The 144,179-nt window shown below is 34.5% G+C and overlaps 1 protein-coding gene across 1 annotated transcript; it reads right to left on the reverse strand.

Annotated features, from left to right (window-relative positions):
* Positions 1-15,040: 15,040 nt before the first annotated feature.
* LOC132552314 (ephrin-B2-like) lies at positions 15,041-74,566 on the reverse strand. The gene is made up of 6 exons (XM_060216475.1): positions 74,267-74,566; positions 18,287-18,407; positions 17,722-17,902; positions 17,133-17,237; positions 16,355-16,498; positions 15,041-15,917 (listed from the first exon to the last, which is right to left on the reverse strand). The coding sequence occupies exons 1-6, from the start codon at positions 74,422-74,424 to the stop codon at positions 15,751-15,753; spliced, it is 876 nt and encodes a 291-aa protein (XP_060072458.1). The 5' UTR covers positions 74,425-74,566; the 3' UTR covers positions 15,041-15,750.
* Between the last annotated feature and the right edge of the window lie 69,613 nt (positions 74,567-144,179).

The following is a 144,179-nucleotide window of genomic DNA, read 5'->3' on the forward strand; positions in this document are numbered from 1 at the left end:
ATTCCTTTCGGTTCATTGTTTTAAGCGTAAAGTTTCAGTTTTCAATTTTTAAGACAAGCTCGCCAAATTTTCTACCGCGTTTCCACTTTCCGAAGACAGTCCTTTATTGCTTCTTAAATCATCTTCTCTTGTGAACCGCTTTGACTTGTACCATGCTATAAATAGTGGCCAGTAAGTCTGAATGAAATATTTATAAATGTTGGTTTCATTTGTGTTTTAACAAAGATGGTCTTTTCGTTCAGTTTTTATTGTGTTGATAACCAAACATGTTTCATATCCTAGTAAATGTAATACATTAAATTGCCTATGATATTGTTTGTTTGACATATTTTCTTCACACAGAATTGATAAGTAAGGAATCTGATGTCAAATATTCAGTCTGAAAACAATGTATGAAACGAGGCGATAAGAATATCTGCATATTGATATCTTATACTCTGGGTGATATTGAAGAGTTGTCTCTCTTTGTATACAACTAGAAAGCTAAAGATATCTAGAAAGGTTGGTGGAAGGAAGTTGGTGTGACTGTTTAGGGCAGATATATATATCTGACAAGGGAAGCTGGAATGACTATTTAGGGTAGATATATATATATATATATATCTGACAAGGGAAGCTGGAATAACTATTTAGGGTAGATATATATATATATATCGGACAATGGGACCTGGAATAACTATTTAGGGTAGGTAGATATATCGGACAAGAGAAGCTGGAATGACTATTTAGGGTAGGTAGATATATCGGACAAGAGAAGCTGGAATGACTATTTAGGGTAGGTAGATATATCGGACAAGAGAAGCTGGAATGACTATTTAGGGTATATATATATATATATATATATATATATATATATCGGACAAGAGAAGCTGGAATAACTATTTAGGGTAGATATATATATATATATATATCGGACAAGGGAAGCTGGAATGACTATTTAGGGTAGGTAGATATATCGGACAAGGGAAGCTGGAATGACTATTTAGGGTAGGTAGATATATCGGACAAGAGAAGCTTGAATGACTATTTAGGGTAGATATATATATATATATATATCGGACAAGAGAAGCTGGAATGACTATTTAGGGTAGGTAGATATATCGGACAAGGGAAGCTGGAATGACTATTTAGGGTAGGTAGATATATCGGACAAGAGAAGCTGGAATGACTATTTAGGGTAGGTAGATATATCGGACAAGGGAAGCTGGAATGACTATTTAGGGTAGGTAGATATATCGGACAAGAGAAGCTTGAATGACTATTTAGGGTAGATATATATATATATATCGGACAAGAGAAGCTGGAATGACTATTTAGGGTAGGTAGATATATCGGACAAGGGAAGCTGGAATGACTATTTAGAGTAGGTAGATATATCGGACAAGAGAAGCTGGAATGACTATTTAGGGTAGATATATATATATATATATCGGACAAGGGAAGCTGGAATAACTATTTAGGGTAGGTAGATATATCGGACAAGAGAAGCTGGAATGACTATTTAGGGTAGATATATATATATATATCGGACAAGAGAAGCTGGAATGACTATTTAGGGTAGATATATATATATATATATCGGACAAGGGAAGCTGGAATGACTATTTAGGGTAGGTAGATATATCGGACAAGAGAAGCTGGAATGACTATTTAGGGTAGATATATATATATATATCGGACAAGGGAAGCTGGAATGACTATTTAGGGTAGGTAGATATATCGGACAAGAGAAGCTGGAATGACTATTTAGGGTAGATATATATATATATATCGGACAAGGGAAGCTGGAATGACTATTTAGGGTAGGTAGATATATCGGACAAGAGAAGCTGGAATGACTATTTAGGGTAGATATATATATATATATATATCGGACAAGGGAAGCTGGAATGACTATTTAGGGTAGGTAGATATATATATATCGGACAAGGGAAGCTGGAATAACTATTTAGGGTAGGTAGATATATCGGACAAGAGAAGCTGGAATGACTATTTAGGGTAGATATATATATATATATCGGACAAGGGAAGCTGGAATGACTATTTAGGGTAGGTAGATATATCGGACAAGAGAAGCTGGAATGACTATTTAGGGTAGATATATATATATATATCGGACAAGGGAAGCTGGAATGACTATTTAGGGTAGGTAGATATATCGGACAAGAGAAGCTGGAATGACTATTTAGGGTAGATATATATATATCGGACAAGGGAAGCTGGAATGACTATTTAGGGTAGGTAGATATATCGGACAAGAGAAGCTGGAATGACTATTTAGGGTAGGTAGATATATCGGACAAGAGAAGCTGGAATGACTATTTAGGGTAGATATATATATATCAGACAAGGGAAGCTGGAATGACTATTTAGGGTAGATATATATATATATCGGACAAGAGAAGCTGGAATGACTATTTAGGGTAGGTAGATATATCGGACAAGAGAAGCTGGAATGACTATTTAGGGTAGATATATATATATCAGACAAGGGAAGCTGGAATGACTATTTAGGGTAGATATATATATATCGGACAAGGGAAGCTGGAATGACTATTTAGGGTAGGTAGATATATCGGACAAGAGAAGCTGGAATGACTATTTAGGGTAGGTAGATATATATCAGACAAGGGAAGCTGGAATGACTATTTAGGGTAGATATATATATATATCGGACAAGGGAAGCTGGAATGACTATTTAGGGTAGGTAGATATATCGGACAAGAGAAGCTGGAATGACTATTTAGGGTAGATATATATATATCAGACAAGGGAAGCTGGAATGACTATTTAGGGTAGATATATATATATATCGGACAAGAGAAGCTGGAATGACTATTTAGGGTAGAAATATATATATATCGGACAAGGGAAGCTGGAATGATTATTTAGGGTAGATAGATATATCAGACAAGGGAAGCTGGAATGACTATTTAGGGTAGATATATATCAGACAAGGGAAGCTGGAATGACTATTCAGGGTAGATAGACATAATGGCATGGAAAGCTGGAATGGCTATGAATAAAACCGTTCTATTGATGCAAAAGGAAAGCTAGTGACGGTCTGCGAAAGCCTCTATAACCCCTTAGTGTGTCTAGATTTTAGCTCAGTCTGTTTATAAAACGGTAAAACTGCGGGAAACAAAACGAAGCGAAGGCCAATTGTTATAGGTTAAAAATAAGAAGCAGATAACCTGCCCAATTAGTTGGTTTAATTGGTGTGACTTTGACTTTCCTTCAATATCAAAGATTAATTAGTTAGAATCTGCTATCACTTTGTATAGGGTAATTATACGTGGAATAATAACAGGTAAATCAAATATGGTTCTTGGTTCGCTTAAAGAATTTCAGGGTATTGTGAGCCCAAAACGAGCCCTGGTAAGATATACGCTCTCCCTCCCCCCGTCCGATATAAAGAAAAGAAAAGAAAAAAAAAAAAGAAAAAAAACCACACGCCGGTAGAAAAGAATAACCGTCCACCAGTCATGTGTATAATTTCACCCTGGGTGGTAAGAGTTCGATGAGATGACCTCTGAGTTGACCCTGGAATACTAATTGCTGGCTAATTGCTATGATATAGTGTGACCTGTGACAAATGGGGATCTGGCAGGGAACCGGTGACTTCTGGAGTAGAAAAATATACATTGTGTTGGTAACACAATCGATACTTTAACGTCGTCTGTGAACTATGATATTGTCTGACAATCACTATTTTATGTACAAATAACGAACTTTGATAAACAGCTGTAAAATGCCACGCTACCAAATTATCAGCGTTCACTATGGAGGAGCATTAAAACCGCTTAATCAAGAAGTTCTTAAAATGTATTTAAATCAATTAAAAGTTCAAATATCTTTTCACTTACACATGGTCACTGTCGACGTGTGTTCAGCTCTCTCCGACCGCCATCATTATGTTTGGGGAGGATGACCACGGTCGACGTGTGCACAGCTCTCTCCAACCGCCATCATTACGTTTGGGGAGAATGACCACGGTCGACGTGTGTTCAGCTCTCTCCGACCGCCATCATTACGTTTGGGGAGGATGACCACGGTCGACGTGTGTTCAGCTCTCTCCGACCGCCATTATTACGTTTGGAGAGAATGACCAGCTCTCTCCGACCGCCATTATTACGTTTGGGGAGAATGACCACGGTCGACGTGTGCTCAGCTCTCTCCGACCGCCATCATTACGTTTGGGGAGAATGACCACGGTCGACGTGTGTTCAGCTCTCTCCGACCGCCATTATGACGTTTGGGGAGAATGACCACGGTCGACGTGTGCTCAGCTCACTCCGACCGCCATCATTATGTTTGGGGAGAATGACCACGGTCGACGTGTGCTCAGCTCTCTCCAACCGCCATTATTACGTTTGGGGAGAATGACCAGCTCTCTCCGACCGCCATCATTATGTTTGGGGAGGATGACCACGGTCGACGTGTGCTCAGCTCTCTCCGACCGCCATCATTACGTTTGGGGAGAATGACCACGGTCGACGTGTGTTCAGTCGACCGTACGTTTTGACCAGCTCCCTCCGACCGCCATTATTACGTTTGGGGAGAATGACCACGGTCGACGTGTGTTCAGCTCTCTCCGACCGCCATCATTACGTTTGGGGAGGATGACCACGGTCGACGTGTGCTCAGCTCTCTCCGACCGCCATCATTACGTTTGGGGAGAATGACCACGGTCGACGTGTGCTCAGCTCCCTCCGACCGCCATTATTACATTTGGGGAGAATGACCACGGTCGACTTGTGCTTAGCTCCCTCTGACCGCCATTATGACGTTTGGGGAGAATGACCAGCTCTCTCCGACCGCCATCATTATGTTTGGGGAGAATGACCACGGTCGACGTGTGTTCAGCTCTCTCCGACCGCCATCATTATGTTTGGGGAGAATGACCACGGTCGACGTGTGTTCAGCTCTCTCCGACCGCCATCATTACGTTTGGGGAGGATGAACACGGTCGACGTGTGTTCAGCTCACTCCGACCGCCATCATTATGTTTGGGGAGAATGACCACGGTCGACGTGTGTGCTCTCTCACCGCCATCATTCTCACGGTCGACGTGTGCTCACCGCCATTATTACGTTTGGGGAGAATGACGCCATTATTACGTTTGGGGAGGATGACCAGGTCGACGTGTGCTCTCTCCGACCGCCATCATTACGTTTGGCGCCATTATTACGTTTGGGGAGAATGACCACGGTCGACGTGTGTTCAGCTCTCTCCGACCGCCATCATTACGTTTGGGGAGGATGAACACGGTCGACGTGTGTTCAGCTCTCTCCGACCGCCATTATTACGTTTGGAGAGAATGACCAGCTCTCTCCGACCGCCATTATTACGTTTGGGGGGAGACCACGGTGACGTGTGTCAGCTCTCTCCGACCGCCATCATTATGTTTGGGGAGAATGACCACGGTCGACGTGTGTTCAGCTCTCTCCGACCGCCATCATTATGTTTGGGGAGAATGACCCCGGTCGACGTGTGCTCAGCTCTCTCCAACCGCCATTATGACGTTTGGGGAGAATGACCACGGTCGATGTGTGCTCAGCTCTCTCCGACCGCCATTATGACGTTTGGGGAGAATGACCACGGTCGATGTGTGCTCAGCTCTCTCCGACCGCCATTATGACGTTTGGGGAGGATGAATGTTGTCGGTGTGTGTTCAGCTCTCAGCGACCGCCATTATGACGTTTGGGGAGAATGACCAGCTCTCTCCGACCGCCATTATTAGAATGTCTGATAATTTCTGAAAAGTTCCCAGATGCAGAGATTGCCACATAATTTGAGACTCGATAAGAGCTGTTTAAAGGCATGAATTGTCTGTCAAAAAAGATTTTTTTGTGTCGTGACGGTATTAGAGATGATATGTCTATTAGGTGTCTGTGACTTCATTACTACAATGGCTGTTCATTGTCATGTTCTCTGTTAAAAATGATAAAAAAAATGTCTCGACTCAAATATGTAACAAGAGATTATTAGACAACTGAAACTCTGAACGTAATGTACCTATGTGTAATTGGATTAGCTTTTTCATATCTCTGTCTAGCCAACGTTCAGTATTTCTGAGATGTTTTGTAAATACCGGAGTATGATTCAAGACGTTCTCCGCCTTGAAGCAGGTGGTAATGAATATTACATACAAGCCTGTTAGGAATATCGGATTTCCATTCTGCCCCGAATCTTACACTAGGTGACTTCGGTGACCACGAAGGAGGAGGGACGAGGAAAATGTTTGTAAACCAGACGATAATTACAAGCGAAGAAACACGCTTAATCCGACACGACATATTTCCAGTGGGTTTAGGATCCGATTCTCTTCATAAATCAACGTCCAATTAAAAAAACAGCCGACCGCTAAGCCTGATGCGGGGTAGGTCCAAATTCTATGATAAAGTTTAACTTCAAAAGTGTAAAATTTCAGAATGTGTTTAGTAGGGATTAATTTATTCTCGTGCATACGTTGAATGTTGACACATGAAAGAGTTTTCCTGTCAGGGGGAGTTTGAACCAGAAATGTCTGTGGTTTTTAACGAACATAAATCTATCTTAACAAGACAGCGTTACAACGACGTCATGTTCCGGTCGTCAACTGTTTTTGCTAAATCTACCGCATAAAAATAGCACGGGTGAGTGATAATACCGGGTATGTACAGGGCTCGTTAGGCACAAGACGGATCATATTGTAAAAACTCGACTGATTATACTCAAATTTAAAATCAATTAGTTTGAAACTTGATACTGTTTAAGAGTGAGTTTCAGTCTTTGAACGTGTATCGATTTCGTAATGGCTGAATCCTTTTGAAGTTGTCGGGATAGACGCAATTTTTAATGTGTTATAGATTCGATCTCCCTGGTACAACGCGCTTAAAACAAACGGGTGTCCGTATATAATCTTAAGTGTAAAATCAACATGGAGTTTATGCATCTAGTAATCTATAATTGATAGAGAAGCGTTATAACAGACATGTTTTGAAGCATTACGTGGGTGGATGGTCTAAAATAGAATAACATTTTAAGTACTGTGACATTATAAAGCATTAATTTGTTGTTCAGTTTTTAGTAATTGGTTATCCTCGTCGTACGTGTAATGAAATCGTACCATATCTACAGTCAGTAATACGTTCATGGTGGAAATATGACATTTATCAAATATTGGTTAAGACGGGACCAACTGTGACACCTTAATTACAATCTCCTTGCGTGGTTTAATTTTCCGTAGACTACTGATGATGAAACTTTTCTTAACTTAAATAAATTGATTGGTTCAAAATATTGCTATCCAGCGTTAAAAAGGGCTTATAAGGAATTATATGGGACATTAGTACATCATAAGGATTGTATATGGGACATTAGTACATAATGAGGATTGTATATTGGACACTGATGCCTCAATAATCATGATGCAGAATTCAGAATATGGAAGGATCGAATATCATAAAAACAATTACTGCACTAGGTATATATTTAGTTAGCTAATGCAGAAAGTAAAAGCGTCAATACCACGTGACTTTTTCATTTGTAAAGTACATGTTGGTGGTGCTTTAGGTTGTCAGAGTGAAAAACGCTTGTTTTGAGACCGTATTTGTAAACATCCTGTAACATCATTACACGGACTTAAATATAGATATCTAAGTCTATTAAGTCCGTGGTCGTAACAGGCAACTGTGGAGACGTAAGTAAGCAGAAAACAGTAAACAGACACCTACTGTGATATGGCAGTAATAGAAAGTCATTTGATATAAACTATTAACGGAAGTTTTCACCATTTAATCTATCCGGGCCGCGTAACCCTTCAATTATATGTCCCTCGGTCTACACTAATGTAAAACTATACTGTGTATTTCGACTGAATAGATATAAAATCATGCGCAAAATAATGTTACATTTTATAACTATTTCTTGACAATGTATTGTCTTTATAACGATAGTGAATCAGATAATCAGGATCGAAATTACAGCCAGAGAAAGGAAGGTGAGATTGCAAATCAAGTTTCTTCTGTTCAATACTGTGTATATCCACCATCTCCATTAATCACGGCCCATGCCACACACTCACGGCCCATGCCACACACTCACGGCCCATGTCACACATTCACGGCCCTTGCCACTCATTCACGGCCCATGCCACACATTCACGGCCCATGCCACACACTCACGGCCCATGCCACTCATTCACGGTCCATGCCACTCATTCACGGCCCATGCCACACATTCACGGCCCATGCCACTCATTCACGGCCCATGCCACACATGCGCGGCCCATGCCACACACTCACGGCCCATGCCACACATTCACGGCCCATAGAACTGATCAAATTAGCAGAATTGCTTAGGCAAAGTTCTGTAGTATGCCTGACAATGTACAACGTAACGCGTCTGACGTCACAGGTGGGTTTATCTCCTGACGCTCCATGTCACCCAAAAGATTCCCTATTGGAGACAAATTCGGTATAACAGCAGGTGGAGGAAGCAGCGTGACCTGCTGCTGTAGATACACGTGCAGTATGTCGTCGTGTATTGTCCTGCAAAATTACGTTCTGCACAAAGCTTTGGTTGTATTAAAGTTTACCCCTATCTGCATAAACGTTGGCTAGGTCGAAACTAAAAAAAAATATGCTAAACAAAGCTTAAGGTTTTTTACCAATGAAACAAGCTTTTAATGCTTCAAAATACAGCTGGTGAAGTTATTGACAAGAAAAATTTCTGTTTTTTGTTTTGTAAAATTGTGAAGTACATGTTTCGTAAATACATTCTCTTTTTCTCGTTAATATTTTCTGGTCTAGAAAAGGAAAATCAATCTCCTAAAACTTATCCAATCTTTTGATAAGTAACAAACCCATATCCAGTGTCTTATTAAGTAACAACCCATATCCAGTGTTTTATTAAGTAACAACCAATATCTAGTGTTTTGTTAAGTAACAACCCATATCCAGTATTTTATTAAGTAACAACCAATATCTAGTGTTTTGTTAAGTAACAAACCCATATCCAGTGTTTTATTAAGTAACAACCAATATCTAGTGTTTTGTTAAGTAACAGCCGATATCCAGTGTTTTATTAAGTAACAAACCCATATCCAGTGTTTTATTAAGTAACAAACCCATATCTAGTGTTTTGTTAAGTAACAAACCCATATCCAGTGTTTTATTAAGTAACAACCAATATCTAGTGTTTTGTTAAGTAACAACCCATATCCAGTGTTTTATTAAGTAACAAACCCATATCCAGTGTTTTATTAAGTAACAACCAATATCTAGTGTTTTGTTAAGTAACAAACCCATATCCAGTGTTTTATTAAGTAACAACCAATATCTAGTGTTGTGTTAAGTAACAACCCATATCCAGTGTTTTATTAAGTAACAACCAATATCTAGTGTTTTATAAAGTAACAACCAATGTCTAGTGTTTTGTTAAGTAACAACCTATATCCAGTGTTTTGTTAAGTAACAAACCCATATCCAGTGTTTTATTAAGTAACAACTAATATCTAGTGTTTTGTTAAGTAACAGCCGATATCCAGTGTTTTGTTAAGTAAAAAACCCATATCTAGTGTTTTGTTAAGTAACAACCCATATCCAGTGTTATATTAAGTAACAACCAATATCTAGTGTTTTATTAAGTAACAACCAATATCTAGTGTTTTATTAAGTAACAACCCATATCCAGTGTTTTATTAAGTAACAAACCCATATCCAGTGTTTTATTAAATAACAACCAATATCTAGTGTTTTGTTAAGTAACAACCAATATCCGGTGTTTTATTAAGTAACAACCCATATCCAGTGTTTTATTAAGTAACAAACCCATATCCAGTGTTTTATTAAATAACAACCAATATCTAGTGTTTTGTTAAGTAACAACCAATATCCAGTGTTTTATTAAGTAACAACCCATATCCAGTGTTTTATTAAGTAACAACCAATATCCAGTGTTTTATTAAGTAACAACCAATATCTAGTGTTTTGTTAAGTAACAACCAATATCCAGTTTTTTGTTAAGTAACAGCCAATATCAAGTGTTTTGTTAAGTAACAGCCCATATCCAGTGTTTAGTTAAGTAACAAACCATATCCAGTGTTCATAAGTTACAACCCATATCCAGTGTTTGGTTAAGTAACAACCTATATCCAGTGTTTTGTTAAGTAACAGCCAATATCAAGTGTTTTGTCAAGTAACAGCCCATATCCAGTGTCTTGTTAAGTAACAGCCCATACCCAGTGTTTATAAGTTATAACCCATATCCAGTGTTTTGTTAAGTAACAACCTATATCCAGTGTTTTGTTAAGTAACAACCCATATCAAGTGTCTTGTTAAGTAACAGCCCATACCCAGTGTTTATAAGTTATAACCCATATCTAGTGTTTTGTTAAGTAACAACCAATATATGTTGTTTTGTGATGCAACAATCCAACAGAAATTCAATGATTTTTACATTAAATCAAACAATATTTTTGGGGTGATAAAGAAGGCTGTTCAGAACATATCTGTCCTGCTTTTTTTTCATTCTGATTTTTTTTTTCAAATTTCAATGTATTCTATACGTCATTACTGATGTAGTTTAGAGATAAACCAGCTTCAGTATTTTGATGCCTGTATTACTATGGTTTCGTGAAGTCTATTGTTAGGCTGTTAAAACAAAAATCCAGGTAAGAAACGATCACATTTGTTCCCTCCTGAAATTTCATCTCCTTGTTTAGCATTTTCCGTTGAATATCAATGATGTAACATTTTTATTCCTTTAGAACCACTGAATCCAAGATGGGAGGTTGACAATTACTGATACCACCACTACCGACAATATCATCAGAATATCAGACGAGAACGTGGCTCATTTTTAAGGATGCAATATTTGTATGTAAACTCTGTCAGTGATAACCAGGTCCTATTTCTGTAGGGCAGCACTAAGGTGCTTCCAGGGTGACCTTGTCACCATTTGACACAGTCATCGACAAGACATCCTCTTTCCACATTTCCGGAAACTTCTGTTCTTGTTAATGTAAAAAGATTGTATTGATGTTCCAGATAATACATTTAATCCTTAATGAACAAGGTCAATGTTAAACAAGATGTGTGGGGTCTGGAAACAATTTTATAGTATACTCATTAAAGTTGTGATAACTCCTGTAATTAGACTCCTTATGACTGACAGGTTTACAAACTCACCAACACCATTAAAGGGACCATTATTGCAGATGTTAACCATTAAAGAAATTCAAATAATGAATTAGTGTTTTGTGGATGAAATATATCCTTAAATCATTAATTAAAAAAAAAGGGGGGGGTGGGTGTGGGGGGTGGGGTGGGGGTGGGTGGGGGTGGGTGGGGGTGGGGGGGGGGGGGGTGGGGGGGGGGGGGCGGGGAGAGGTGTGTATTTAAATGTTTTCATTCACTAATGTTTTTGAAACCCTAATTAATCTCTCTATTTCAACACAACAGATCGTAAGATCAAATCGAATTGTAATAAAAAATAAAAGGTATTTCATGTTTGTTAATTTTTATTTCTCTCCTTCAGAATACCTTTCAAACAATTCATCACACACATCATTCATTTGTGTCTCAATATTTTACAAAATAATCTTCAAAATTAAAGTATTCCAATGAACATATATAATCTAAATATTCCGATGATTGTACAATTTCCTTTCATTAAGGGCTTCAAATTACATTCCTGGAATTAAAGAGTTGTTTTCAGTGACATGTATTGAATAATCTGATCATTTTGTCTCTATGTCACCCGACAAGGGCTCACGATTAGTGATTTATTATACAGTATTTAATACATTCATAAGGCTTACACCAAGAAATGTATCAAAAACCAGCATAACATCCATTTGACCTTGTTACTAATGTTATTTCAAAGTTTAAAAATTTACTATTAGGATGAGAACAGAATTGTTCATTTGTTATAAAACATTAAAATCACACAGTGAAACCTTGCTCATTCAGGCCTCTGTATTAATTTCCAGATCCCTGTGAATTATGTATATTCAACTCTGGTCCCCCGATGATTCTCAACTATGTAACATCCCTAGCGGATATTTATCCTCAGCAAACAATAATAACATACAGTTAAAGACTAAAGGAACAAGGATTCACTGGCACATTTTATTACTGTGCAAATTGTTTTGTTTTTGTTTTTAAAGTAATGCATGAATACACAAATTACCTGTTGTCTTGTCCACACCTCAACGCACACACCTATCACAGACACACTTGCTTGATTTACAGACACATCCAACTTGTTCAGCGCTGACACACTTTAACTATCCACAGACTTAACTCTACTTAACTCTTACATTCACACACTTGTAAAAATCTGCATGACACCTCACAAGGCAAGCACAAAGGGCGACAACCACTGCAGGATCGCCCTGCATGATAATCAAAAAACACATTTCCGCATAAATATTTAACATTCTGAATCACTGCATTAGAGTTTTCTGCCCTTCAAGAGCAGACAACTTTGGATTTTTCTTTCATTTTTCAAAAAATGTGCTCTACACATACAAAGTGAACGCTGTGCATGAAATATCAAAGCAACAAACTCTTCGCCAAAAAATAGTTGTACATATTGTATACAGTGATCACACGTCACACTTTCACGCTGCTCAATGTCCACAGTGTTTCCCATTGGTTTTTACAAGTCAAATAACACAATAATTACAACTGTACATAGATATTTACAAAACGTTTGGTTTTGTACAATTTGTTGATATTTAGCAGACAAAACAGCACGCTTCATTTAAATAATCAGTTATACACGGATCACATGGTACAAAACCAAATACCCACTGTGTCCTCTAAGGGGTCACATGGTACAAAACCAAATACCCACTGTGTCCTCTAAGGGGTCACATGGTAAAAAAACGAAACACATCCACTGTGCCGTCTAACACTGCATGCCAGTATATATTGCTTATCATCATGACATGTCAAAATTACATTCTTTAATATATACGATGTAAACAATAACTAAGAATTTCTTTCTGGAAAGTTGAAGGATTTTGTGGCCTTACTAAAAAATGTTTCAATCTTGAACGGTTCAGAAAAACACTTGAACGTCTAAAACCTTCTAAGTCAGTTTGCGTTCTTATAAGAAAGAATTCCGGACCATGGAATTTGGAATCATTATTTTACCAAAGCACAACTTTCTGCTGTAATAAAGATTTACATAGTTTTCTTGGTATTTCATGTCTCACTTCCTGATGATCAAATAGAATTATACACCTTCAGCTGATTATTATTTAGAGCAGCATGTTTTTAGTTATTGTCTACATTGAATATAATTATGCATATTCATTTATCCATAACATTGATTTTTTAGAGTGAAAATTATCTTCACTTAACATAAACAACAACAGAACACACATATATTACAGAAAAGGGATCTGTACACAACTCAAAATGGTTCTGTGAGCAATTTGAGATTTTTGTCTACAGGTTGATTAAAGAATCTGTAACATTTAGGAAGAATGATATAAATAACCACATAGTGATAATCACTTCAACGAATATTCATCACATGAATATTTTTGATGTGAATATTCATGTATGATAATTACTTGGTTCACCACATGAATAATAATAAATCAGTATGAGAATTCGGGTATGATAATTAATTGGTTGAGTATTCACTTTATGAATATCATTTACATATGAATTTTTCTAAATGATAATTACTTTGATGAATATTCATAAATAAGTGAACACTCATGTATGAACTTGACCTGAACATGGATAACATTCAAACAAATGTGTGACCATTCCTTAGCATCAGATACAGCACCTAAGCATTCTTTCAAGTGAAACAACCTCTCCAGTACAAGCAAAGATCGACATGTAATGAATATGACTACAATGCATTAGTCAATTTTCTTTTTGAAATCTTAGAACCTTCCAAGTAATTAGCATGATCAGATAATGCTATCAAAATACATTTTTGCTGCAAAACATTAATTTGTAAAATTATGAACAGTTTAAAAAAAAAAAATCAGATCTTTTAATCATTTGATAAAAAATTCTTAATATCAATTTGAAAAGTCACAGTAATAACTTCTTGTGATTTCACTATTTCCTACATTTAATGATAAAGTATTGGTAGTCTCCAAAGTTGGCTTTTATAAATCCCAATTTCTCAACAATTTCGTCACTACACCATTTATATGATTATTTTTAAACTGGTCCACCAAATAGTAAAATAACCCATAGTTTACAACATACAATATATGATATGTTTTTCTGAAAAATTGTAAAAACAGAATATGTATATGTATATGTTATATACATGAATATTCATAAGTTTTCATTGGATGATTATTGGAAATAATTTAAAGTTGCCATTTCCATTATTACCATGAATATTAATTAGTTGACACTAAATTGTAATGTTAATTTCATATTATATAAAATCAATGGAGTATGATTTTGAAATTTACAGGCGATGTGTGTTGAGTAGGAAATTTCATTTACTTGTGAATTTGTAACCTGTTATGTTCACACCTTTCAGATAATTTTATGCGAGGAATATGGAATGCACGGTCAAATTTTAAATTTGAATCAGCTTTAATACACAAAGATCAGACCATTAAATAAATAAAACATGTTTTTACATCTGTTTACACAGACAAATCAACAGTACCTTGTATAAAATATCAGAGTTTTGTTCAGTATTGGACTTGTCTCCCCTTCTCCCTAGCAACAAAACACATGTTGCCAAGACAAAATTTCTTCATTCAAAATGTCTTTGACTTTTGAACCCTATGGTAGCTTCCTGCACTAAAGTAATATGCAACTACAGTTAAAATGTTTCTGGCTTATAGATTTGTCAATTCCTAGTTTATATATCTAAGCAGAAAGGAAAAGTGTTATAAGTTGAGAGTGTTGGGACTATTATCTTCGGCTGTTTCATAGCAAAGACAACATAATTCTGCTGTTAATGTCTTAGATCACCATAACAAAAATCACAGCAGGACAACAAGATACACAGTTCTGTTATCATCATTGTGTGTTGACAACTGAACACACACACGTCTAGTTCCTTGCCACTAAAATATCCGAGATGGCCTTGACTCCACTTCCTTATTTGGTCATAGTCCACTTCAATGATGATCTCGGGAATCAAAGTTTGTAAGTCCTCCATGAAATAACTTGGTGTTTAAAGGCTGAAGATGAAATGAAGATCACAACATTTACAATACAATGGCTTCTGTCTTATGAAAATGGTGATTGGCTAGTCCTGATGAAGCTCACACTCATTCGCCATGGCAACCATGGTGATATGTACACAGATGGCAGCCATGCATGGCTTTTACCACAAAATCATTCCACAATTAAAAAGGGCTGCTCAATGAAATCCCCCAGGTAACTGAGAACGACTCCACAAGGAGAAGATAATTCGGAGTTCCAAGCAGTAAAAAGTTTTCTTCAAAATTGCGGAATATTTAGAAACAGTGACAACCTAGTTTTTGTTTCCAACAGATACAAACATTTGTTGTCACAATTAACGAGCATGACTTTAGCTTCATCAGCCAATATTTTCACAACAGTTTGACGTCGAAGCAGGAAAACAGAGGTTGTGATCTGGAAGGTTGCGACCTTCTTTGTGAGGGCTGTGACTCAAGATGAAGACAAGGGTTAACACTATGAAATCCTGGGGACAGTTTAGAAAACTGTGTACCTATTGACTGTGTGACATCACTATCAATGCTTTGTCCATGTTTTTATTTGGCGTAGCCTAATACTATCGTATTAGTAGTATAAACGTCACAAGCACTAGAAGGACAGTCACTGTAACACTGGCTTGTATTTCGCCCGCGCCTGCATTGATAATGCCCGAGTTCTTCTCCCCACCAGGGGCTTCTATCACTATATTTGGATCCACAGGAGTCCCATCTGGAAATTTGCTTGCTGTAAATGAGAAAAAAGTCTTCATGTAGTTCAACAAAAATTTTAAGAATAATGTAAGATTCATGCTGAAGATTTTAAGTTCATTTTGAGTCCTGATTTTCTTAACATGTAATTGCTTTCTTGTTTTCATACCAATCAAGATACATACAATTTCTATCTGTTTGATAATTGAATTTCTTGAACAGCTGAGAAAGACAACAATAAATTAATATTACAATTGATTCATTTTTCAAAATTATTCAATATCACTTAAACAACCCGATGCTATATCAAATCTACTTGTCACTTTTTACTGGTAGACAAATAACAAAATCCTAATATTGGAATGTGAGGTCTCTTTGATATATATCAAAGCTCCCTCACTCGAGTGACAACAGAAAATGGTCAGTTGCCTTCTCTGTATGGACAGTGTACACTGATATAAACAAGATACTTACTAGGCTTTTTGGTGGTGGTTGTTGGTGCTTCTGTGGTTGTAGAAGTGGTGGTAGTCTTCGTGGTGGTTGTTGGTCTCGGTGTGGAGGTAGAAGATAATGTTTGATTTGTCTGCCATGTTGGAGTTGTGTGTGGTGATGGTGATGCTAGAAATAAGAAGGCACGGGTGTGGTTAGCTAAACGATTAATACCAGGAGACAAACATTTGAAAACCAACAGATATATCTGATAAAAACAAGGTTTTTATATTCTTTCCTAGAATCAGTTCAGGATTGTTAGAAAAGAAAAATTAATGCATTTTTTATATTATTTTTCAAATACAAATCTATATCAACGCTAAAAATTATTATTCAGCACCACTGGAATTATTTAATTGTAAAGATAAAGATTTTAATATAATAAAAATTTTCATACAATAAAGATTTTCTTATGATAAAGATTTTCTTATGATAAAGATTTTATTACGATAAAGATTTTATTAAAGATTACGATAAAGATTTTCATACAATAAAGATTTCCTTCTGATAAAGATTTTAAAATAAAGATTTTATTATGATAAAGATTTTATTATGATAAAGATTTTCTTGATAAAGATTTTCATACAATAAAGATTTTATTATGATAAAGATTTTCTTATGATAAAGATTTACTTATAAAGATTTTATTACGATATATCCCTCCATTACATTAAGACTATATTTTCAAAGCCATCACCACATCCCCTTTATGTAAGTGAATTGGTTACAGAGAAAGACAATAAAGTATTTATATTTCCTTTACCTGTTGTCGGTTTATCTGTCATATCTAAAATGAGGCGCATGTTCCTCGTCCGACAGGACCCATTCACCTGGTTATTTATACCAATCTGTGTTCCTGTTGACGTTGCTGTAATAAGAACATATTACTAAATAACATATCCTCCTTTTACAAACATCATATGTTTTTAGATGCCACAAGAGTCTCATCTGTACAAGGTGTTCAGTTCCATTAACACTGTATCTATATAACCATAAAACATCTCAACAATGATACATTAAAACTGTTTCCAATGTCGTATGTTCCTCAACAAAACTAAAGCTGCTTAAAATTTCTCTCCTAAAATGACTACCAGATAGATGTATTTCTGATGAACCATAAAGATTTAAGAGCTAACCTAGATATAGTGAAGAGCTTCTGATCACGAAAATGTTGACCTACATTAAAGGCCGTTTGTTGATTGGTGATTTGACGAAATCGGTTCCACTAACTTACAAATTCTGCAATTCTACTAGAATGCAATAGATATGGGTGAGCTTATAACCAGATATGAACTTAATGCAGGCGAATGAAAACAGAAAAAAGGTGAAAGTTGATACTGAAAGCTACTTACATATCATGTAGTACTTGTGGCCCTTCTTGAAGTCAGGAAGATTTGGGATTGGCTGAAACGCCATTACCAGAATTGTGAAGGGATCACTATGTACTCCTGGTGTTGAACAGTTCCTTATGTGTGTAACATTGGGTGATTTAGGATTAAGTAATGTACATGTTTCATACTCATGTTTTGAAACCTGCAAAAAATCAAGAAAATATCTTCATCAAACTTGAGGCATCATCTATTGAAGTGTTCGCAATAATTAACGTTGTACGAAACATTACACTTTGGTTTTGATACGCGAAGTTGATGTTATTACATACGGTAGTAATTACAAATATCTCCGCAAATGTTTCTTCACTTTCAAAACATCAACGTACTTTATACTACCATCAAATGTTGTACAGTTTCAAAGTATGTTCCAGTGACTGTTGGGACAATGGTAAGACCATGATTGAAAAGTCATAACTATGTTTCACCACCTAGTAAACATGGAGAGGTTAATTTCTATTGAAGCTTCTACTTTTCACTTAAGGCGTTTGTATTGTTTATTCGTGACAGCTTTGTTAGAAGCACTTACCAAGAAAATGGAGTAGTATTCCCATTCCTCAGGATTGTCTGTCCTGTCACTGTAGTCTGGGCATATGATGTCTATGTTGTCGTTAAGCTGGACATGTATTGAACTATCCGATCGACGAAATCTGAAAAATACAAGAAAATTTTTTCTCAGGAACACAGTTTAGAAGAGTTTATATAATCAGTGTTTTACTGAGACACTGAAGAGTGTTTGTGCCTGCTTGTACTTTGAATCAGGCCACATGAGAATGTCTTCCTTACCATCCCTTGAGGTTAGATTCATCAACATGAAAAGGAGCTCCAACACCTGGATAGCTATAGAGTACCAAATGGTGTTGTTCTTAGATTTTCTTACAATTTTTATTATCAATTACAGGAGAGAAATTCCACACTTTTCACTGGTAGAAGGTGGTTTTGGCCCTAGGCAGGCTGTAGGGCATGAGAGCTTGGCCCTATGTAGGCTGTAAGGTAGGAGGGCTTGGCCCTATGTAGGCTGTAAGGCAGGAGGGCTTGGCCCTATGTAGGATATCAAGGCTTGTGACCGAGGTTCTACTTACCTGTACAACAAACATCAAGGAAGCAAGCCTGATCATTGTCACATGTTACTATAACATGTAGGTGTTTGTGATGTTAGCTACATCTGGTGATGAAAGCAACTCTAAAGATATCATTATGTCTTGGGTAGATATTTCCTTTGTAACATATTATCAAGGTCAGAGGTCAAGGTTGATATTCATCTGATCACTTTGTGTCTGTTTCTATGCATGAATAGCTGTTAGTACTAGGTAGCTATATACTATCCTATGTACTGCTGTCCTCCCTTCACCAACAATTAATCTTTCTTATGTAGGAACATCGCCCCAGATCACTTCTCCATACTGTCACTAGTAACAGGTGAGATGTATAACATTGACCTGTTTGATATATATACGTACATTGATTGATATAAATCACTTTAACCTGACTGATGTGTATATGTATTAAAGACAATATATTACTGAACAAAATTTTAATTTCGAACTTCATTTACATATAGCGAGTACCATGGAAGACATTCTAAGCATTTTCAGATGATGCCATGCCATGTAAAAACTACTTCATATCTTGATCTTTGACCTTTAACTAAACTTTGCCCTTTAGTAATCTCACTTAACTTTTTGACCTTTGGATATAAGCACACATGGCATTCCTATTTGTGCCTGTAGATTTCTCCCATCATCAGTCTACTAAGACCTCATGGCCATCTTGAAAATATAGATATCTTTTGAATGACATCACACAAAGGTCTTCCATGATTTTCTTGGCCTTCGATAACTTGCCAGTATAATTAGTACATACAAAAACACAGTTGTCTTTTCTTTGTTCATTTCCACAATATCACATTTTCCTTATGTCATTTTCAATGCCTATTTGTACAAAACTTATGAGTATTAAAGTCAGTGATTCCAGGCTATGACCATTAAACTAACCTCGCCTCCAACCCTCACAACTGATGTTTTTATGGGATCTCCACAACACAGAAATTAACACAATTATTTCTATACTTTTATGACATGCATGTCCGAGCTCAATAAATATCATGTTTCCCCATACAGAATCGATTCTTCTCCCTTGCATTTTCTCTCCTAATCACTTGTAGAAGTCAAAGCACATCCACACATACAGGAGATCAGATATTGATGAACAAAGCCTTCTGTGCCTACTAGCCATCACACTTTGGTGACAATGGTTTCCACATATTAATGATATATATATATATTTTCCCCTCAGGCCTGTTCACATTGTTTCAGGTTTTCTTTTATGGATCAGACAATCTAAAATAACTATAAGTCTGTATTTAATAAACTGAAAACTTAATTATGTTGTCAATTCTATCCATAGATAGGTCAAATCTACCAACAGATAGGTCAAATGCACTGGGCAGACATCAAAAGTCATTCTACCAACAGATAGGTCAAATGCACTGGGCAGACATCAAAAGTCATTCTACCAACAGACAGGTAAAATATACCAGGTAGATATAAAGAAGTCATTCTACCAACAGACAGGTGAAATATACCAGGTAGATATAAAGAAGTCATTCTACCAACAGACAGGTGAAATATACCAGGTAGATATCAAAATTCAATTAAATGTAAATCAAGTCAACCAGAAAACAAATGACATTTGTAAAGGTAGGATGTCATCAACAGTCTCAGCATTTCTGGCAGAGCCCAGGTATAACCTTACCTAATGACTTGTTGTGAGCATAAAAATGGTAAAGTCTATAGATTGTTCTTTTTTCTAAAGGTGAACCTCTCTCTGGTTTATAGAATACAATTCTAATGACAAAATGTTCTATTATCATTTTTTTTCCAAATTTACAAACTCGGAAATCTGACCTCACATAATATCAATTTGTATAAATAAAAATATCAACATTTTTGTTTTATGCAAGAACAATGTTTTGAAGAAAACATTGGAAAGACTAATTGAAATTAAGTCAACATTCCAAAATAGCCATTGTAAAAGCTTAAAAAGTACACCGCTGTTACTGTAATAGCTAACTTCTGTTTGGGTATTGTCATATTGCTTTCAGTTGCGGAAATGAAAGTTTAAATGATGTCCAAAAAACAAATCGATGTGATGAGGAGATGAGAAATAGGAATGGGAAGACGAAAATTAGTCCACAACATGGTGAGAAAGAAACCGCACAGCAGTTCTTTGATGAGCTGAATTCTCCGGAGAATTTCTATGAACGGAGAGCTAATTATATGTTTGGACATTTTGAGCAATCTTACATGCTTCATTAAGTGTGCCTGGAAAATTCATCCATCAAAAACCAAAGTTATAGCACCTCATTGACCCAGAATTAAATCTGTGATAAAGCTCCCTGATTCACAAAGAAGCTTGGATTATCTGATCATCTCCAAGAATAAGGATGAATACTCTTACAGACATGTTTTAAAACTGCTCATACACACTCTCACAGCTGACCAGTGTAATCTTCAGCAAACAATTTTAATACTTGTCCATAAAGTGATTTATCAAGGAAGAAATAAAACTACAAATTATCAATGATCAGCTCTCATTGTGCTCAAGTGTACAATTTTTTTTTTTTGCGTGTGTTTTGAGTTATTACATTTTTAGACACGCCTGATTTCCTAAGTGAAAATGACAATTTTAAAGTGACAAGCTATCATATTATCCATAATTCATCTTATCTCACTAATTCTTTGTATAATTTTTCCTGGTAACAAGCGATTAATGATATAATGTAAAGAATGATACCAGCATACTTTAGTGAGACACACCAACTGATATCACTTATTACTGTAATCCAAGACACCCATGTTCGTCATAATATCACACTTTTAATTTTGTTGAGATTTTTTAAAGGTGAAACTGACACGTCTCATTATGAACTTTAATTACAGTTACATGTATTAAAGTGTCACAAATAACACTAAACTCTCTAAACAAGAAAACCTGATATTGTCACTGTTGACCTCTCCCATCCATTAGCCCTAATGACTATGAGAAACCGATGTGTCTACAATACAACATGATGATGGCTTGACCCGAGATTTTAAAATGAAATATCCCACGCTTGGTATGGGGTATTTATAAGTATAAATGAAATAAATTCTAACATTCATAAATAAAATATTTCAAAAGACATGACAGATGACGGACTATTAATTTAGTGAAATCTTGTAAAACAAGGTAAAGTGAGATTCATTTCATGCTATTTCAAATCAATACAATTTGTGATTGCTAAATTGTTGATATTAACAAAAACGATTTGAATATCTAGATATAATTAGGATATATTTACTACATAAAACAAGTTACAACTGAAAAAAAAATGCAAATTAAACTACAAATATGAAAGTTTTCTACCATTATCAATGTAATCCTTTTCTGGAGACATAAAAAATGTCCAACATCATTTCTCTGATATTCCTTTCAGGTGATGTATAATGTTGTTTATATAACATAGATAACACCAGTACATCTATATACCTATCAATAGATTATGTTTGATGGTAAAGCCTGTGTAATGTAGAGCTTACAGGAGACCACAATCTATTGGCACCAGGCTTGTCCGCCCCTCGTATCCTAGAGGGCCTTACTTACAGTCTGTACAGTGGGAGACAACTCCTGCTGGGATGATGAATTTGACAGAATAACCTCTTTATGACATTTAGCCTACCGCTGTCAATTTCCACAGTGATTTGTTTCTCAAAATTGATTTAACCCTCATATCAGTTGTCCCTGAAAATTGATTCCACGTCGTGTTTTGTAAACACGGGACTGACAGTTGTGAAGGGTAGAACTCTAGTCAGACACTTGATGGGAACATGCCCCACCCACACAAAGTATCAGTACAAATTACTGTATCAAGTAAAAGCATAACTTTCTCCTCAAAATGGTATAAAACTTATCTCTAGACAATAAATCATGTATTACATCAAATGGAGGAGAAATGTTTTCGTCTCCCCATCCATCACTTTGTACCAAGTGTCAATAATGCTATATTGAGTTTAGTGCCAGATTTAAGGGACAAATCTCCATCTATTTATCAAGATCTACTGTCTGGAATTTAATTAATCAAGGTATTTGGTATTGGGGGGTCAAAGCGTGGTGGAACAGACCAGATTTAGTGACAGAAAGTCACAGACCTCACCAATGTTAGACGTTCTTCTTGGCATTGATTGTGTTTGAAAATTTGACAGCCCAAATTGATGACATACTCTGTTCTCCTGGTCAGTTCCCATCATGCAACATCCATCATGAGCACAAGCTAACTTTTCCCTAGATAAAACTAGTCCTGTCTTTTCTGAAGAACAACTTAGTATGTACGACATTGTCTGCTTCATGGCAATACTCTAATGCCCAGAAATCCAATTTGCTATTCCACAGGAGTTGATATTTGACTAAGGTAAGGTTGTTTTTCCCTCCCACAAGCCCCAAGGGGATATCCAAATATTTCCATTGTCAGTCTTCATTTGGAAACTCATTTCTATAGAAACCCATAAAACTAGGTGAATGACACAAATCACAAGCATTCATGATCATTTGCCTTCTAAGACAGCTATTGAAACCTCTACCCTAAATGTCATGTAAATCCCAGACACTGAAACACAAATCCAATATTTTTCCAGATCAATGACATGGTTATATCCATAGACAAACTGTCCCAAAAATAAATATCATGCCAGGAATTGTTTCTGACTGTTCGTTTTCCCCTCCAGTTTGGCTATAGACAGTGATCGTGTTATGGTGCACTTAAAATTTCATTATATGAATAATTTTTTCCCATCTAATCACTAAATGATTTACTAATTTGCCATTAGAAGTATAACAACTGTGTTGAAGCATTAGGTTTCCAGCAGGATTGGCTTCCTTTAGGATGGTGATCAAACTCCAATCATCTCCATAAATCTGGACAAAAGCACAAGGACTTGATCCAATTCTGTCTCTTAAATCAACGCTGGGAATAATGGAAGGGACTGTTACTTATCAAAACCCTTGCAGCTCCTTCTTCTTGATTCACTTAACATTCTCTCTGTTAACTAGGAAACCAATCAGATGGAAAATGAAGAAACTGTGAAAAGGGACAAATAATGAACTTAGGAATCGTTTACACAAGCCAGCTAGGTAGCCCTTAGGGAGTCAGATCAACTTTCTCCTCATTTTCGCATTAGAACCCTTCTTTATTTTCTAGGCGTTCTCTGATGAAAATTCTCAAACTGTCACAATGAATTTGACATCAAAACATTCAATTGACCCTGATTTTCGATAACGAGGAAAAAGCCATTGACGCATGAAAGAATTTATGAAATCTTAGTCTTGGATGAATCGAAATGGATTTGATTTATGGATGAATAATGATGAAATTAGACGATGAATTTCTTCTGCAAAAATTGTTGTTTCACAAGTAATTCAAGCGATTTTAAGGAAACTGATTGCTATTTCATTTGGACGAGGCTGTTAGTCACACCCTACTTTCATCAGGATAGTAGTAGCTCGATTGATTGTCAATTCCAATTAGACAATGAATGATTTACATAGAATATTTATTGATATGAAATTAGACAAATTGTGTTAATATATTATCAGGTAAAAGTTACAGGGATATATAAATATACAAGTAAATACATTTTTTGTTTTTGTCTTTTCTTTCATAATATTTTTACCCTAAGTAACACATGTTATTTATAATTCAGTATTTAATGAACTATAAAAAAATAAAAATCCAGATTGTTATCTTGAAAACATTTCAATTCACACACATTTTAATGAAAATTGCCAGATTTGTTAAAATACAGGTTTTCTATTAGGACCTGTAGAAGCCCCTGCCAACCCCTCCAGGCCAGCTGTTCTCCACAGGTAAAACTGGTCCTCTAAGATTGAGGGGCCACCTTTCCCAAAGTCTTTATCATCTGCTCAAGCAGAAGACATTAATGACCTCACAGTGACCACTGCTCATCATGAAAATGGACATGTACCACAAAAGTGGTCATTTCAACTGATGACTGATCTTGAATAGGGATAAAAATTATGGACCCAAATGCCTTTGGACAGGTGTCCAACTGTGATAATATGTAAGTGGAGGAGATTAACTACAGAGATGCTCGGTTTGAATTGTGTTGGTCATAGCTGGATTTGGAGACCAGTATGTTGCTTTCACACCTAAGGCCATTGGTCAGTAATTGAGGTGGACAACATCCCAATGTGCTGATAAAAATCTGTATTACTAGTGAACAGATCCTATTGGGGATAATGCCTTAACAGGCTACGATTCACACCCTCCACTCCAAAGGTCAGCATCATTGTACTTACTATCAGGGGTAGTGATTGATGACTACCAAAGTCATTTTCTGGTCAGACAGCAGGTCATATATGTGTACCCATGTTACAGACCATAAGATTGTATAACAAGAAAAATATATATTCACTCAAACCATTTTTAAGGTTTTACGAGGACACTGAACATTTTTTTGTAGGTCAGACCTACTTTCAAAAGAAAATAAAATTGTGAGTGATTAAATATGGACTAGTTGACATGGTGATGCTTCATTGTAGTTATAACACAGTGAAGGGCCTTAAAACACAGAAGAATCTATACCAAACACTCATTACATATATTACAAATGGCCTTCAACAGATAAAATGACCAAAATGTCTATGCTGATAATGACAATGATTACTTTGAATAATTGTCACTCACTGCAGAATTCTGACAAATGTCAAATGATCATCACGTGTACAATGATGGTAAATTTTACAGCCGTGAAGATTGTACGGAAAATTTACTCCAACAGTGACACTGATTGTGTGAAATGTGGAACTGAGGTTCTCTGTCATTAATGATCCTTGCTAGCCCATTTCTACATTTTCGACCGGTACACATAATGACTGGTCAAGACCAAAAATCCAATTTTGTCTGACATATGCTGGTGGCTAAATTGACAGAATACAGTATACTTGTCGCATCTTTGTCAGCAAATTTCTTGGGAATTCAGAAAATACCATAATGTCGCACCCTTCATTCAACTCATTTGGCTGGTTTTATTACTGGTTGTAAAGGCTCTGATGTTACTCTCGGTCCAACAATACAAAGCTGAGGAGGATATTAGCGTTACAAGTACAGCAGCTTCTACGCTGGAACACAAATCAATTCTCCTTAAACTGCTAAATTTTTATCTTCAAAATATTAATTGGACATGTAGTTGCCATACATTCATTGTAAATAAAACCTTATCAAGCTAAAACCATTCATTAGTATAACCTTCTTTATATACAGGAAGACCATCTTTAATTTAAAACCTAATTTAATTTACAAGAACTTTTACAATTCAAAAAAAAAGAAAAAACACTGAAAAGCGTCATTCATATTGTGTACATGTTTTTGATAAAAATTTTCACAATAGGTTTATCTGTGTGAAGTGGCACTGACGTCAATCCTGCTGCCCCCTACAACACATAATTACTCAACATTTCATGTCAAACAGATACAAACTTCATTCTACGGATAGAACCCCTATCTTTATTTCCAGCTTGATCTGTCTGAAAAGAGGTATTTATGAAATTAATGTTGATGACCTGGATATGATGCCCATTCATTTATTTAGCCATAAATCTCCTGCGTAAGGATCATGTCCTACCAACCGTGTTATGAGATAGCGTGCTAACGGCAGGTTTACCTCCACATTTCAGGTGCATCTCTGCAGAGACTCTCTTCACATTTCCTACCAACTTAATTAAGCATTTTTTGAACTAAGAGTACAACTGTGCCTGATAATGATTGAAAATAAAGAGGAAGAAAATCTTTCATTTGCCACCAAAATCTTAAATTATGTCTTTAGCAGGATGGTAATGTTATATGTCAAATGTAATAATTAATGAACATTTTTTCCCAAATAAAAAATTCATCTGCTTTTTAATTCAGTGAATCCAAAAATGTGTTTTCCATTTCTCTAGGATTTCCTGAAAACCTCAAATTAGTGTACATGGCATTAAATTCTTACCCTACTTCTGTGTGTATTACCAGTAAGTACAGTGGATTCTGCACATTCTGTGTGCAGGAACATCAAGGATGGTATTTTTTCATTATCTTCACTTTATTTTTTGTCCACCACAAATACAAATATTCTATGCAACTATTTAGTATGAAGCTCTACAACTTGGGTCCTATATTATCACTATAAAAATGGAAATAATTTTCTATTGAATCTCTAGACTGATTTGTGAAAATTATCAAAGACAAATTAATACATGTATCTATTTGAGATGCAAAGAAACACAAAAAATCCTGTTTCTTAGAACATCATTACTGGACCCCATCATAGTTGACGTCAAAGAAACAAAAAGATTAAATCAAACTTGATCAAATTAAATCGTTACATGATCATAATTGGCAGACAAATGGCGCCAAATGTCCAATTCCCATTAATGTAACAAATGTGTTTTATCTATGCAGCAACGTTTTCGGGTTCTATATTAGGTGAAAAAATCTGACAAATAGCAACTTCATAAAGCCAACTTTAATTCAATCCCAATGTCTTATATTGATTTCTAAGCCAACGGAAACGTAGACTGCGTCACAAACCTCAACAATCCGAAATAAATGTAGCATGGAAATTCATTACCCAAATCAAGGTCATCTGGAAGCTTGAGAAAAGGTTGACGCTCCCATTATTTATAGAATTACATTTGTTTTTTTTGAAAAAAACATAATAAAAACATTTATATGATTCAGATTGTGATGGTGTAACAAGATTGCAGAAGACCACGCCGTTAAGATGAAAATTTAGACCCATGAGCTTGTCTGTTGCTGTGCACAATTTAGTATGGTGAATAAGACGAGTGCTTGTGCTTTAACTTCATTTGACAGAAATTTATAGCTACCCAGCAGTCAGAAAGAGTGATAAGTTTGTGTTATGGTTCTGTATGGTAGCGAGACTTTCAATCGCAGAACAATTTACGAATATTTTTGACATTATTACTCCGTTAACGTCAGAGATGTTGTTTCTTTATTTGCGCTAATCGTTGTGATAGCAACTCACGATACAAGCTTTCTTATTCTAATCCAAGACAAAATTAGTTGTTTCTGACTTATTGATTGTAAAACGAGTGTGTTTAGAACAAAATTGTAAGCATTTCAATTTTGCTTGGATGAATGTGTGCTCACTCAGAACACGATGTAGCAGAATGTGGCATCTCCAGGAAAGTTATGTGACAATAAAGGACAGAGAATTGCTTGATACGGCTATCATCACCAACACAAAGGCGCCCCTGTTTTATGGAACAAAGGGTGATTGCACTGTGTAAATGCCATTTCCTCTTGCAGATGAATATTTCAGGGGCTCTGTATACCACTATGGTTTAATTTATTTCTGTAGATAAATCCGTAAAGATTTGTTTTTTTATTGGGAAAGGGTGCTTTAATTTCATTGTTTCATTTCCAAAGAACTTATTTACATTTCTTCTGTTTTATCGCAATGTAGTTTTGATCAGCAACCTATTATTGGTCAGCGAGTATATTTCTTGTGACCTTGACCTATAAGAAGAGACAGGTATACTCTCCTTGGAACGGACAAACAGACAGACAAGGATAGATGTTCATTAGTTATTTTGTTATTATTGTATTCCTTGTATTTATACTGAAACTAATTCACACAAATACCAACTTCTAACAACATCTATGTTGTAAGAAATGCTGCCATTGTAAGGAATCATTATAATAGTAAGAGTTTAACAAATTCTTTAATGAACGTTTCTAGCAGTAGTAATTACTAGCTTTAGTATTCACCTTAATACCTGTACAACTAATGGCTGCTGTAGGAAGTCTCTTTCTATATACTTTACACAATAGCTCAGCAAGGTTGCGTCTCTGATGATGAAATACTTGTTGATGGAGGAAGTGTTGTCTGTTGACCAATGCGTCTGTTCGATAGTATTGTCTATTCTGTGGTACACCCTAATTAATCAATTGTGTAAAGCAATTGGAAAGAGTAAGTGTGTGTAAGAGCCCCATCGAGAATGCTGGGAAATTTGGGGACTGGACATGCATATTAATGAACTTAAAGAAGTGATTGATGGCCATTCTATTGGTCAGTTAGGAATACCGTAATGACACAGGACTATGAAAACAAAGGGCAGCATGTCCGACTGTGAAGCCTGACCACAGTGTCTCTCTCGGAAATGACTAATGGTAGATTCCTCATCCACCCATACATCACAGAAATAAGGTGAAATCCTGCTTTGTAAATTGTCCCAAGTAATTAGTCGCCTCTCAGGAGAGGACATGAGAGATATTGAATTGTCCTCAGAGTTCCCTGTGTTGGTTTTCAGTGCTCTGTGGTCGACACTTTAGCTCAGACTCCCTAACATATTCCATCACATTCAAATATGCCCACAATTCATCATCACACTATATTCAAATGCCCCCACCCCTCCGAACAATTAATGATATGATTGATAACTTAAAAGAAAATTTCAAGGCCGCAAGATTGAAAAATAAATCTAATTCCCAAGTTTGCCTTTCCCACGTTTTTTCCCTCAATTTCTCAAATTTCAAATTACTGGAAATGAGTTGTTTTGTCCGGAGTGACTCAATATTATGGTATAGCCTTTAAATTAATTTCAGCTTTCTAATCATTCAAAACATCTGTCCTCAAATCAACTATCTCAATGTTTTTTTGTGTTCTTGTCTGTTAACATCTTTACCATGTCAAAAATATTTTTTTTATCTAAAGAAGAATTAATTAATACTCAAATGAATTTCTTCTGTCATCTCTGTTCCATCTCTGAGATAAAGAAGTCAAAACTGTTAACATATTCAACATCTAGAGCACATGCTGTCTTAAACTTTCCACAAGAAATTTATTTCCCCTTATATTTAACCAGAATTTATAATTCTGTAGAAATTACAACTCCGTTAAATGATAAAATCTCAAGATCTTTCTATAAATTGAAATGCTCTCTAAAATGGCTGAATCTCCGAGATCCTGCAGGAACTCATCCTTTGATAGGAAACATTAATATCAGGCCTGTTTTTTTTTCACCCTAAAAATATCCCAACACACACTCAAAGCTCCCTGAAGCTAGCCATGCAGCAAGCACACCTCTTGTGATAAGACCCATGCAATATGGTTGATATCCAAATATCAGTCAGGTTTGGAATATGTTCTTCTCCCTATCTCAGAATAAAGGATGCATATATCTGCTTTGTAAGCCAGAACACTTCCACTTTTAAATGTAGGACATGACAGGCGGCCCTGATACAAGTGATAGGATTGTCTCTAACAAATCACCTTTGACCTTTTCTCTTACACATCTGATATAAGTGGCTGATCATTCAGCAAAACTTCAGAAAATTCCTCACATCAAACGCTTGATGTGTAATAAAGTCCACGACATGTAAGATGATTTAAAACAGCATCATGGTCTGTTTAAATCTACGCAGGCAACGATTTTACGATTTGACATTGACGATATGCTAATGAAGAGAATAAGCTTCGTAAATCTGCGGAGAAACCAATGCACATAACTTGATGTCCAAATTATCACTATGTGGCTCATTTTGTAATCTTAGCTTCCTTTGCAGGATTTTCTGACAACAAATAATCAGAAATATAAAAATTTCAAAGATTTTAAATTCCTTAAATGTCATTATACACTCAAACACAGATTTTACTTTTGTTGTCACGCCATTTTTCCCTGGCTGAATATCATGTCGTAAAACATTTTGATGATTCAGATGGAGTGAGGAAGAGAAATGCAGCTTGAGTAGAGTTTTATTGGTAGAGGAGTTTTAATCCCATCAAGTGTATCCAGCTTTTATACAACAAGGACAGAATATTTGCCTTAGTTTGATGTCTTGTGCAACTCTCACTCAGTATTCACAGCAAAGTCAAAGTCACCATCTTGAAAACTTCCATGTAAATTGGAAATTTGGATGTTGCATAAGATAGGGGGCTTAATTTATTATCAGGTATTTATTTAACCATAAACTCCTGTCATTGACACCCGTTTTATGACCCAGCTGGGACACTCCATAGGAAATGGACTCTCTGTCGCTCTGGCTTCATCTAACACTACCCCAGGGTTTCTGTGGTTTTCTCTTAATGAAATGAATTTTAGAAGCCTGCATCAAAATTTATGTCATGTTGTTTCTACAGAAAATCATGCAATCTAGTGTCTGAGGCAAAGTATGTCCTGATATTGGTGGATTCTGGTACAATGTGTGCTGTTTTTATGTACAGCGACACATCTGCGAGACTGCAGTGATAATTAGGAAGGAGAAAATAACAAATTGATATTCCAGTTTAATAACAGCGAGATTATTTCAAAAATTTCTAAATATAAACCTATACCATCAGTTCCTATAAATTTCCAACTACATGAAGTTCCTTTATTGTGTAAACTCTGTCGTGTCAACATTAATGAGGACCATGTTCCATGTACTGTAAGTGGAGGCAACTACAGTAAATGCGAGTTCCTTTCCACATCAGTTACAACAAACATCCATCAGAATTTCAATATCAAACATTTGTTTCTTACTGAAAACAGGACAATTTCTCTAACAGCAAAATAAAAATTGTGCTTTCTTTGTTAAGAACATATATTCAGAGACAGATTATTAGATGTTGTTATATATGAATCATAAACAATCGAGAACAGAGTGTCATAAAACACCTGTAAAATCATTCACAGTAAAAACAAGTTTATATAATCATACTTTATGGCCTTCTCATTTCATCTAATTATGTATATCTCATAAAAATACCTCATTCTATTCCTGGCATGCTAAATAAAGCGAGTGAAAATAAACGTCGCTCATAAAGTGGTAAAGAAGTCAATAAAAATTGGGGCCCTTATATCAACAAAGACCAAATCATCATTACTGACAAGGCCTGCTCTAAGTTCACATGTTTTATCTTACAGATGCAGAATCTCTTTTGGGAGAATGTAGTTAAGTACATATAGGCAGCAATATCATTTAGGGGAATTCCACAAGATAAAATGACTCGGATGCACACATTTTACACATGTTTCACCTGACTTCTGAGCAGAGCTGATGTTAGATATGCTTTCATACAGATGTAGGGTTCTTCCACGATGAATATGATGAATAAAGTCTTGTTCTTTCTGTCATGACAGCAAGATGCAACCCATAACAATCCTGTCGTGTGGTGTGACATGGTCTTCAGCTTCTTTCCAGGTCCAACAAAGTCTGTTCCTTTATCTTTAAAGCCTGCTTCTCTATGTCGAATCAACCTCACCTGTTCCTATAATACTGCCTAACAACCTCGCCTGTTCCTACTGTGCTGCCTAACAACCTTGCCTAGAATTGTCTATCCCAAAGCTGCCTTGTAGGGAGACAGACCAGACTAGAGCTGTCTATCCCTAAACTGCCTTGTAGGGAGACAGACCAGGCTAGATCTGTCTATCCCTAAGCTGTTCTGTAGGAAGACAGACCAGACTAGAGCTGTCTATCCCTAAACTGCCCTGTAGGGAGACAGACCAGGCTAGAGCTGTCTATCCCTAAGCTGTTCTGTAGGGAGACAGACCAGGCTAGATCTGTCTATCCCTAAGCTGTTCTGTAGGGAGACAGACCAGGCTAGATCTGTCTATCCCTAAGCTGTTCTGTAGGAAGACAGACCAGACTAGAGCTGTCTATCCCTAAACTGCCCTGTAGGGAGACAGACCAGGCTAGAGCTGTCTATCCCTAAGCTGCCCTGTAGGGAGACAGACCAGGCTAGAGCTGTCTATCCCAAAGCTGCCTTGTAGGGAGACAGACCAGGCTAGAGCTGTCTATCCCTAAGCTGCCTTGTAGGGAGACAGACCAGGCTAGAGCTGTCTATCCCTAAGCTGTTCTGTAGGGAGACAGACCAGGCTAGAGCTGTCTATCCCTAAGCTGTTCTGTAGGGAGACAGACCAGGCTAGAGCTGTCTATCCCTAAGCTGCCTTGTAGTAAGACAGCAGATCAGACTAGTGTTGTCTATCCCTAAACTGCCCTGTAGGAAGACAGCAGACCAGACTAGAGCTGTCCATCCCTAAGCTGCCCTGGAGTAAGACAGACTAAAGCATTTATGACATAATAAATATGTCAGCTGATGATGATATTAGACAAGCACTGCATGGATACTAAACATACATGCTCCTACATCTCACCAGTCCATTCCATTATTTCATTTAAATATTTATCAAGGAAGGGAAAATAATGTTATATATATAGACAAATTGGCGTACATTATTGCGCCTTTTTACAGCCAAAAGGCTTGTCATACTACACATATAACATCAAACGCGTAATTGTCCAACATTTATGTTACAAAGATTAACTGATTTATGTTGATTTTCATGTGGAGGCCTTTACATAATATCAAACTTTATACAAATTTCTCATTTTTTCCTTGGACCATTAATTTTTATCTTTATTATTCATGTTTGTGGGCAGAAATAGACTTTGGGGACAAAACTTTGAACTTTATATTGAGTTTATATTGAGAATCTGAATGCACTACAAGCTCAGTACCACCGATATTACCGCCACCATTTGGCAACACCTTACTGGTTCTAATGCTGTGTGTTGTTTGGTCATCTAAGCAACAGAAACATTAGTTTGTTCAGTCGCCTTGTTAATACTGACCTCATGAAGAATGCCTCAAAGCCATTTTCTATTTGAGAGCTCCATTATTTTTATATTACTATAATACTGAAAGCTTGTGAATTCACCCATTAAAATTACACTATGATGGGAGTTTGTCCACTTAACAAGCAACAAAATGTGTTGCAAGCTTGTCATTACATTTATTAGCATAACACTTTGTTAAAGTGAGAGCTTGTCCAGTGTCACAGCTGCGCACAAACTATATGAACATTTCTTATTATACTAAGCCTACAAAAATCAACTTTGCTGAAAAATTTCGCAACAAACCTTTTTTGAATCAATATTTTCACAGATGCCTAACCACATTGTTATGGAACAGAGATTTTTACGATGTTGATGCCTGTTGTTACCTCAGTATCGACAACTGTTCAAACATGCCAGCATCAATTGTTTGTAAACAAATGGATGCTTGATGCCATGCTTGATTAGGCTCTATTGTGTACTTACAAGTTCAATCTGGTGCGATTTCTGATATGATTTAGATCGTGGGACTATTGAATTTCAGCTCTATAATCATAATTCAACAATTAACAGTTACACGATTTCTCCAGATCTATGTACACTACCTCATATCTCTGTCCCACAAGACATCGAATTTGTCAATAAAACTTGGAGTTCCTCAATAATGTACTGCAGGTCAGGGTTAAATTCAAAGTGTATAAAACAGAATTACTTCATTCAAATCTGCAATCTGTCTACTAGAATTCTTATTAAGACAACTAGAATTGTTATCCAGTCAACTAGAATTGTTTTCCAATCAAATGTGACATGGATTTCAGTCCGAAATTCTAATTCATTCTAAATATTTCACCAAACTGTGGCAGTAATTAAGAATGAAGTCTGCATTTCCAAACAAGCCTAATAAACAGTAACAGATGACCTTTAGAAAAAAAATCAGATACGAGATCAAGTTTGTTATAATTTTGAAAATTTCCTGTAATTGTTTAAATAGCATGCAATTTTCTAATAAAACATCAAATTAAACCACCAACTCAGTTATAACATAAATCAGTTTCTGTTACCAAATACTTCATATCACATTTATTAGTGCCTTTCAAACTTTTCATGTTATTGAAAATACTAGACTTTTCTTCCATTCTAAGTGTAAGATAGTAATCACTACAAAATGATTCATGAGTCATGGCTTATTGTCACTTTCTTAGTGTATCTTCAGGTAGTCAATTTGACAAGAGGATATGAAACTCAGCATAAATCTTTATTTATCAAATTCTAATTTAATTCAAACTATCATCACCTTGCAGTTTCCATGTCAGACCCAATCGCATCTTTCAAAATTTACAAATATTAGACTGAATCAAGATAGGCATCAGGAAATCCTTCTAAATGGCCCTGGAATGTTTAGTGTTTAAGTAACCTTGTTCCACATACAGAAGGAATTGTAATAAACTTAAATATATCAGCTTTTCCTCTATAAATTTTTCCTTGTCTTAAAATTTTCTATGTGAGTTTTAAATATTTACTCCAGAACCTATATTTAAGTTTCAATATATAAATATTATTATCACAGAAATCCATTAGACAAACCAAAGATTTCTCTATCAGACGTACACAGTGTAGATATTTTTCTGATAAAAGGATACACAAAAATTTCATTTAAAAGCTTCAGAGAGGCCTTAAGGGACAACATACAACATGAAAGCCAAGTTGTTCTGCCATTCTGTCCTCGGATCTCACCAGCATTTTTAAAACTTGGTGGAATGTGGTCATTTCATGGCTACCAAATCAGGTTTATCAACAAAGTCTTCATTCATTTTTACAAAGTGGGTGGATAAAATGGCTAGGGGCATACACACAGTTGGTTCTCACATGAATGAAAGTGGCTTTTCAAATATTTTTTATGAAATCAAAGGTAAATTACATAGGGGAAATATAAAATTGTTGTTATAACACTCAAGTATTGAAATATCAATAATCAATTGCCATCTGACAAATAAATCCATCAGTGTCGTTTAAGGACAGAATTAAACCATAAACCTTCATTCCATTGAACAACAAATGCATCAAATAGTAATTAATTGAAAAGTTTCTTATCAAGTTGAAAAGATTTCAAACAATATTTGAGAAAAGGATAAATTTGATTTGTTAAAAAAATTTGTGAGAGCCACTTGGGGTAATCTCCAACACACTTAGCTCAAATTACATGCCTATATCTACTGTAAACAGCAGACAATACCTCGACAATGGACCTGGCCATCTTGCAGACATTTTTACGTGGCATTAGGACGGATATCAAAGGAACACACAGCCTAATTGAAACAAGATTTGTTTACATTTAATTGTATTTAAACAGCTACGTGAATGATCACCACAGGAGACGGACAATGGACGAATTCAATCAAAATGTGTGGAGAGTATTTCTTTAACAAATAAAAGACCATCACTTGTGTGAACCACCCACATTCAGGTAGGAAAAACTTCAACTTGCTTAAGATGTTCAAGAGTGTTCAAGGATTTCTAAAGATTAAAATTGAACTTGCTCTCAAATGGTCATTGTCAATTTGAGGGTGTTCAAAACAGCTATCAACAAGCACATTCAATGAGACGTTTCACATTAAGATACATTTTATGAACGGATAAAAATATTAACTTGAGAAAAATGCAGAATTAGAATTTGTGTTACACAGAATTTGACAATAGATGAAGTTATTATATATATATCTGTATATAGAAATTCATCCTCTTACAGTATATTTTTCTCTTAGGTCAAAGCAATCACAATTTCAATGTGGACCAAAAAAAACACATGCAGAAAACAATTATCACTTTCTTTTTGATAAGCAGAATTCATCAAACCCCAAGCAAATAATGAAATCATCAAACCACGTTCAAAAATAATTGGGTTCCTTCTCATCACATTTTGACTGTAATTTGCACCATCTGATTCTGTGCTGCAAATGTTACATTCCAAAATCTCACATTGCACTTTAATTTCAATTTATGGTGTGAACATGGAATGCAGACAATTAAGTGAAATATGGAGTGCTCTTTTCTTTTCGTCTATGACCCCAACATGCCAGTGCACAGTTATAGCTTTAAATAGCCCAGCTGCACAAAGATCTAATGAATTTTGTACACCAGAATGTATTCTTGATTCTTTTAATGCTGAATTGTTTCCCTTTTCTACAAACAGCCATTCCCTGTAAGTGTATTCCACCAACACTACAAACAATATAAAGTAAAATAAAATTAGAGTTATACTTGCAGACTTGCCACAAGAGATATGAATATGTACTTGATGTCACAAGAGAACATTGTAACACAAGCTCCTATCAATTATCCTCAACAAGTCCTACCCACAGCCTAGTTTTACATGTGAATACCCTCTTTGACCGTCTTTGCTGGCACAGACGAGCAATGAAGCAGCTCTTGACCTTTCAAGTAGAATCAGTTCAAGATGGTGAATGCAACACTGTCAAGTAATTTATGCAATACTAGGAACAGGTATGTAAAGGATGCCTAGCAACCACTTCATACGTTAAGCCTTGTCCTTCTAATCGAAGTCCCAATGTAATTTCTAAGGTAGTTAGAAGTTTTCACCTGTGAAGACAGACAACCTCGTCCAAGTCCCTCTAATGCTTTCTAGGGTGTATGTGATCTTCTAACCTTGAGTATAAAAACAGGTGTATATTGTACTGTACAGTATCCCCAATGGAATCTGCCTCTAAGGGCTAAAGCCTTACATCAATGTAAATTGAAAGATGCAACTCATGTCTTTGTACAATTCCATCTCCTTTCCTGGAGGATAATACATGTAAATCTTACTTTTGAACATTAACGTAACTATGGTGATGCAGATGTCTTGTAAGCTGTCTATGGTATTACCATGGTAATAACTACTCACTTGGTGTATCAGAATGAGCATGCTTGTTTGCTAACCACTTGTACGCTGAATCTATGTCCATTAAGCTTGATTTAGTGGAAGCCCCTGTGTAAATGTGTGTAGACCCCAAGTAAACTTTAACCGGATCATGTCCACTTCATTTCGAGTGGTCAATATATAAAGGAAAACATACGAGTCTTTCCGTTATCTAATTTCCAGCCACATCCTCTAACAGTGAAACTGGCTCCCATCAATCTGAGGTAACAACATTTGTGTCACTACAAATATAATAACAAATTCAATCATGTCCTTACATTTTCTCATTAACTGCTGGCAGATTGGATTTCAATTTTGAATTTCTGGTCTTTTTGATCCATTATAAAATTAGTGGAAGAATTTAAAACCATGTACCTTAGTGGTGTCTGTACTTTTAGAGTAAAAGTTCATGCCACCTTGTCAGACAGCTGTGACCATCACAATGAAGCTATCCCCATCACATGAATCAACAGAGGATGATCTATGTACCACTGCTGTAGTCTTACCATCACTGTTAGAGGATCATAGCTGTAACACTGTACAAGGATTGGAAGAGAATGAAAGCTGTAACAATGGCATAAGTCTTCCCATCAGTGTTTTCCTGATTCCATGTTCTCCAAAACATCTGGAAGCCTTAAAAAAACTATTGCTACTCCATTCAGAAAAAAAGGGGAAAAAACTACCACTGTTTGTCCTAACAATGTTTGAACCAAAGAACCAATTTTCATATAAAAAAAATCACTTTTCATGAGAACAAACAAATTAAAGAAATAAGAGAAAACAAAAGTGCTATTAACAGAGAACACACAGGCAACCAACATGGAGTGAATTTAAACACTTCCTAACAATTCCAACGATAATGACAGATCCCAACATCATTCACTCATCACATTACTAAACCCTACCAAAATCATGAGGGATGCTTGTATTGAATGAGGCACAATGTGGTTAGAGAAGAGACTACCGATTATGTTGTACCATTATATCTTACTAACAGTCATCTAATTGACATTCACTTCAATTAACAGCCCTTGCATACCAATGTTGGTTAGAATTGGAAAAGGATTTAACATTCACATTTGATGTGTCAACAGGAGAGGAAATCACTATGCCTTGTTAACATCAGGTCTGCATAGAATTCACAAGATTTTAAAAACCAATTCAAACAATCTCAAATCGACAAATTAACTTGTTGTATTGCATAGCCATGCAGTTCAAGGTTCTCGGCTGTGATGAAAAAATGAAGGAATCAATATGTTATTTAAAAAGAAATCTTTTTAAATAACATTTGATAACAATTTTTTTTAATGTCTATAAGAAGTTGTAATGGAAATGTCTAATGACTACTGTGCTTCAAATACACACGCTGAATGTCTTATTTATGACCTATCTACATACTCATTCTGAAAATGTATCACCCACAGAAAAGATAAAAATTTTTTCTTGTTAAATCTTGCTATAGTTGCATGTATGTCAAAATGTAAGCAAAATAAATTGAATATTGTTTCTGATCAACGGGTTGTAACACTTTACCCATCTTTTCATTATTCATACTGGCCATATTTACACTTTCACTTGTGAGGCTATATCGGTAGTGTGTACAATAAAATCAATGTTTCTAATATAGATTCAATATAACAGTGACCTCGTGTGATCGAGCCGTGCATGTTCAGAGGCAATCTATTTCACTGTCATAGATTGCTCACAGTATCATAGTGAGAGGTCTGCTCAGGAAGCAGGCTGTTGGTAAAACTATGATAAAGTAAGTGTATTTGTCATTTCTGTATCTTTTCTCAGCCAAAGAAATGTTCAAAGAAACTCTTATATCTCAATATATCAATTCACTGTTATTGGCATCTACTCGCTCCGTAGGGGTAGCCATTTGCCCCAAACATATGATGTTATGATATGTTAGGACTGTATCTAGCAGCTTGCATGACGGCTGAACATTAACAAGATGAAATGGTGTTGAAATTCTTCCTCAGTGCTAGTGTGTTACACTATACCGGGCTATGGTGAAAATTCTACAATTTTTTATTCATTTCCGACTGAACATGCGTCTCTCTACAAATATGATTTCAATTCATCATGTGGTTCTACATCAGTATATAATCAATCACACGGCTAAGAAATTAGGCTGTCGTCAGCGGGACTACACAGGATGTACGAGACAAACTTTTAACAAAATCGTTTGTTGATTATGTTGGCTGTGTATGTTTGTTTTCAGTATTACAACTTTACAGATATGTATATAATGATGTATTACACATAATAACTACCACGAGTATGGAACGCTAAGAGGAAAACAGATCTGGCCCATTCACTGCGAGATGTTCTTTTCCTCAATAGATCATCGATAGAACAGGGCCAGTCTGTAGGCTGATTTAGTTATTGAAAGTGACATTTTAAAATACGACCATTTCACTGAAGTATGCTTTACAAGATGTAGCATGTACCTGATCTGAATAGTGAAGTAGTAAAGTAGTGTTTAGGATAATCACTTATACGTCAACTCCAAATGTACATGCATCATTTTGTGTGCATCAACGATTCTGACAATTTCTATTTTCGGATCATTAACATTTTACACTTGTTCAATCAAGTGTATATTTTGACTAACAGACCAGGGAACATCAAACGAAGACCTTTGAGAAACTTCTCTTATTTAGCATCATTTAAGACGTTATGTTGCATTAATTCTAAAATTTACTGCATCAAGAAAATGATCTCACCATGCAGTAGTCAACAGAGTGTAAAAACAGCAAAATCAGTATGTAGTATTTAGTAATACACCAAGATCTGATACACTGTAGTATCAGGTGATTAGTATCCTCGACAGGGGCATCACATAGGGTTTACTAGTTATAGCTAGTCTCCTTTATATTACAGGATTAGACAATGACATGGAAATACAAGATGACCTCTTTGTTTAACAAATAAATTTTGTTTCCTTTTTTAGAACATTATATTAAAGAAGCAATACAAAAGATTGACGTAAGATAATACCTACTAAATCTATATATAAAATTGATGATTTAGTCAAACATAAATCATAACTTACTTATAATAGACATACAACCTGTTGAGAATGTTAAATAGACTAAGCTGTGACCTATCCTACAATATCATCACCATCTCCCTGATGTCCTTGTGTAGGTAGACTAGTACCGTGGTAACAGACCTTGGTTACTACATTCCTGACCTTTTTCTATAGTGATAGCTTTGGCCTAATGAGATTCAGTACCTCATATAAACATTGCTCTCAAGTCCACCACAATCAAAACACCCTCTGGCTCTATATCAACGCCCAACACCTCTGCTGGCTCATACAATGATTTTCAACACAAAATCAACACTTCTTAAAAAAAACAGAAATGAAGCCAGCCACACACCCTTTATGTAAGACGTACTGTTCTAGTATGCTACATTTTCTTGGGCGTTAATCTTGTCCCAGTTGAGTAGCGATTGACCCGTCTTACAAAGAATATCCTGTTGTTTCTGTGACATATGACGTTTATGAAGTATTTGTCCACTTTGGTGTCTGTTTCGTATTAACCGTTTTACCTGACCAATCAGGGAGTCAGTTTAGTACAAAGCCAAGGAGGGGACATCAGAGATAAAATTTGGGCATCAATGTCTTTTGTTATCAACAATAGGAAAGATCTGAAGTGACCATTGAGTGACCATTACAGATTAAGCCAATGACCACTTGAGAAATGATGATAGTGATAATGTTCACAGCAAAGTTAGATTTAATAGAGCTAGATACTTAGAGACAATATTGATTTTAAGAGTAATTATTCCAGATTGTGTATGCCCTAATAAATATCTACTATCTTCATAAAACAATAAAAAAGCAATTTAGTTTGTGAAGAGCAGAAGCTATTAAAACCACTACATCCTGATCATAGCTCATAAAATATGTTGTACAGTAAATATCCTTGTGAACCGATGACTGAAAATTCATTTTTTTTTTTTTAACTTATACGCATTTCATTTTGGATTTATTACCTTGGAGACAACCTGCAAATATCAGAGCATTTTGTAAATTTGTCTATGTTATGGATTATTCAAACACTTTAGGAAAAAGTTCAATCCAATCTAAGCACATTTACACTCCAACAATAAACTTTGTTATACAACAAACCCCTATGGTCAATGCAGTAAAATAATCTACAAAAATGAAATTGCGATTAAACAAGAATAAAATCATCAGATTGATAAAACTAAGCCATAATTGAAAATTAATCATTTCCTCATCGTCTATTAAACTAGGGGATTCCACAAAATTTGCATGAAAATAATGACTACGAAATTGACAACTAAACAGATAAGCAAACAACTTGTCAATAAATTTATCTCGAACATCTCTTCTGGTGTAAATGTGCTCTGCCACAGAAACAGGCATTGCTGGAACATCCTCTATAACGCAAGAATCTTGAGTGGCTGGGTGATATAGTTGACACATTGTAGGAACAGAAATCCTAGTTAAACTTACAATTTTTATCAATATAGCACTCTAACCATTCGACAGAGTTGGTTTCAAGGCTTGGCTAAGTTTGGAGGTTGAGTGGAAACCTTTATCAGGAGGAATGGCTGTGGGATCTCCCAGTGGTTCAAACAGTGATGACAATTGTGATAATTGTCCAGACTTCCATCCATACAGCCTTACTCCTCTAACCAACCTAACATTGATCCAGATTGGTCCCAATTTATACACCATGTCTGGCTGTATATGTCAGGAATGCTTTACCCGATTCTTTCAGTATTTTGAATAATTCTTACAGATGTATGAGATTGTGTACAGTTTTTGTCCACATTACACTGGTGAACTGAGTGGTAAAGGAAAGTTATTATTTTCCAAGTTGTCAAACAAATTTTGATGCTTTGACAATCATGTGAAGAGGTTCCTCTATACCACTGTTACATAATCAAAAACTGATGGATCCAAAAAGAGGATGCATTTCATCTTTGTACGCTAAATTGCACTGGATGTTGGGAGAGACAAATGTGTTCGGCTGTGTGGGTCCTGGCATATAGCAGGCATCTACAGCAGATCACTGCGACCTACATGCAGGGTGAAATCTGATGATTCTAAATTTCTTCCATCAATCTCTCATTATATCATAGATTGGTAAATTACAACAGGAAGATGTAGAACAATTTATCATACTGTAAAAATTACTCTGGTAAATTTGCAATATGGTTTGATGAAATATGTTTTGAAATTTTGAAAATTATTTACAACTATTTTATAAATTTGCTTTAATGGAAGAAGTAACATTTATGATTCCTAAACACCTTGCTTGCTGCCAATTATATGTCACATTTATGTATCAGTTGTGTGATTTTTTTCCTTCTGCTAAATCACATGTACTTTTCTTCCTGGCTAACACATCCATTGTATCGCTAAATCTACTTTTCTCCATGGCTAACACACTATATCACTACATCTAGAAAGTTATTTTTGTGTCATGTGACAGAACCAATCGTTTGATCTTGACTGCAATTTTTAAAATTTTCACAATTTTTCAACGCTGTGGGGCAAAGAACATACTGTTGACCATTCAAATGATTCTATTACTTAGCAGGCTAATGCGTCAATTTACTAAATACCAACCATTTACATCATGAACAGAATTTAAATGACTAGGTTTGCTTTTCAGCTAGGATCAATGCCAGTCTCGAACACTCCAGAGATATCAAAGAAGAAAATTTAACATTCGAGTTTGAAGTATTATAACTCAAGATCCAATGACTAGTTGGAAATTCATGGAAGAAAATTAGTCTTTAAAATAAACTGGAGGGACATCTAAAGAATCTGTGGGCCAATTACAGTAGATTTTGTCGTAAATATCAATATTAGAGTTATTACAGTCTTTGTGCACTGACAGCATCACTTGGAGATGACAAGGTAATCATATGCTAATTGAATTAGGTGGCCTGGATTAGGCCTAAGGGGGTGTCCATTGCTAACTATTTGTTCTCTACTCCAGCAAGACTTCACACTATCACAAGGCACTCCACCAAGAGACAGAGGGATATCTTATGTACACAAACACCACAGCACCCTGACAGACTGGAACATCAACTGATCACAGGACTTGGAAGTAGGTCCTTTTCTAATCTGGCCAATCAGAGGTCCTGTTAATAGGTCCTTTTCTAATCTGACCAATCACAGATCCTTTTCTAATTTGACCAGATAAACATTGGGTAATTCATTCTTAATTTGGGCAATTAAATGCTGTCTTTCTGTTCAAGTTTTGATTTATCTAACCAATTAAATGGACTATTACACAGCTACAAAGATTATACTTGGCACTATTACCTTATGTTATAACATAGGAGGCAGCATATATATATGAATGGTACACAAATCAGTTCTCCCAAGTTTGACAAGTACTTACCTGTACGGAAAATTGCATTCTAAAAATTAATGAATGTGTCTACAGGGAGACGTAACTCAAAAGAGCACCAACAGTGCCTTCTTTATCGACTTTTCCTCTCTCTATAAAATCCAATGAAAAATTCTCCTCAACAAAATGTGAAAATTGACTGTAATTTATCTTCGTCTATACTCACAATAGCACATTCCTTAACAGTTATGTAATTAAGTATTCTACCTAGGAAGCAGGTTTGAAAGCGAAAACGTGTTGCACCGACAATAACCCAACCGACAAGTCTACTACCCTAATCATTAAGGATGAGGCTGATTCTGATAGAGGTCATTACATACACCAACATGAAATACGGTAAGAGCTCACAAAACTGATGAGGGACCTGATGGTTTTACACAATTATTTGACAGATTTATGGCTGCCGATAACAAAAAACTCTCAAACATCTCATACAAAATGTCAATTATTAGGATACAAAATTTTATAGGGGACATTTTTTTATGGAATTATAATAATACACACTGGCAAGTCATAATGCATTTCACCGACATTAATCAATAATAAATTAGAGATGTCTAATCTCCCATGGGAGCCTCTCCCTTCCAAGTTATCATATTTGCACAGCCCTTCCATTATCAAGGTGGAATTTTCCAAACTGAAATGATCCCCATAGGCACCAGTTTACACCACCTCCTAGGTTGACATGCAGACCAAAATGACCTTCACACATCAGGAGATTGGACAATGGTGCTAACACAGGTACAGATCCCCAAACACCTAAAACCTGAGATCTGTCCCTTTGTCTTCTCTCCCAAACACATTAGATCTGTCCCTTTCCATCTAATTCTAGGAAAACATTAAGATTTTAGGTATTCCTTGATGTTTTTACATAATCTATTTATTTTATTGGGTTACTACAAAATTAGTCAAGTATTTATCATCTCCTTGTGCCACTTAACACAAACAAGTGTCCCTATGTCAGACCTAAATGATTTTAAATGACCTTTCTGAAGCCAAGTCTTGTGTAATTTACAAAAACTGTGAAAATATGAGATAATAATTTGACCTTTCCCATAAAACCAATTGTTCAAACAGAATAGAAAACACATTTTTCAGCCAACAGTTCTGGAGCATCATTCCTGTAAAGATATTTTTATTAATTATAACTTGGGTTGTAGAGGCAGTTCAGCCATCGGCCATGACAAATGACTCCCAGTAATGTCAAACATTAGCTTTCTCTCTTCATGATGTCCTGACGCTTGCTCACTGATAAACTTTGTAGAATTAATTTCCCATTTTTCACTGGTGTGCAACATGCAGTAATTGTAAAAATTCCTTAACACATATTTAAAAAATAATCAGCTTTTATTACCAAAACCTATCACATGTAATTTTATCAGTATGTAAACAAAAAACAGTTAAGTCTAGAAAGAGACTTTTTGTGTGGCAACCATCAGAGCTATAGAAATATCTGACATGTGCATGTTCATGATCACAAAGGCATGATGTCATTTGTCCAGAATTAAAAGCATGCCGATTCATATAAGATATTTAACAATTATTGGTAGTTAGAAATTCTATACCTTTAAAATGTTACAAAAAAAATCAAATTCACAGAAACATTAAGCTATCACTTCCTTTACTATGAGACTGCAATACCTTATAAAATTCATTATATAGAAACTTTCCTTATTTTTGTGGCTACAGAAAAAAACATGAGACTTCAGATGACAGCTTTATAGTGGTATTCTCAAATGTTTTTCCCTTAAGTGATGTCTCCGAACCAAACCACGAAAGTACAACTGTTCCGATAGATATGTTACACAGTAGTATAAAATTCATATGCTTTGTTAATGATAAATTCTAATTCAGACGTTTGGAAAGAAATATAATTCTACCACCATTGATAAAATGTATCATGGTTATGCATGACACGCGATATCACCTATCAGACAGGTACATCTTAAGTCAGGTGTGTCAACAACACAGATGTCCTGTGTCGAGTTGTTATAAACCTTTATTTTACATATATCTATATATAAACCTTATTATTCATGCAACTATTAACATCAGTTAGGGTAAAAAACATTTATGACAAATAACTAATGTATACGTGATGTTATATAATGTTTGGGAGAAGACAATTTCTATGTTTGATTTAACTTCTAATTAAGTTTAATTAGCATTCTCATTAAGTAAGTACATGACATCCAAATCTAAGTGCTCTGATTGTGTGACAAATAAATCTGACAAACTTGTGTTGATGAATGAGAATATTATTCTTTGCACTTCTGTTTGCAGACACTTGTTGACTTGTGTAGTTTTATTACTACAGCTGGCAGAGTTAGCTGGCTGGCATGCTATCATTGGATTTAATGACGTTTCAATGACAGGTGACCTGCAGAAGATGTAGATCCTGTTTGAAATTCTTACTCATCCGATGGTATACTGTTATGTCATAGTGGGGATGCTTGCTGAAGTCTGGTGCTCATATCAGTAAGAAAATTTTGATATATTTTGCTTTCTTTTTCAATGATAGATTGTAGAATTAATGTCTTTGCTCTCCTTTAAACCAAAATACAAGCAAATACTGAACTATCCAACTGCCTTCTACCTAAACACAATGGACATAAATATCAGTATAACAATCAGAATACCTGCCCATATTAATCAACATAGTACAAAAACATATTCTCCAACAAAACTTTAAAAGGTATGAATGCATTTTTTAAATGAATAGTCCATGCCTGATGGAAGAGATGAAATTAAACTGATGAAGCCCTTGAATCAAGGTATACATCTACCTGCGTATAAGAGAGTTTTCACCTGTATTAGAGCTGGAAAAAGTATGATTCATCCTTAACAATCCAGAATATCCAGGTATACCTTACAGCCCCTAACAACAGGTATACCTGGTATATACCTCCGAGTGAAAGCACCTCAAATTCCCTGTCAATGTTATAAACAACCCCAACACATGCTATCTGATCGTTAACATTGACAATTAAACACAGAGATGGTACGTAGCTATCTGAAACGGCACAATACCAACCTGCTTTAAGAGCTGATATAGGAAATCTGTATATCATACCAACCACTTGTGTGAACACTACAAGCTGAAGTATCGAAGTCTGTTGAAAATTACCGTAACTTCATACTTCTAATAACAATACAAACTTTTTATAAACCTGTGTCTTTTTGTAATAATGCGAGTAGAAGCTGCACTGTGTGAATTCACGGTAAAAGACGTTATCATGAAGTCATCATGTTCTTTCCTTTATTGATTTTCAATATATAATTAAATACAATTTCTTAGAGAATAGAAGACTAATCTATTGGATGAAGTTTTTGAAATTCTCTAATTATAGTGATTTCCTATATAGCTGAACACCATGTGTTACACACCTAGGACTGCATATTGATTCCAAAATTCTACACCACACTCCCATCAACACCAACACAACCACTTATTAATATCATCTCTCTGCGATTACTCCTGTACCATGTTCTATTAGGGTTATTTTTAAGATGGTATACAAAGAAAAATCCTATTTTGTGGACATATTAGCAAGACAGAAAGCCTACATATGTCAATTAATAACAAAGAGTCCTGCCAAACATCTTTGATAATCTCAGTGTGACATCTCGACTACAAGAAGTGGGCTTAATAGTCTTACTGCGTTTGTACTGCAAAACAAAGTCATGTGGAAGTCTTCTTATGTTTCTTAAATAGCAACAAGATTCTGAAATTAACTTTTCTTTAAACTAGTCCATGTCAAGTTTTTTTCTCAATACTGAATGCACATTATCGGACATTTTGTATAGATACACCACTAAATAGTGGACCTTCCTGATGGACGAGACCATTAATCCATGAAAACAGACAGTATTAGTCAGTATATGGGTCTCCTTTGGCGACAATGTGACTTTCTGGGTTTCCTTGGGAGATGGTGTGACCTTTTGCAGTAATCAAATGTACATATAGGTAACACATAACAACTGGTTCACATGAAGCCATTGTTCTTGACCAGGTTATTCCAAGTAGAGATGGTGACCTTTAATATCAAAACAATAACCTCCAATAAATGTCAAGGTCATTCAGGTAAACCAATCAGTGCAAACATTCAGATCACATGTTTTCTTTTATTTTGAATTGTAAGAAAAGGAAAAACACTTCAAATTATCAATCTAAATACAGTATACTATCACTGACAATCAAACTAAAGCAATATTCTAAAGCCTTTGTAACTACACTTAAACCACAATAATACAATATTCTTAGTAAAAGAACATTATCTATAACACTGAGGGGTTCCAAATAGAATCTTCTAAGTATCAACGATATATCTCATTGGCAGTGTTTTAGAGCTAAGTGTTTATACATGCTAGAAGTTTAATCAAAATTTACAAATCTCAACAAATGAAATAGCATGCTGTGCCAAAAAGATTTATAACAAACAAATCCATGTGCAGAAATCTGACTTAAAAAAACATCAATTTTATAACTGAACATCTGCGATTTCCATCTGAAACACTGAATCAAAATTATGAAGTACAAGTTTTCAAGTTCGCATCATGAAACATGATTATTTTTTCATAAGTTTCTGGCACCGATTAAATCATTTATATGGATCTGATTTTTACGGACTAATGATCTAGACTTTAATATTTCATTACTTCCTTCCATTTTCCTGAAATGAGGTGCTATGCGGAGTTCAGTAAACCAATACAGGGATTTCATGTTCAATACCAGTTTCTATAACAACCAACCACAACAATTTGATTAACGAAAAAGACAGAACCCCTTCAAAATGAAATACAGACATGGAATTACATTTCAAGGACTGGCCCAACACCCATCCAACTTGTTTTAGGTTTTCCAGTATTTAGTAGTTAGCCTCCCTACTGTTTACACAAGTGTACCAGTTACAACATCTTTAAACAGCATCACATCCATAACACTCCATTTTTTATGCTTGCATGATTGGGCTCAATTAAGATTCATCATGTTTGTTACTTGTGTCTGTGATAGGGATTTTAGATGTGGGTGTCTGTATGTCAGGTCGAAATAATACCTATACTACAGTTCTACAAAGAGCACCCAGGAGAGAGTGTAACACATTTGTGGCCATAGTTTCACATCTGTTTCAATTCACAAATATGAACCATAAAACTGCAGGGAAAACAACCAAAAATGCTGCACTTAAAACTTTCAGAAAATTAGAAAAAAAATTTAAGATATTTATATCTATTTTTAATTCTTTGCAGAAAAATTCATTAATTGATTTTTAAATTTTATGAAATTCTGGTAAAAAATTGAATAACTCTTACAGATCCCAACATAGATGTTTTTTAATTGGAATCACAATTATTTGATTTCTGTGAGTCTACAATATACTGTGTTAAAAGAAACAGAAAATTAATTATCTATGAAAGAAGGAAACAGATCCAGTATTGATAAACAAAGAAAAAACCATGTTTGTAGAGATTGGTGCTTCGGAATATATATTTATACATTAAAAGATAATTTTTGTGATATTTTCATGAATTATCGATGTTTCATGTTGGTTTCATATCTTTTACTGTAAAAAAATTGAGCAGTCTCATCCACTTGCAAGAAAAAATCTCTGTAGCAGATATTCTGAATTTAGTATCATTGGAGATTTATATGACCCAGCTGTACTAAACACCATCAACTGGTAAGACGATCAAAGGGCAAGGCCCATGATCTGTGAAAACATTAGTACGCAATAAAGGAGTCTGCAGCCATTTAAATGAACATTTTATTTAGGGGACAGTACAGGTCCAACTCCTGTGGATCATATTCTGTGTCTACTACTTCAGAAATCAATCTTAGCTCTATTCGGTACTTGGCTTCCGCAAATAAGGAAAACGCATCCATCTGTTGATAAAATTCAATCTCCCAAAAACCCCCTTTCAGCTGTAAGCTAATCTAAAAAACTTGAGAGCTGATATTGAAGAGGCAGTGAACCAAGAATAGTTAAAATGAGGCTGACTGGGGATGATTCGTACAGACAGTTAACTATTATTTCGCACGATACCAATGGAAACATCATGTTTCAATTCTTTGATCACCTGACAACAGTATCCACCAATACATTTTTCAACACAAGACATACTACATCAGGAAATTCGATAAAATTTTGCATTCCTAAACAAATTTTATTTTTCCATTAATGCAGGAGCAGGTTGTGAGTGAAGCAGATGTATGTGACATATGTTCCAAACTGTTATCACAACACTAGGCCAGGTGACAAGTTCAAAACATAAACCATTCAACCAGTAACTAAAGACGGTTCCTCTAACCAAGGTCAACCATGTCCAGTTTGTAATGAGTACCAAATATCGTTGTTATACAGAAGGCTTTGACCAAAATATCCAAACCGGTCACATCCGTTGTATCATGATATAGACGGTTTCACAGAAAACCTTACAGCTTTTGATAATTCTGGTTGATGTAAAAATTTACAGTCCAATAGTTATTTAGATAAAAAGAGAATTATTTACATAAACCAAAGAGCTTTTTTTTTATATTATCTCCAAGTTGCCAGACAGCGCTGATTTAAATTTTTGTCTTGTTGAACTGATGTCTCTAAGACTGACATAACCATAGATCAGCCATATTCATTTACCAGTTTTCTCACATTTTACTGGGAGTGATCCTAAAATTTAAAGAATGGGAGGTGAATATCCTCTAGAATTTCAATCCAACCAATCATGATAAAGATTAAAAAGTGCACATAAATCCTGTAAATTACACAAGACCACCAGAACCTGTCCGTCATCAAGGAAACCAAAGATAAACTTTGAGATTCTGGGTATCGTAGAAATCAGAAAATCTCAACAGTGTGAGCCTATCTCACCAGATAAGACTGACTTTTATCCCTAACGCTGTCTTCCATATCACAGTAATTAGGAACGAATCCAGAAAACAACTTTGTTTAAATTGACATTCTAGATGGCAAATATGACGTCATCAACGATTAGCAATTTTTTTAACCATAGTACATGTTGTATTTTTAGGCAAAGTTACAAGATTGAAAAGAAAATGCAGGTGTTCCTACAAATGTTGGTTGTGTGTCTTGATATTGACACTGTGGACCAGATGATGTTGTCACTAGTACATCCGTAGACTCATCCTATTGTGTAAGAATACCTGTACAAGTGTTTTTTTTGTAAGAAGTGTTAGCACAGGTGTGGTTCCCTATTGTTACACGTGTGTGGGAATATCTCCTACAGGTAGGCATTGTTTCCTGGGGACATATAAAAGATGGATGACAAGAAATTTAAAGTTGAAAAAAATGTGTGAAAAAGATTAATGTTGTGTTTTTCTTCTTTCTCTTCCTGTGTGTTTTGTCTAACAGATTTTTTACCCCCATGTTGTCTTGTGCTTCATCCTGTCAGGAAAGCAGCAGGTCGACAAGGCCATATTATAGAATACTGATCATAAGGATGGACAGGTATTGTTTTGTCTCTCCTCTACCTTTAAACTTGAGTCAATTTAGAACTTAATAAATGAACCCGATCAGATCAATACACAAGCTACTATCAGAGACAAAAGACACAAGATATACAAGATATCTATTGACTGTAACCTCCTCATCAGTTGAGCTCCGTTTGTAAGGATGTACAACACAATCAATATTTACAATATGTTCCTTTACAAATATTGAGATCTAATAATGTCCAATCATCATAGTTTCATTATATTTATGTTTATCTGTTGACCCTTTCATATTCCTAATTGACTTGACCTTTACCCTGACCTGTGACCCCTGAATCTGTTAGAAGATTGTCAAGTCAGGAAATGTCAACCTAAAATCTGTCGACTTTTGTCTTGTCACACTACATATATCTGCACATCAAAAGAGTTCCATACAAGTTGCATGTTGTTGTCAAGATTAAAATAAACAACCAAGAGGAATTCTTCCAGTCGTTGCATGACACTGACAACAGGCAAACCTCGATGGGCGTAACGTAATTTCCCAAGGTAAATACTCGACAGTTCATACAAGAAAAACAAGCGAAAAATTGTGTCATCCTGAACAGAAAGGTGGCTAGACATTGCTTGTAAAAGATAAAGAACTTAATGGAGTTGGTGTAGGAAACATGGCTGATGAAGATTAATTCTTCAGGTTAATGTAAATATTTGTAACATGCCATGTCCTGGGTCATGATGTTACATGTCTAATCTCTAGCCTTAACTCACTTCTCATTAACAACTCTACAACACCACTACTAAGCATTCTACATGTAACATGTCTACTGTCAGTCGCAAATGTATACTACTCTTATTAACTGCATGATATCTTAATAATAGTACACCACTAGTACAGCTATAACAGGAAGTAGTTCACCACCAGCACAGCTACAACAGGAAGTAGGTCATTGCCTGTACAGCTATAACAGGAAGTGGTTCACCACCTGTACAGCTATAACAGGAATGGGTTTATCACCTGTAAACCTATAACAGGAAGTGGTTCATTGTCTGTACAGCTATAACAGGAAGTAGTTCACCACCAGTACAGCTATAACAGGAAGTGGTTCATTGTCTGTACAGCTATTACAGGAAGTAGTTCACCACCAGTACAGCTATAACAGGAAGTGGTTCATCGCCTGTACATCTATAACTGGAAGTGGTTCATTGTCTGTACAGCTATAACAGGAAGTGGTTCACCATCTGTAAACCTATAACAGGAAGTGGTTCATTGTCTGTACAGCTATAACAGGAAGTGGTTCATTGCCTGTATAGCTATAACAGGAAGTGGTTCATTGTCTGTACAGCTATAACAGGAAGTGGTTCACCATCTGTACAGCTATAACAGGATCTAATTTAACATCTGTATAAATAACATTATGGTATGCTTTTCAATACAACAGTAAAACTGATCACCAAGAGCAGATCAGTCACCATCTCATTTACACACTACCACATTCCAGTTTGCCTACCCTGTATCAGTAACACAGTGTTATGATGAAGCCATTTTATCTTTAATCAGACACATCAGTACCTTTGCTGGCTGAGTTTGTTGTCTGTTCCCAACTGTATATTAAACCTGCACTGCAATACACCTCTGTGTAATAAAGCCCTACTTAAGCTCCACAACCATCATAGATAATTCTCCTATTAATTCAGGTAATCCCTCCGCCGGGAAAACTTTGTGCATTCTGTTGGATTTTTTTTTTCATTACCGAGCTACTTTTTATTTTTCTCTGAATGTGTTATAAGTTAAAACTAAAACAGTGTTTATGGATCAATACTATCAAATACAGGCCAGTAATGCAGCTAATTAATTCCAGTCTTTACATAAGGGAAATTATATTACCTGACACAGGACGACATATCACAACAGCAGGGAAGAGGCAACCTTATTTGTAAATATTCCGTTTGATGCTTTTAGCTCAAGCTTCAAGCATCAATTATTGACTATCGAAAGTGAATATTGATGTCCTGAATCAAATACAAACAAGAGACATTGGACTTTTTTGTATTAAGGATGAACAAAACACGACAGATAAATGTACAAATGTATCATTTTTGTTAATGCTAGACTTGTTATACATATAGGAATCAGGGGCCTATTTGTGTTAATGGACCTACATATTGTGTTAATGCATAATACACACAGGAATCAGGGGCCTATTTGTGTTAATGCTAGACCTATTTATACATATAGAAATCAGGGGCCTATTTGTGTTTGTCACCAGCAATTACAGGTTACAGATATTTCACCTCTAAACAGTGACATAATATTTAGACTTTAATCTTTTACCATTAAGTTTGGATGTACCTGTTCTTAGTTATTCTAGTACAAGCCTTCAGATCACTCTTATATGTTGTAATCTGAAATTAAATATTAACAAACCAATTTTATCTAATTTCCTGTCAGGACAATTTTTAATTGTCACATATTGACAATCATTGAGAATTAAGTCACTTCAATCTAATCTTAAGTATACCCTTTTATTTGCTGTTGTTATAGAAAAAAAAATCCATTATTATGTCACATTATTTTTGTTTTGGTTGAAAAATCCAATTAAGATAACCAGGATTTTATTTACTCAACAGATGCAGGCATTTTGATATTTTGTATTTTGATATCAGCTAAAATTGAGTAATGTTTTTTATAACAGAATAATTATGTGTACATTGTAATGACTGTCTAAAGAGACCAGAGAGATACATTTGTTTCTGCTGAAGGAAATAATTATATTGTACTCACGAAAATGTTATAGAGAAGCCTATCTAACAAATTTGGAATTGGCAAAAATGTTTTGCCTTGATATCTGTGTAGAATCTAGGGATGAGTGTTTCAGCAACAGGCAAGGACGACCTAGTATCACACAAGTTCTAGTGATATATGGCACTCCATGCTTTCTACAGATCTTTCTGTAAACACTTCTTTCATTTAATCAATTTAATTTCAGGACATTCTTTTTTCGATGTGTCTTGTCTGGAAATTTTCAGATGCCATGAGGATTGAAACTGTTGAAAAATCAATTGATACTCTACAAATAGCGGCCATATATTATTATAACTTGAGCACTTGAAATAGAAACAACTGCTGACTTGAACCGATATAGTCTAGGGCTAAACAGGCAAATAATTCTCAAAAAAAGAAAAGAAAACAAAAACAGACAAAATACCTCAACAAATGGACCTCAACAACAATATGATCTTTTAATACCTAGGCAATTTACACACTGGATAAGCAAGACATAGGGGAAATTGGCCAGTTGTGACTAAAACCTTTCCATCAATGATTTGATGTTGCAGAACTCCTTTAAGGTCATAGACAAACACAGAAAAATCAGTTGTCCCAAATCACTATCGATATCTATATATATCATTTAAGTCAAAAATTATATTTGATTAGATTTTATTTTTATAAAGTTTTGAATAACTAATTGAATATTGATAAATAGAAGTGAATCTGGCAGGTATACAGATCATACAAGATGACACGATGCATCATGCTTGACAAACCAGAAATCAGAGCTTATGCCTGGAAGCTAAACACCAATACGCAAAATGCAGATTTTCTCTAACTCACAAAATTCAATTATTAGCTTTCCAAAACTTCCATTCACTGTCATGACACCATAGGAGATTCCGGGCCAAAAAATTGAAATTGTTACATCTGAATTTACACATCTGAGGAGAATGTCAGGGGGGATATATTGACACCTTACCAATATTTACCATTCTATATATACCAAATCTCAAAGAGACCAGACCCACTGTATATACCAAATCTCAAAGAGACCAGAACTACTGTGTATACCAAATCTCAAAGAAATGCATGTCACCCTACTGCTTTACATTCATTCTTAGTCAAAGATCTAAAACAGAACATTTGTTATTACAACAAATGCAACATTACTTAATAAGATTTCATTAAAATCAAAGCCATCATAAACAGGATTCTTTTTCTTAAAGAAAGTTTATTCTAGACCCTGACAAGCCCTTTCAATTTTTTTTAATCCAATTTATTCAGATCCTTAAGACATTGCTTCACCGTACCAAGAGTATGAACAATAAGTAAGAACTATATGGATTGTAACAGCTCTACTCGATGTTACAAGTCTTCTTACTTGTTAACACTGATAAGCTAATGTACTTAGCCATGATCTCTCAGGTCAGAGATTCCTCAAAACGTTCATGTATAGGTGTTACCACTGACAACAAATCAATGTTCAGTCAGTGACGGACAACAAGGACTTCCGGGAACTTCCGTACAACATAGATATATTCCCGGAGGTCAATATGGCTTCTTAGGTATGTCAGTACTTTATACAGTGATGATTGTATCCTGTTACCATGGTGATAGTAACAGATTGAAAACCATTTGATAGCTCATATTAGCTGTTATTCCTACAAAGACAGAACTGATTAGCAATTCAATATTTTGTAAGTAACCATAGATCCAATCAATGTTGTCCAAGGAATTGCCACTGCATTGATGAGATGTGCTTTGAGGGTTGGTTCAAACTCAGAATTCACCAGCCTTTCAAGAAAACAAGAGCAATGCTATAGTTGACTTCAGATATTAATTTCTAGCTGTAAACATCATTCACAATTTAATAAACTCAATGATAATCTGTTGTAAAGATACCTAAATGACTCACAATGGACAGCTTATGAAGCAAATTAGCAGTAGAACATATATCACAAAGAGTATGGAAATATCCTGATGAGGTTACCATCGAGAAAACTAAAATATGATCTTGGTTGAAGCTTTGGGATCAATGGAAGCCCGAAGCCACTTGTTGGATTCACTAAGCATAGCTGGGAACTTAAGGCACACCATCAATAAAAGTTGTCAGTTTCCTTGTGGCATGTGCCGGGGAGTTTGCATGTTGAATCTCCGATTGCTTCCATCTTCCTGTTAAATCACAACAACTTTATATCCCTTTTTTCTGTCTCTGCCAGAGCTTGGCTGATACATTGCTAATATAGGCTTCCATGATGTATGGTTAAAGACACCTATTTCAGGGCCCTGAGGAACCAAACTGTGATGTACACTTTATCACCAAGCCCAATGCCAGTACATACAACTCAGAGCAAAAGAGTGCCAAGCTTCCAGGAAACAGAGAGTTTATCAAAAGTTAACATGCATTTGCTGAAAATATGACCAAAGCATTTGAAAAATGTGCATAAGTGAACATATTTTTTTCAAATTTATCTTCCTTTTCAGCATTCAAAGATACAAAATACTGACACTGAACTTTTGACCAAACCATTAATGCTTAAGCCTAACTGTTGTCCTGATTATTCTGCATATATATTGCCCTTCTTTGCCTAACTGTTGTTCTCATTACTCTTTATTTCCATTTTTTATTTTGCCTAACTGTCGACTTAAGCTTCATTTCTGTTAACAAATGTGGTCATTCAGGCGCTAGTTAGGACCAGCCGGACAGCTGATTATAGTTTTTGAAATTGGCAAGAAGTTCACCAGGTCACGTAGGTGTTGTTTGATGACAATTACATTCAAAAGTGAAAGACGCTAATAACATGTGATGTCTTGATATCAGACGAAGTACGACCAACCAACCGGGAACTCTTTTTGCCCTGGAGGAAGAAATTTAACACTTGGTCGCTGTCGTTGATCACAATCCCTGAAATCACCTGAAAGGATATTTGAAGAAACATTAGCAGGCGGTGTGTGTGTTGTGTTCAGCCAGCATAGAGTTCATTGTTCCTGCAGATGGTGGAACACGATCCTGTACAGTCCAACTTCGATACGTACAATGGAAGCCATGTTGTTATGAAATTCAGGCTTACATATATTGTCTAAACAAAACATGAAAAAAATTTAATCATAGACGCTATGTGAGATCATGGTTTGTATCTTTATTGATTCCAATACTAAGAGTGATGTTACACAGCATTTATTAATAATTTTTCAAACCAGCACTACTGCAACAGACATAAATTAATTCATCACCTCATCAACAAACCAATCACCAGACCACATACTCCTGGTTTTCTAAACAAGACCTTTTTTCTTTATGTTTGAACAAATATTGACAAATGTACACAGCATTAGTCATGTGGATTCCAGTATATTTGTTCTCATCCCTGCTACAGATACCAACAGTGTATGAACATGGGGATATAGATTTTATTCAATTCATTTGTGCATTTGCTGTCATATGGACATTTCTTATGAAATGAATGGAACAAAATTGCAATCAACACAAGAGTAATGTATTAAAACCCGAAGGTTTAAAATTGTGTGATTATAGTATTCATATATTTTCAGACCCTGATTAAGTATTGCACCAGAGATTCTTGTTGTAGCTAGTATGACTTTACATTTATAAACTACATAAAGATGTGCCTTTTGTTGTATTGGTAATTCATAGTTAATAGTTGGTAGACAGACAAAACTGATGAGTACCAGGCGGTAGAGGTGCCTCGTAACACTTCAGGAAGAGACCACCACTTCTGTTTCTGGCTGGACACGTCACGCACTCAGGCATAACAAACCCAGACCTATACAAAATACAAGATGAATCCTGATAAACGGCCCAGATTAGAATGTCCAGATTTGTGCAGAGGGATGAAATTGGCCATGTAACTGTACATAATGTGGACTCCAGCATACAGGATAATGTTATGTTCTCACATAACCTACACAAACTACCAATTCCCAAAAGTTTAAGGGTCAATTTAGACTTTTTAAAACCTTTTATAGTCTCAAATGACCACAGCCGAGACCTTGTTTAAAATAGATCAACCATTGATGTTGCCGCTACCGTGTAATTAGGTCTTAAGTATCAATGACTTTGAGGATAAGATAGAAAAGGGTACATTTCGTCAGCTTGTTACCAAGTCTTGTTAACTATTGACATCTCAACTGTGATCTGTGATCAGTCTGCGGAAACCCCCTGGTGGATGCAACTAAATAAAAGCTGGAAATAGCAGATTTAGTTTCAACATAAAATTATTCTTGGAATGATACTCTAAACTTAAAACATCTGTCTGATTTTTTTTGTGCCATTGAAGTATTCGCTATATGGTTTGTCTTGAAAATATCAGAAGAAAAAATCCATATGAACTGGTATATTCTACTTGTTCTAGTCCTCATTATTGAACTAATTACAGTAAGAATGTCACTAAAAGCTCCCTTCAACTGCCATGTAAAACACATGCTTCCCTAACTCTAATGACTTTCAAACATTTCCTATCATGAACTGGGGGAAGTCTGACAGCCACAAAGATCCTTCCGATATCTACGCCATGAAAATATCAAAAACGGCTCGTGATACTAAACGCCACAACACTGTGTGGATTTACCGGCTACATAGCCTCACAATTCTCTAGCGAATCTGGGACATAATCCCCGGCCTCCGTATTGTCCAACTGTCAAGGATCTCCTTAAAATTTCAACAAAAATTGACTTTTTATTGTTATTTAATTAGAAATGTGTGCAGGCGGCCATGCTTACAGCTACAGAATTGGTATTAACTGGAGAGTCGATAAAAAGCTAGTGGAATCCAGAACAAGTACGCTATTGTTTACTCTGAGTTATCAGCCGGCAAACTTAGTATAGATTTATTGACGAGTAATTGAAAATAACTACGGGAGTCAATCACTTTGACATCTACAACTGACCCACATTTATGTATATCTAAAATGATGTCATATAAAACAGAAGAAAATAATTCGAAAGAAAATCATCAATTCTACGACACAGAGAGCTGACCTTGAAATAACTACTTAAAACAATGCAATGATGACTTCATCTTTGTAGAAAGCTATCACAGAGACCTCACTGACACATAGTCACCTTGTGAAGTCATTAAATTTAGTTTTACTATCATCTGTTGGCATTGACTTAAACAAGGGCAGATTCGGATACACTGCTATCCTGGCCAAGTTTAGTACATGCATATTAAGTAAATATTTAAAATTGAAATCCTATCTGAGCAATCAATATTTAACTGAATACTCCAGATTTAAATACATGTATTAGAAGACACTGTGATTATTACAAAACGAAAAGGATTCAATGCATAATTCATACCTATTTTTTCTCAGTAATAAACATAGCATTTGTAAGGCAGTAAAACACAAACCAAATATAATGTGTATGCTAAAGTAAAATGGTACATAACAGATGGAATCACGCAAACCCGCACATACAGAGCGGTCCAGATAGTAAAACGCCACAGATGGTGGTACTCATAGCTACAGAAAAAGAACTCTTCTTCTTTATCAACGAGATGCACTTTTCTTACAATATATCATTGGTCTGTGGGAATGATGTGACACAATGGATGATCAGTGTTCAGACCAATCTACAGTTATAAGAATGCAAATGTAGCATTATATGTGTTGTCACAGAGGGAATATATATATCTTTTATTAGATACGTCAGACTCCTCTCTCTCCTGTAAATGTAACACATTCTCTTATAGTTCCGTATCAGAGATCTATTTCACTTAATAGTGCATTATAACTATTAAACCTATTACCAAAGTTGTACATGACCTATCCACTTTGTTACCTTAGTTGCACATGGTCAACTCAAACAATTTTTTTACCCTAATATCAGTAACACCAGTAACTTTTTGACGTTATTCCATTATGTTATATGTATAACCTAACTTGTCATATTTACCAAATGATTTGTTTCACCAGACACTACATAAACATACCCTTATTCCTACAACACAGCTGCCCTTCCAGTACCCGATGTCCACCTGCTGTATTTGTTTCAACAATCTCTCCACCAACACACCAGATAAATGAGATGCTCTTGCACTTTTAAAGATGATTATGTGTGCTACGGAGGATTCTACAACCATTAGACATTAACTGGCATCTTGCTTGAGGAATGCACGATGGACACCAAGGAAACCTTGCAACAATTTTATGTATCGACAAAGGAAGCATGTTATTTGTCTCAATCAATTGTCACAGTCATATTTGTTGTCCATGCTCAATCATGTTAACCTCCGCTCGCCATTAAGTTACAAGCTTATTTTCTATAGAGAAAATGTAAACTCTAGGACGGAGCAGCCAACGGCGCTTTTGAATTTTGCGTCTCATACTTCAAAGGTTTGGCCTCGAGTACCTCCTACTAGGACTTACATGTCGAGGGCTGCCAGTCTGCGGACAATGTGATACAAAACGGAAAACTGCTTCAATCAAATTGTCATGTTTTGCAAATAAAGCTAGACAAATATATGGACGCTTGCTTACATTATTGACATGGATCGTGGTCTGTGACCCATGATGGTCAAAATGGCAACAGAGACAGCGTAGACTACCTCTTGAGAAAGCTGTCATATGAAAGATTATCTTTTGCTGTTGGATCAAGATACTTATTCAGAAAAAGATATCCCCGATGTTTGTATCTGATGGTTGTAGCTGAAGGAACAGATGCGTCTCTTCACTACAGGTGTCTGAATCAAGCTGGACAGTGGTCATTGATTCATTAAAGTGGTCAGCTGGATGACTGTGTAACATTGTCCACTGGGTATTATTTGTTATTACAGATGGTGTTGACCAAGTCATTGTAACTGGACAAATGACCACCACAAATCAGGCCACTGTTGTCCACTTGGACAGGAACACACAACACTTGTCCATTTGTGTGGTTGGTCAGTGGCCATTTGTCACTCCATCAACAGATCAAACAGGAAATATTTATTATTTACATAGGTTTCAATAGTGGACAAATATGGGGAAAGATTAACACAACCAACCATATGTCACAAATCCTAAATACAAACTTAAACAAATTTATCTAACTCTGAAAACATTGCAAGATCAATGCATCGTAAATTTTGGAAGATGAGATGGAAGGGTTTGCATGTCTTTTTACTTTTAATGGCATAATGTAAATGTCACCCAAATGAAATGTTCCAAGTTTGGCACCAAATATTGAATGTTATTGTGATCATGGACACTCATCAGAAGGCCATACAGACAAAACAAGATAGGTAAACACAATGTAGAATTGTCATTTATAAACACTATCAGACCCCACTAATATATGCAAATTGGATTCCCAAAATGATGACGATATCACGCTATACTTCAGAATACAGAGTTGTCCCCTGTGTATAGTTTTCGGGATATTAATCATAACTCACGTTAGCTAAGACAAGAAAAAAACTCAGAATAAGGTCGGATGTTGACCCTGTGTCTTAATAAGTCTGTTCAGAGATAGAAAGAATTACAAAGCATGTCCAAACATAGTCTTGCTGGGAGTCTGTTTGTTAGACAGGGTGTAATCATTGCGCCTGTGATCCAAGTCTGTCCCCATATCCCAGCGGCTACATATGTAAATATTGATGTTGAGCCTTATGTAGATGAATGGTCCCTAACAGGAAACAGTTGTAGGTCCCAGGGATTACATACAAGTGTTTTGTGTCCTCTTTAAAACTGACACTAATTCCAACATTGTGTGTTGCATTAAATATCTTAAAGAATTTTTTGTTAAATAGCAGCTATGATAACACATGTACCAAACCATCTTGGGAATGTTTGATAATTGGGCAGGTGTCCATCTTAGACAAACAGACATGTCTTATTATTGATATACCTAGATAATCTCAGCTAGGACAACCAAACAATATTTAATTTGGAGAATCATATATTTTTTTCTTGAATTTTCTGGAATTATGTATTGAATTGGTCAGAAAAAAAATGCTTTTTTCTTGTTAAAAGAAATTTGCTTTTGAGCAATGACTAAATTTGATCAATAAATGGTAGCCGTCCTACTGTCGATTATTCCCTGATTACCTAGTCTTAATGCAATGACTATGCAAATGAAGAGCTCATTAAAACATTAAGGATGACATTTATAATATATATCAGATGTTCCTTACGGCTGAATTCTCAGTCCTTGGTTGATTAAATCAAGCCCTCTATGTCCTGGGTGTAGTCTACACTACACTAGTTGATGAAGTCTTTTCTCCCATATAATCATCACTGCTTTATTGTATTGACAAAACAAAGCTGCAGGGTTTTTAGCTCAAGAAGAATACTCTGTACAACAGAATGACAATATGTTTTGAAGAGATAACGCCAAAACAAACATTTCTAAGACCAGGTAACGGTGACAAATGACATGGATTCTACCGTCTGTTTGTATTAGGTTTTCTAGCCATATCCGTGTAAAGCATTATTCAACAAGCCAAATACTTGCTTACAAAGCTACTCCTTTGTGTAACACACTCTCTCCTGGGAAATGCATGAAATATTTTCATTCTGGAATCCACTATCACAAAAAAGGAATCCCTAGGCACGTTCGTTAACTCTGGTGTGATGTTATTTAGGTAATTTACGTGTGAGGGTCATGGTTGCTAAGTCTCGCTAAACCTGGCCTTCTGTACATCTGTCGAGAGAGGATTACCCATCTTGATACAGCATAGTCCCCAAGCTTTTGTACAAAGCTGCCTCAATTGTTTGTATCAGTCGGCATCCTTATACCAGCACAAATCCATTAAAGGCAGGATTTGTCCTCATTTCATCTAAAAGTCATTTCAATATTGAGAGGAAAAAAAATTGAAACCGTCAATTCTGTAAACAAGGTTTGCTGACTGAATGAAATACCGATCAGAGATGTCTCCATTCCTGTTTCAATAATTCCTTATCACTGGTCAAAACATCTTCAAAAATGTAAATATTTCAATACAGTATACAAAAGTTTGATACTATAACAGAGGAATTTTAGCACACAGATGAACAAATGTTGCACTTCACTATAACGTGGCCAGAAATATTATTAATCTATCTATGGATTTTTTCTAATAATCGCTACTCGTGCATTTCGCAGACCTGGAAACCCTGGTGAATAATTGATATCATCATCAATTTTAAGCTTGAACAAACATTATTACGATCTAAAATCTGCATTCTGTCATTTGCTCGGAAGCTGGATTTTTATCATCAGTTTATGTTTTTTATCTGATTGCAGAAACTTGAAGTATTTTTAGAAGACCTTGTTAAGGAACTGACATTTGTTTTTCAGCAGAGCATGATGAAAACTTTCTGATATGTCAATTTGTGTATTGATGGAATTTGTTAGCGTACATGTGATAACATAAAGCAACGACAAAGAAAACTCATTACCTTCATAATCACTGGTTACAACGAGCTAAACATGGCCAGTCAAGTAGGTCTTAAACAAGCTTCTCATTGACCAAGCACTCTACAGAGCAAGACTGGAACAAGCTTCCCAATGACAGAGTATTCAATTACATACATCTATACTAGTCATACCATCTGTTTACCTGAACAAGCATGTCAGATACATTGAGAAAAGGAGAAAAGGGAGTTCTATAATATGATTTAAATGATGTGAAGGAATTTGTGCAGTTAGAGGTTGAGAAAGTCATCCAGGAATACTTAGTCTTATACTGTTGATACTCCAAGAATTTTGTTTGAAATTGTGCAATTTGTTGTGTTGATCAATCCACAAGTTTTCTCCTATTTCAGGTCAAATCTGAACCCAGTTGTGATATTGAGGACTGCAAACATATGGAAGCATTCAGTGTCAATAAGAACATCTCCTTTGTAGATATGATAATCATAATCTTGTCCTTGTTTGAAATTACTCTATGAGTTGTGTTACACTTACCCATGTGATTGGTACATTATAAACAAGTTTTCTACCCTGATGAACATGTAACAACATTGACCTTCATTAAAACAGAAACATACACTTATTCAAGAAATCCAAATGTTGAAAAACGTTCTATGTTTGTGACAATCACCAATCGTTCTATTGGCACATGGACATATTGTGTACTCCTAAACGGAGGAAGATATTAGGACCAAATCCAACACTGTATCAAAAGTATACAGAATTAGAAAAACACCAAGTATTCTTACCAGGCAATTACGAAACACAAACTAACGCCTCTTATCTCTAAAGATATGTTATCACACTGGGCCAAGTCTTTTGGGGCATTTTCGTAATGAATTTTCAGTTCAGTTAATGAACAAATAGCAATAAGAGGTAACACAACTATGTATATGTGGTATGAAGTATATGCCCTATAGAGCAACCAGCATGTTTACTAGTGTAATTACTTTAGTATTTGTACACAGTTGAACTGCATGCAGCGTGGAATGTTGACATACTTCAGCACCGACGTTTCCTGCTGTGTGCACCATGAAAGTTCATCAACTAATCTCCAAGAACAAGAACTTATTCAGTATTTTCACCTTTAGCAGACTTCAAATCAAGTCAAATTGTAACGAGAGTACTATTCCAATAACTCAATTGATAAACAAGATTTAGAAATGTCGTTCAACTTCAGATGATCAACATGTGCTTTATAGAAATTGCCCTTTGATATCTCTCAATAGTTCTCAATGTCTGAGATAACAATGTTTGTCTAAAACAAAGCAGCCCCTTCTTACATTATTGTCCCCTTGTTGTCAACCACCACCCCAACCTTACGACACGCCTAATTCAATTGACGAATCAATTTTCCGACTGACTTCAGCTTGTATTCGAACTATAACAGCAAACGTAGTTAAATTTTGACATAAAGTACAAGCAACCCTCTTCCTTGCCATGGATCCTGCAAAGAAGCGCATGACAATCCTTATCAACCAGAAGAATTGACCTCAACGAACCCTGCAGTCGGGCAAATAAAGATCTGACACCATTCTAGACATAACACGATGTAATGGGACTCCCATGGGCCCTAATCTATCACTAAGGACTACCACGGACACAGGATCATGGTGAATCCTTTTCTTGGTAAAGCAGTGGTAAACTGACAAATTTGTAACACTGGCTTCCAAGAGATGCTGGTCGATGGAGACTATGAGCAAATTTTATGACTGCCATCATGATTTCATAGAGAAAAGTTCTATTCCCTTGCAAGAAGTAATGTCACCAGCTTGATCATGCTTGTGCTGAGTTATTTCACAGTCACTATCCCAGTTCTCATTTTGAGAATCTGACATTAGGTTGATTTCAGTCAGATCTGCATTGTGAATGCAATAATAAAACAAGATGACCATAATTGTACCATGCCTGGTCTCAACATTCCACTATAGTGCCCCTTGTATCTATCTCAGTTTGTTTACTTATACCACAGGGGTGTGTTCATTTTACTTCATATCATATACCCGATCATGCATGGCTGTTTAATATGAATCAGAAGGTATTTTATCCATCCCTTCTCTAATATCAAAATGATGTCATTGTCAAAATGATTTAATTAATATGTACTTAGAATGTTATGGCCATCAAATGCCTTGACCTTTTTTTCTAAACATCAAAGACATGAAATATAAACTTGATTTCCATGAATCAATCATTGTATCTATAAATAGATATGATGTAATAATTGCTAAATGGTCTTTCTGAACATATTGACAGGTTCATAAATAAATAGACAAGAAAACAGCCTGAAAACTAGAGAGATGTAGCCACTGATACCTGTGAGGGTATTTATAGCCACACCACAAGGTAAACAATGGTCATTTAACACAGTGATCATGGTATTTGACCTGGGAGAAAGTATACCTGGTAGATTTGCCAGAGGGTATAACAGTGACCAGACAGGTACATCTCGTTTGGTACCTTCCAGACTACAATCAGTTAAATGAATGATCAATCTTATCTCACTTGCCTGTCCCTGTTGTATCCTTACTCCTACATAAGCTAAAGCAAGCTAGTATATTATGGTTCTTTTTTTTTTTCTTTTTCCATTTTCTGTAGTTTTCACATCTTTGTTTATCTGAAGACAAGTTGTGAAATGTATTTGTACACATTGTGAAATCTCATAGGAGCCATACAGCTAGAACATATAACAAACAGCAGATAGTATTACCTTATAAAGATATTTACCAACCCCTGAGAAACCCATATAAGGAAATTTGTTTTAATCCATTGATTTCATCCTCTGCCAGCAGTCAGATTCAGGTCGTATAATGACACAGACATAGGCTTATTTCAACAACCACAATAATGTGCGGATTTGTAATTGTAGTCGTTATTTCAAATACAAATAATTATCTTCTAACATATAACTCAGAGAAATACAGAATTACAGATATATGCTTTCGTTACAAGAAGTCTATTGAGCAGTTGTATTTGACAGAGAAATGTGTTTCTGAGTAGCGGGTCAGATAGAAAAGAGCCCATGTAAATAACGTGTAACAGATAGGTTTTTAGATTACAACCTGACAACAGCTGAGTGTTTCATCAGGTACTAAGTACAATGTAGATCTCTATTACTGATCTACAAACAAAGGTACAGTTTGTTTTAATTATTTGTAAACAAGAAAACCAGCAGGGTTGCATTACCAGTTTGACCTTGTCATAGTGACAACGACCTTGAGGGCAGTCTTATGAAGTTGTAATAATTTCAGCCTACAGGCTTTTATCAGACAAGTGAACGACAGATAAGGATTAATTAAAAAGTAAAGGTAAAACATAATCTGGTGGTGTCACCCTCAAGGAAACAGATTCTCACTTAGATAACAGACTTAATAGCATGTGATGAGGGTGTGGACTGAATGGGGACCTTACTGGGAGGGATTCCAGTTTGATATGTATTTCACCTGTCGGTTCCAATGTTTATGGGGTAAGGGTGTGACTCTCATTATCACACTGATGCTGTCTACATGGTAAACATGCTATAGTCAGTTGAAGTTCTCTTTTCAATCACTGCTAAAAACATTTACAAATCACAAGTTTCTGGTCATCAAATCTTATAACTTTAAAAACAGGCTATTTTGAAAATAGACATTGTAGTATGTTTAAAGTTGACTAGGCTGAGGGTATGTTTATATATAGACTGCACACCTCAGACTACAACAGAAGGGTGGAGTCAGTATCGCTAGGGACAGCTTAGTTCTCTGACAGGCTGTAACTGTCTACAGAAAACCTTCACTGTTCCTAATTATCTGTTAATTGTACATGGGGTGTATTGTTTGCTATGGCTACAGGGTTGAACTCATAGAACAATTATCTACATAGCTCGTATGATCCTCCTTCTTTACTATTTACCCATTATCTGAACAAGTACCCCTCCCCTACTGTCATCAGCCCTCTGTCCCTACCCCCCCCCCCTCCTTACCCATCAGACCCTCCCCCTCCACATCAGTAGCACCAGCTGGATGATGTTAGGCTGTATTTACTTAGTGATATCCCTAGTGTAGGAAAGGTTTAGCATATTATTGTAACCCCTTCACACCAGAGGTGAGAATACCTAACAGTTAGATATGTATGTAGACTATATAAAGCCTACATCACATCTGATGGGCCTATAATGGGTATACCCTCATCACAGACTTCTAATAATGACAAGCAATTATATACCCATCAGCTGCTTTCTTCTCAGGGAATGTAAGTTTCTTATCTATATTTTTTCATAATTTTATTTCATTGTGCACTGTAGAGAACCTATTTTCATATACACACATATATATATATATCAGAAATTCAAACCAAAATGTATATTTGTTAGATGCATGTTCCATTGCTGGTTATAATAAACATGGACTATGGTCTGTATTAACCCCTAGAAAATATACAGGACCTTTTTGATGTTGAGTGACAAAATCACTCAAGGGATGTCCCTATGATGTATATCTCCTACTGTACAGTACACAAATCTTCTGTGGCTCTGATATTAGATAATTTTCCTCTACTCTGCTGTTAATCTGTTTTTACTGATATTTCTTGTTTCTCCTTCTGTGACGTTGGCTATATCTGGGACATACAGAACAGAATTCTAATTGATGTACAAAACTGGGAAAGTTTGATTAACTTTGCATAACATGTTCATCTATCAATCAAACTAGGGTTTGTATAATGAACCCAAAATCACAGTCGATTGAATATACAATCAATCAACACAGATTTCAATATGTAGGGAGTGGAGTTTACCTGTCAATAAAAGAGTACTAATTTTACACACCTTTGTATCAACATTATTACACTTGTGAATCAATAAAATACACCTCTGTTACAACTAGTGGTCAGCTATTTTATTGGTCAGCTATGTTATTGGGCCGATATGTAACTGGTCACTTTGGCCATCGACATGGTCACATTCAGGTAAGTGGTCAGTAGAATTGATTGACTGATACAAGTTACCTGTGAATCCATTAAAATGGGCTAGAAATAAATGCCTGAAGCCAATCTATGGTGCTCTAATTTTACACTGTACACTATGGTCCAATTAGTAAGTACTTCAAAATTGTTTGATGGTTGTGTGGATATAAATTCCTGACCGACCTTGAATGTATTGGGAACCTTACTGTTTATCATCAAATACCTGGAATATAGCTTACACTATCTACACACACTCAACTCCACGACAGACCCAACCACTTGTATGGTTGATACCTGGTAGAACCATCCAGTAAATCCCATTGATTATAGGAATGTAAACAAAAACACAATATCATAATTCATCTGGTGACCACTCTGTTTGAACTTTGATAGATTTTAACTTCATTTAACACAACAAATAAAACGGACTGTTAAAATTATCATTTTCCACGTCGTTGATCTTGATAATTACTTTTCTACAAGAGTTTTTGGGGTGAACAGGTTCCATTGCAGAAAATCTGGTAGATCACTAAAGTGAAAGTAAATCTGTAGTGTTATTAAATTTTCTTAATCATGTGTGAAATGTAAACATGTTGGCATTGGAAAACCAGCAATGTAATGTGCAAACTGCATAAACCATGCATGTTTCACAGTCATGTCTAGAATTACAGCCTCAGACAGAGTCCAACACAAAGGGAGCGGTTTTAATGCCCTGACTTTGGTCACTTGGGAGCATCAAGAAGCAGGAAGACGTTCTTCTGATCCATCTGTGCCGTACTAAAACCCCATGTATAGCCACTCAGTTTTATTCTTGTAAGGAGATTTAGCTGTTCTTGGAACCAGTTATATCAAGATTCTGAGTAAACATGCTCTAACCAAACTGAAGATTTATGAAGAAAAACCATTTTCCACACATGACAATATTGTGCTGCCATCGCCTTCTTGCCAAGCTAGGGTCCTTGTATATCTCATGATGACATCTTGGCAGTAAAATTTGATGTTCAAAAATACATCAGTAATAAAAACAGTTTTCATCTATATGTGTAAAATAGGGCCATGTACAACTGTCTAGGTTCATGTCATGAAACTCCACACCAAAGAATGAGCATCAAATATGTCAGATATTTCATAAATAGTTCAAAGGATAATTGGTGCTGAAATTTCAGAGATATCCTAGAAGAGAATGAAGACGTGAGAAACTCCAACTGGTGTTACAGTACATCCCAGACATGTACAATAAAAACTAGTATGATATTTCTTCAAGCTGATTTTTATTTCAAATTTTTTTTCAAGATAAAAAGAATATTCAAGATTCTTTGATGTCACAATCCTGACAAGATACATTTTTCATTTATTTTGTATCGAAATTTAAGACAGACAGATGAGAAATCCATAATCTATCGCCTGGAGTGTGTTATATATTACAGCTTGATAAATATAAAAATTCAGATTTTCCATCAGCATCGTGGAATCTAACTTAAGATTAACTTGTCAATCTCATGTGATCTAAATATTAGTAAACCTAGTACCTCGCCTTGTCAGAATATTATCTTCTACTCCATAAATGTGAATAAATTGCTCTTCAATGGTTGACAGCTTGAAATGATACAAAAATTTAGCATGTCTGGAGGTAGTAAAATCTCAAACACAAGACGAAATTTCAGAAAAGGGTTTTTAAGGAAGGAATTTTATATGAGCAAAGACAAGGTCATGTTTTACATAAGCAACCTTCTTGGAACTGCTGTCAATGTAATATTGACAAGGGTCTGTTGTATATAATGTATAGTTAGTATCGCTGGCCCTTAAGGTACTTGTGGTTTATCACAGACAGACCCATCACCATTGATATCCTTATGTAAGGACCATTATTACCTTAACTATCACTTCAACGACCAGACACTTGACTTGTGGCGCCAAAATCATGACAATTAAAACATAATTACAGGAAATATTCACCGTTTCAGTCCTACAAGTTGTTTCTTTAACAACCCATTAATACACAGAATTACAAAAGATAATCTGATTAAGACTTTTGAAGATTTAAACTCCGGTGATATATAGAAAGAATTCAGTTTTGATGAAAGCTTATTTGTTTAGGTGATGTAAGTTTCCGTGTAAAATTCCTGTGCCTTGCACCACTTGTAACAATGATTTATTTCACATGTCTAACTATAGCTACAAAATATTGTGATTGACATACCCATGCTTTTCCACTTTCTCCAGATATGATTGTCAGCACATATGGTATGCTGTTTTATGTAACCTGGTGTCATAAAGAATGCACAAAATATGTACACGCACAAGTTTTCTCATCTCTCTTCTGTTCCGATTCAAATGAATCTCTATAAATAATTCATTCTATCTAATTATTAGACTTTTATCACCGACTTATAAGGCTGTTGTATACTTTAGCTGTTGATAAAAAATACAGAACATTTTTTGTATCATGTAGGTATAAGACTTTCCCAAGCATCAAGAGATTTATAAAAAAAAAACCGGAGTAAATGATTAATTCTAAATAAATTTGTTGTGTGCTGAGCATACCTGACTTCACACCTGAAGAAGTGCCTGTCAATATCTACCTGTGTACCACTTTATATAATGCTCACTTCATTTGAAAAATGAAAAACTAATAAACCTAAACTCTGGTTTGAAATTTAATATCCGGCAAAAAATATTTAAAAATGAATTGAAAATACAGATTACAAGTTAGATCTATACAGACAGATTTTAATTCCTATAATCACAACAGAGTCAAACATTTAGATTTCCAATGAACTTGTTGGATGTAAATATCTCACCAAAGAAGAGACTGACAATGTCAATGTTGTATGTTTTGACAAAATAGTGAAGGAATATAGAGAGGTATTGAATGGATACAAATCTGTCAACGTTTGTACGTCAAAACCAGCACAGCTATAGAATAAACATAGATTCTGTTTGAGGATCAAATGTATACAATGTATCGCCCCAGACAAACTTGCCATTTTTGGTTGTGTACCGCTTCAACTTGACTTGTCCTTTGTGTGAAACCCGTTACTCTTTCAACTGCGATAGATGGGTGGTGATTGTTCACATTGTAGGTCAGGAGATTTAGACCTTCCAACAGTGTAAATGGGAAATTCAAAATCTTTATAGTAAAAGGCCTTTAAAAATGCTATTAAAACTAAGAGGGTGTCCAAATTATGCCCAAAACCTATAAATACTAAAACATCTACAGCTTGGGCAAAGTTCCGACATAAATGGGAAAGACTGATTTTATCCAACATAGCTGGTTTTCCTGAACCTAACAGGTTTGCATTTAAAACTTAATGGTCTGTTAGCGTTTAAAGTCAGACTGTTTCACAGAAATATGATCAATTTCAATCAAATTCAACTAATAGAAATAAGTAGTGAACTTGGTGTGAATATTGGATCTGGTCATTGGACCGGAGACATTTACTCCTCGGCAGGTGTCTTCTATATGGCTGTCAGAGGACTCTACACATCTGAATCACCCAATTTTTTCTAAACCATTTCCGGCCGACTGAATCTTTCAGCTTTCATTATAAATTGATAAAGGTACAAGTTATCAGTATTATTAATCATCATTCAAAAATGTAAAATACTGGCACATATTTAACAGGTCATAAAATTTCAATCTCCTTAGTTGAAATAAGAATAAATTATATTGTAGACTTTTTAATGACTCCAGAATTACTGTTTCCTTTCAGACAACTTTACAATGTGTCGAAGTACTGACATCAATCGGTGGTGATTTTCCCTCAAAAGGGTAGTTTTTATCCCAAGTGCTTGATGATAGGGTTGAAAAAAAAGATAATTTTTGACTGGTACTAAAACTTGTCTTACTAAACCAACCTATATTTGTGGTCAACATATTTATACATACCTGTGCGTGACTAAAACAGGTAAAATTGTGCCAGGTACATGTAATTGAAGTGGACATACCCGAAAGGCTTTCAGGAATGTCATGTTTATTTTTTCATACATGGATGATAACGGGATGGGAGTGAAATGAAGTTTGACTCATACCACTGATAGTGAAAAATTCAGTCATCTCTACCTTAAACACTGATCTATACCCAGATTCCAGGCCAGGAAATTCCTTTTCAATTTAATGATAGACATCTGCATTTCAGTCCCATCTTGTCAAGATTTGCCAAAACTATTTTATAAAATGACAAAAAGTTAATTCAATGATATTTCATAATGTGTATTTCATACATAATTCATAAGTATATGTAACAAAAAATAAAATTCTGATAAAAATCTCTATTTACTAAAATTTCTTAAAATTTTTTTTTTTTATGTTATATGGAAATTCCTCTAAAAATCTGAATTACATTTTAATGAAGGTAATTAAGAAAAAATGTTAACAGTTATCCCTTTAGAGAGAGAGTTATTACTGCATTAATTACTTGTGACCTTGGTAAACCCAGTCTGCCCATGTTCAGGTAATACACGCAGATCTGTCATTATCTACATATAGAGGTATAAAGCCAGGTGAAAAATTCAGACTGAGGTACGACGTGACAGGTTAATTACCAAATATCACAAATGTCTGACATATCATTATAATATCTAATAACCAAGAAATCAGGTGTGTGTATTACATCTTTTCATTTAACTATTGTCCTATAATGTTTTCTTGTATTTCAGGTACAAATCACCTGTGCATATATTACCTTGAATTAAAGAATTCAATTTTATATTAAAATCACCTCTACCACCAAGCTATTTTTACCGATAACACATAACTGAGATATTATTCCAATTATCTGTGTACCTGGTGTAATACCTGTAAAACACAGGTATGATATCACCAACAAACAATCTTTTACCTGGACGGTTTCTATTTCACTTTGAACCCACCTGTACTGTTGTCATTCAGTTACTGTACATCCATCTTGATTTATATAATGTACTGTACGAATCAATACATAAATCAAATAGTTTTCTTTCAATTAGTATTCCCCTATGTCCCCTTCAACTTCTACTATCTGTGTATTTTCTCTTCTATTAAAGTCTATCATTTCACATCTCTTTTCACTTGTTCCCCCTTCTCTCATTTTCTTGGTAGAAATCTAACTTGATAAAATACCCAGCTAATAAATCACCGTACCCTGAGAAACCTCCTTAATAATTCATCCCTCTCCCGTTCCCTCGATTCTTTAATCCATCCTCATCATCACCTTCTCCACTTCATTTTATTTATCTTATCATTTACACTTCCATAAATAAAATTAAGAAAGAGACAAATGTATTTATTGCAGGAAATATTTAGACCAGATGTACTCTACAAATATTTCACATTTTTGATTTGATCTATTTTCGTTTTGTGAAATGATTTTAAAACTGATGAAACTTATCTAGATTGAGAGATAATGATATATTTTTGGGAGGGTATATTTTTTTATCTAAAAAATGTGATAACATATCTAATATCGGTGTACAAATGTACCAGTGGAATGATAACACAGAATAACTCGGTAGAAAACTGTATAGAACAATGGCTATTTATCAACACAGGTAAGATAGCCAGTAGATAATATAGGTACAGGTATGATCATTAATCAATCTGACAGATATATTACTGGTGTCCAAAGGCTAACTCACCGCCTCACCTGATTGACAGGTAGATGTGATTCTACTTAGTTGTATCATTAATGGTCAAGCACACCTGAAAATTCTGGTGTTCCTTCTGTTATTATGAAAGCTGTCTTAATTGAGTGACCACTGTCCAACGGACAGTAGTAAGGTGTCATTTCTTACTTAAAGGACGGGAATCTGAGTCATTTATGGTTTCCACTGATGTCAAATTTTGCAGTGTTTCATCTCGTGCATTAAAGACGCCGGTTGTCAATATCGGATAATTACATGTCATTAATTTCAGGGGTATTTCCTGTAAAATAAATTGAATTTAAATACAAATTAGGTGTTGTTTTTTTTTTAATTCTTTAAAAATTGTACTTACAATGCATTAGACGCGTTCCAGTAAATTGGAGGAAGTCTTCTGCCACTGTCCACGAATGAAACCATTGACATCGTTAGGGGAAGCAAGACCACAATGTAATGTAAAAGCCAAGGCATCCTCCACACATGTCCGGGAAGAAGTCCCATACATTGGGTCATTGTACAACTTTCTAAACACCGGCCTTTTTATCATGTACCTGATCCAATCTCCATAGTAAACAAACAGACGAAGTATTCCAAAAAATCCCGGCTACATATTTCACAACGTAAAAACTTCGAAAAAAAAAATCAGCACAAAATTGCCACAGGAATATAATGCTGAGAAATATTGGCTATAATAGCTGTTGTATAGTTGTTATGATAGCTAGCTCACACATGACTGTTTTAGCTAAAGCAGACGTGCTCTCTCTCTTACTCTAGCATAGTGAAACTAACACACACGTTCTGTACTGAGCAGACCTGCTGAAATCAACAACCGAAGGGAAACCGGGGTCACATGACCAACACACCGGTGGGGTGCCGAATGGGGTTCAATCGACGTCTGCAGGTTTAAGCGCTTCGTATGACAGCTTTAAAGTCCGTTCCTGTATTTTACGTTTCTGTTTCCATGAATGGAATGCTTTGTGTTACACAGATACTTTACACCACGAGGAGTTAATCTCTTTGATATGCCGTTGGGGTGTAGCGAGGTATCAAAACACTGGCTAATCTCAGGTATGCCGAAGAACAGTGAGGCCTTAATTACAGGTAACACAATGAATTTCCTGTCCTAGTGCTCATTAAGGCCCTATACAACCCTTCAATAGATCCAAATCATCACCCTATGACACATTTCTGTACTTACATACATTTATATCCCAGAATACCGGGCCATATCAGACATAAATTATAATAACTACCTTCCCGACAATATAAAAAGTTCTACATTTTCCTGTCTCACCTCACCATCGGAAACAAATATTTTTGTTTTTATCAACACTTTCTTAAACATAGGAGTACTCAAATCACTGAAATATAAATTAAAATCAGGGAAACCAGTAGGATATTCTTAAAATTGTAATGTATATTATAAAATACTTTGTACAACAATGTTGTTAAATATTCCTAGACAAATCTTCACACCCCTTATAAGGTTATATCAATTTAATTGGATATAGAAGAGTTGGGTCAACTAAAGTGATTAAGATAAGAACTAAAAAAAACAGTAGATCAGATTTATAAAAGTATGAAAACTCCTAAAGAAACTTGAAATTTTGATAAATCTTTTGTTTTAAATTAATCAGACTTCCAAACTAAATAAAAACTTTTTGACTATGAATTGATTTTATTTCCAAGTGTTATTTTTTGCTTCTGTATTTAAATCATTAATATATCACAGAATTGTCTATAATGTTGAAGCATTACTCTGATTGATCTCAGTGATGGGAACGAATTAAGCCAAGTGTCATATTGAAAATTACGCTTTCAGACCTTCACTGGGAATTCAAATACTCCATTTCCACTCAAATGTCCTGTGATAGTGGAGGGTGTCCATTTGTACTGGTCGTATCGGGGTAATGATCCGTGACCTGGGAGGTTAGTTTCGAGCAGGTGAAACTACAGGACAAGCTTTTGACGTTTATTTCATTTCACCAAATAACAAATGTAAAAACAGTGGCGATAAGGTCTCTATTAATTGGGGCTATCTGTATCAATTTAGAGGGAACTAGCAAGAAAAATGTATCCATCATTTATACATGAAGTAACCTCACATTTAGTCGACGCAAATGTGATCCCGGCGCTTGATATCAGACTTCACATTTCCATGAAATACTCCTTAAAATTAGTCATACAGTTCTCATCAATTTAATGAAAATTTAACCGCAGAAAAGAAACATTGTTGAGAAATTCTTTTTCTCGTGATGACATACATTTTCTGTACGCTGCATAACAAGGAGAAAATTTAACTTAATTAGATAAGTAAAATTATCTGTGTAACACTTAAAACAACTTCTAATCTAAATCATCTATACTTCTGAAGTGAAAAGAACAAAATTGAAGTTTATACCATATTTACACTTGTCCAGTTTTTTTTTATTAACATGGGGGAGGGGAAGTTTGATCTAAACGATTGAAGACTCTTCTAAAAAATGACATTTCAACAGTTATTTATATTGATCTGACGTTTGAAATCATTGACAATTTCTGTCTAATTTTAATCCAAAAGTTGACTAGCCCTTTTCAGTAGTAAAAGTTGGTCAGTACATGTCATGCTTCGACATAAAAAATATTAAACTAATAGCAATTTTATTGATAATTTATAAAATGAATGGAATGTTGTGTTAGATAAACACTTTAACTGCTCAACATGACAAATGTAAGATTTATAACTCAATCTATAAACAAGAATGTCATTATCTTTGCATCATTGATTATCCAGCCAGGTGATTTAAATGTGTCACCTTACAGTGACATAGACAGGGGAGACAAACCCTACCTGTTTACCTGGTGTTACCTGCATCAGTGTAATTATTTAAGTCTCACATGAAATATCAATTTTAACACTTCAGTTTTTAGTACATATTGAGTTTAAAATAAGTGTGTTCTTTGGCAGAAGAAACTTCATTTACAAGAGACTCAATTTTTTTACCAAATTGAAATTCTCAATGGTTTAAAAAAAAACCATCTGATATCCATTGCATTTGTCAGGTCTTAAACTCACTTTATCTAACATCAAATAATATATGATAACTTCCAGACAAATAGATTTTTACAATTTACTTTTTGGCTGTTCTTATTTTTTAGACAAGGGTAATGTGATGTTTCTAAATATATATATTCATATGGGATAAAAATCTATATAGACCAAAATAACCAGCTTATCAGTGAAATTGTAGTAAAACTTATCAATTTGATTAAGTGGGAAACCTGTGGAGGACTTACGGCCAAGGACTCGGGGTGGGCTGAGGTTGGAAGGAGACAAATCAAATTGTCTATCCATAAATAACCTTGTGGTGTTAGATTACATAACAGATGGAGAAGGTCCTCTAGTTATAAAGGGACAAAGTTTATAGCCTGCTGGAAGACATTACTGGCTCGTGGAGCCCTTTAAGGGGCAATAAACTTTCCTTTTCATTAAACAAAAATAAAGGATTATGTCAAAACAATTTTGTTCTATGTCACTAAGTATGGGTTGTTCTACCTCTTTGGATATGATTTCAGGCCATTTTTTTAACCCTCTGCATCATATGGGAATTACAGAGCCCACATCATTTTTTACATGAATATGAGAGATTTGAAGGCAAAATTTTAATCTGTCTCAACAATCATCCCACACACATGCCAAACTTTGTTAACATCATCTCCATTCTACGCCTTTTGTAAAACTCCATACAGAAAAGGTCCTCTAATTTTGTCCGCTTTGTAAATGTATTTTATTTCCTACCTGTAAAATTTTCACCTGAACACTTCAGACAGAGTACAATAGCGAGATACACTTTTATAGGTCCCAATATCTGTGGACCCCTAACATTAACATGTATAGTGTGTGACATTGATTTAATTCTGGATAAAAAACGTAATTTTATGAGGGGGTAGATCAGTACATACCTAGAGAAGACCAGGGTCCGATGACAGCACAACAAACTACTCAAATAACAGATGATAAACAACCGTATATTTATGATGGAACTATTCTGTCTACTTTGCATTAATGTCTGAAAAAGTCATTGGGTAAGTTTTACCAAACAAGGTGATAAAAAAAATCTATTGGGTAATTTATGTTTCGGGTGTGATATTTGTGAATCGACGTCTTTGTGCAAGGGAATGCCGAGGACTGAGGGATAAACCTTTGCATGAGCACAAATCAAATCCATCAATGGAACCGCTACCATCTCGTAATCACCTCTTTTTATATTGATAATTACTTTCTCATATCAGCCCGAACTTCTTAATATTTCAATTTCTCTTTCATATTAATAATGGACAAAGTTTTTTGTATATGTTTAACTTCAAACATTTAATTTTACTTGAATTTATCCATTGATGAGTCAAGTCTAATTTTTTTTTTGTAAATTTGAATGCATCACAAATTGGTTTGGAATTAATCTTGCAATACATCAAAACTTTTTTTTGTAAGAATAACAATTGTATAATGACAGCAATTTCCCTGTTATTTAAAAAAATTGTAAAAATTGAAATGTGAAACGCTTTACCTTAGATATTCATAATGGATTCAGTTGATTAATTGTAAAAAAAAATCATTTAACAATCTTTAATTTCTAATGAACAAAGTTGGTGAAATATGCTTACAATAGAGTGATCATAAATTGTCATAGCAACAATATAAATACATAGATATTTCATAATTATTTAAGCGCAGGGTTATACAGAAGCTTGCACAATAATTGCCAATAGAGACTGATAAAAGAGTTCTGAACACCCCAGCGATTGACTCCTAGATTCCTCTTTATATCTCACATATGTAATTTACAAAACTTTTCATGTTGTCTTCATTTAATTTTAAACCCCCTATTTATCTCTAGAAAAATTCACATTACTGATACGATCTCAAGAAAATATCTAAATTGATTTTTAAGAAAAGAAAAACTTAATTGAATATTCTTATTTTTATTTGTATTAGGGAAGCTAAAAATCAAATTCAAAGGGAAAGACCAAACTATTTGAAAAATGTATTATTGGCACAAACATGCAATTCTGAAGTATAATAGAATTACTATACCATCATTCATCACAGACAGTTGAATCATAACTGCCAAGCATTATCAAGAAATAAAATTATTTCCATTGCCTAAAAACATGAAGGAACTCTGGATTTCCTAGAAAAAAGATTAGGATTTCATGCCGACTAAAGCATTTGGTTATCAAGATGATAGTTGTTATTGACTACAGTTTTCAGCAAAATACAAGAAAAATTACATGTAATTGTATGGTCAAGTAAAAATCAGTCAAGATAAATTTTCTTTTTCTCATTTCAATTATTAAAAAAATGCTAGGTTCAATAGATAAGAATAATTTTGATCTTGATGTTCTGAAGTTACTTCCTGTCTTTTGGGGTTGGGATGGGACAGAAAAAAAATGTTCCTTAAACTTTTAGTTGGTCTTAATTGATACACATGTACAGTATAAAACAAGAATCAACACAAACACATATACTGGCTGGCTTCTTGCAGCAACATTTTTTCTGTGTTATATTTATCTAGTTTTTCTCATTTCAGTTGCAATAGCAGAACAATAAAAAGCAACTTTAACAGTGATTTTTTCCCCGTAATCCACGATGGACAGAAGAGATAACAAATCCTACTGCTTACAGTGGTAAAACAGACCACATTGAAGATAGAAGTGGGCTAATTTTGTCTTGACGACGTGATCCTGAATCCGTATAAAAATGCTTTCATTAATCTGATTTTGCCTACCCCAATCGGATTTCTGTGATTCGCAAGATCCGTTGTTGGGTTATGGCTGTCCGGCACTGCTATACCTCCATTGTTTGTAATCCCTGTTTGTGACCTTAGGAATGAACGTGAAACCTACACAATTCCTTAATGAAAAATCTGCTCTGTAATTAGGCTGTCTCTCGTGAAAGACTGTTAATAAAATATGCACTTCTCGGCCATATGATAGTCACTATGACCAGCCGCTAATCATAAAAGTGAAACTTAAAAAATATGGTAACCAAACCTTTATTTAATTTCTTTTTTTTTACTTTAGAAGCCAGATCTAAATTCAATTAAAAAATCTTTCGGAAAATGAAATGAAAAAAAGAAAATGAGCATTTAGTTCTATGTAAACCGCACCATAAGCATTAATGAGAAACTGTAAAACTTTCAACGAAATGCAAAAAGTTATTTTGAGATATAAAAAAAAAAGGAGGAAACAAAGGGAGCTAATTAGGAGTCACAGCGCTAACTGTAACAGGTCACATGTTGGTGATGGTCAAATCCTGTGACGTATGCATCTTCTTTCCTCATAATTACATTATTCTTTTGTGTATATGCATTTATATCTTTATTTAACTGGTTTTACGTCCATTATTACAGTCTTTCTGCCTTTCAGGGGATGAGTATAATATGCACCAGCCATAAGCCTCTTAGAGTAGACCTAAACCAATCAAATTCAGCTAGTAATTGAAATTTATGACAGAGTGGATAATTATCACATCAAATAGATCTAAATTTTATAGTTTGTCTCAAAAAATTGATAAATAAAATGCTTGAGAATCCCATAACGGTTATTTGCATAGCTTATAAAGTGTTAATGGCAATACTGACATCAAAGTGACCTAACCAGGTTGATCATTGTAACCAGTCCCTTGGGGAAAGTCTTCTGTAATCCCCTTTACCACCAACAGGGACCTTGAAATTGCAGGATCAGTATCTCCATATTACTAATATAATCTCCTGCATGGGATTGACCATTGGTCAGTCCATATCAATGAGCCCCTGGGGTATCCAGCAGTATCAAGTGACCAATCAGATTTCTCATCCCCACTACAGATTATACCTGTTTCCTATCATCTATTATTGCTCTATAATCTCCAGTTCATTTTAATCAATATTAGGTTAGAATCATTGATGAATAGGTCCTTATCTGTAGCCATGTGTATCATACAACTGCTATTAAATTATACACTAAATTTTATCATTCCTTATTTGCCACATATCTACCAGAAATATGCATTTATTTGAAGAATATTATTCTAAATCCTGAGAATGAGATGTTTCTATTTTGCTGGTTCGAGTTCCATAACAATTTACATAGACATTAATTAATTAATTACTGCTGGATGAAGCTGACAGTGCTTGTTACAACTCGTGTGCTTTTGTTGTATGTTGATGTGTTAATTACAAAGTGGATCAAGTTCCAACTAGATAAGAATTAGAGAACTGTAATATTAATATAATATGTAGTAGTTATATCAGACAACAAGTCCAGGATTCTCTACACTATAAAACTTATTTCTTCAGGCTATAGAGTTGTTATTGAAAAGATGTTTGGACTTTTCTCTCCACTCGGAACTCAACATGATTTAGTTTGAAAATATTCAATAAGCAAGCTTCACAAGTTTTGAAACACCTACTGAACATTTTGAAAGTCTGCTGAAGATGTACTAGTTAATAAATGATTTTTTTAGATTAAAATGACACACAATTTGAATTTTCTCTTTTTCTAATATTTTTTTCTGTTAATGAGGCATCCGGTATACCCATTTTGGATTGTTATGTTAAATTACTGCTAATAATTGCACATTTATTGAATCCTAACTGCTTATGAAACATCTAATTAAACTGTATTCTTTTGTCCATTATTTCCTTCTTGTTTGATAAGTTTTGGAATTATTCTATAGGAGAATGACCGAGATGATAAAGCTGACTGTAATTACCGGTTTTCTCAGCTGGACACATTCAGTCTGACCAGTTAAGGACATGGCCTGACCAACACAGATACTATTTATATCCATTCATATCCTAATTGTGCAGTAAATGATTCTAATTTGGATCATTATTCTAGATGTAGCACAAGTATTGGGACAGGGTACTCGTGTACTCCTATCTCTCTCATGAGGTAAGGTGGCTGTTGGTCCACTGGTGGTCAGGTTTGGTCCAGCAGCTGGACCTGGGATAGCCCCCTGCACAGTGACAAGTGCACTGCATCAGTAGGTAATTATACACAGAGTAGGACTCCACTTTGCCCACTTAGAACTGGTTAGTTCTGTATGGTTGTTTGACAGGGACTAGTAGCTGAGAGATAATCCTTCTGATATCTGAAACCTATAACCACCACAAACTGGCCATGGTACCAGTAAGCAGATATACTCAGTCACTTAAGACAGAGAGTTGTTATTTTTCAACACAAATAATACTATTTTAGAAATCAGAGAAAAAAGTGAGAGAGGTGATAACTTCTGCATAGTTTACTGTATAGAAACCTTATCTAATCAGGTAACTGACACAAGCTATAAGTCAGGTCAAGGTCACAATAAAATAGAACTCCATCAATGTTCACATTCTGAACACAGAAAACCGTTTTGTGTATGAACCTATAAGAGATTGATATATTTTTTATATACAATCTTATACATAGATTAATCAACAAGGAAAGAGATAAAAAATAAAAGTGTTTGGGGTCAGATGGGTGATACATTTGTTTTCTCCTTCTCAATGACTCCTTTCACAGTGAGTAGAACCAGAGTATACACATGATAGTAGAAAGCATTCATCATGTTCACGACAGAGAGTATTTGTGTTGGGAGATGTTCCCCCTCCTCTGGACCAGGAATGGATGTCACACAGGTTATCAGGAAGCTATCACCAAGAAAAAACTGCAAGGTGTCTATTGGGGAGAAGATTGTGTTATAATGATATCATTAATCAGAGTTTATCAGGGTGGGGAGTGGTTGGCATCTTTGATTTGGAAGAGGGGTTCAGTTAGCCATACTCAAACCATTAGTGCTAATAGCTCTTCCGCTAACACAGCATCTATCTCATATGGAGGAAAGGTTCCCCACAATCCCCAGTCATAGTGATGGCAAATATATTGGCAAAAAAAAAAAAAAAAAATACAAGTAGTTTCAGTTGTCATTGAACCTAGTACATTGTTTTCTCAGTGGTATAGCCCATCAGTTGGAGCAATGTCCCTTGTTGACAAGATTGATATCTTGTTATTCCTATCAACTGTCAGGAAGTTGAATCAATCTCTGGCTTACAGGAAGTGGAGATCACCCTTTATGTGACAGGAAGTGGAAATCAACCTTCAATGAACAGGAAAAGGAAATCAAACTTCAGGTGACAGGAAGTGGAAATCAACCTTTGAACGCCAGGAAGTGGAAAATGATTTTTAGTAGAAAGATAGTAGAATCATTATCATATATTCAGAAAGTGAAAAACAGCACCACATTGGGCCAGGAAGTTGAAATCAGTATCATAATGACAGGAAGTAGAAATCCACATCTCATAAACAGAAAGTAATCAGTATTTCATAGATAAGATGTTGGAACCAATTTCTTACTAACAGGAAATAATAGTAAAAATCCAGCATACTTTTAGTAATTGGTGCTAGTATATTCCCAATATTTATAGCATTACAACATCAGGAAGTGGAGTCTCTGATCCCCAGAATTACTTCAGGCTTGACTGACCAACAATGTGAACAGGACTAACCGTCCAACGTAATTAAGCTTATCTTATCAAATAATTAACTGACAAACCCAAATAGAATCCTTGATAACAAGGTTTGGTAAGTTACACTCACTGAATATCTACCAAGTCGACCTAGACATTGAGAAAGGCGAAGTCTCCAAGTGGTGTCTGGTTCACCAAACAGCATGTATTTACAGTGCATGTGCGATATCTCAGTGTGAAATTGGCTTAGTTATACATAATCATAAAAAAGATGAGGAGTGTGACAGAACCAAGTTTCAGATGCTGGAATTCCACACCAGCTGTCTGTTTGGGGAGGATATTTCACAGATGGTTTCAGAAACAGGAAATGTACAATTTCTTAATTTGACCAATTAACTTAACACAACAGTGTTTATTTCATAGGAATATTTTAATTAAAATACAAAGTGTTGGAAGATCGACAGTATTCTGTTTAATTGCACGCTTGTTTATTTTTAACAAGTAAGCGATTTGCAGAAATATTGGCTATTTCAAGTCTTGTTAACATTTGTGTGATAAGCATTAATTCATGTGATCTTTTTGGAATAAACAAAGAAATTATAAAAACTCGCTGGCATGCATTAGATAAAAGTGCAAAGACTTGGATGTGAAATTTGTTAAATGAACAGATAACAAAACACACGGCAACAGAAAAGACTGAACAGCTGCAGATAGCATTTACATGCACCCGAGATGTCTTAAAGCATTTTAAAGACAATTACTATGAGAGGAAACCTCTCCAACTTTTCTTTAACATACATTTAAACCTGTTCTGATTTTAAATAAGTGATCCATTTGAAGTGTTATATGACAGTCATAGGTTTAGGATAGTACTAAACAATCCTTGTCAATTTTTAACAAATTTTTAGAAGCTAGTTAAGTCAGACAGGAATACTGAGAACAGTTTTCATTCCATAGATGTTAGATATATAGCAGTTTAACCACAATTACCCCATAAGAGTTATCACAATTGCAGAGGAGTTATTTCCCTTCTTGAAATCTTGTGTACTGGAGATAAAAATACTTAAATCTCATCAATATATTGTATCATTTTAAATAATAATTATGGGTCAAAATGATCTAGAATTGAAAGTTTGTCCAAAAGAAGAAATAACAAACTTTTCCACTTTTTTGAACTTCTACAAATGGATTCATAATTAAAAAGTACCTTAATACTGTCAAACAGTAATGTTTATAAAAGATATACATATTTGAGATTTAACAAAAGATTAACACTTGTTGAACAGCACTAACCAGTAGTTTGATAATTGCCACCGAGCTTGATTGTGAACCAAATGGCAAGACTAACATTGCTTCCATTTCACAAGAGTCCCTAATCACGATAATTACTATACAACATTAACAGAAGACTTCAATCACTGTTCGCTGCTGTGAAGGAAACACTTTTACCTGAACCATACTTGAATCCAACAATTTCTTCTCTGTGATATCATCATTTTGTATGTATCATTATGATTTATAGAAATTAACACATTTAGTGTTGTGCATCCTACAAAGTGCTTAAACTTGCATCAGTTGACAAGGTATAAAGGTTCGTGAATAGATTCTGTACCTATCTATGACTTCCATCTGGTCCAAAATAACTACAACTATTTGCCACCTGGTCAAAAATGTTTTACTTTCTTTCTCTCTAGACAATTCCTAACATCCTTATGAACTTTAGAAGCTATCACTACAAACAAGAAACAGTTAGAAGTGGAATGTTGGAATTGTTCCAAATGCATTAATTTGTTCCAAATTTTCTTCCCACATCTTGTGGCAATGTTAAATGCCTGTGTAATTGCAGTTTATTTACTTAAATATCACTGTGTCTGTGGTGAACCCCAGGTCTGTGTACAATCTTGAGACAATGGTATAAATAATCCAACGTTGGCAGTCCACAGATTTCCACCACTTACCATGGAAACACTAATCTTTCTGTACCTACTGGATTTGCCAAACTCTGATGGGTGTTTACCATGGATGTGATCCATGGGTACTTCGCAAAAAGCCTTACAATGGTATCTATATTGTAAATATTCCCAAGTTGTTGGTCATGACATGTTTGTATGAAAACCCTTACAGAACAAATATACTGAAGGTGTTGGTATGACAGCCCTCACATGACCTCTATTCTAGAGTGCTTCTTACTTCTTGGCTGGGATGGAACTAGACACTGGTGTAATATTATTTTAAATAACTGGGATATGGCGCCTGGGATGGGGAATGTTACAGGTACCATATTTTACTGCAAAGTAAGCCCCTTTCCCTGGAAAAAACATTGACCAATAGTAGGGAGGCGGTCATTTGCGAGCATTCCGTTTGTACATTAGTGTCTGCCATCTTGAATTAAGTTTTATCTTACTTTGATCTCAGTTACCAGTTATTGCTGATGACTTTGTAATGTAAAATATCATTATGTAAATTACATTAATGTTGAGGACATTGGAAGCGATGACCAGAAAATTGTACACCCTATACTTTCAATAGACAGAATAGTATCAACGATGAAGTTTTGTCTGTTTCTACAAACAAGTTATTTCATTTGGTGAGTTTTTATGAATCGGAGTAAAAGGACGAGCCCTAAGAAGCTTTTTTCTTGACGGACAATATGGAATAATATTCTCTCAGCAATTATGTCTCCAATTTAAATCTCCTAATTTTGACGTAAGATCATCAGGGATATATTCTGTAATTTAACAGGGTTTGGTATCTCTGATCCTTATCTGTGACAAGGAATCTTCATAAACAAATACAATTCTAAGTGTTTCGTAATTACGTCGTATATATCACAGATTTGTACTAAGCTTGTTTATGAAACCTCATGTTCTGTGTGACACGAGTGTATCAGGCTGAGTAAATCGTCCACTGCCGCAGTCACCTTTGGTCACTGTCACCATACATAGAGAACACGGTGTTGATCTAGTGATGTTGTTGATGTATCCAGGACATGTGACAATTAAAATTGATGGTCAGAGATGATATTGGCAAGCAACCACATTCAATGTATGATGATGGTCAGCGATGCGCTCTGTCCGTAATATAATTACTCATTTTCATTTCTGCAGTGGACATGTCCATCCGCATACGGCCCATTTTCATTAGTTTAGTAAAAATCAATTTTCCTGTTAATGTGTGATTCTAAATTTCCAGTGTCCAGATGGCTCTGTGTTTGTCTTAGGCGCTGGTCAACTAGTGACATTGTCCAACCTTGACCAATACTGTCCCTTCACAGGCGATGGCTATCCACACTTGACCAGTCATGAACTTGTTCTTGATGTTTCGTCCAACATAGATGGTAATTATTACAGAAATAAATCTTGTTATATCTTTTCCTTTGGTGTATCAACCAAGTTTTAGATAAGAGACTAAATTTCATTGGAATTAGGCTTTGTAGTTTGGTGAAAAATTTTATGGCAAAGGAAAATAATAAAGAGGAGAGAAAGACAAGGAAGAAAGATTTGAAACCACGCCTTGATGGTGTTTTTTCAGACACCTACATTTATATTCATTCTATATGATGGCTGTGTGTTGTTAAATGACATCCCTTCCCTGTCTGACTTTTGCTTAATTACTGAAGAAAGTATTCACCTTCTATAATAGAAAGCCATATTTACATAAATTCCTTTTTGTTGATTTTGCAGGCAACTCTTTATTTATGTATGCATATATATATATGTTGAATATTTCTTGTTTATAAATTTGGTAAGCACATTTCATTTGAAAAAATCAAGTGCCCATGAAATATTATTTGTTTGAGAAACCACAAAATTGGAGCTCCATGAAAATTTATGTTTTTACAGTAAACAAAAAACTTTGTGCCATCAGTTCCTGAAGTGCTGGACCAATAATTGGTTGTTTTGTGAATGTTTCTATCTCAGTCATGTCTGATATAAAATATCATCTTGGAAACTGACTGGTCCCTTTAGACAATGAGTTGACAATGCTATAACTGGTACAGCTGGACATCAGTGTGTTTTACTGTCCGTTGAGTGTCATCTTGTCTAACACCAACTCGATGTATGGTATCATATCACTACAACTCCTGACAGCCATTTTGTTTGTTTATGTGCTATATACAATGGATCATAATATCACCGTTTCTGTTTGCTTGTTTATGATACAGTTTTGAAGAGACAATATAAGTTGTTCTTTTCCTCGTAATAGAACAGGGAGACACATTACATGTGGATTAAAGACATTGTCTTACTTGGGGAAATACACAGCCCTTACAGTCAGAAATTCAATGTAGAGCCATTACGATTCTGACCTTATTTGAAATTTTTTGCGTTCAGAAAATAACATGGTACCATTTACATGTGGACATAAAAGAAACTTACCCATTACAAGCATCAGAAATATCCTGAGGCTGCATATAGCATCTCTATTTTACACTGGTTCTTCCATTATCTCTGTATCTCTTTATTCCAGCGTGTAGGTGCAATTTTCTATCCATCAATTCTTTGTGTTAATTTTTTCTATTTCCATCTTATTCTCTCCATGTTTGATTTAAAGTTATGTATTGTTTTAGGGATAATTTTAAGCCAGTCTTAGCGTCACTTTTCATGTTTATTTCTGCCTTGTCAATGTATCTTAGGTTTATGTCCTGTTCCGGCACGTCTTTCGGTGATTACCCAAAGTACGTCGTTAGGTGACGAGACAAATTGATACTGAAGCTGACAATGATTCTCTGTGATATAAAGTGTCTCGACCCATGACAATTAAAGTGTTGTTGTAGACAAAAACTGTCGGTCTTGTCCGTGGTGACTTATCCATTCCCAAGAAGTCACTAGCTACACCATCAGAAAATGTGGCAACATGTGACATACAGCTTCCTGGTTCAAAAACCAGTAAAGGGTTTTATTGAAAATTAGGGAATATCTTTGGCAGTGACACAAAAATAAATCCTGAAATTGGGCATTCACAACTCTATATAAATTTAGTATGCATTGATACTGGGGTTAAATTTAGATTAATATTGATAAAACTATAGATTTCCATATACTCCTATTGGCATTTAAGTGAATACAATGGATTTAGCAACAAATCCCTTGGCACAATGTATAATTGTCATTGATATCATACCTTATAATGAAATACTATTTATTTGGAAGCATTCCCGCAGTAACATCCACACATTTAGATTTATTGTCAAGTATAACAGATGTTTTAATTACTTATAAACAAGTTAACAAATAATTCAATTAATAAAATTAGGTTTAGTATAGAAAGTTTTCCCCTGAATGCTTAAGATTTTTTGTATTTACAATTTTACCAATTAAATAATGGCAATTATTAATGACAGGTAATAACTTTCCCTGTTATAAAACCCATCAATGTTTAATCTCAAGACTTAATTAAAGTAAATTGGAAATTGAATGTAAAGGATCATTTACAATAGATTTACTTTTGCTTCCTGTAAAAATGACCAATACTCTGGAAACAAGAGGAAATGGTTCATTTCATACAAGGACGTGGAAAGATATAGACAAATCTATATCTGGATGACAAGGTTTTTAAGATGAAAATAATTGTTAGTATGATATTGAGTCCTTGGTAAACATTTCTGTGTATATCAGTGTTTCTGTAGTTCACTTGGACTTGTAAGTGTCAGTCAGCCAAGACAAGACTAAATGGATCCCTGAAATGTACATGACGAGAATCTAGCCTTTCCTGCTAGTGTGTGGTTATACTGTCGCGTTCCTTGTATCAGAATGTCTCTGACACCTCTCCAGCTCCATTACACGACTCTCATGGAGCCATGCATACTTCATAAACACAAAGAATTATGGTCTTAAAATTATAAACCTCATCACTGATAATAACTGCCTGTCATAAACAAGGCGAGCACAAAAATCGTGCAGGTTTTTTTTTTGAGTAAAGTAGCTGTATGTCAAATATCAAGTGAATCGGAGTTCTGAGGCACGTCCATTTTTCTGAAGTGCTCTAGAAAATTTGCACTGTTCTATGATTCACATGTTAAAGCATCAGGGATACATTTATCATTGTGCCTGATTCACCTACTGAGTACACTGATTATGAGATCTCCTGTCAAATGACATGACTTTAATATCTATTACAATACTGGTAAGAATTAATATGGCTAGAAAACTTCACAGAAAAAGGGTGATATCATAATTCTAAAATCTGTGATATATCATTGTCGAAAATCATTTTGGCAAAATTGAGATAATTTTTCATTTAAAAACAAAGTTTTTTCATTCATGCCAGCAGCCGTGTAGCATTTTGGTGTAATTTAGCAGACAGCTTTCAGTTCCTCCAGGGTACTCTCAGATGACATGGGTTCCTTGAACATTATTTATTTCCAAAAGAAGAGAAAAGATTGAAGTCTGTGTCAAAGAAGTTAACATTATTGGTATTTTTTGTCAAATAGAAACATCGCATGAGATGTCTAGGCTTGGAATCTTCAGAGGTTAAGAGAAAATTTATGATTTCAACAAAGACTTCTCATTATGATTCATGTACTCTGAAACTGTAGGATTTGTTGAGACTGAAAATGACAACAATATATCTAAGGGAGTATTATTAAAGCACAAAAAATCGAAGATGTGATGAAGCACAACTTGGAAATAGAATGTGAATATCAGACTTCGAGATGAGATACAATGCACAACTTGGAGATGAATTGAAGTACAACTTGGAAATAGAATGTGAAGCATAGACTTCGAGTTGAGATACAAAGCACAACTTGGAGATGAATTGAAGCACAACTTGAGAGTTGACACTTGTACACAGGATATGAAGTAATTCACTTTTATCAATTTTACTGAATCCTCTAGAAAGTAACATTCGACCAACTTCCCTCCAACTCAGTATGTTCAAACAAAACTTAGTTTCTTTGAAGTCACAAATTAAAAAATTGTCTTCAAATTCATGTGAAACCTACATTAAACTTTAACCTCAAAATATTGCCTTTTTTAACCTTGCATGAATGATGCATTACCATTTTAATGAAAATGTGCATCTTATGAATTAGTTATGGAAACACGAAATCCTTACAACTTTTTTCTGTTTAGGTCAGAGGGCACCTGTTTCCAAAATATTTCACTAAACTAACTTCTCAAATAACTTCTCTAGAAATACACATCTCAAGGTTGGTACAGATTTGTAGATGCTGGTTAAAATAAAAAACATGTGAAGAAACAGTTCTTTTTGATTGAATCAACATTTGTGAGTAATAATTTTCTACAGATGTTTAAGGGTGGAAGGGACTACTAATCTCCCACAGAGAGGCTTACACTACCTCCAGTGTAGATTTGTGGAGTTTGACAGCTGATCTGTGAATCACTGATTACTCAATGTTATTCCAACAGATACAAGTTTCTGATTGACCCTGATGTTGAATGGTTATTGAAATATGTTGTGAGTAATCTTCCAAATTCAGGCAAAAGAATAGATTTTTACAAATTTTCTATAGGGAAGTGTTAAAGGGGTTCCCGAAACAACTCTAACGAGATTTCTCTTTTTCTTTTAAAAAATGTATTGCTGCATAAAAAATTTAATCTAATGAAATTTATGAGAGAATAATGGTGACATTTGGATGTGAACAAAAAGACTCCATTGTTGGTGTAACAGCCTGAAATTTCCACATGAGGTAGCGTTGTATACAGACAGTATAAATAACCTTAGCATTGAATTTTCATGAGGGAAACTAATCTTGAATTTTTTTCTCTTTCTGAAAACTTTTTAAGAGACACTGGAACTTTACCTCAAAGGAGTAACATTGTATTATGTTGACAAACAACAGACATATTAATAAATTCTATTCCCTGAAAATGATTTGCTACTGTCATAATTAATGTAAAATGTAAAGTGCCATGACAGATAATAGTCTGAGAACAAATGACATGATCTCGTAGAAACTACTTATGATTAAAGAAACTAGACAGCCATTAATTCCACAATTCTGATCTATCAAAATTCAAAAAGTGCAACTCTCTTATATATATTATATTGGAATCATATATGTTGTCTTGAGATTGACATTTTTCAGTGTGTCAACAAATATCTAAAAATATCAATTGAGGACAAAAACTTTAGTGTCTAAACCATTTGTTAAGATTTTGATTAAAAAGAAAAATTCCATTATTCTGATCTATCAAAATTCAAAATGTGCAACTCTCTTATATATATTATATTGGAATCATATATGTTGTCTTGAGATTGACATTTTTCAGTGTGTCAACAAATATCTCAAAATATCAACTGAGGACAAGAACTTTGGTGTTTAAACCATTTGTTAAGATTTTGATAAAAAAGAAAAAGCATTTGTTTAAAGAAGTATTTTCTTGCCCCTTGGTAATTCAAATTCCTCTCGCTTGGTATTATTGATACAGGGTTGGCATTCAAATGACAGAAAATTCTAAAAAAAAAAAAAAATAGAAAAAGGAAGTCTTTTTTCGAGATAATCTGTAATGCAATGTCATTGTGAACATTTCGATTTCCCGAGTGAGAAATAGATCTGACTACAAAGTATAATTACATATGTCAATGAGGGGGTAGATTGCCACAAGTGTCTTTTAATGTCCTTCGTTCTTCAGAAACTGAAGAAATACCTTCCATCTCAAAAAAAATAAAAATCTTATCATGTCACAAGATTATGGTGAAATACAAAAAAAAGAGAAAGAACTGTTTCGTTAGGTGAAGAGGTGCAGTTTATACAGCAATGCTCCTACACTACATTTATTTCAGTGCAATTTATTACATACGTGGACGTCAAGTGACAGAATATTGTCCTGATAGGACATAAATTCTGGACATGTTGAATTGTGACAACAGACATTTGTACAGCTACATTATTCTGTCACTTCTACATTATAATGCAATGAAAAATTAACTTGTTCTCATAAAAAATTCAAATAGATGTCGTTTTTAATAAAATCCAAGTTTTGAAGGGTACTTAAGTCTGTGTTAACAAACCACTTTGTTGTAGTAAGGACATTTATACAGTATATATTGGATCTCTATTAACAAAGTTATTGGTATCTTATACCAAATAATGGGTTTAAAAATTCATAATTAATATCATTTGCAACTCAACCGTTTTATTGAGTGGGATCATAATCTAAATTCCCACTGCATATCTACTGTATGGATCCAAATAAAACCTGTTCAGTACCCCCAATTGATGAACCAAGAAACCCTGACAGCTGTACAGACTGACCACCGTTCAGCACTGGTCACTTTATGAGACAATGTGATATGTTCTTGACCTTTTCTAGAGTCCTACTGGTCAAATTTTACAATGAGATGAGATGCTCAATACCAGATAAACTAGTTAGAACTCTCCTGTATATCTTATCAGTGGAGGTAATAAAACCTCAACCCTTGAAGTCTAGGATGTGTTTGAATTTTATGTACACTATGACTGACAACTACAGCAATGTAACACAGTTTTATTGGAACATTCAAGGTGATGATGACCTCCTCTTCCAAACTGACCCAGACTGACCTATGGTCAAGACAAGAAACTTTACACTTGGAGAATGTACATAAACAAGGCACTGGACATACTGATACCTGGGTTGGAATGCATACTTCATTGTGAAGTCATTTCAAACTTGAATGGTCACGCATTCAACTTGAAATGAAGGTGGGACATTTATGTGTAAATCCTAGGTTTTGGTCTTGGGTGAATAGAGACTGGATGGAATTTATTGGTCAACATGTCCGAGTCAACACTTCTCCAAAACTTCATTATTTTTTTAATTGTTTATTTATTTCCACCACATATCTTTGATGTAGATTAAATTTCAATAAACACATACCACTTTTGATAGGATTTGTCATAGTTCAGAACTAAGGCCATTTATTTATTTTTCATCCACAATTCAAACAATAATTAATTTTCAACAATTTATCAGTTTATCAATTTATAAGAATAAGGGAAGTCATTTACAGATTTCAGATAGAATGAAGTCAAGTTTTTTTTCCTGGTTTTTTGTTTTTTTAATGTGAATTAAAATCAATTTGAGGATTAACTTACTCCCATTGTCCCATATACCCTCTGGTTATTAAACATTAGTTCCCACATTTTCCATTACTTTCTCTATTACAGGGTTGCCAGGTGCACTCAATGCTAGTTAGTTTCAGTGACCGCTGTTTCATTCAAGTTGTCAATATCAAAATGAATTTTCTTGCACCAGATAAACGAAGACCTCAAATTTTCTTGTAAGACTTCTTTCAAAATTTTGTTTTAAATCCTTAAAAAAAAAAAAAAAAAATCCACTTAATTTTTTAGACTGTTTATCCCCTTCAGGGAATGGTCGTGTGTTCAACACAAAGTCGCATGTCTCAGTTCATCCTTCATCCTTAAATTTAAAAACTCATTATTTTGAATTAGAAATTTTAAACAAAAAAGATGAATGTGATAAATGAAATTTGCTAATGATGACAAAATTTACAGTAATGCTGGTGGTAGCTACTATCTGACCAGTTGTTTAAAACATTATAATCATGGCTTTTTATTCTGATTGATCCAGGTTGTGAAATAAATTAAAAAGCCCATTGGAAGCGTTCATCTCCTTTTTAAAAAAATTAGAACAAATAGAATTTGAAATATGCTTGTCTGCTGAGTTAAATAATGTATGTAGATAGAGCCAGTTAATTAAGGAACATACAAATTTGTCACTCCAAAACACACATAACTACAAATTCACATCCATCATTGTCCCCAGTTTTCCTGTAGATTGGACTCCAACATGTGCCTTTTTCATGCTGTAAGACCTTGTGCTGATCAAAACGCGTGTTTTCCATTTCTCAACCTTTATGAGAGTGTGTTGTCGCTAGCACCTTCCCTGACCAATGCCATTTCCTCCACTCATACTCGCCAGAGGAAAGGAGATGAGCGAAAATGTAAAAAATCATTACAATTTCATTATTTGAGCATCAGCCCAGTTTGACAATCTGATAACTCGGCAAGATCGGCAGGAGAGTGGGTTTTTTACATACGTATTTGCCTCCTAGACCCTTTCAAACCACGCATCTTTCACGTGTCGATTTCAATTTAGCGGGAAAACTGCACAAATCGCATGGCTGTAAAGCCCTAATTGGACACATATTGATGCGTTTTCTCCGAGACTTTCCATGTCGATTGCCATTATCTCGGACACCAAGCCTTTAATGATCTACCTGAAAAGCAGGCAAGGCCTGTTGCATATTGGAAATTGACATCAATCTTGTGTAGGCGACGCTGCCTCATCCAAACATCATGGCTTTGATGTGGGAAATGAATATGAAATCGAGGCTGCTTGTTTTTAGGCACTGACCCCTGCCATCAACGGAATCCTAGAAATTTGTGTGATTCATCTTGGATGAAAAAATCACTCAATATTCCCATCGTATCATCGAGGGTATAAAAAACACAGGTCTTGATTGTAATCTGGGCAGGGGCTACTATCCAAATTGATTCAATAGTTTGTCCCTTTACTAGTGGCAGTTTATGGTGTGATGCTGTGGCCACTTCTGCGGACAACAGGCTCAGCAGTGGGGCAGTGCCAATCAGTCTGCTGGTCGACATGTATGATTTCAATAATTCAGGGTTAGATAAGATATCAGTGAGCTGAGGAGTTGGCGTTAGATCACTGCTATTCATGCAATAGAGGAATTAAAGCCAGTCAACATCATGGCAATGAGGCTGCGGAAAGCTAGATAAACGTGTGATTATGATTACTGAAATGTAGCCTAATTACCAACTTTAAAATCACAGGTGACAACTACGACACAGCTGCTGGACCAAATCACATGTACAGCAAATAACATTTAAAATTGTGACACAATGCTTGGTATACCTTTATGAATCCTATCTACTTATCATATACTTTCCTACTTTAGGGTGGAACTGATATATCATTAGTTTTCTACATTTCATGTGCTAAATTAAGTGACCTTGTATCATTTATACATCACAGAATTTTGTATAATTTACATACCAAAGGTGTTTCCTTTTTTCGTATATGTTATAGGACTTTTTTTTAGCAGCTCCATACTTCATCTGCAATGTGATTTTGCATATTTCATATTTGACATATTTTTATATAATTGATATACAGTAGAAATGATTAAACTTTATATGAGGTAATTATATATAAATCATAAATCATAATTTTATAAGAAAATTTATAAATCAGAGTACACTTTAGTACTATAGAATTTCATTTAGTATCATAATACTACGCACAGAGTTTGATCATACAATTTGATAATTCAGATGCAGTATATATCAATCTGTACTATTATAATATATAAATCATTAAAAACATCAGTTTATATAATTTATATACCATTATGACTTTATAAAATTTATATATACTGTACCAGTTCAGAACTCTTCAAGGCATTCCACTATACCAAGTACTAATAGATCTTCAATGTGTTATTTCTATCTTGTGTATGCTTTTGTAATGAAGCTGAACATTAAATTACTGAAATGATTTTGGTATTTTTTTCATTAATATTGCATTGTCTCCATCAAATAACATTTTATTCTCTTGGTTTTGATACTATTGAATGTTTAGCATTGTTATTAATATTTTATCATAATTGAAATATTTACAATCCAATTAAGCTTATTCATAATAAAACTGTTTACAATCTTGTTAGCTCTTTTATCAACAGTATGATATATAATCCTGTCAGAATTAATTATCATCAGAAACACAAAGGTTATTAAATATAAAAGCTACTGTTGATGTTTCATTGTTTATTAATATCAGAAATATTTACTATCAGTTATGAATTCATAATTAATGGCCAGTCCAACGCTTGGTTATTGGGGTCTGAGACCTAATTAAGAGCTCCTGGTCAATAATCGCTGGAGTTACGATGTTTCTCCATATCAGAATAAAATGCACAAAGCCATACAAGCTTAATATGATATTAATAAATTATTCTATTTTTAATTTGACAAAAAATTTTTAACTTCTTTTTTTATATTTATTTGATTGTGATAAAATTTAATATAACAATATACAAATTTTTATTTTTGTTACATGAGTTAAGAATATGATAGATAAAACGTTATCATTGATAAATCCTTAAGTTGATGAGTGTGGAGATGACTTTATCAGGATCAATATATGGCCAATTCTATTATGAACAAGTCTGGGGACAGATTTTTAATACTCAGTCTTCTCTAGACTTTAATATGAATGGTCATTTTGTATCAATGGATTTACGACCAATGGATCCACTCCTGGCAGATATGCCCTGATGTCAGATGACCGCTGGTCATAAAGTCCAGAGAAGTATTGTCCACAATGATCTCTACTTAGGCAGCTTAATCATACAAAGCTGGTATCTTAAATCCTAATTTTTAATACCTTAGGACAAAACTAATTTGATAATTTCCTGAGATTTCTATTTGTTAGTTATCAATCTTAGTATAAATATCAAATTTAATGAAATTTAGCGTCAAAATTTTATATTGCTAGAACTGTCCATAAAGTTTTTCTTAAGATAACAATACACAGCTGTTTTCAGTGTATCACCTGTATTACTACAAAGATGACATGGTCATTTTATAAATTACAGCCATTTCATTGTCATTTTATGTTATCAACACCAGCCTATTTCAATTTACACTCTACAAGTATTGATTGGACACCCGAATATTAGCATTAAATTTTAAGGCATGGGGCCTCCAAAGATAGCCACTTTACATTATACCTCTATCCTTGTTGATATATTTTTGCATATGCTAGAAAATGACAGTAATCATGGGGTCGTCATTTCCTGCAATACATAGTAAACATGCTAGCTACTCTAGAAGCTGTAATTTTCAAGATGGGGAAGTCGGGTGAGAGAGAAAGGCTGTTGGTAGATTATTGTCAGTAGGAGCTTGGAATCAGTGGGAGTTTGGAATCAGTAGGAGTTTGAAATCAGTGGGAGTTTGTAGTTGGTGAGGGTTTGTAGTTGTTGGGAGTTGATTGTATGAATAATCAACATTTTTTTAACTATAACTATCTTTAAATAATTTTTCAGGAAATGAATCATCCTGACTCAGGATATTACAAGTTCAGCTTTTATCAGTGTAACTAGGAATGGAAAAGTGTAAGTATGCGACTGGACAGAGCATGAGATCCCAAGAGTCAGCATTAAAACATGCTATCAAGAGATAGCCTGTGTCGCGCCTAGGGTGTGAACATTTTATGACAATTTTATAGTTAAGTAATCTACTGCTTGTTATGTTAGGGTGGCGGACAACCAACCACTGTTACCAATTGGATGTACATTTCCGAGATGGTGTGTGGGACATTCGTAGATTTCCAGCTGATTATATTGATCGGAGGATTCACCAAACAGTATGAAATAATTATATAAATCTTGAGGGATTACGAAACCTTAGCATTTTGGACCACCCTTGTGTAGTGTGTTATAGGCAATGTGAAGGAAGATTTTCCTTACATTGGACAGCTTCTGTAAGGTTTTTAGGCAGAGCAGCTGATCTCACGGAGAGAAGTTGATACAAGATGTTACTTTAATCATTTGTTGGCACTTTTACAATAAAATTTTATGAAATATGTATATCAGTTACATGTTAATCTATTTTTAAGCACAGAATATCATTTAACTGATCCATGGATATAAGAACATAGCACAAAAACATGATTTGAAATTCAAACATTTTTACAGAGGGTTGAATTCTAGTGTTTTCATTGAGCTGGTGTGTAGATTTGTTTTTGCTTTTTGGCTGAATAGCAAGAGTTCATAGAAGGGAGATAACTCAGTTTCAAATTTCAATTTCTTTCAGTTGCACCTGATAACAATGAATCACCAGGTTTCTATGTTTTCCTTGTTGCTACCCTGAAGCTAGACGATATCAATGCTGATAGTCAAGTTGTTTTTTCAGGTCAGAAAAAAATATGAAACTTGACAGATCTGTGGTAAAGATCTTCAACTTGGTGGAATTTGACCTTCGTCTATGTTTGAGTGTAATTCGATTGGTGAAGGTGTGAATGTGTTCTTTCGGCATCTTAGATTAACACTGTCTTTGATCCAAAAAATACATTATAGCAGTCCATTAATGGGCAAGTGTCAGAATCCGTTTGCATGAGGAAAGTGATCTCCTTATTATGATGTAATATTGATTTATAATATCACCAATGGAAATCGTCATGCATTCCAGTTAACACTGCTGCAGGATAAGTATGATGCTTCAATGCAAATTACACACACCACACAGAGGTTACCACACACACCAGTAACATTATACCACGGCTGAAATAAGCCAAAGTTATAACAAGGTGAAACAAAAGTTGGAAAAGGCAAACAATATTTTCTAACAATTGATACTGGAAAGTAACTATTTTCAAATATACTGAAATTCACTGCCATGAGTTAAAATATCATGTACCCATGTCAAATGCTACTATTACTGTAGGACTATTGAAAAATATCTGTATTGTAATACACAATTTAATTTTTATTTGTATCACTGCAGATGTTTAAAACAACTGCTCAAAATATGCAATACCCTTTAAAAAAATTTTAATGATTTTTAATCAGCATTTTTTTATTGTTTGGAGGGATATTACTCACTGTGGTGTGCCAGCTACTTGTCGAGAAAATGTCTTGCCTCGTCAAAACATTTGTACACATATCAGGTACCTGTAGATTTTCCAAGAAAATCCGTGACAGCTGTCATGGAAGTCTCCGGAAAACATCCAGACCAGACATGACAATTAATACTCCTTGATATTGACAATCACAAATTACAAGGCCTTCCGACCAGTAATCAGCTCTCTATTAATATTTCTCACAACAAAAAACTCGAAGCTAAAATTATTTTAAATTTAAAAATTTCAGTTTTCATATGCATTATGTAAATGACACATAAATGGGCACATTTTCTGTCAAATTATGCCAGTAGGAAAACTGGTTTAAAGAGAAAGCTATATCCGAGATTGACTAGCAGAAACCATATCCTGACAGATAATGGTCGTTCATTACAATTTCTTCAGTATCTTACTGAAGAGTTTTGTTTTAATCCATTTTTTTATCTACTTTTTTTTTTTTAACTAAATGGAGCTTTTTTAAAATTGTGGCTTTAACAAGTTAGATATATCAGAGAATAGTATGTCATATAAAAAAACTTTCTGAACATGGAGATGAAATCAGCCAGTCGAAACTTTGAAGATATTGCATTAGGCATATCTCTTTGGCATGTACTCGTGCTGTGTGCGTTGGTGTTGTTGATGGTTGTGGATACTGATCGTTGGTCTTTGGTATAAATATGAGTCATTCTCATTTCAGTCTTGTCATATTGTACAGCACTGTGAATAACATTAGATCAAAATGAATTTCTCTTGTAAAAATTAATTTGATGTTTTCTCCAATTTCTATGTCAATTTCAGTCACCGTTCACAAAAAATACATTTCTTTCTTTGCTCTTTTTAACCTTTACTCCCCCCACACCAAAATGGATTAATTCAACCCAAAGCAAAAGTTCGGTCCATTTTGGTCATTGAAGGGTCTAGAGAAACAACTTAAATTGTCAAATTTAAATTCTTGAGAGTGTTGCTTCTTTTCCTTAAAGTGCTTTCAGGGCCTGTGGATGGAGATGACTTGATTTATCAACTGGGTATCCTCTGGCTGTTCTAGCAAACCACAGTACCATTTTGTGTAAGCAAGCCTTGGAAAGAAACCCTGTAATTCCCTGTAATGCAGTTTCATGGAATCCAAACCTTTTAAAAATTGCTAGCAGACACAAAAAATATCTAGTTTAACGGAAGTTTCAAAGGATTCAAAATTGTGATTGTGTCCAAATGAAGATAAAATTGTTTAAGAAAAGTCTGACAAGTGTTAAGATGAAATATCGACAAATATCTGCAATTTCTCAAATTGTACTTCTTTTTTTAGAACAGACTAATAAAATTATTAAGTAAATATTTTGTCATTTTTGTCAGAAAAGTGACTTTGGTGCAAACTGTTTTAGCATTTCCTTAAAAACTTTATTTAAGAAAAGTATTATGTATATTATACAAATCTACAGATTTATCTGTCCATGTTTTTGTTTTTTCTCTCACACCCAATAAAAAATGACTGCTGGATTCATATGAGAACTTGAGGATAAAATTATAGTGACAACTGATCACAGTATCAGAAGACAAATTGAAAACAGAGCTGGGAAAATATCTTGTTAATTACGGATTACAAATTATTTTTTTCTTTTAAGAAATAGCAAGTTATCATTTGACATAACTCGTAAACCTCTATTAGTGTAGACAGTATTTGAATTCCAGGCATTGTTTTTCTTTTGAACTTTGATGTGACCTGGGCTATCATGCTCCCAGGCATTGCTCGTTTCATTGGCCATTTTGTGTAACCTGTGACCGTCACTGCTACTTTAACAGTCTGTGAATATGTCATACATCATACTTCTCTACAATTTTTGAAACTTTTTGACAGATTTTATGGCTAACTGGAGAATAATCCTATTTTCAATACCATCATAAACCCTCATTAAATTACCAAGGCCTCTAAGCTCTTCCAGTGAGCATGTAAAAAGGTGCTAAAACCAGTGGTTCTGAATCAGGATAAAAACAAAGGACCACGAGAGACAAAACGACCAAAGTTTCCATGTCAGGCAAATTTTTACTTCATAATTTTAAACATTTTTCATATTTCAACGACTCATATTCAATTAGCAAAAGTAAAAATTATAGCATTGTCATAAAAATATGAAAATAGCGTAAAAAAAATGAAAATTGTGTGTAAAATGGCACTTTGAAAACCGAGCTCCCAAACCGAGCCATAACTTTGTTGTCCAGTTAATGGAGGAAAACACATTGAGCACTGATTCAGGGGTGATACCTCGTCGTAACACTGGGCATAATCTTTAATTTCTGGTGCCTTATCGGTCTGCGTGAGTAACACATATTTTGATCGTGTTCCAGCCAGGAGAGCACACATGACAACTATTTCATCTTTTTCATACATTTGCGATCACAAAAATGTGATCTATGACCAGGAGAATCATTGTTTATTGGTGAGGTCTGCCTTTATCACAGAAAATCTATATCTGCGGTACAACACAGTGTCCCTCATTCTGCTACAAAACGAATAAATGACCAAATTAATTATAATAAATAATTTTGATTGGCTTGAAAACATTTGCCGCTGCACAAGCTTGGTTGCTGGAAGAATCACAGACCAATATAGCTGTATGGAGTAACATCATTTTAATTGGGGTAAAACGGTGTTTGTGGTACATTAAAAATTGAGAATTCCACTGGTTCCTGTGCAACAATATGACACCTTGTGTGAAGGATTTCTGCGGCCTATTGTTTATGGGTGTTGTTATCCTCTACATCATAATTCGGACATCTGACAGGAATTCTTGCAGAAGGGTGCAATATACAGTCCATCTTCCATGTTTTACCTTTATAGAGCATGTACCTCTATTGTGACCTAAGAAAAATTCAAATTATCACATTTCTTTCCAAAAATATTCCAAATGTCTTTTTTTTTAATATGTTAGTAAGTGGATAACCAAACTTACTGTAAATAATGACTGACATTTGTATTTTGGAAAATTGTGGATCATTTATTTCATTAATTATCTGCTAAATCATTTATTGTACAACTTTTGATTGTATAATAAAATGAAAAAGAGGTCTGATCATCACTTTATCTATAGACCATATAATATACCAAAAATTTGGTACCATCCAGTTTTTTTTACCTGTTACAATTACATATAAATGGACAATAAATGATAAAAGACAGCTGATTGATAAATCTTCAGTAAATGTCCTGTTTGTGACAAGTACATTGTCTGGACAGTCCTAAACTGCAGGAGACTCTGGTGAGCAGACATTCTATGGCCTTCACCTTTGTCAGATGTTTTAACCTTGATAACCTTTCAGATCGAGAAGCCAAAAGAAATGTCTGTGTCCTGTGTCCATATATAGCATTTCTTATTTCCTTTCTAAAGTTCAATAGGAATCTTTTACAATTAATCTAATTCAGTGTAAACACGTCAGGTTAACAGAGAAATTCTGACCAGTTTGTATAAGTCTTTTCCTGTGTATGACATTGATGATTGGATATTTTTGTTGTTACAATGCTGACACATCATGATTTCTCATCCTCGTCTTCTTCAATGCCTTTATATAGTGAAGCATTAATGGGCCTACAGAATTCTGGTATAGCTTTTGGGTGTGTGAGTAGGTAAGCATGCGATACCACTACTGACCACTATTGTTGCTTCAGTGATTTACAAATATTTCAGTTCTTGTGGAAGCTAATTTCGAATGTGAAGCCATTATTTCGCCTGATGATATCATGAAAAATCACTTCTGATTTCACTTCCTATGAGATCTGCTGCCAACTAAATACAACAGAAGTACCATACTACTTCTTATTTTTAATAATTTTATAGTAAATCATGGACATTTGTAAATGACATTCTCTGACATAGCGTCTGTAAAATATGAACAAATGGTTTCAGTTCTGAAAGAAATATCACCCAACTTTCAACCATTTTTGAAAACTTTGTCCAGATCTGTTCTAGGATCAGTGGATATTTTTGTTGAGAAGAAATTAATGAATATCTGTGATTTCTTCAGAAAATTCTAGCAATGTTTGCTATGTAAGATGTTTCCTCAAAATGTTAACTTGTTTAGATGAATTTACCGACATTATTTATAGTGAATCCCTTAGATCTAATGGTATTGGATATAGCTCATTAAATTGTACACCAAACTTTGGCACCTGTTGAAATTTTCAAAACTCCTTTTTATAATGTGTTCTATTCACACCGGAAATCATATTTTTTGCTTTGTCTTATCATTGGTCTATGGTTAAAGAAAAAGGCATTTTTCACCTATTTTTTGTCATTAGTTTCATCGCTTAATTATTTTTTCTTCTCCTTTTTTTTGTCTGTCTATCAAGCAGCACCTGTTGTTGAACCTGACTGTTAGCACCCCCACACATCTTCATTACTGGACCAGATGGGGAGAGGAGGGAGGCTTTCACAGCTAAGTTTATCTTAGAGGTTCTTTCAGTTGGGCAGATTTCCTGAGATTTTCCAGGAACATGTCAGTTACTAATTGGAACATTGATGTCAAGAAATAATTTTATAATTTGGTTCCTGAATCCAAACACCATTTCAAAAACATTCAAATAATAAAAAAAAGTTTAAGTTTTTACCATACCAATGGAAATCTTTCACATAGATTACAGAAAATGTTGACGATTCTGTCTCTCGGCTCTAGTTATAGAGATATGTGATATTGAAATAAAATCAGAGTTGCACCCCCACCCCCCCACAACCTCCTCCTGCCTCAAAAATGCATCAGCTTTCCTACATTAACCTAAACTCTCGTGTAGTAAATGTTTAAAAGAAATTTCACAGTGCTCTGTTATATTGGAGAGAAGGAATCAGGTATTTATCACTTATCTGGACTTTTATCTGTTTATGTAAAATGTGCTGGAATTAAGATCAGTCCCTTTAGTTATAGATGCCGGGAGATTATGGTGATGACAGAAAAGAAAGTAAGTGAATTCTTGTAACATTCTGGCTCCATTTGTTTATGACTAGCCAGTTCCCAACGAGACTACTTGGTACAAATATATAATTCAACTGATAAGCTACATCCAAATTTCTAAATCTTACAATCCTCAGGAAAATCAGCCATTACTTTCTTCATGTAACTTTATCAAGTTGTCACAATTATTTTTTTCTTTTTAGAATAAACGGAGATAAAGACAAGCAGGATTTCATCATGAGTGGTCCCATTATAAGCATTATCTACAATTTATTTTAAGACTCTTGTTACATGCCCAATACAATTTGCCTCATTGTTCCCTTTCTGGTCTCTCAAAATTCTTCAAATATTACATGTAACCAAGGTGTCAACTGTTTAAGATAAGTAGGAAAATAAATTAAAATTAAAACAGGCCACCCAATTTGTTTCCGCTGTGTATTAAAACCTGGTCTGGCATCTTTTTCCATCTGGCAGCTCTGGTCTGAAGCCCCAGTCTTTCCCTATACATACCACATATGCCCTAACTTTGCCCCAATTAGCCCATAACCATGTCATCTAAAACCATCATCTTCCTTATTCAGCATCATTTCTTGGTAGTTAAAATACCGATGTGGCAGCATGCTATTAATAAGGAACCAGACCCTTGAATCCTATTTAAGCCAATGAAAGCTCAGAAAGGTTCCTTGCCTTTTGGGAAAATAAAATGCATCAAAGACACAGATTTTTCTAGTGAACTTTCAATATGAAACATTATCATAAATATTATTTCATTAAAATGTTTTAATCTGTTTTCATTACCAGTGATGTGCCAAGTGTTGGTAGAGTGGCTATATAGCTGGTGACACTCGTTAAGAAGAAGGTTTGACATTGATACAGGAGGATAATCAAGCTGGTTTGAGAAAATGTACCCTGTCTGTGTCCTATAATAGTACAGTGTGACCCAAAGTCTGATTCAAGTGTGTAAAGTACAGAATAAAACCAATCCAGACCACTTATTTACATTTCATCTGTGACAAGTTTTTATCTAAATACAGCAGGGATGTTTCACTTTAGTTGCCTTCAAAGCGAAGAGTTGATTTACCAGTAACAGGTAGAGGATTTTACACCTGTTTTATGACTTACAAACAAGTGTTAAAGTGCCATCAAGACGAAGAAATACCTGGATAATATCAATCTGGGAGGGGGCACCTGTGGGATGTAAAAAAAAAAAAAAAGAAAGAGAGAAAAAAGTTGGAGAAGAAAAGTATTGCAGGGCATCTTTGGAAGGTTAGAGGAGGGAAAATGAATGGAAGGCAACTTTGGAAGGTTAGAGAAGAGAAAATGATTGGAAGACAACTTTGAGAGGTTGGAGAAGAGAAAATGAAAAGAAGGCAACTTTGGGAGGTTAGAGAAGAGAAAATGAATGGAAGGCAACTTTGGGAGGTTAGAGAAGAGAAAATGAATGGAAGGCAACTTTGAGAGGTAGGAGAAGAGAAAATGAATGGAAGGCAACTTTGAGAGGTTGGAGAAGAGAAAATGAATGGAAGGCAACTTTGAGAGGTTGGAGAAGAGAAAATGAATGGAAGGCAACTTTGAGAGGTTGGAGAAGAGAAAATGAATGGAAGGCAACTTTGAGAGGTTGGAGAAGAGAAAATGAATGGAAGGCAACTTTGAGTGAGAGGTTGGAGAAGAGAAAATGAATAGAAGGCAACTTTGGGATGAATTGGGGGGGGGGGGCAACTTTAGGAGGTTGAAGAAGAGAAAATGAATGGGTTGAGGGCAACTTTGGGAGGTTGAAGATGGGAAATAGACTGGAACACACCTCAACTTCTTATGTAGGTAAAACTAAGGGATGTGTCTTTAATGGGTTGCAGGAAGGAATCAAGACACTTGTTAGTGTCTTCTGGCAGTTTGAAAAGAAAAGGCAAGTGGGAAGTGTTCAGAGTTTAGAGGGACAATAAACCCATGTGAGAGGTGTTGTCTTCAGGGGTTGGAGAAATGATAACAGTTGTTGGGTAAATGTCTTCAGGGGTTGGAGGAATGATACCAGTTGTTGGGTAAATGTCTTCAGGGATTGGAGGAATGAGAACAGTTGTTGGGTAGATGAAAACTATGTAGTTAATTGTAGTTGTATTGTATCATCATACCAAATATCTATTGAAAAGCAACTATACAAAGTTAAAATTTTGGTAACATTTCTACTGCTTAACCAATCAGGACCATAAGGATACTAGGATATTTCAAACTGATTCAGAAAATTGTTCCAAAATATATGAATGTATGTTGATGTGAGAGTAAGTCTGCGTACAACAGATACATGTAAATCTCAGTGACAGAGTATATAATGTACATGTTACAGGTAATTACAACCCTCTTACCAACTGCCATCAATACCCCAGACCCTGAAACATGGCTAAAACACATGTATTCCTGAAATTGACTTGGATGTAAAAAATCATCAATATCTACTGTTGGTAACCACGGAGAACACATCTCCAGAATAGAGCTACAGATAGGATCTCAGATGGAAGTTGGGACTCTCACGGGCATGCCATATTAATCCTACCATCTTTCGACCAAATTCAGTATAATATGTTCTTCTGTAACAGTTCTCTGCTTATAGGCGAAATCATGCCTCTGAGAATCACAGAGAAAAAACGTTTTCTGCAATGATAAGGCTTCAGAGTCCAAGGATTCTGTTCACTTTAGACAAGATTAATGACCATTGGCCTGTTTCTTTTACATTAAATGTGGCCAGGAAAATTAAATGTAGCCAATGATTGAGACCTATGGACCTGAAACATTAGGAAAAAAATTCTCATGGTCTTCCTTTTTAAATTTTTTTTACAGATGATCAGTCGTAATGGACAAATTTCAAATAGGGCTTTATCTCATTATAAGAAGACTAGTTATCTGGACAAAACAGATAAGTATTCCATGATATTAAAAGGACAAAATTCAGGTCTTTGTTTCCATTGAAATATTTCAGCAATTGTCACAGGCAAGTTTTCTAGTCTGCTTCGCACTAAAATGATTGGGTTGTTTTTCTATATAGGACACTACACAGGAACTAAAACCATACCAAAAGCATATTCACACACATCTGTAACAATCATCAGTGTTGATAGGGAGGATTTTTACACCAGGGTTAAACGTTACAAAATAATACCATTTCCAACCTTCAAGCTGTCCTGGAGATTGTGTGGAGTGAAGCTACAATAATTTGGCCGAATTTTCATTCAGAAGTAGGCACAGTAATTACTTTAGCAAAATTTATCTGCTGGAATCACAGAGCAAAAGATGTTCAGTAATGGTCAGTGATGGTCAGTAATGGCCGATGCTCAATGTAGCTGATTAGTCAGAGAACCATTGATAATTCATCTTTTAGCCGTGATGGTCAAACTCTGACCGATTGCACTCGACCCCAGAGCTGAAACAGTTTTACCTGGAAGACAGGCTGCTAAAAGGAGTTATAATAGACTTAACATATTGAATAAGCCAAGCAATTACACCTTACTTTTCACGAGCCAAACACATTACCTCCAAACAAAAGTAAGGAGGTGAGTCTAACCTCTGTTTATTACTTAAATTTTTTATTAAAATATGTTTTTGTTAGTTCCACATTCTTCTTTAAACACAAAATCAGCTCCCTTTTAGAGGGAATCATTCAAATAAAGAAGATACTACTTCAGTCTCTGTTAAGTTGAGGAGTAAGTTAAACATAGAAATGGAACGATATTGTATATATTGAAAACTAAAATATTGTATATATTGTAAACTTAATATATTGTATATATTGTAAACTAGAATATTGTGAAATTTCTGATACTTCATAAATATTTTAGTGTTTCCAAAAGATGGTTATTTCCTTAATTTTAGGTTCGATTTTCAGGGTTTTTTAAAAAAAAAATTTTAAGTAACTAGATTTCATTTCTGCGTTTTTCTAGTCATGGAGTTTAACAGGCTCTGTGATCAATGAGACTAAGACTAACAATTTGTAACCAGTATCAAAATTTCTTATTTCTCAAGATCCACACACCGCTAAAGCATACTTCACTGTGTTTAAGAATACCTTTGAACTAAAGTAACCCAGACAATTAACAATTATTGAAACAGACTTTGTGGTACCATTGAGAAGCTGATTTTTGCTATCCCTATAGTAATTTGTCATCACATTACTTTGAGGTTGTTTGGCAAATTTTCTCCGTGAATTTACAAGTTAAGATCTGTTTAAATCATGTGTTATCGTTCATCTGTTTTGCATTAACTTGCCTGACTTTTCTTATCCAGCATCAATAAACAGTCTTTCCTGTGTTTACATCACCTTTCATTGGCTTTTTACCCAGTAAAACAGGTCCTGAGGAATGTAACCAGGTGTTCACAACTTCCTCACCAGCAGCAGCAGCCCAAAAAAGCGGCAACTTTTTCTAATTACCCACATATGCCATTTGCGATGAAGTTTAAAGATTTAAAAAGATTTTATATTCTTAAAAAATGCACTAGCAGCAAAATGATAGCCAGTTAATTTTTTTTACACTATACAATGAAATTTGCTAAATGTTTAAAAAAAATCTATTTAGAAATAAGAAATAAAGCAGCACCCCAGAGAAGTAAAAAAAGACAAGAATAAAATAAACAATTAATTATCAAGTTAAAGATTAAATACAAGTACAATGACAGTTAATAGGTTTGAAAATAAAATTGAAATTTCCCATGGAGACAATTTTACAGTATAACATTTTGTTGTCCAGAAACATATGTTAATGGTAATATAAGCTACCAGAGTATGTAGGTTTTGCCGACTGTCGTAGCCTGGGTAATATTTTTCAAAAATTACTTTCTCCATTTTCTGCTGTAAACATGTTAGTATCACAGACAAAACTAACCTCATTCTGTACATATGTGTGTGTAAATTCTTACTATCTCTGCACAGTGAATAAATGACAGGTACATCTGGACCACAGTTAGGTAAATACATGAGTACCATAGTTGGGTAAATAAATCAAGAATACCACAGTTAGGCACATAATAATAAGTACCAAATATAGGTAACTGAATCATGAATACGACAATTAGGTATACACACCATGATCAAGAACGAAAATCATTAATATCACTGATAGCAGAATGAATAATGACACAAAAATAATATACCTAGGTATTAATCATATCAAGAAACAATTTTTGAATGTTGATCATCTTCAAACATTTCGTTTCTGCATAAAGATACTTGTAGCTGTGTTACCAAAACGACTTCTTCATCAAGAATCAGCATTTCAGAATATTTGATGGATGGAAATCTTACAGAGAAATAATCACAATGTGAAAGGTAACCAAATACACGAATACAATAACTCTATCTCTTATTATTATCATCTGCAACATCTGTCTACTAATTAATGAAATCTTGAGGAGTTTCTATTGAAAGTTGTGTGGCTGCTTGCCTTCATCGAAGACTGGTGACAATGTCAGGGTAAGGTCAAGCGTCTAGAGAATCGTCTCATCACACTATACACAACTTATTCCTAAACTACAGTTGTGATAAAATGAAGCTTTGGAAATGCTCAAGTAGACATTGAACCAGATGATTAATAATGAGATATCTCGTCAATAAGGCTTTCACTTTTAATTTATAGGTCACCTCCAAGACATTTCCTGTCACAGAAACTTGGTCATTTGATATCAGACCATTCCTTTCAAAACACTTTCCGGGCCAGCATCAATTTCTGCCGAAATTTGTCTCAAACACAAAGGATTACCTCTTGCCTGTCCCATATCTGAGTTAATTTCCCTAGTAGCAATTCCAAACCAAATGAAAAATGATCTTTTTGTGTGTATGTATTTCTTGTTTCTGGTTTGGTCGGACATAATGCACCTCTTTAGCATGGTCTGTAATTTTAGATGGAAGCCTGTTAGCATTCCGCAGAACAATGAACTGTCATATGTGTTCTAATTCTAAACCACTTTAGATAAAAAGTATCTCTATGTAGTCTCACAAAGAAGTTCTTCTACATTTTTAATATTTAAGACATTTTGTTTCTGCATTCAAAAGATGAAAACCATCTTTACAATTATGAAATAAGATTAAAAAATAATATGAATTTTTTACCTGAAAGTGTTGAAATTGATTCTTTAAATGAGTGTTTGTGTAATGTTTAACCCCCCCCCCCCTCCCCCACATCTTGAAATGTATCTTGTTATTGTAGTCTCCTCCAGATCTGGAATTCTGCATCACCAGCTAAGCCCCCACACATCTTGAGAGATATCTGGGGATTACACACCATTTGACTCCAATATCAAGCTATTCTCGTACCTAATTAACTAGACGTGTTTAAACAAATTAATTAAAGGAAAAACTTCTATAACATGGAATCAGAAGAAATGTTCCTTGCCAAATGAACTGTCAATCAAATGAAAAGAAAAATGACATGAAAATAGGGGGTTGGATGGTGGACGGATTGCAATCATTTTCTGCTACATGTTAAGTGACCCTTAATGAATACCAACCACTGCAAAAAATACAAAGAATTAGACTAATTTTGATAGTCAACCATCTCTAACAAGCCTTGACTGATATTTCTTCCGCTGTTTTTTGTTTCTGTCTCTTTTCATGAGAAATTGAACAAAGCCAATATAAAAACGAAGTTAGATCAAAATTCTACAGACGGGAAAAGCTTGTGTGGTGGCCATGGAAACCCATTAAACATGGGCTCTCGTCTGATAACTATCAACAAAACATCTCAAAATACACAATAGTCCCTCCAGTCTTTCTGTGTTTAGAGCAAGGAGGCTGATTAAAAGGTTCCTTGGACGGATGTTTGATTGACAGTCTAAACATTCAGGTGACACAGATGTCTGTAGGCAGTGGGTCGGGATCATTGTCTTCCGTGATGCCTTTTGTCTCAACCAAACCAAACACTCATCTTTTGTTTACTTTAACTTCTTCATGTGTTGTTACATTTCTAAAGCGTATTTTATTAGAGTGAATGACATGATTTCTATGTCTCAGAAAATCTTGCTGAATTGATTATGTCATATAAATATGTATGTGTATGAATGATTTTTTTTTCAATTTTAAAGTCTTTGAAAGAACACAGAAAATATTTGACTCACAAAAATTATTTTACTCACAGTAAATTTAATATGTTTTACTATTATCAATAGTAAGCATAGAAGTATTCTCAAGTTATTCATTTTTGTTTCAATGAGAAAAAGGTCTTTAAATTATATTCAGAAATGGTTAATGCTACAAGAGACATTATTTTGAAATTTTTGTGTAATGTAGTCCCTTTAGGTGCCCTTTTGGAAATGCAGGAAGTGACGATTATTCAGTGTTACATAATGTCGGTGTGAAGCACTGACATGCTACATAATGAGGTGTGTTTGGGTTTGAGTCAGGTTTGGATCAGTAATCAGTTCTTTGCGGTTCCATCTCCACACTCCTCTGATGAGCATGACACGTACTGCAATTTACATCACAATTTTACACATCAGCACAAAGACACACGCCATTCCAAGGTCAACAAATGGAATTTGAAGGTCACCGAAGTCCTTTTCCTGGCAACTTTAATATTGATGAAAGTTCTGCATGTCTTAGCTTTTATTGGTTGTTTCTTAAATTTGGATTTCAAGATGTGCTAATGTTTGTCAAAGGTTACGTTGGAATTGATGGGAGATGTCGGAAATATAGGCTTCTTTGCAGCCCGACCTAAAGTCGTCTGTACAGATCTGTCAAATGACCTTTATGTAAATTAGGGTTAGGAGTCGGCATAATTTACCCAGAATGTATCAAGATGCTTTAAGACCTCTATAAGACTGATGAAATTATCTAAAGTAGGAGCTTAGACTGTTTTAGACATGTCAATGACAATCACACCATTAGGTTGAATCTATCATGCCGACTTTAGGTAATTATTGTAAACATTTACGTCAACGAAAATTGGAAATAACATCACAGAGGTCATACAGATCGGAAACCTGATAGAGCGATGTACTTCCTGTCCAAAGAATTAATTTGTCTTTACTAAATGATTTTAATGACTGGATGCTAATAGGCAGAGGTCAGTTCCCTATATGAACCTCCCACAACATGACAGTGTCTTGACAAACCTGATGAGCTGGGGATATTATGACTTATAAGTATCTGTGATGCTGTATTCTTGTTAAGACCAGTAATACCCTGATTTTGTCACTAAATAAGCGGCTGAACATGATTGTGAAAGAAATTCCACATGGACGGCAAATCAAGTCACACTGATATAGGGTAAAAGTCGCCTAATCTCTATGTGATTAAAGAAACTAGAGTCCGTATTGGCTAAATAATGAATGGCTGTCAACGGTACAGCACAGTGCCCCCTGATATTGTAAAACTGGACATTGTGTAAACACAGGGAAGATACACACTGGTCATCTGGTGTCAGCAACACAGACCTTGGGCCAGTTGGCAATGACAGTGGTCAAAGAATGGCTATTATTGGAATGGGGCTTGTGACCAAAGAATATCTATTATGAGAACAGTATTGGCAATTAACTCAGGGTCATTGCATGGCCGATGCCAAGGCTAGTGTTAACAGGTGGAGTCTGATTTACCAGAATACATCAGGCTGAAAAACGACAAATCTCTTAAGGGGCCAATTTTGGGGAAATTTTTATTAGGCAACCTATTAGGTAGGTTAATTTCAACAAGATATGGAATATGCTAAAAGGCAACTCATCCATCTGTTGATGGACTGACAGGATTAAATCTTACTTAAGTTTTACACCATATCTTAGAATGTTTTGTTCCTTAAAGCTGCCGTCAAAGTCCCTTAAATTTTGATGGGTAAAATGATTTGTTGTCATGGTGACAAGATTGACTTTGTTTTCTTTTACTCTTCTGTTAATGTTAAATACAAAACGTCTCAATATTCCAAGATACTCATCAACATAATTATTTTGAAAAATATGTAAAAAAAGAAAGTTAATTGATAATTGGAAAAAGACCTTTCACCTCTGCGTCTAAAATATGTATAAGCACAAAAGCCACTGTGAACCAGACTTATTGACATAGGCTTCTCGAAGATAGCCTACCACACGCCGTCATTAGTCTCAGATGGGCTCATGTCAACAAATACACTAAAGTTACATGTCTCTAATTTCAGGAGAAGAGAACAATGGTCTAAAGCCATGGACTGACACTATAAGGAGTGCTCATTGATCACAATCCTACAGCATTTTTGACGTTTCTGTCACAATTTTCAGAATATCAACAACGACACTCACAATCAATACAGCAGTCCAGACTGTTAGGACGAGATTCCGAATCAACTCCAATCCGATAATCCCTTTTGTGGAAAGAAACATTCAACCAAAATGCTAAATGTATTGGATATGAAACTCAATCAATGACAATTATAAGTCTCTCCGCGACTGGCCATGTTCGATGTCCTGCGACCTAATCCCTATTCATTGGACCATGCGTGAATCCTCTCTCCCCAGGTTTCAACATCAGCTATATGGAAGTCAGTCTGGTATACAAGCTATTTTAAAAGCCCTCCACAAATTATGAAAGAGAGCTGTCAGTTGATATATTTCAGATCAGTGTGTTCGATTTGACCACTTCTGACCTGTATAGCCATCCTCAGTGTCAATCGAAACTCCTTCTGTTCACAGAATTCAGCAGCCAGTATCCGTTGCCATGACGATAAAGATGCTTTCTCTGATAACAAACAAATCTGACCCGACACAAGACGTTTTGATTTCCAGCGGTATTGACAACTTATGGGATATATTGGAATATATACATACAAAGAATTAATAACGTATCGCAGAAGCAGTGAAATTTCAGGTTGGCATCTCAAATAAAAACTGAAGTGACATTGATATGTTTTAGTGTTTTGTTGCATTCTATTCCAATGTTATAATGTTGCTTATTTGTAAATTCCTCGTTTAGTTTGTCATCATTAGCCTACGGGACTTCTAATTCTCATTATACCTCTGTCTTCTTGTTTATGAGATGGACATTCTTGTCCATCTTGAGGAGATATCTGCTCTTATCAGCTGTCCCATCTGAATATACGACTCTTTTATGTCATAATCAAATATATCTCCTTCACAAGGCCAAATTGTGTTGTCTAATTTATACTCCCTCTAGTGATGTATTACAAGGATAGTCAGGGGCAGATAACTCTAATCATTTTATACATGTCTGTAGCTCTCCAGTGTCAGATTATCTCATTATTTTGTATGACGTTCTGATGATGACGAGGGAAATGTGCGATGTTGATTGTGATTTACCCCATACATTAAATGTATCTATCTGAACAAGGTTGTGAGGGATAAGAAGTTTGTTGGCTTTAGCATGAAAGCAGATATTGGGATAATGATTATAAATGAAATTATAATTTTTTTTACCTCAGTGAAGTAATAAAGATTTGCTGCCAATATGACAGTAATGATTAAACACTGGTGATATTCTTAGTCATCGATACATACAATGAAATTACTATGACAGTGCACTTTATGTATCATCAGAATTTATAAACAGAGTTACAGCCCTTTAGCAAACGTGTCCTATAAATTGCCAGGATTGAGTTAGAATGACGATGAGTAACTGTACCAGTCAAACAGAACACTCTAACACAGTTCCCTTTACGTAACTAATCATACCTTTAATTGAATTTACACCTGTTTTCTGTTAAAGTCTCTTACGATCGCTCCAGAGTAAATCGTTCATTCATCAATGTAGTGCAGTGGATTAAAAATTCAACAGGAAATCCGCAAAAACCAATCAACCAATCACACAGCAGAAACTAGAGGACATGTGATAATTTAACATTTTGTATCCAATCGTAGACAGCAGGGCTCTTGTTCCATTACCTGGATCTCCACATTTCTGCCAATTCCGATTGAAATGGAGATTGAATTTTAGCACCAAAACTAATCATCTTGCATCTGGAGGTGTGAGGTGCTTTTTTTAACCTGACGTATTGCTGATGTTTCATCTAGACAGTCTCTGCCAAAAACTCCCTACATGACTCTCTCACCTTCACAAAACAACCCACCAATCGGATTCCTTGATAAATTAACACATTTTATGCAAATGTTTTTGTCTGACTACAGAATTTTTCAGGTGGTCCAATACAGAGTAAGATCCGACAACTTTTACTTGTTCTTAAATGAAAACTTTAAGGAAGACATTGTCAGACATAAATATCATATTTGATCTAGATCTCTACTTCTATTGCTTAAAGATCCCAATTTGATTTAGATCGCTATTTAAAATTTCAAACTTGTCTCGATCTCCATTTCTTACAGTGAGCGATCACAATTTAGTCTAAATCTCTACTTCAAATAGTGAAAGATCAAAATTTTATCTTTTTTTTTAACAGTGAAAGATAAAATAAATTCATCTAGATCTTTATTTCTATCAGTGAAAGATCAAATTTAATCTTGATCTTTATTCTAGAGATCAAAATCTAAATTCAGACAATTATACTGTATACTGTTTCAAAGCATTGTGGAAAAAAATCTATTCTTCAGTGAAAATGCATATAATGGTCACAATATGTTACTAAATATAAACAAAAAAAACCTGTGGTCAGTATTTTAAGTATTTAATTATTAGTTTTTATACCTATACCTGATCTAGTTGTTCTGTTTTAATGAGATGGTCTTTTCAGCAAAGATCATTATCTTTACCAAGTGTACATGGAATATCATCAACTTAAGTAATGAACTCATGAACAAATGACAAATTACTTTTCAAGGAAACAATTATTTGAAATTGTTTTACTTTAGAAATCTATAACACCAGTCTAATTTTCAAATTACAGACTGCTATTGATTATTTTCACATGTATTTGAAATATTCTTGTTTTATTTTTCCAATTACAAACCAAAATATAGAATTAATAAAACTTACCATAAGTGAATACTGCGGCAAATATAACAAAGAACAATAGCAGCTAAAATTTGTGTATTTCAATCTTTTTTATCCAAAAAATATCAAATAATTTATCTCTATAGTCACTATAAAACAGAAAAATTCTCTTATTGCTAAATCTTGTTTAATATTGTTATCAAATATTTTACTTTTGTATGATTTGTAGTGTGACATTTTATTTTTGTACATTTGCTGTACTTTTGCTGTGTAAACATTTTTATCATTAGTATTTGTTTCTAATTATTAATTTTCCTATTCAATGCCAATAAGCATTATTTTTTTTGTACAAGTATCTGAACATTTTATTTTTGTATAATAGTTGCTGTTTAAACATTCACTTTTTTTATTTTTTTTAATAGTGATAAATTTAGTCCCAATTCCTTGTACAAAATTAAGGCACACCCAAATAGATTCCTGTACTATTCTTACTGAAACCTCATATCACAGCAAACTGTTCTCTTTCCCCACAATGTCAATATTTTTTATTCAAAAGATTAGTGACATGATAAATAGATTAGCACAAACACCATACATCAACATAGTGCAGTGAGTACCCTAAGATAATCAAGGCCTAATGTCACATGACCACATCTTGGAATCCGTTTAAATACAGAAACACCGAGCCAGCTTACATTCATCGAATTATTAAGATATTCCAGCTAAAAATAATCTTTTGTGTGATTTCCTATGAGGTGTAATACATTTCTATCTTTTTGGCTAAGATTTATCAATATTGTAAATGAGTATTCCCTTCGCGCGTGACAAACCATGATATCTCATCGCTAAAATGGATACATCCTGGAATTAGCACTGTCACTTGAAAAGGAATTTTATAATTAATTTCACATAAAAAAGGAAATAAAATTTAATGTGTCGACCGTGGATATCTCCAGGTTATTTCAGTGAGCAACTTGTTCTTTGGCAATAAAATATAAACAATATTGCGATACAATGAAAACACCGCCAATCTTCTAATCAATCGGCAATATAAAGCCGTGTAAACATTCCTTACTTCAACCCGACAATGATTACATACTCAAATTCTATTACAGAACCTCAAAATTACATTAGATATTGAATTTAGGTAGAAATTAACATATATATGTCTGTGTGATATTATAATGGAACAATGGTATGTACAGTTTGAGAAATGATAAAAACGTCATATTTTCATGGCTAGGTAATACAAATTATCATTAATATACAAAAGAAATTTCTCACTTTTCTGATCATTATGTAATACAAATGATACTAATACTAGTAAAAACATGAATAATTACAGACCTCTTTAATTAGGGAGGACAATAAAAAACGTCTTTATACGTGAATTAACCTGCGACAGACTCTGAAGCAAAAGGTTAATTTTCCCGCATGGTTAATTATTGAATTACAGTATAATTAGTGCCGCGGGATATTTTTGAGTTGAGTTTCGTCCTAATCGACAATCACAGAAGCCAAAGAATTTCTGTTAAAAATATTTAAATTTTTAAAATCCTAATTTTCAATCATCTTTCATTAGGCCGTGCAAGATACTGAATTGTAAAAGAAAAAGGGATTTCACTGAACTTAAAATTTCAACAACACCAAATAGTTGCCAAGGTATGTTTGTCGTTGGTGTTACGATTGCTCTCACAGGCCAATTTCACGGGTGTCAGGTCAGCAAAATTACATTACTACAGATTTATATGGACCATTGCTTTCCTCAATAGCTCATCATACGGGTGCATTTGACAGAGAGGACTTTCTTAGTTTCTCCCAGTTGGCTTCACATTTAACAACATCATGGCTTTAAATTACTTCTGGGATAAATTTTTGGCATTTTATTTACACATTTGGTTTCTATGGTTATGCAATATGACAAAGAAAACTGATTTGGTTCATTTTCAAAGCACTCTGATCGAAGTGCAGTACATGTATACAATCTGTTTGTCTGTATATATAACAAATAAAACACCAGTAAATAGCTGGTGGTGTGATTTCCACATCACAAAGATACACATGTACACTGACTTGAACATAAGAAATTAATTATATGTTGATGTACATAAACTTTATGTTTGAAAATAAGAAGATGGAAATGAAGTTTGTTCATAAGAATCTACGTAGGATATTGGTCCTTATAAAAAATCAGTAGTTTACAGAGTGCATTATTGAATAGGCTTGAAGTGAATGGAATGACTGCCTTTCACTGAAACACTGATGGAATAGGTTCCATCATTGTACAAATCCATAGCAGCATTATCAGACTAGTAAAGACATTCAGGATCGCCATTCATAAACCTGTACAAACAGTTCATGATTCTCACATGAATGTCATGATGCTCTGTCAGGCAGAAGATAGCCAGACTAACAGTCGATGGCAGATTAAAATGTAAAATACCTGTATTGATACAGTTCACTGGACAGGCCATCTATGCATCGAACTGTGTTAAGTTAAGGCTGGAGATTACCAGACTTAAATAGAAAGTGAAGATTTCAGACAAGGGAAACAATTATTTCAAAAGAAGTTACAGGTAAGGACAAAATTATAAAAAAATATAAATAAATAGAATTAAAAAAATAATGTTCAAAAAAAAAAAAGATTTAATAAATAAACATGAAAGTTTTTATGTAGATAAATCTAATTTTGTTCTGAATTTGTTTAAAAGAAATAAAACAATACATAATGGTTGTGTTAGATTAGTTTTAGTTTTGTCATTCAAAATTTTCTGATTTAAGGTTGACGGTCATCTGTTTTTAAATGACAATAATTTAATGATAAATACTTCATGATAAAAAGAATTAATTTTGAATGATTCATTATGTAAAGGTTTAGATATTTGATAGCTATATCCTAGAATGTACGACCATTAGTCAGTATTGCTAACTATATATAAATTACTTTGTGTGCACAAGTTCAAGCTGAAAAGCTCTTCATCAATCATATACTCCTCTGTCTATATACACCCAACTAAAGTGACAGCTTCTTGACCTCAAAGTACGTTCTCAAGGTCACAGAAGCAGAAAATTAACAATGAGACTATTCAGAGTTCGGAATTTGAAATTCAAACCTGCAGGTGTTTTATTGGAATTGTCAGTGAAATTAAAATATCAAGTGTAATTCAACATGTAACAAAGACTCCAAGATCATTTCAATGATTCACTTTCGTCAAAAATCTGTAATAAATACTCTTGCTTAATTATTTTCAAAATTTATTTGAAGACATAAAATATTGGAATGTTACCACATCTATATCAGGAGACTGTAGTTATTGGTTTTAACTTTTTCACTCCATGAAAAATGAAAAAGAGTGAACTTTTTCTTATTAAGTCAGATATGGTAAATGTATCAGAAACAGACTTCCTTATAAAGATTTTTTCTGTTTTATTCGGTATCAATGAGTTAAGTTACACTGGTTGTATAAGTTTTACTGGGTAGCTATGAACTAAGCTACCTGACACTATAAATCCACAATCTAATTTTGATAAATAGGAGAATCGGGTGTGCCAATCGGAGTCCAATAAAAGAGAGAATGGGGTAAGCCAATTTATAGTAACGCCCCCTATTCATAGATGTTGTATTTCAGTTTTGTTAACTTGAACACCTCTTGAAGAATTAGGAAAGTCAATGGGTTTTTTGAACCCTGACCCCCCATTCCTTAGGATGTGATTTCTGAGTAGTCTCCCCTGCACCTAAACAGCAGGCGGTACAACCAATAGCTTAGTATGATCAATATTCAAGGTGAATACCCATTGAGTGAAAAGGACCTAACAAAAGCTTGCAGGTATCCTGAACCACACACATAGATGCTTTGTGACCGAGCTGTAAATTATTACACAAATGCTGATTCGTTAAAATCCCCAGGTATTTACATATTTTGAATGGCAGATTCGTACCTTGTTTAAAAATAAAAGGGCAAAGAAAAGTTTGGAAGTTATTGATCAATCAGGAGATTATTTATTTTCTTTCACAATTCAAGCTTGATTAATTTGGCAGTAATTAGGGTATTTAGCTAAACATGAAGTGTCGCCTTACCACCGTCCCTCAATAGAATCACGACCACGCTATCTCCATATCTCTAAATCACACCATTCCATTGTCACAGATTTTTGGGAACATTTTTTGCTTGACGTTACTTTGTTGCGCTTTTTGTTCTATAAAACCATACTGGCTAATCACTTATTGTCCCTGTATGAAGGCAGCCATATTATCACCGGAGATTATCTATCTTGTAATCCTAGAACATTCTTCCGTTCTTCTCATTTAAAAATAGGAACAATGAAGGTGATGACTCCAAAACAGAAGAAAGGATGTAGGAAACAATAAAAAAACAAAAAACATTCCACACAGACAATGATTGTATTTTCTTAAATAAGAAATTTGGACTCTGAACAGTAATTTAGACTGAATCATCCACAATGATTGGCTGTTTTCTGTGAAATACAGATATATGGATTGTTAACAGGAGGGCGGGTGTGAGAAGTTCTATACCTGGTATTAATTACACATCCCCACCAGACCCAAGGACAAACAAGTCCCTAGCTGTGATTGGACAATAACAATTTGAAGCAAAACATTCGTTTCTTATTAAAATAATGAATTTCAACTTTACGTTGTGTTTTTAATTTTTATACTAATATCCTTTGTTGTGGCTATAATTACAGAGCTAATCAAAAATCTAATTGGCAGACACCTGGTTTATTTCCTCAGGTTGTAGAACTATTAACTATTATGTATAAAATACAGTCTGTAATGTATATAAAAAAATTACTAATGTTTGATGTTTGTCTGTGATCAAAATGAAAAATAGAATAAAACAAATTATAACGATAATAGATGAAAAAATGTAAACAGGAAATTTGCGGAGCTGGACTTTGGACACTGTCAATCTTAGACCTTGAAAGTTGCTGTCCCCGATTTGAAATCACACCTTACCTTGTATAAGTATTGATTACTTGTCATGGAATGTACCTGGCATGTCTAATGAAGCCAGAAAAACTCCCTAAAATATTGTATTTTATTTTGACGTTTATACAAGAGAACTCTTGAATTTAGCTCGTTCAGTTACTGTACTATCAGCAGGTATTCAAGTCACAACAGTCAGTATTACTGACCACAAATGTAAAACATGAATGTAGATGTTGCTTGGCTCATGAGCTGATCAGCATGACTAATTTCGTCGAGGTAATAATTTTTTTGGAGAATGTTATTTTTATGATTGAAGGTAGATTGCTGAGGTCATGATTACTGCTTTATATATATATAATAAGGACATTTTTATTCCTGTATTTAATAAATTTAAAGAGAAGATGCTGACCGTATCACATAGTGTCATCAGACAATATTCCAATAGTTCCTACAAGATCGTCTGCTACCTGTTTGCATGATATTAAATTTTTTTCTTAATTTTGACAATCCATTATTTCAAAATTATTTGAACCATTCTATAACTAGGTAAGTTTAAATCTGTATTTTTTGTTCTTTATGTCTTTATTTGATATGAGTTTCCCAATTACAGTCAGGAAGCATTGAACCAAGTTGGTTTACATCTGACAGAATCACAGGTGAGTAGGAGATTTGTCACCTGAGTGTGTCACGGCTTGTTGTCACATCAATAGAAGGGGCGGGGCTCCAAACACAGCGAGAGGTAACCACCATTGTACAGGGAAAATGTCTGTCCCATCCCTTCAGTAAGTACATCTAATTAATGTCTGGTTAGTAGGCCTGATTGTCTGGGTATGAACCACAGGTCTGATATCCCTCCCCTCTGTTAGAAGGCCCGATGAATGTCTGGTTATGAGAGGCAGATCTAATATCCCTCCCCTCTGATAGAAGGCCCGATGAATGTCTGGTTATGAGAGGCAGATCTTGTATCCCTACCCTCTGTTAAAAGGCCTGATTAATGTCTGGTTATGAGAGGCAGGTCTGATATCCCTCCCCTCTGTTAGAAGGCCCGATTAATGTCTGGGTATGAACCAGATCTGATATCCCTCCCCTCTGTTAGAAGGCCCGATTAATGTCTGGTTATGAGAGGCAGATCTTATAACCCTCCCCTCTGTTTGTGGGCCCGATTAATGTCTGGGTATGAGAGGCAGATCTTATAACCCTCCCCTCTGTTTGTGGGCCTGATTAATGTCTGGGTATGAGAGGCAGATCTTATAACCCTCCCCTCTGTTTGTGGGCCCGATTAATGTCTGGGTATGAGAGGCAGATCTTATATCCCTCCCCTCTGTTTGTGGGCCCGATTAATGTCTGGGTATGAGAGGCAGATCTTATATCCCTCCCCTCTGTTTGTGGGCCCGATTAATGTCCGGGCATGAAACACAGGTCTACCATCTTTCACTACATCATTTGTAATAAGAACACAGATATGACATCTGCCTTCTGTCTATAAAGAACAATAGATAATACCTTATACAGCCATGTGATATACGTGGATCTCATCACCGAATCTACCACAAACAAACAAACACCATTCCTTCATTTTATACAAAACTAGTCAATAACATAAATGACTTGTAATAAAGATTTTTAAATTTCATTCTTTAAATAAACTCATTCTCTATGAGTTCTTTAAATATGATCTAATATTTAATGATGCATAAAACAAAATACAAGATATTTGGAGAGAAAATTAAGTTAGCAATGACGCCTAAAAAGTGATTGGCATTTTGAACCCAAATGATACATTAGAAACTCATTGGTATTTCGGATCCAAAGTTATTAAGTATGGCACATCAAAACGCGAAGCTTCTTAGACCCAGGTTAATTACCTCAATGTAGGACGGACTCTCACTATTCACATTCTAAATAAGTAATGGTATATAAATGTCATGTGACAGACTTTCGGGAACTTTTTAAAATGCAAATCCAACATGACATTTATATAGCTGTTAAAGCTGATATTACATTTGCTAAATGGAATACAGAAAATGTGTTTCCTATAAAACTTAACAAAACCAAGTTCTAAAAAAAAAAAAAAAATTTAAGTAAAATTTTGAAAAGTTGACACATGATTAATGTACTTTAAAATTTACATTTCATAATCAGATTAAATATTCATATTAACATTCACATGACTCAACACTCTCACTTGTCAATGATAGAACATGTGCTTATGACAATCTTGAAAATGTGTTGTGTAATTTGAAATAGAGTGATGCATGTCAAAGTCAGTGAAGAAGTACAACCCCACTGGTTTGACTTTTGTGTTTAGAAAATACTCAAATCAAAAACAGTCAAACATGAAAAAAAGGAGTAAACACCCAGCTGACAAACAAAATACCTAAATCTGGGATGAGTTTATGGTTTATTTCACAAAGTATTTCTTTAACAACATGTGCCTGGCCTACATTGAATAATCCCTTCATACAAAACACTTAATTGTATCCTAATACCCCGTTAGAGATAGATCACAGATGTTGATAAAACTTTAATGCCAAAAATCAATCTGTTTGGGTGAAATCACATTCACTCTGTCAAACAGTGGCATATGTGTGAAGTTGTTATCAGAAAAATTTTGATAAAATTCTAACACTTGAGGGTAGGTAGAAATTCCAATTATCTGTGTCCTAGGTGAACAACATTCACAAGTGCTGTGTTTGTACTCTAGTTTGATGTGTAAATATATCACTTTCTCTAATAGACAGGACAAGGTGAGAAATGTTTGCAGGTCACAGCATCATGTGACATCACATTTCATGGCTAGAGACAGCTGATTAAATATCTAAAAATCATGTGTATTTTTGTTATATATTTTAATAGTCTTTATTCTTAAATGCAAACATTTATCACATACAAATCCAAAATCGATTTATTTTGAAACTTAAAATATATAATTTTTAATTGTTGAACTTGATATGAAAATACTTTAAATTTTATTACCTCTTAATTTCTGTAGTGAAGGTTAATTTATTTTACTAAAGTTATATTTGACCTGAATTTATACACCAAAATACATGTTTCTAACTTAAGCAATTTTAACTTACCATATGCTCTCTTTGGTTTTATCCATGAAATATTTTATTTAACAATTTCTTACTAAAGGTCACAGGACAGTGATCTTGGCTGTCAGTGACCCTGGTTCTTAATTGATGGACTGTTAAACACCAACCAAATCCAATGGCCTGGAGTTTAACCTCAAGCTATTTTATCTGCATGTGTGAAAATCTGTCCTACAAAAGCACCGCAAAATTGAAATATCATAATCCCAATTTCATAAAAGCACTTATGTCCTAACATATTTATTTTTCAAATTGAATTTTGTGTTCAAGATCAATCTTACCCATGATGTGTGAAAGATGGGTGAAAAATTAGCTGTGTGGATTCCAACATGCATGAACTAGATCAGACAATATTAACTTAAGGGTGTCAATAGAAAAAAGATTAAATTTATTTTCCATGTTTTTAGAGAGAGCCTTTGACTAATGAAAGAAAAGCATACACTTGTAGTATTTTAGTTTGTGATTTGGTCTGGACTAAAACCTAACATTTCAATCACCATGACATCTACAGCACACATGAAAAGGAAGAAGACAAACACAGAGCTCAGTCACTACCTGGGTTTTAGGACTTGTCAAAAGCTGACGACCAAAGATTCAAGTACTTGAACATATGACTCGGACGTAGAGTTTGTCTCTTACAACAGAAAAATGCATTCGATAATAAGTCTATATCTCTGATGAGTGTGAAGGTCACAGGGTCAGAAATGTTGAAAGAACACTCAGATCAATCACACTACTGCCATTTGTAAGAATTCCAAGGGTGGTTTTTATCACTCGAAGAACCGCTTTATCACCTCTCAAACACGGGCAAGTAGGTACTTAGGTCCTCCAACACACTTATGCAAATACATTTTACAAAAAAACAGCCACATAATTTCTTTCAATCAAAAAGATAGTTCAATTCTTTCTTCTTTTCAGACAAAAATCAAGAAGATTTCAAGGGCATTTTAAATCTTAATTCAAAAGGCGTCAGTGATTAAAAAACAGAATATTGAGAGTCGTATCCAAGGTGTAAACATGTGTCAAAAACCTCGCAAAAGTCGTGAGAAAATATAAAGCCTCTACTGTTAGATTTGTCTTTATATAATTATAAGTCTTTGATCATGTTACTCCCGACTTAACTACATAACTTGAGTTTTGTCATTTGCGTATATAAAGTGTCAAATGCAATGTAACATTCCTGTTTTAAATTTATACATGTAAACACCATATGTTCCGAATGAAAGAAAATTTAACGAAATCTAGAATTAAAACCAATATTTCTAAAGCAATGAAACTAACTGACATTGTAATACAAAGGATAAATATTTATGAAGCAAACTTGATACTAATTCCTCTTGATGTCATTGTATCTTTCTAAGTACATGAAACATATGCTGAAACAATATTTCCTTTACTTCTTGAGTACAGGAAGTCATCACCGTGCCCCCAAAGAATCCCTCTATTGTACTGATTGGTATTAGACGCATTTTTCCTTTGTTGCCATGGCAATAAAAATCATGGTCATCAGGATGTTTTTCTTTTATGGTCGGCTAGCACTTCCTTTGTTTTGCTTGAGGGAAACTATAACATTTTAAAGTCAATCATAATATTTAGATAGTGGTCAGGTGAAGAGAAGGTCAGTCTGGTTCCTTGCCTATCAACCTGCAGCCATCTTGGACCAAATGTATCCATAATAGCATTGTCAGGCCACATTTCAAACAAATCCTCAGCTACCAACAAAACCCCACAATTTTCAATTTCCTCTTTGCTTCTCAGTAATCATGTTTGTGTGTAATGATAAAAGAGATGACCATATTCTGTGTATCATTAGTGGGGACAGCACTTCCAGCCGGGGGTAGAATTTCTAACCATGACGCTGTATACACTATAATAGAAATTGTAATGAAAGGATGATAGGTATCAAATATTGATAACAGATGGTGCCACAAACAAGAAACACATATTTCTGTACGAATTTTGTCGCTAAGGGAGGCAAACACATTGGTCACAAATGAATTAGAAATCAGAATGGTAAGTTTATACAATAATGAATCATGTTTCCTTTTGTCATAAAATCAATAAAGCAAACGTTAAATAAGTGAACGATGTAAACTAAATAGATATGTTTATATCTCTGTAAAACACAGATGACAAAGCTAAAATCTTTTGTGTACGGGATGTAATAATTCATTGAAATCCAAATGAATCAACCAAAACCTTTTCCTCAAACCACAAAAACATGAGGGAATGGACAGTGTGGTCTAGTAGAGGTGTTATTACATGCTTGTTGACATTCCTTTCCTCCCTCTAATCATTGACCTTGACTAACCCTGAACCCCCTCCCCCCACTCCTCCCCTCCCTTCTACTTTCCAATCATTGACATTTGGCCTTTTTCTCTTCCCTCCGGGCACTCCATCACCCAAATCACCCAAACAGACACAGACTTGCCATATGCCATGTACATTAGTTGACCCTAATAACTGGTTGACAAATTTTATGAAAATGGATTTAGATCAAATAACTGCAACTGCAATTTAAAAAGTGGAAATCTACAGATTTGTCCATATCAAAATGATTGATGGAAGGTTTAGAATGACTGACCATTTAACTGATGAAGCAGCAGGACTCAACTGATGTCCAGTTAATTCCTACTTGACCATGTGACTTATGATGATGTCCCAATAATTTCCAGTTAATTCCTGCTCATCAAAGTCCAGCCAGATTGATTAGTAGTCCAATTAAAATGTTGGTCAGGATTGACCAAAGATTACAACCAAAGACCTGCATCTGATAAAGGCTTCAGGAGTACAGATAATATAATAGACACAGGACACTGGGAAATTACAAGGACAAGAATAAGAGACCAGCAATTACTAATTCAGGGTCGTATACACTATGCATTTTTTTGTAATTCTTATTTTGAATATCAGTTTGTATACTAAATAAATACATAAAGATATAAAATTAAAAAAAAGTGATCTTCATTACTGATCCAACTTCAGGTTTAAATATTTCTGATAAATCCTTTCCTTTGTAAATGTATAACATACAATGCTTTATAAAACTGGTCAGTTTCTATGTCCTTAACAGTTAAATATACCTACAGACTGGCACATCAAAGTATGATGATAAACCGTGTGTTCTGCTCTTCGTCAGAACCATGAAGTGGGTCTAATTGTATGGTATGACTTTCTGTACAAGAGCAAGGTGCAATATAGTGATTATATTTTGAATCAAATCTTTTATATTTTTTTCTTAAATTTCCAGCACCTTTTCAGAATCACTTTGATGCATCCAGATCAATGATTTAAGTATGAACCAGCAAAGAATGTATCGTAAGCATTGTTTAGAAATTTAACGGCTGTATACTAATGTACCACAGCAAAAAATGTATATACCAAAATATGGAACAATTAAAAATTGTTCTACATACTCATATTTCTATAAAACTGAAACTAAAATGTGATAAAAAAAACTGAGATGGATATTATCCATGAAACAATTAGGACTAACATGCTAAATGTTGCACTTTATTGATAATATACTTTCATTTAAAATGAAAATAAAAAAAATTCCGCATTTCTAAGTTGATTAGAATATGAAAACTGAGAAAGCCTTTCCCTTCCAAGATGTCTGATACTTTGATTCTCCAATCTATCGTAAAAACCACATTATCAAATACTGAAAACGGTTTTAATAAGGGGTAATTAGAGAAAAGCACCTGGACAATACCTAAAGCATATATCACCCTATAATACACATCCAATTCAAATTACAGCCCCCTCCTCGGCTAAAGAACAACACAAAACAATGTCTTTCTGTCAGTGAAATTGAATTTTAAACACCCCAAACTCCCCAGCCCGCCATCAGACTATCGGGCTATCTGGTAGATTCCAGGAACTGGATGTAGATTTAGTTGTCGATACGGCAACGCGGTAAAACGGGCAAAACAAGAAACAACTCTCAAAGGATGCTCCTAAATCTCCGAGTATCAAAGCTGTTCCTCGAGAAAATGGAAGTTGGCGGCCATTTTTTATTCTCAAGAGAGCTTTGAGACCAAGTAAACCATCATCTTCAATGCAAACATGCAGTTATGTCTTGCTTAGATGCAAATTTTCGTTCACAAAGGGTATTTAAACTCTGGTTATGTGCTGTTCATAAGAGTCTATTGTGTTGGTGAGGAAGTTGCTGCTTTTGATCTTGATGTGCAAATATCTACAACACATCTGCTTATAGCAGAGAGTACATTTACCTGTTACAATCACTGTCATTTCCAAAAATAATCTAAAAATACGAAAAAAAAAGGCTAAAGTACTTTAGATTTTCTGTTGTGTATTACATATAAGATATTTGATAATCTATTTTTTTCCAAAATCTTTTCACGGGCCATCAGTTAGTGAATCATTTTGTCAGTTGAATCCAAGTCACCTGAATGTGCTGTGAAGTATATGTTAACACACTGATATTTCCTCCATCTGGTGATGACAGAGTGAAAACTTGAAGAAAAGTAGTGTTTTGAAAGAGTGCCAGTAGGCTGGAAGGATATAAACAATATACATTTCTTATTTTACTTTAATTTACTTCTATCATCAAAATTGCTCAGGAATGTAAACTTCTTGTGGTAAAGCCCTAACATATCTTAGTTTAGGGGTCTGGCATCAAAAACAACAAAATCACAAATCTCCATAATTGTACTGTACGAACAAGATGGCACTGACGTCAAGCTGTAAGGCCACAACCATACCTATTTATATTTTGCTATGTAGAAATTTCATTTCTATTAGATTTTTTTCTTTTCTAAAAATGAGGCTATCCTTTCTCTACATTTGTGTGATTTTAATCAGCATTAAATAACCATGAAAACTTCAATAGTGATAAAAAATGTTTCTGATATAAAATACAATATCATTAGCTGTAGTAGTGGATTATTTCGCAGCCATCACTCATTACGGGTGATTAAATCTGTTCCAAACTAAGTGAGAGTAGGATCCCTTTAGCCTTTGGTCACCACTATAACTGGTCATTGGTCAGTGAAAAGTGTCTGCTTGTATCACTTACAGATTACTCTGAGACAAGTGGGCTGGGCGGTATACAAACAAATCATTATTTATCTATTTGTATCTCTGCCATTCCTATTTCACTAAGTTGGGGTAATGGTCATTGTCTGGCCACAGTGGACATTAGTGTGGCCACACTTCAATATCTTGATGATACTGGTTAGTGGCAAGTTCACCTACACTTTTCCACCTGATGGAACACTGCCTTTTATACACACTCCCAACAGATAGAAGAAGTTAGCAAAAAAAAAAATCTAACAATAATAAAATGTACAATTGTAAGCCACTTATAGATATCTCTTAGTACTCACAATGTGCAATTAAATTTGGAAATTGACTCCATTTTATGATAGGTCTAATTGAGTAATTAACTCCTTATGAAGAGTCATAATGAGTAAATGAGTCAAAATGAGTAAACTTAAGATCTACCATATATGAAGAGTCATATTGAATAAACTTTGAAATTTACCATATGAAAATGAGTTGTAGTGAGTAAAGGAATCACAATGAGTGAACTTAAGATCTACCATACACAATGGAGAGTCCCATTGATGCGTATATATATATATATATATATTAAGATGAGTCTTATACAGTTCATTTTTTATTGAATATAGACAGGTACCACTTAAGATGGGTCATCTTAATTTTTTCTTATTTGATTTTTGAGCAGGTACCACAATATTATTCAAGAATTAAAGTTTTCATTATGACAAAAATAAGTTGGAATTTTCTCACAATTTGAATCCCTATAAAAACATATTAATGAGGTTATCCTAAAATTTATATAGAAGTAGTTACCATGTAGTTTAAAGATGGCTACTATGGTTCTCCTGAAAATGATATTTTTTCCAGATGTGACCTTCAGTCACATGGTATTGGTGTTATCAGTTTTAATACCAAATATGGATCTTTGTATGTTTGTTATCTTAACTTGCGTGTAATACTCCTCATAAGTTGTAAGACTTTGATTATGTAATTGTGTTAAATAAGCGTTTAAGTCAGTCTGTCTTGCAATAAAGTGAAAGTAAGTTGAACTGTAACCCCATCTTTAAAGGGGTTTTATAGTGATTACCCTACACTACGTTTGTATGTATAGTCTCTCATGTCTGGTGACCTCACGACAGAAAATCCATGAAAAAAGGATTATAAATATACACACTGTGATAAAACGGAAAAACAAATTCTGTAAACACACTGATCAAACTGTGGTCCAAGTTGCAAGTCAAACCCAGAACCCTTGAAATGAAGCCTGGTCTCCCTGGACAGTCGTAAACACTCAAATGGACCCATTTTCACAGACGGTGATAGAGGCTTACGAAAAAACTGATTCCACAAGAGACTCATTGCTCGGGATGCAACTGACAGCATCATCCAAATTTATTTCAAATCAATTTTCATGCAACATATATCCCTAAGTGTTATGTCCTGCAAAACGAATACTTAATGTCATCGTGTACCTCTTAAATTCCTGTTTCTTGAAATTGCAGAGAAAAAAAAGAGGGGGGAAAAATCCAATTTGTTTTGATGGTTTTTTTGTTGAAGATGTTTCATAAGAAAGAATCACAATAAACTGCTATTTCAAACATACCATTCTTTTACTCTGTTCAGAGGTCAATATCATGTAGAAATTTTTTTTCTAATTTCTTTTTACTGCTCAGGAGTATTGTGATAACATTAATATTTCATATACATTAAAACAACAAACGAAACAACCATGATAAACGTGTACCCCAATAGAGGGTGAAGTGACAGCCCTCATATGTGACCATGTCAATTCAATTCTTTGCTGTAATGATAGATTATACGTTCAATAACTGATAGAAAAAGCAATTTTCACAGACAGTATTGGCTCTCTTTAACCTCTGTATAGCTCTCAATTGCTCTGTCATTTTGTGATGAACCCGTCTGGGGATACCTCCTGTGATTTCTTGATGAGAAATTGCGACAAAAAGTGAAAATGAGGTTACAGCATGTCATCTAAAATGCAATTTTTCATTTGTAACCAATTTTGTGAAGGAAAATATGTCATGTAAAATACCAAACTTACAACTCAGGAGCTAGTGTGCCAAATCTCAGACAAATGCAATAAAAGAGATTTTTTGTTTGTGATAGAAGTAAAGTGAAAGGCACCGTTATAAGAAAGACATCCTTGTGAAAAAGTAGTAAATCAGGTTTACTGATTTATTTTACAATTAGAATTATATTTACTTTACACAGCAATACTGATGAACAAACATTAATTTGAGAAAAACTTTTCCATCAGGAGCAGAGTTTTCAGTAAATATATAGCATGTACATATCACATATCCTTTGTGGTGACTTTTTAATTCTAATCTAAATTCTAAGTACAAACAATATGATATTGATAAAAGATTACCTTGATCAAAACTAAAGTACATAAGCTGATGATTGTAAATGACTTAATTTGCTGTAGGTTCAGGTGAAGTACGCTGTACAAATATGATACCTTGTATATTGAATCTTTTGAGAATCCATTGCATATGATATGAATAAATTCCTTAAAAAAAAACTAAAATATCTTTATAATCTGGTGCAAGCAAGCATTTCTTCCCTTGCCACACATTCAATGACAGCATACTAGAGAATTATCTAATGGCCTTTTTTTTACAATTAATAAAAATTAAAAAATTTGACCATTTTCAAAAAACATGTCCGAGTGACAATTTGGTTTTATTATTTACAATCATCAGTGTTAAGAGAATCCAGTTCGAGGGTATTTTTGCTGGTTAGAGAGTATTTGAATGGGTTGCTATGAAACCCTATCCTAAGTTGTCACCAATCGGTGGGTGTTCAGATCCTGTATGACTTGTAATCATCCTGTCACGATCTCGTGTATATTACAGCCTATCTAAGTTATCACCCCAACAAGCAGTACCAATTTTACAGTGTTTTATGAGTCTGAAAACAGAGATCTTTGAAGCCAGGAATGCACTGTTTGAAGAAGATACAACATTTTATGCAGCTATAATTAATCAGTGATATAACCTAAAGAAATGTGTAGATTTTTGCAGCTTTTCTTTTATCTGAAATTTGAATCAGCTTTACAGAAAAAGAAAACAACCATATATTCACGTAAAGAATATGTAGCTGTATTTTCACCTGTTTGTTATCAGACAGAATGGTTCTTACTACAATCCAAGTAAATTTTTGAAGTCTTAATTTTATCATTTTAACCTATTTTACATTATTGTAAAACATTTTGTAGTCTGTTTATTTGTTTAAAAATTCTGAAATCAATGACTCTCTATATTCAGGGCACAAAATGAAGAAAAAGTTACGTCCTTAAATCACACATATTATAACTAATATACGATCATCATAATAAGAATGACAAGGATCATATTATAAACTGCATAGAGACATCTGTTTAAAAATGCCTATTGTTCCCTGGTTGTCACGGCGGCCAGGTAACCAGTTTATACCTAGATCATGTGACCTTAACTTGGCGAGTTATATCCCATCATAATTATACAATGACATCAGACTACGTAAGAAGACTGCCAATTTACTCCTCATTAAACTGTGCATCCGCTGCAATTTCCGCTACCCACCTCAGACCAAATTACTGTCGTTGATATAATTCTAAGCTGTTTTATAGCATGTACTTGTTGAATCTGAATAAAAGTTTCACCTGCGATTTTCATCAAAGTCCTAACCATGTGTGAAAACTTCGCTGTCATCATTTTCCACGATGCAAACATTTTGTTTGAGATTTGGTTAAGCAGAAAAAGAAAGGAAATGAAAATTAGAAAATGATAAATCCAAACTGCAGTTGTGGCTGGCATTAAAGCATGGATACTATAAGCACGGGTGTTGTATATAGGTACATATGTACTGGAGTAGATTTATTAAATATAAACAGCAGCACATGTGTTACATATACGCCCAGTTTTATGTCCTTTGACATACAGTATACATATGGAACATCAACAAACTAGATTTTACGATGAATGTAGAGCGGTTCAATTATTAAATCAATATTTCTCTAAACAATTACCATAAATATGATGGAAAGTTTTCTATATAAAAGTTATGATAATGGTGCAGTAGGCTGTAAACAATGTTTATCTTGATTGATTTCATGAAACATTTGTCTTCCTTAACACCATTTTATCCAAACTTGTCAGCTCTCACATGTATAAAGTACAACTTTTAAACAGTTCTTTCAAGTTGACCTGAATGTCTTTTATTTTCTTGTCTCCTCAATTCATATTTTTGTCTTTTATTCTAATCTTTCTTAATCTTTCTGTTTTCATGGTAGAGTTTGGCGTATCTTTATCTCTGGTGTTTGTCTTATTTAACTTAAGTGGCTCTTTGCCTTGTCTAGTTGTCTTATTTAATTTTAGTGTATCTTTATCTCCAGCAGTTGTCTTATTTAATTTTAGTGTCTCCTTATCTCCAGTAGTTGCTTATCTAATTTTAGTGTCTCCTTATCTCCAGTAGTTGCTTATCTAATTTTAGTGTCTCTTTATCTCCAGTAGTAGTCTTATTTAATTTTAATGTCTCTTTATCTCCAGTAGTTGTCTTATTTAATTTTAGTGTCTCTTTATCTCCAGTAGTTGTCTTATTTAATTTTAGTGTCTCTTTATCTCCAGCAGTTGTCTTATTTAATTTTAGTGTCTCTTTATCTCCAGCAGTTGTCTTATTTAATTTTAGTGTCTCTTTATCTCCAGTAGTTGTCTTATTTAATTTTAGTGTCTCCTTATCTCCAGTAGTTGTCTTATTTAATTTTAGTGTCTCTTTATCTCCAGTAGTAGTCTTATTTAATTTTAATGTCTCTTTATCTCCAGCAGTTGTCTTATTTAATTTTAGTGTCTCTTTATCTCCAGTAGTTGTCTTATTTAATTTTAGTGTCTCCTTATCTCCAGTAGTTGTCTTATTTAATTTTAGTGTCTCTTTATCTCCAGCAGTTGTCTTATTTAATTTTAATGTCTCTTTATCTCCAGTAGTTGTCTTATTTAATTTTAGTGTCTCTTTATCTCCAGTAGTTGTCTTATTTAATTTTAGTGTCTCTTTATCTCCAGCAGTTGTCTTATTTAATTTAAGTGCCTCTTTATCTTGTGTAGTTGCTTATCTAATTTTAGTGTCTCTTTATCTCCAGTAGTTGCTTATCTAATTTTAGTGTCTCTTTATCTCCAGTAGTTGTCTTATTTAATTTTAGTGTATCTTTATCTCCAGCAGTTGTCTTATTTAATTTTAGTGTCTCTTTATCTCCAGTAGTTGTCTTATTTAATTTTAGTGTCTCTTTATCTCCAGTAGTTGTCTTATTTAATTTTAGTGTCTCTTTATCTCCAGCAGTTGTCTTATTTAATTTAAGTGTCTCTTTATCTTGTGTAGTTGCTTATCTAATTTTAGTGTCTCTTTATCTCCAGTAGTTGTCTTATTTAATTTTAGTGTCTCTTTATCTCCAGTAGTTGTCTTATTTAATTTTAGTGTCTCTTTATCTCCAGTAGTTGCTTATCTAATTTTAGTGTCTCTTTATCTCCAGTAGTTGTCTTATTTAATTTTAGTGTCTCTTTATCTCCAGTAGTTGTCTTATTTAATTTTAGTGTCTCTTTATCTCCAGTAGTTGTCTTATTTAATTTTAGTGTCTCTTTATCTCCAGAAGTTGTCTTATTTCATTTTAGTGTCTCCTTATCTCCAGTAGTTGTCTTATCTAATTTTAGTGTCTCTTTATCTCCAGTAGTTGTCTTATTTAATTTTAGTGTCTCTTTATCTCCAGTAGTTTGTCTTATTTCATTTTAGTGTCTCTTTATCTCCAGTAGTTGTCTTATCTAATTTTAGTGTCTCTTTATCTCCAGCAGTTGTCTTATTTAGTTTTAGTGTCTCTTTATCTCCAGTAGTTGTCTTATTTAATTTTAGTGTCTCTTTATCTCCAGTAGTTGTCTTATTTCATTTTAGTGTCTCTTTATCTCCAGTAGTTGTCTTATTTAATTTTAGTGTCTCTTTATCTCCAGTAGTTGTCTTATTTAATTTTAGTGTCTCTTTATCTCCAGTAGTTGCTTATCTAATTTTAGTGTCTCTTTATCTCCAGCAGTTGTCTTATTTAATTTTAGTGTCTCTTTATCTCTTGTAGTTGTCTTATTTAATTTTATAAATTTATTGAGTTCCAGAATTTGTATTTCTTTAGTGTCAGTTACTGTCTTTTATTGAGATATCTCTGAGTTCCTATTTCTTTTGTTTTATTAAGTATGTTTTCTATTTTGTAAGATTGTAGCCCTATGTGTTAATGTTATATTGCTATAATTAACACCAATCTACTCTCTCTAGTCCGGTATAAACAGACTCTTTTTCCCCAAAATTGATAAAGACATACCATTCTCACTCTCATCCTCAGTTCACCATTGCGTAAATGGCAATAAATAAATTGGAAAACCACTAGGGTATGAAATTGATTTTAAATATTTGTATTTCGACAGATACCACCAGGAGATATATTTATGAATTGTTGAGAAATGACTCTTTGCTGTCAGTTATTAAGTTAAATATGCATGCTCATCAACATCACCATGAATGGTGCCTTTTAACTCTCTTATTTTCTCACCAAAATTCCTAAAGCTTATTATTCCGTAAAAGTATTGATGTTTGACATTAGTTTACGCTTCAGTGAGGTGAGTACTCCATAATGTCACTCAGTTTACTGTAAAAATCCAGCACCTCGCTCCTGACAAATATTTATAAAACCCAGACAATTATGTATCTGGGGAATAAACACATTTGGTAGACAAAAGCTTTGATCAAACTAACAATAAAATTAGTGTTGAACCAGTAGTGAAATGATTTATAATCTTGAGCACATAAACTGTATCAGACTGCTGAAATTCTTCACCACACAGATATGACAGAAACAGTTTCCAATTGTTGACAGAAAAACCAAACAAGTGGTTACATTATGGATACCCTAGGGAGTAGGTAAAATTAATTATAGTTGCACTGTGAATTTATCAAATGTCTGCATCAAACTGCATGTCCATTCTTTAATCATTTTTTTCACAGAGATGACTATCAAGGCATGTTTGGCAGAAATTAGTGCTTTTAACCTAAGTCTACTGGTGATTGTGGTAAATTCTAAAAGCTCATTTCATCTGGAAAATATTTTTAATTTCTGGAAAATTTATTGTATTTTGTCAGCACCAAAAAGACTTAAAAAATTCAATCACCAGCATGTGAACATCAAAAGACATTTGAAGACTTATGTAGAAGAAAACTGACAAAAAGACCAGGACATGCACATGTCAAACCAAAAGTATTCATCATAAAATAATTAATCTTAATTAGCCTTGCAGTTACTTTACATCAAGTTAGATATTGTATTATATACTTCTCCAATTAGATTAAAATTTCTGAAAAGTTGAAAGAATTCATCATGTACTTTTTTTTTACACTGCCTAGGCTGACTGCCTAACAGATGACTAACACGGGTGTAGCTGAAGAATGCTAGCTAGGCTGGTATGAGTTGCCTCCCTTGGCCTATTCACTGGCTGTGAGCGGCAGCATTACTCCGAACAGTTTGGATAAGTTTCCTAATTGATAAAACATTATATGCATTTCATCGTTAGCAAGAATGTTACATTCTTTTTATCTTTTCTTTCTGAGAAAAAGATTTTTGTTTCAAAATAAAGATTTTATCAGCAAATTTAATCTTAGTTATACTTTTCTCGTTCATTTTCTTTATGCAGAAAAAATTAATTTAGTATAACAATGGCTGGTATACCTATTGAGAAAATGTGATGATTAATGTTGTAGTGATATGTCATTCTATAGGATCCATGCTACTTCACTCCTCTGTTACTGAGACAAAGGTGTATATATGTAAGATGTGGTGTTATGTTTCCTGGTAGCATGAATAAACCTACTGAAACAATGATACTTCGGAGTTAGTATTGTCACAGATCTGAATTAGTTTTAAAAAAATCACCTGATAAACAAAACACAGACAGGAGAAGACTTTAACATACAAACACCTGTATAATAGATTCAATTACTGAATTAATTTACATATGTGGTCACGACAAAATGGTATTTAAAACAATATCATACAAATATCTAGTGATATGATTTAAGTTATTTAAAACAATATTTGATTTATCAGCATCGGAAATACCAGTTCCAGTTTCACTATGAAATATTGTAAAGCTGCTTACATAAACTCATATAACTGCTTATATTTCCGAAGCAGAATTGTGTCTTGAGTTATTCTAAAAATAAACAGAAAATTTATTCCGATATTTTGGAAAAGTATGACTTTAGGTTATATATAAATGATGAAATTATGATAGACGACCTAACAGAAAATATCATCATAGAGAACAGCCTACTAAAGTTCAATTCTAACCTTTTTTACACTCAGTTTCCAAGTTTAATGGGTAATACATATCGTAGCTGTGTCATAGCATTTTTTTTTTGCAGTGTGATACCCGAACTCCTGGAGCCGCGTCAGATCTGATTTTTGATATGCCTTGTGGTTTGGCTACCTATTCTTTCTACGCAGTTTAATCATCATTAAAATACCTACAACCAAATAAGGTGTAAATTTCACATATTATCATATACCAATCATCCTAGATAGAGCTGGTTTGTACCTAAATGCCCCTACATGGTTCGTTAGAATTCTTCCATTGTGTAACATGCTCCAAGTGTAAACAGTCCTCCGTGAGGTTTTTCGCCTGGTATCATGTGATCGAGATACCACCCTCGCACAAAAGATTCCATCTTTAATCTTAACTAGGGCCAAATTTATGAGGTATTTTTCACCTTTTGGACAAAAGCTCACCTATCGGAACACCTCCTTACTAAAGACGGAGAGGTTGACCATGGAACTCTAATTATACCTGTCTGATTCAATCTACAATGTACTGTTTTCATTCGGTCACTATGTCCACAAGCAACAATGGTCAGTCAGTCATGATGGGTCAAGCATTTAATTACATATCTCGGTGTCAATTTCACAGCTAATGTATCTAAAATATATACCCACAGTGTGTTTGTTTTCCTTTTTTTTTAACCTATTTCAGATTTCAGACTTTAAATTATTTAGATTCTGTCTAGAAAATTTGAAGGCTGTGAGATTTTTCAGAACTAGAGACATACCATGTGGGAAAGTAACTGAACACCCTTGGTCATGGCTGAAAATGTTTCAGAAAATTTGATGTCAATCTTCGTTTTCCTGATAAATGAAAGCTATGTATTGCATTCAACATAATTATACTTAATATTTTTCGGAAATAAGTTTTGTTAAATGGGTTTAAAAACTCTATTTTTTATATGTTTCTGTATATTTTGATAATTCAAACAAACCAGACAACCTCTGTTTCAATAATACCAGAAATAAGATTCCTATGATAATACAGTGAAATCATTTTCACCTCATTTCCTTCTTAAAAAGGTTCATAAATATCAATTCAAAATATTTTCAAAAAGTTTAGAATGCACAATTTTAACAATCAAAATTTACATAGCTGTCTTTCGAACAAAAAAAGAAATAAAAAATTTTGAGAAAGTCAAAATTCTGTTTCAATTTGACCTTTTGATAATAAATCATTCATCCTAAATTTCCTACAAAGCCCAGATAAGTCTACTGCAATATTGACAAACATTGTATGCCTGAAGCAGTGAGAAACGTAATTATATTCATTTATTTCCCTTTTTAAGATTTTTTAACAAATTCCAGAATGCATCAAGTGTAAAATGAAACATCTTTCTTATCTCTACTCCCTTAGCTTGTTTATTATGTCAATTTCCTACCGTGAAATAACTTCACAGGTATGACCAGGTGCTGTCAGGGTAAACCTTTCAAACCTATAATTGTATCCGACAATAAATATTTATGATCTTACAAATGTCAGTTATTTCAATTTTAAATCCCATCTTTGAAGATTTCGGTACCTAAATCCCCCTTTATTGGCTAAATATAAAGTTCTGCTGACTAAAGAAATAAGTCATTTTTCTATTTGACTTGATCAGTTGGTATATCTTTATTGACTTAGTCAATAAAATTTGGTGAAAATATACACACAGGAATCCAAAAACAAAAAATCACCAACTTATTTTTCTCAGTTTTTTTTTCAAAATATATGTACAGTAATTGTTCTTTAGTATGAAAGTAGAAATTTTGAAGTTGAAAGAAAAGATTTCTTTTGAAATATGACTTATTCAGGACTGATTAAAAAATTAATTACACTTTCTGAATTCATTTCTCAAAGCCTTGGTCAGAGACAACCTGTGAACACGAGCCAATTGTCCAGTCACTGGACAAAGGTATCCTTCTCCATACTTGATCTTACACTCAATATCGGGACAACCAACTGAGACTATAGGTCAAAGAAAATGGACGTAGCCTTAACTGACCTTTCCTGTGTTGTGTCCACTCTGATATGTGATACTGGCCAGGGTGTCTTTTCACCTGTAATAAATCTACCTGAACGACGTTTATTTACATGTGAATGATTTATCTAAAGCTGTTGATTATAACACCTGCCTGGGTTCACTTGATTGCACTATTAATCTTATCGAGTGAAAAAATCATATTTGAACCCAGCCCAATAATCAGAATTTCATCGTCCACTGACACAAGACAAGTGACCAACAGTGAGCAGGCTTCATTAGACGCCTGGAGCGGAAAGAATGACATTCAGTAAATCTATCACCACAGAACACTCTCCCTAAACTACAGCACAATTACATTCACTAAATCAAACACTTCCCATCAACATATCACCCAATTAAACCAAAACGATCTCAAAATGAAAATTTTAAAATATATTTCATATCGCTTGATTTAATATTTCAATAAAAAGGTTACATTCAATGAAATAGTCAATTCCTGTTTTCATTAATTGACCAGAGAGTTCCTGTACAGCACCACAAGATAATCAGCTACACGATTTCATGCAGAATTTGATAATTTTTTTCCGTAGATATTTTTTTCCACAGATGTCCAATCTAAAACTGTTGTTAATAACTTGTATTCCTAAAATAGACAAAAAACAAGTTATCAAAAGACTTTTTATTTGTAGAACAGGGAATGTGAATTAACCACTGCCAATCTACAACACGCCACCAATCTGGTAATTGATGGTGGCAAGTCTTACAATTTTACAAAATGACGGAATCTGGTTTAGAAGCCTTTCCTATTGAGGACTCTGAGTTTTGTTCACAGTGTCTAACCTGGACTTGTTCATCAGAATATCAGAAACTCTACGAACAGTTGTACTTAATTATTGATAATTGAACATTTTCTATGAATCTACACATTTCTATAGAGATGCTTTGTGGAGTCACTAAACCATCATTAAAGACTGCATGTGAAGCTAACCATGAGGAACAGCTGGTTTCAAATGTAAGGTAGCTCTTTTTAGCCAACACACAAAACACCATTATAGGTTTCAAATAGATCTGGCTAGTATATTGATCTAAGGCCCTTAAAACCAGGTTGGGATTTAGAAAAAGGGACTTTCATGCTCAAATGAAATTGACCCAAGTATATTGATTGTAACCCCTTAAAGTGTCCTTGATAGTTAAAACAGAAGGATTGGAGGAAGCAATATGCTGTCTCTGTGACAAGTGATAAATGGCTTATTGATCCTATGATATCGCGTGAAATAAACAGACCATGTGGGCACCTCTTCACCACATTTATCTGGCGGCATGCTTAATCTCTGGGACCGTAACTCTCCTGTCCCAAGTCTACCTTGCTCAAGTGGGATCATCATACCGATTGTCTGCCCTTTGCAAGTTCCTCCGCAACAGAGACACATTCAATAAGTAACCTATTTGTAAAACTGCCACACCTACAACACTTCATTTACTCTGCTACTCTATGTGTTGTACTGATGTGAGTATATTGATAAAGCACACATAAGTTCCAAAGGTGGTTGGTACAAAATTATCCTGTTTGTTACACACAAATCATTTCCCTAATCTAGGAACCTCATTAAGTTTATCAAAACATGTGAAGAATGTCATTAATCATTTCAAAAACTAAATAAGAAATAAAAATACTTTAGAATTTTTTAAATGCTGGCTTTTATTAAGACTCTTCAAATTTTTTTTTCAGGGCATGATTTCATCTATTCTGACTTGATGCACAATATTTCATTTTGAACATTGGATATGAACAGACATCCAACCATTTTATTCTGACCTCATGGGCAATTTTGTGCTGCTCTGCCTATAATATTTGACCTATAACCCTAGACATGCTCAGTGAATGACTTCCTGTTTGGCCTGTGGGACATTGTCACCCCTTGAGGCATGCTATTGGCTTGACCTTAGATACCCTCTGACCTCAGGTCATCATTGATTTAGGGACAAGACCACCAAATAGCATGCATGCTAGTACTTGAGAGCTAAATTACGTCCGTAATGCTATCTTATCCTCACAATATTTGATTCTTGAAATTCTAATACACTCATTAAGAATTCTTTGAAAGCTCATCAATAACCAAATATTTTTGCCTGTGATCCAAGTCTGCCAGACATGTGTCGCCAACCCTAATCTTATGTAGCATTGTCTTGCCTTGGAGCCATCATAATCTTATTACATGCTGTCCACATAACGTACATGGAAGGAAATAAATGTTAGAATGGTATGACTGAAAAAGATCAGATACAGCCTTCACATACTCTTACACGGGCCAATCAAAAGTTCATTTTCAAAGTTAAATCAATGAGCTGTACATGTTTTCCATCCTATCACATTCTTGGGTTACATCTGAATCATTTATAAGTTTGTAATTTTAAGCTTTGTAATGACTTGGATCAACAACCCAAACAGTGATCTCCCAGAGTGATTTAGTCTTAATCAAGCTAAATGTTAAACAAATTGGAGTTTAATTGAAATTTTAAAATATCACACTACAAGATTATCCCGAACGTTGCAAAGCTTTAGAAGGATTACATGATGACTTTAAAGTCTTGGTAAATCAGATGCATAAAGACATTTAAAATACTTATTTAAATCTTATTTTGACTAGCAATGAAATATTTTTAAATGTATGCAATTTTGAACATGAAAAAAGTTGGAGGTAATTAGCTTTAGAAATTATTCCAAATCAATTATGTAAGATAGTTTTTTTATTAACAACAGAAATATCATGAAAGAAACATCTTAGAATAAGAGAAGTGTAAGACATTAAGAGCTTCACAATAAGGACAATTGAAATTTAGGATGGAAGAATTTTCAGATTAGAGATGTTCAGGAAAAATGAAATTTAATAAAGAGATTTATAAAATGTTATAAGTTTTTTTGAAAAGAAATATTTTGATAAGACAGGTTTCAGTAAGGCTAATGGTCCAGACTTTTTCATAATAAGAGTTTCATGTAGGTCATAGATTTTGCAATCAATGATAAGACATGTAACAGATAAGCTATGGTTGAGATCAGTTTTCATGGGAGTACAGGACTTAGATGGAAAAGTTTTAAGGTGATACAGATAATGAAGAATCCGTTGGAAATCCATTGGTAGATATTACGGAATTGACTACAGACACATTTAACAAGATGGTATCTAAGGTCTGCAGCCAACGTACTAACATGTCCACCAGAGAGTGCTATATCACTTCGTCATCCCTTTTCTTATCTTCCTCTGATATATAGGAACTGTCAAAAGCACAAAATGCTATCCATTCAGACAATATCCCTTTCTGCTACAGGATAAAGGGATGACTACCAGAAGTATTACTTCCCTTTAATAAGAATATTTTTCAGCAATAATCTATTTTTTACTTATTTTTTACATAGACACACTATAAAAGTCAAATTTTATTTCCTTTATTCCTCATTTGAAGTCAGCAGATTGATTAAATCATAATATTTATTCAAGAGTATTTTTAGTCATATACGGTATGTTATTTCTTGGATTTGATTATCTCCCTTGTTTAACTGTCCTACTGAAGATATCAAATCTATCAATACGTATTTCTGTGTATGTTTCAAATGGATCATTGATTTATTTCAAGTATTTGCTAGATTGGAATTCTTTATGAAGTAAGATATTATCACAGTATGGGTGATACACCCTTAATACAAAACTATAACAGTTATGACACTTTGTTACATTTACCTCAAACGTTACACAGTAAACTCATTGGCCTATTGATGTCACATGGTGATATTTTAGTGTCAGCAGAAATCATCTAACGGGTTACTGACAAAAATCTTCAGATTTAAATATTGGTTCATACCGATTAAAATTAGGATATTCATTGAAATAAATTTGTAATATAGTTTGATATGGAGACTCTATACTTATTGCTAGAAACAATATATACACAATTCATGATATTGTCAAAATAATTAAAATCATGGCATCATTTTAGGTAAGGTGGAAATAAAAAAACTGAGAAAATTATATCAGAGTGCACAAAACATCAAATCAAAAATAACACTGGCCTTTCAATATTGGTTATGATAAATACCTAAATTGTGTTTCCACAGAAAATTAATCATCATTATAGAATTAAAAACTGACAAGGACTTACAAAGTTAAGTTAATGGTGAGATACTTAAAGTATACCCAGAGGTTTAAAATACATTAAGACACATCTTTTCTGAAATAAGTAGTGTAGAAGTGAGAGGATCGCTGTCGCAGTGTACTCGCCTCGCCCCTAACTTGATACTCCACGACGATGAGTCGAGGATCGATGACATATCCTATAACCAATGTTTACACTTTAGTATAGAACTGTTCAGCCAACCGTGGTCTATATGTCTAAACCAATATTATTTATAAACGTGATTATTTCACATCACAACAGGCAGTCTGACTCTGTAGGATCTATACGAGTCACAAAGGATAAGCCAGTGTACAGCTGACCTCTGGATAAAAAAAATGTTTCGTTACTATCTATTGTCTTGATGTGAACCAGCTTTTTGTAATAATAGACATGAGAAATACTATTGATTCTAGGGTTAAAATCATTAAAAACTCTAAATAACAAAAAATAATTGATTATTTATAAAGTTTCTGTTACAGTGTATAGAAATGAAATTTGTGTCTGCAGTACAATGAAGTTTGGTATGATGTAAGTTTCATTAGCCATGTAACAACATATAGGATTTCAATATATGATATTGTGTTTCAATAATACCAGATTCAAATACAAAAAAGATGATGCTGTAAAAGCTGGGATTATTAGGAACCTGATCACATATATATCTGATACAAGTTAACAGCGTTCCTCACATTTTCCATCATCAGTCGCTTCAGTTATATACAAATATATTCTCTTGTGGAAATTTTATTTGTGTTTTATATTCACCAAGTAAGATAGCTATAGAAATCTGGCATTAATTCT

Source organism: Ylistrum balloti, unplaced genomic scaffold (assembly GCF_031769215.1).
Source record: "Ylistrum balloti isolate Yb309-2 unplaced genomic scaffold, AGI_CSIRO_Ybal_v1 Utg370242, whole genome shotgun sequence".
Taxonomy (NCBI): domain Eukaryota; kingdom Metazoa; phylum Mollusca; class Bivalvia; order Pectinida; family Pectinidae; genus Ylistrum; species Ylistrum balloti.

What these genes read in the sequence shown, in the direction of transcription:
- LOC132552314 (XM_060216475.1), bottom strand. Translation starts at nt 74,424, where the DNA reads ATGACCCAATGTATGGGACTTCTTCCCGGACATGTGTGGAGGATGCCT. An exon ending in AATACTACTCCATTTTCTTG is followed by an intron (nt 17,903 to 18,286) that starts GTAAGTGCTTCT and finishes GATTTTTTGCAG; the next exon opens with GTTTCAAAACATGAGTATGA. An exon ending in CCACAAGTACTACATGATAT is followed by an intron (nt 17,238 to 17,721) that starts GTAAGTAGCTTT and finishes TTCTTATTACAG; the next exon opens with CAACGTCAACAGGAACACAG.